Source organism: Macaca thibetana, chromosome 9, assembly GCF_024542745.1.
Source record: "Macaca thibetana thibetana isolate TM-01 chromosome 9, ASM2454274v1, whole genome shotgun sequence".
Taxonomy (NCBI): domain Eukaryota; kingdom Metazoa; phylum Chordata; class Mammalia; order Primates; family Cercopithecidae; genus Macaca; species Macaca thibetana.
Window position 1 is genome coordinate 105,925,684 of NC_065586.1, and position 121,896 is coordinate 106,047,579.

The 121,896-nt window shown below is 43.6% G+C and overlaps 1 protein-coding gene across 4 annotated transcripts; it reads right to left on the reverse strand.

Moving 5' to 3' along the window:
- Positions 1 to 58,432: 58,432 nt before the first annotated feature.
- On the reverse strand, positions 58,433 to 121,476 carry XPNPEP1 (X-prolyl aminopeptidase 1). 4 transcript variants are annotated; one of them, XM_050804277.1, is made up of 21 exons: positions 121,338 to 121,476; positions 111,552 to 111,640; positions 103,315 to 103,439; positions 87,117 to 87,180; positions 85,823 to 85,927; positions 82,585 to 82,677; positions 82,131 to 82,274; positions 80,328 to 80,423; positions 78,144 to 78,225; positions 76,422 to 76,632; positions 74,511 to 74,600; positions 73,813 to 73,863; positions 71,961 to 72,019; positions 71,752 to 71,829; positions 69,118 to 69,189; positions 66,915 to 66,975; positions 65,360 to 65,429; positions 64,299 to 64,472; positions 63,521 to 63,597; positions 62,263 to 62,361; positions 58,433 to 58,975 (listed from the first exon to the last, which is right to left on the reverse strand). In XM_050804277.1, exons 1-21 carry the CDS (start codon positions 121,367 to 121,369, stop codon positions 58,847 to 58,849), a joined length of 2,001 nt encoding a protein of 666 aa, XP_050660234.1. In that variant the 5' UTR covers positions 121,370 to 121,476; the 3' UTR covers positions 58,433 to 58,846. The 4 variants fall into 4 exon arrangements, with proteins under 4 accessions (XP_050660234.1, XP_050660237.1, XP_050660235.1 ...); XM_050804280.1 differs by lacking the exon at positions 121,338 to 121,476 and adding an exon at positions 120,728 to 120,872; XM_050804278.1 differs by lacking the exons at positions 111,552 to 111,640; positions 121,338 to 121,476 and adding an exon at positions 101,249 to 101,411 and having other exon boundaries at positions 103,315 to 103,390.
- Positions 121,477 to 121,896: the final 420 nt, after the last annotated feature.

Here is a 121,896-nt window from a genome sequence, read left to right on the forward strand (position 1 = left end):
AGCCAAATGCCAAAGAGTATACACTATATGCTTCTCTTAATATAAAATACAAAAATAAACTGATGTATGCTGTCAGAAGTCAGGATAGTGGTTTCTCCCTGAGCAGTGATACGCAGAAGGGTGCACAAGAGGATTCCTGGGATGTGACAATGCTCTATTTCAATTTCACATGTAATATTCACAATAGACTAGATACTAAGCCAAAAAACAAGTATCAGTAAATTTTTTAAAATTGAAGTCAAAGTATGTTCTCTGATCATAATAGAATTAAATTAGAAAATAATTTTTAAAATATTTTTAAATCTCCAAATATTTAAAATGTAAATAACACACCTCTAAATTACCTAAGTGTCAAAGAAGAAATCACAAAAGAAATGAAAAAAATGTTGAGTTGTAGTTACATAAAGGTGTCAGTGTATGAAGATTTATTGATCTGACAGTAAGGTGCACCTTTTTGTATATATTTATATATAAAATTTTAATTAAAAGTTTAATTTTTAAAAGTTATATAAGCTACTTATATGGGACACCCACCAGATGCTGACCATAGTCATTCCTTTCTGCTCCCCTTTTGAAAGACTGAATTGTTTTTCATGTTCTCTTACTTCTATTCTTACTTCCTTTTCCTCAGCCACCATTACCACCTTTGTCATTTAATGCAGAATATTTTTTACCTAGTCAATTAACTTTTCACAGATCAAATTTAATTGACGGGTTTCTAAAATATAATATGTTTCAACAATTAATTTTGAGTAAGATTATGGACTACAGATTAAGGTAAGAAACTACCTACCTTGACCATAATTTTCAAATTTATCACATAATAAGTCATTTCTAAATTTTAACCATGGATAAAATTAAATTATCTATCTACAAAGGTAACATTATCTAGCAGTTGTAAGTTTTTCTCTGGTCATTTTTAAACATACAGTTCTACATAATATTAGAGCCAAAGGCAAGTAATTTGGACTTCTTCTTTTACCTGCTTTCAGTGGACAAATAATTAAAAATGAAAAATGCTGATACCAAGAAGCAATTCCTTTTAGCTAAGAACCAGTTGAAAGCACTGGATTTGCAATGATCTCTAAATATGGATTAGTGTTAGGTTAGTTTTTAATGAAAATTAAGATAGCATATCAAAATATGTATGATGCATTTGAAGAAGTGTTTATAGAAAATGTTAGAACCTTAAATGGTTACATTAAAAAAGAATAAAGGTATAAAAATCAATTATCTAAATTTCCATCTTAAAAAAGTAGAAAAAAATAAAGCAAATTAACCCCAAGGTAGAATTAAGAAAAAACTAAGAGGCATATAGATACAATGGACTAGATGTAAAAGAATTTTATATCCAGCCAAATTAAGCTTCATATGCAAAAAAGAAATTAAATAATTTTCAGATAAGCAAATGCTAAAGGAATTTGTTAGCATCAGACCTTCCCTACAAGAGATCCTTAAGAGAGTGCTTAACAAGGAAACAAAAGACTGTTACCTGCCATGAAAACACACACTTAAGTACACAGTTCACTGACACTGTAAGGCAACTATACAATCAAGTCTACATAACATCCAGTTAACAACACAATGACAGAATCAAATCCCCCCATATCAATATTAACCTTGAATGTAAATGGACCAAATGTCTCACTTAAAAGACACAGATTGGCAAGTTAGATAAAGGAGCAAGACCCAGCTATATGCTGTCTTCAAAAGACCTATCTCACATACAATGACACACATAGGCTCAAAGCAAAGGGATAGAGAATGATCAGTCAGGCAAATGGAAAAAAAAAAAAAAAAAAAAAAAAAAACAGGACTTGCTGTTCTTATTTCAGACAAAAAGACTTTAAACCAAAAATAAAAAAAAAAAAAAATTTAAAAAAAGACAAAGAAGGGTATTACATAATGATAAAGGGTTAACTCAACAAGAAGACTTAACTATCCTAAATATACATGCACCTAACACTGGAGCACCCAGATCCATAAAACAAGTTCTTAGAGACCTTAGATAACCACACAATGATAGTGGAAGACTTCAGCACCCCACCTGACAGTGTTAGACAGAGCATCAAGGCAGAAAACTAATGAAGATATTCAGCAACTAAACTTGTCACTTGCCCAAATGGACCTAAAAGACATCTACAGAATACAACACCCCCAAAATTATACATCCTTCTCATCTGCACACAGCGCATACTCTAAAATTGATCACATGCTCAACTATAAAGCAATTCTAAACAAATTCAAAAAAGCTGAAATCATACCAACCACACTCTTGGAGCACAGCACAATAAAAATAGAAATCAATACCAAGAAGATCTCTCAAAATCATACAATTATGTGGAAATTAAACAACCTGCTGCTGAATGACCTTTGGATAAAAAATAAAAAACAAAAAAAAATTCTTTGAAACTAATGAAAATGAAATTAAAACATACCAGAATTTCTGAGATACAGCTAAAGCAGAGTTAAGAGGAAGCTTATAGCACTAAATGTCCACAACAAGAAGTTAGAAAGATCTCAGATTAACAACCTAACATCACACCTAGAGAACTAGAAAAACAAGACCAAAACAACCCCAAAGCTAGCAGAAGAAAAGAAGTAACCAAAATCAGAAGTGAACTGAACAGAATTGAGATGTGAAAATACACTAAAAAGATCAATGCAACCAAAAGTTATTTTTCTTTGAAAGAATAAATAAGGTTGATAGACCACTACCTAGACTAATAAAGAAAAAACAAGAGAAGATGCCAATAAACACAATTAGAATGACAAAGGTGACATTACCACTGACCCCATAGAACACAAAAAAAATCCTCAGAGACTATTATGAACACCTCTATGCAAACAAACTAGAAAGCCTACAAAAAAATTAATACATTCTGGGAAACATACACCCTCCCAAGATTGAACCAGGAAGAAAGTGAAATCCTGAACAGAACAAAAATGAGTTCCAAAATTGAATCGGTAGCAAAAAACATATGAGCTAGAAAAAACCCTGGACCAGATGGATTCACAGCCAAATTCTGTCACGTCTATAAAGAGCTGGCACCAATCCTTCTGAAATTATTTCAAAATATCAAGGAGGAGGGACTCCTCTCTAACTCATTCTATGAGGCCAGTATTATTTTGATACCAGAACCTGGCAGATACACATACAAAAAAAGAAAATTTCAGGCCAATATCCCTGATGAACATAGACACAAAAATTTTCAACAAAATACTAGCAAACCAAATCCAGCAGCACATCAAAAAGCTAACTCACCAATACCAAGTAGGTTTTTTCCTGGGTTGCAAAGTTGGTTCAACATATGCAAATCAATAAATGTGATTCGTCACATAAAGAGAACTAAAAGCAAAAACCACATTATCATGTCTATAGATGAAAAGCCTTTCAATAAAATTCAACATCCCTTCATTTTAACCCTCAACAAACCACGTATTGAAGGAACATACCTCAAAATAATAAGAGCCATATATGACAAACCCACAGCCAACACCCCATGGAATGGGCAAAAGCTGAAAGCATTCCTTTGAGAACCAGAACAAGACAAGGATGCTCACTCTCACCACTCCCTATTCAACACAGTACTGGAAGTCCTAGCTAGAGCAATCAGGCAAGAGAAAAAAATAAAAGGCAACCAAATAGGAAGACAGAAAAGCAAACTATCTCTTTTTATAGAAGATACGAATCCATACCTAGAAAACCCCACAGTCTCTGCCCAAGGGCTCTTAAAACAACTTCAGTAAAGTTTCAGGATACAAAATGAATGTACAAAAATCACTAGCATTTTTCTCTACACCAATAACATCCAAGCTGAGAGCCAAATCAAGAGTGCAATTCTATTCACAATTGCCACAAAAAGAATAAAATACCTAGGAATGCAGCTAACCAGGGAGGTGAAAGATCTCTAGAACAAGAATTACAAAACACTGCTGAAAGAAGCCAAAGACAATACAAACAAATAGAAAAACATTTCATGCTCACGGATAGGAAAAATCAGTATTGCTAAAATGGCCATATTGCCCTAACCAATTTACAGATTCAATGATATTCCTGTCAAACTACCAACACAATTTTTCACAGAATTAGAAAAAGCTGTTTTAAAATTTATATGGAACCAAAAAAGAGCCCAAATAGCCAGTGCAATCCTAAGCAATAAGTACAAAGCTGGATGCATCACACTGCCCAACTTCAAGCTATACTATAAGGCTACAGTAACCAAACCCGCATGGCACTGGTACAAATACAGACACACGGGCCAGTGGAACAGGTTAGAGAACCCAGAAATAAAGCTGCACACCTACAACCATCTGATCTTCAACAAAGTCGACAATAACAAGCAATGCAGAGGATTCAAACTGGACCCCTTCCTTTCACTATATACAAAAATCAACTCAAGATGGATTAAAGACTTAAGTATAAGACCTAAAACCATAAAAACTCTAGAAGAAAACCTAGGAAACACCATTTTGGACATAAGCCTTGGCAAAAATTTCATGACAAAGTTTCCGAAAGCAATTGCTACAAAAACAAAAATAGGTAAGTGAGACCTACTAAAGAGCTTCTGTGCAGAAAACACACACACACACTATCAACAGAATAAAATACAACCTACAGAATGGGAGAAACTATTTGCAAACTATGCATCCTACAAGTCTAACATCCAGAATCTATAAGGAACTTAAATCAACAAGCAAAAACCAGTCAACTTCATTAAAAAGTGGGCAAAAGATATGAACGGACACTTCTGAAAAGAAGACATACATGCAACCAACAAGCATATGAAAAAATGCTCAATATCACTAATCATCAGAGAAATGGAAATCAAAACCACAATGAGATGCCATCTCACACTACTCAGAATGGCTATTAGTAAAATGTTAGAAAATAACAAATGTTTACAAGGTTGCAGAGAAAAGAGAACACTTATACACTGCTGGTGGGAATGTAAATGAGCTCAGCTACTGTACAAAACAGTTGGAGATTTCTCAAAAAAAAAACTTAAAATAGAATATTTAACCAAGCAACCCCATTACTGGGTATGTAACCAAAAGAATATAAATTATTATACCAAAGTAAATATGCACTCATATGTTCATCACAGCATCAGTCACAATAGCAAAGACATGGAATCAACCTAGATGCCCATCAGTGGTTGACTGGATAATGAAAATGTGACACATATACACCATGGAATACTACTTGGCCATAAAAAGCAAAATCATATCTTTTGCAGGAACATGGATGCCGCTGGAAGCCATTATCCTAAGCAAATTAGCACAGGAAGAGAAAATCAAATACCACATGTTCTCACTTATACATGAAAGCTAAACATTGAGTACACATAGACACAAAGAGGGAAACAATATACACCAGGGCCTACTTGAGAGTGGAGAGTGGGAGGAGATTGAGGGTTGAAAAACTACCTATCAGATACTATTCTCAGTACCTGGGTAACTAAATCATTTCTATACCTAGCAACACACAATTTATCCATGTTACATACCTCCACATGTACCTCCAAACCAAAAATAAAAGTGGGAAAAGAAAATTTAAAAAACATTCAAAGATCAATCAATATAATTTATTATTAATAATATATATTTATTTTTACATATTATTGATGTTAACAGAATAAAATAGAAAATGTATATTATCATTTTCTTAAAGGCATAAGAAGTGTTCGACCAAATTCAACACCCATTCATTGTAACAATTCTCAACAAACTAGAAATAGAGGAGAATTTCCTTAACCTGATAACAAGGCATCTATGAAAATCCTACTGCTAACATTATACTAAATGATGACAGATTGAATGCTTCATCTATAAAATTGGGGACAACGAAGATGTCCACCCTCACCGCTGCTATTCAACATTGTAGTAGAGGACCTAGTCTATGAAATAAGCCAAGAAAAACAAAGGGCATATAGATAGAAAAAGAAGTAAAACTGTGTTTATGCACAAATGACATAATTGTGTATGTAGAAAACCCTAAGGAATCTCCCCAAAAAGCTACTAGAACTGAGAAGTGAGTCTAACAAGTTTGTAGAATACAAGGTTGATAGATCTACAATTTTATGTCTATATACAAGTAACAAACAATACTACCTACGATAGCATCAAAAACAATGAAATACTTAGATAAATTTATCAAAATGAGTGCAAGACTTGTAAAATGAAAACCGTGAAACATTGCTGAGAAAAACTGGAGGAGCCCTAAATAAATGGAAGAGACACCTATACTAATCTACAGATTCAGTGTAATCTTAAAATCCATACAGGCTATTTTTGTATTCAGAAAAAAAGCCAATTTCAAAATTTATGTGGAAAGCAAAAGACTGGAAGAGCCTCAACAATTAGGAAAAAGAAATAATAAATACGGACGACCTGTTCTACCCAATTTCAGACTTACTCCAAAGTTACAGTAAGTAAAGTGTGTACTGGCATAAACATAAATATATAAATTAATGGAACAGAACAGAAAGTTCAAAAATAGATCCACACATTTATAGTCAGTTGACTTGGGGTATTTTGCTGATGTAAAATGGGGAAATGATAGTCTTTTCAACATTGTTTGTGGAACAACTAGATATAAATATGAGGGAAAGCATCTTCACTCTTACCTCACACCATATATAAAACATTAACTTGAAATGGGTCATAGGATTCTATGGCAAAGTTAATACTCAAAAACTTCTAGAAAAATAAAACTGAAGAAAAGATCTTTGTGACTTTGGATGGAAAATTATTTTTCAACTAGGATACAAAAAGCATGAATGATTTAAAAAAAGAAAAGAAAAACTGGACCTAATCAAAATTTAAAACTTCTGCTCATTGGAAGGCATTATTAAAAATAGAACTGCAGCCTTTCAGCCAGAACTGCCATCTTCCAGTAATTTACCAAAATGACAAACACAAAGGGAAAGAGGAGAGGCACCCGATAGATGTTCTCTAGGCCTTTTAGAAAACATAGAGTTATTCCTTTAGCCATGTATATGCAAATCTGTAAGAAAAGTAATATTGTAGACATCAAGGGAATGAGCACTGTTCAAAACAAAATGTCCTGTAAGTGTTAACATGGCAAAACTGGAAGAGTCTACAATGTGACCCAGCATGTTGTTGGCATTGTTGTAAACAAACAAGTTAAGGGCAAGATTCTTGTCAAGCGAATTAATGTGCATATTGAGCATATTAAGCACTCTAAGAGCTGAGATAGCCTCCTGAAATATGTGAAGGAAAATGATCAGAAAAAGAAGGAAGCCAAAGAGAAAGGTACCGGGGTTCAGCTGAAGTGCCAGCCTGCTCCACCCAGGGAAGCACACTTTGTGAGAACCAATGAGAAGGAGCCTGGGCTGCAGGAAACTCTTCCTTATGAATTCATGTATAGTAGGTGTTAAAAAATAAAATAAAAGACCTCTGGACTGCAGAAATGTTTCTCTTCATTGAGTAGAAGTGTGGTCCTCTCCCAAAGAAATATTTAAAGCAAATTTTAATTGTGTCCTAATTCATTTGTGTAATGTCTTTACTATTCAAATTTAATGTATTTCTTGCTGAAAGATGTGAGGTAGTTTATTGTGCAACAAATTACTCAATTGGTTGGAAAATGGCCAGATTGTATTTATGAAATACTTGTACTGCTTTAAAGATAGTCCCTCTAAATCATCATGGAAGAAATTATTCTAAAATAATTTACTGCACTCCAGCCTGGGCCACAGAGCGAGACTCCGCCAAAAAAAAAAAAAAAAAAAAAAAATAAATAAAAACCTGCAAGTAACAGACTGGAAGAAAATATGTACACTACATACATTCAACAAAGAACTTGTACTCAAAGATTTTTTGCTTACAAAACAATACTAAGACAAAAAAATTAAAAATGGCCAAATATTTAACAGATACTTCACAAAAGAAAATATGCCAATGGCCAATAAACACATGAAAAGATGCTCAACATTATTAGTTGCTAGGAAAATGCAAATTAAAACTGCAATGAGATACCAGTAAATATACATTACAATGACTAAAATTAAAAAGACTAAAAATACCAAGTGTTGGTGAGGATATGGAGCAACTCTCATGATTGCTAGCAGGAATGTAAAATAGTACCATCATTTTTAAGATCATTTGGCAGTTTGTTGAAAATTTAAATCTATACTTACCATATGATCCAGCAGTTTCACTTTTAGGTATTTGTATTAGTCCATTTTTATGCTGCTGATAAAGACACAATTGAGACCGGGAAGAAAAAGAAGTTTAATAGACTTACAGTTCCACATGGCTGGGGAGGCCTCACAATCATGGAGAAAGGCAAGGAGGAACAAGTTACATCTTACATGGATGGTGGCAGGCAAAAAGAAAGAACTTATGCAGGGGAACTCCTTTTTATAAAACCATCAGATATCGTGAGACTTATTCACTATCACGAGAACAGCACGAGAAAGACCTGCCCCCATGACTGAATTACCTCCCACTGAGTTCCTCCCACAACATGGGAGAACTGTAGGAGTTACAATTCAAGATGAGATTTGGGTGGGAAGACAGCCAAACCCTGGCCCCTCCCAAATCTCATATTCTCACATTTAAAACCAATCATGCCTTCCCAACAGTCTCCCAAAGTCTTAACTCATTTCAGCATGAACTCAACAGTCCACAGTCCAAAGTCTCATCCAAGACAAGGCAAGTCCTTACCACCTATGAGCCTGTAAAATCTAAAGCAAGTTAGTTACTTCCAAAATAAAAGGGGTACAGGTATTAGGTAAACATAGCCATTCCAAATGGAAGAAATTGGCCAAAACAAAGGGGCTAGAGGCCCCAAGCAAGTCCAGAATCCAGTGGGAAAATCAAATTTTAAAGCTCCAAAATGATCTCCTTTGACTCCAGGCCTCACATCCAGGTCATACTGATGCAAGAGGTGGGTTCCCATGGTCTTTGACAGCTCTGTCCCTGCGGCTTTGCAGGGTACAGCCTAGCCTCCTTCCTGGCTGCTTTCATGGGCTAGCATTGAGTGTCTGCCACTTTTCCAGGCACAGTGCAAGCTGTCAGTGGATCTACCATTCTGGGATCTGGAGGACAGTGGACCTCTTCTCACAGCTCCACTAGGCAGCACCCCAGTAGGGACTTTGAGTGAGGGCTCTGACCCCACATTTCCCTTCCGTACTGCCCTAGCAGAAGTTCTCCATGAGAGCCCTGCCCCTGCAGCAAACTTCTGCCTGGACATCCAGGCATTTCCATATATCCTCTGAAATCTAGGTGGAGGTTCCCAAACCTCAATTCTTGACTTTTCTGCACCCTCAGGGCTTGGCGTTTGCCCCCTCTGAAACCATGGCCTGAGCTGTACCTTGGCCCCTTTTAGTCATGGCTGGAACGTCTGGGATGCAGGGCACCACCAAGCCCCTAGACTGTACACAGTACAGGGACCCTGAGCCTGGTTCACAGAACCATTTTTTCCTCCTTGACCTCCAGGTCTGTGATGGGAGAGATTGCCATAAAGACCTCCAACATGCCCTGGAGACATTTTCCCCATTGTCTTGGGGATTAACATTCTGCTCCTCATTACTTATGAAATTTCTGCAGCCAGCTTGAATTTCTCCTCAGAAAAATGGGATTTTCTTGTCTATCACATTGTCAGGCTGCAAATTTTCCACACTTTTATGTTCTGCTTCCCTTATAAGACTGAAGGCCTCGGCCAGGCACAGTGGCTCACACCTATAATCCTAGCACTTTGGGAGGCTGAGGCAGGTGGATCACCTGAAGTCAGGAGATTGAGACCAGCCTGGACCAACATGGAGAAATTCTATCTCTACTAAAAATACAAAATTAGTCAGGCATGGTGGTGCACGCCTGTAATTGCAGCTACTCAGGAGCCTGAGGCAGGAGAATCACTTGAACCCAGGAGGCGGAGGTTGTGGTGAGCTGAGATCATGCCATTGCATTCCAGCCTGAGCAACAAGAATGAAATTCCATCTCAAAAAAAAAAAACTGAATGCCTTTAACAGCACCCAAATTTATAAACTTTGCTGTTTATAAATTTCTTCCACCAGATACCCTAAATGTCTCTCTCAAGTTCAAAGTTCCACAAATCTCTAGGGCAGGGCAAAATGTCACCAGTCTCTTTGCTAAAGCATAACAAGAGTCACCTTTACTCCAGTTCCCAACAAGTCCCTCATCTCCATCTGAGACCACCTCAGCCTAGATTTCATTGTCCATATCATTATCAGCATTTTGGTCAAAGCCATTCAAAAAGTCTCTAGAGAATTCCAAACTTTCCCACATTTTCCTGTCTTCTGAGCCCTCCAAACTGTTCCAACCTCTGCCTGTTACCCGATTCCAAAGTCACTTCCACACTTTCAGGTATCTTTTCAGCAGCACCCCACCCTTCTTGTCTCAGAAATGAAGATGACATTATGATTTAAAAGACTAATTTCCTTGTCAGCAGAACCAGTGTTTTCTGCTAATGGAGGCAACCAAGGAGACTTGCTCTTTGGTCCCTCACAGTGAGGCAGGTCTTCATTGAGTTTGTTAGGACTATACAGGGAAAGCTGGTAAATTCCACACAGCAACACCAGCGATATCATGCATTATTGTTGCCACAGAATCCTATCATTCATCACCACATAGAACTCAGGCATGCTTCTAAAATGGCAAACAGCTTTTACCTGTGCCAACACAGTCTAGCAATTATAACATGAATCACGAAGACCAAAAAGAAAAAAATGAATAAGCATTTTCCCTGCAATTTTTTCACCAACTTGTTATCAAAAAGCAAATAGCTTAGCTGGCATTCACCACAAGGGTTAAAGGATGATTTTAGAGAAGAGATATATCTGGAAATGAGTTTTTCCTGAATGTTTTACACCTAAATTTATGAGGGATATTGACAAGCAGGGCGATCGGTCAGGAATAAGTGAAACAAAGGATACTTTGCTGAATTCAAGGATTTACTAAATAACTTCACTGAGGCTTGCTATGCCCTTTCTCATCAAAGAACACCATTCAGATCCAAATATTGTGGAACAAAGAAAGAGAGTGTGGATTTGTTTGAGGGGAAAGTAAGAGGAGCCATCTGCTTCACCTTTGTTTAAAAATCATGAGGTTTGGGAACTGGAAGGGACCCTGGAGTCATTTAGCTCTGAGCTTCCCAACACTGAAGCAATGAGGTGCTAATGTCAGCGAGGGGTAGAAATCAAAGGCAAACGTGGCTCAGCTTCAAAGAGAATTCTATCCATACATAGCATTACTATATATTAAAGCAAACACAGGTATACAATCAAGTAAAATGAGAAATGTGCCTAAACTTGAAAAATGGCAGTATAAAAGAACTTTATTGATTGAAGTAGTTGCTTTCAGCTGTGCTCCAAACCCACAGGCCATCTCTCTCTGCCACCAAGCATACGTCAGTGGAAATGTCAGAGCACCACAGAGTGAATTGCCTCCCCGCCAGTGCTGTCATGATGAAAGGGGGTCCAGGAAAGAACAAGGTCTTGTCCAGGCCATCCTGCATCTATAGACAGAGCTGGAACTAGGTTCCACTTTCTCCTCCTCCAGGGCCCTTCCTCTGACCCTCAACAGAGCAAGAGGCTGCACCAGGAATTGTTGTATAGAACCTGGAGAGGTGAACCTGCTCAGTCTCCCTTGCTCCAGCCAGGCCCCTTGGGGTAGAAACTGATTGGCTGGCTGCTGTTTCCGGGGAGGAATCATTGGCCCCTGGGCTAATGGTGCTGGGTCCTCATCCAGGAGTCAAACCTGATCTCATCCCATGCTTCTCTCCACCGTCCTGCAGCACTCTCCCACTCAAATAGAGCCAGCTTCCCTTCTCTGTGCATGGATGGTTTTTTAAGAGAGATCATTCATCAGTTCTCTCATTCGTTCATCATTTGTTCACTTTTATTCTGTGCATGTAGATGGAAATACAGAGTTAAGTAAGCTAGCCATCACCTCTTCCCTCAGGAAGCTTACAGTCTATCCTAGCAGGAAGATAGCCTGAATTAATACACATTCGCCTCCCACAGGGCGTACATTCTCCTTCCTCTCTTCACCTTCACCCACCAAGAGGCTTTTGTTTTTTTGTCAAGGTCTCACTATATTGCCAAGACTGGCCTTAAACTCCTTGGCTCTTCCCACCCCAGCCTCCCAAGTAGCTGGGAGTACAGGTGTGTGCCACTGCAGCTAGCTCCCGGCAGGAGTCTTAATGACAAAGAAAGCAGTTTGCTTTCCCACAGTGTGTTACAGAGGGTCTGGCCACTTACAGCCGGGGAGGAGGATGCTCTGGAAACCATCCTTGACCCTCTGCAAACCAGCAGCTGGGGTTGCTCTGCCCTGGTTCCCTGGCCAAAGAAAGTAACCACCCCTTCCTTGTCCTGCCCTACTCCCACAAAATACATCCACAGCAAATAATGGAACTGAAATGATAAAACTGAGTTATTTTGGTAAATACTTACCTGTCGATGGTGAAGCCTCGGGTTAACTTCAGGAGAACAAATCTTGGTGCTAAGACCAAGACTCATGGGCCTTCATGTGTCCTGAGGACGTTTTCCCCTTGTTTCTTGGTAGTGTCTCCTGTCATTTGCCTCCCACCTGTGTCCATGGGTGTGCGGGCAGGATGGAGATTAAGGCCGTCCACGCCTGAGAGAACATCCTGCCCTGCAGTAACAGAGGTGGCTCAGGGGAGGCATAGCCAAGTGCCTTCCCCTTCTGGCTCCCCCAGGAGCCAAACTCCTTTCTCTGGCCTCCCATGCCTCATGTCTCCCTGTACCCTGTGGAAGGGGCAGGCACCACCACCCAGCAACCTTGCTCTTCCCTGGCCCTCCTAAGAAGGGGGATTTCAGAGGCTGACCTGCTATGTGAAGTATGAGACCATGGCAGAATCATTGTGTATAAATACAATTTTTGAGAAGTAGATTTTGTTTCAAAGCATCCCTCTGTCTTGCCATTCATTACGCCTCTCCTTACTCTTTTAAAGCATGGCAGCAGCTTCCCCTTTCTGACTCGCAATAAGATGGGATTTTCTTTTTCAGGTCAGCAGCTGATGTAGGAGCCTTGCATTCTCGGAGACCTGGATCGGCAGACACCTGCTGTGTTTCTAAGCAGCTGTGTGATTTCTCACGCAGATTCTCCTTGTCTGCCTGGGAGATTATGAAAACATGTGGTATGTGTACAGACAGTTCATTACTAGGTACTTTAATACCATTTCACTTGATCCTTTCCACAATTCGGTGAGCATTTTCCATCTTACACTGGGGAAGAAACTTATTCAACCAACGTTGACTGAATGTCTGCCAAGTGCCATCATCCAGCTGTGGACAGAAAGATGAGCCAGCAGACGTCTTATTTTTAAGACACAGTCTGAAAGGGCAGACAGACAATTATAATACCATGTGACAAATGAAGCCCACTACCACCATTCAATCTTATATGCATAGTATTAATAAATGTTAATGCTTGTCCTTATTCTCTTTTTTTTTTTTTTTTTTTTTTTTTTTGAGACGGAGTCTTACTCAGTCACCCAGGCTGGAGTGCAGTGGCGCAATCTCGGCTCACTGCAAGCTCCGCCTCCTGGGTTCACACCATTCTCCTGCCTCAGCCTCCCAAGTAGCTGGGACTACAGGCACCCGCCACCTTGCCCGGCTAATTTTTTGCATTTTTAGTAGAGACGGGGTTTCACTGTGTTAGCCAGGATGGTCTCGATCTCCTGACCTGGTGATCCGCCCGTCTGGGCCTCCCAAAGGGCGCGTGTCCTTATTCTTAATGAGAAAATTTTACTGTCTTCCCCCCATGATGAGACCAGGAAAAGATCAGTGAGGTGATGCTCTAACAGGAACTGAAGAAAGACAATTTACTAAGTGGACCTTGGAAGAACAGGGAAGAGGGCATTCTCGAAAGTGAGAAGAGGTTATGCAAATATCTGGATGATTCGTTTGCAGTATGGTGTGCTTAGGACACTTCATAGTAGGGGGCCTGGATGAAGTACTTGTCCAAGGTCCTGCAGCTGTTTAACCGCAAGTCTTGGGGTCAAGGATGGTTTCCAGAGCATCCTTTTCCCCGGCTGTAAGTGGCCAGACACTCCCTAACACACTGAGCTTCCGAAGTGGAATGCTGCCTGACAATTTGCCCTCCAAATGGGTGCTCACAGCAAATCATCTCTGTGATTCTTGATTTCAAGCTGCATCTCTTTGGACAAGTCATCTATATACACTAGCAAATTGCAGTCGTTGTGATCATAGTCATAACACCACAAGAATAATCAAATGCTATTGAAACAAAATGTACCAATTTAGGCTAGGCTTCAGCTACTGCAATGTGCATTTAAATGTGTGCACAGTTATGATTTATTATAAAGATGATGCCCTTTATGATTCCCCTAGAAGCTGTGATAGACTGCCCTCTACAATCTGGTTTGGTTTGGCAAATGTGTCTCCCCTTCATCCATCCTCAATTTTGAAAGACAGGGAAACCAATCCATCTGCTGTAATCTGAGCCTATGCAAACTAGGCCAAGCTGAAGTCATGATGAACTACTAATTGATAATTCCATTCAGTCTTCTTTTCACCAGCAGGACCAGATTGGGCTTTTGTAAATAAGCTTCCCACAGAAATCAGTTCAGCGGCCTGGCGCGGTGGCTCAAGCCTGTAATCCCAGCACTTTGGGAGGCTGAGACAGGCGGATCACGAGGTCAGGAAATCGAGACCATCCTGGCTAACACGGTGAAACCCCGTCTCTACTAAAAATACAAAAACTAGCTGGGCGAGGTAGCGGGCACCTGTAGTCCCAACTACTGGGGAGGCTGAGGCAGGAGAATGGCGTAAACCCGGGAGGCGGAGCTTGCAATGAGCTGAGATCGTGCCACTGCACTCCAGCCTGGGCGACAGAGCGAGACTCCATCTCAAAAAAAAAAAAAAGAAAAGAAAAGAAATCAGTTCAGCAACTCAGTCCCTGACACTTTCCTGAGGCTGCCCACGTACTACATTCCCCTGCCCTATGTCAGTTGGTCTCATGCAGGCTGCTCTGGTAACTTTCAGAAAACAGTGTCTGCCTCCAATTTTCTCTAAAATAGGAGCAATCTGGTTATAAGTCGGGGCCAGAGACTTCTCTGAAGCTATTATATTTGTAAGGAAAGGACATTGGGCTTATTCAATTATGTGTTTATTTGAGATGGCGTGGAGAGAGCTGATGGCACGGAGTAATGAGAACTCTCCCAGATGACCCCCTCAGTACTACTGTTGACAGCTGTTGTGATACCTCGCTTCTCGTCTTCTTAGTTTAAAAGAATTTAAGCAAGAGACACACAGCAAAGGATATCTATCTAGAATAGAATAGATGTATTCTATTCTAGAATAATATTCTAGAATTTATTCTGTAGAATAATTTATTGCAGAATAAAAAGAATATTTTGAAAGTTAGGTGCAGAATAGACAGTACACCCTGAGAGAGAGAGAATTCAGAGAGGGTGGCTCATAAGGAAGAGACAGCTAAGACTGGTGCTAGAGAGATTCCCTTTATAGGAGTCTTATCCGATTATTCATAAGGGGGTGGGATGAGGTGTTATTAGTATGCATGTCCTGGGTGGTCCTCTGGCACACATGCGCAGTAGCTGTTCATGCTTGTTCATACATCGCCTGTCTCATTAGCATCTTAAATCTCCACCCGGGGTGTGATTTTTACTGTTAAAATGAGCAAGGGGTCAGTTTGAGAACAGGTAAAATCAAAGTATACATGATATCTACAGGGGAATTTCCCTACTGAAGATATCTTTATTTGAATGAGCTCAATTACAATGCGATGCTGGGCTTATTATGTTGATTGTACCATCACCATGGTTGCTGCGTCCTGAAGACATGGTCATTTCCTTGACTACCTATCCTGCCTCACTACTAGTGGGAGACCACTCACTTGGGAAGACTGCTTTGTTGTTCCCTCCCCATTTTAAATCCCACATTCCCAGGTAGAACTCCTCTCTCCATCTCTACAGCTACCTTGCCGCTCTTCACCTATATCTGAGCACGTTTTACAGACAGCCAGGTACTAGGACTGCTTGAGTTTTGTATATTTTCTCCATTACAAGGTGAGCTCTTAGAGGCGAGAGTGCCATAATCCTCTCTGCTTTCCACATATATGTTAGAGGTTCAATAAAACCTATGGGAGCTTGTCAAAGACAAAAATCAGATGAGTAAGGAGATTGATTTTATTCAGGTAATTGCAATAAGATGAAAAGATCTGAAGACCAGAATGTCTCAACAAGGTGGCTTTGCCTTAAACTTTTAGGGAAGGGAGTGGAGGGTAAATAGCTTTGCAAAGGAGGTAATTTACAGTTGGAGTTGTTTTGCAAGCAGGGCAAGTCTATGTCAGTTATCAGGCCAGGAAATATTTTTCTCTATGGTTAACCAATTTCAGGGGTACAAGCCGTTCCAATCCAGTTAATCAATTATGAGAAAAAAAGAACAGGAGTTGGAGGGGCTGTGTCCAGCCTTGTCAGCAGGTTCCGACCAAAGAGGAAAGGTCTGTGTTTGGCCTTGTCACAGGGTAAACAAGGGAGCCACCCACAAGTCTTATGAGAGTCATGGGAAAGAATGGACTCTGAGTTTTATCCAAATCATAGAAGGAAGGGTGTTCTTTACTGGGGAGATTTCTCAACCATCACTCTTGCTCTCCAGGAGCACAGGGCTCAGGTAAATGTCAAGGTCATCACACTGAATGAAAGCAACTGTGCTGTATTCTTCACCCTCTCACACTGACCTTCTTTCTATATATATTAATCTATACTGGCCAATAGTCTGCTCAAAGAAAGATTATTCATGCTCGCTCGCTCTCTCTCTCTCTCTCTCTCTCTCTCTCTCTCTCAGCTCTCTATTTTGACACATTCAGAGAGAGAACTAGAAAGACAAGGCAGAAAGTTCCAAAAGAAAGAATTGCCTTTAAGATTATTGGACTTCAATAACTTTCAGTATAAATATCACACTGGTAACTTTTCCACTAGAATTGAAGATGTGAGAAGCAACAAAAATAAAGTGTTTCTGTGAGTGTATTGGGTGAAGAGACTGATCAAAGGGGCTGTTCTCTGAAGAACTAGAGTCAGAGAAATTAAAAAGATTTGGTTCAATCCTGGTTTACTCTGCAGTGACCCCTTATTCACCACATCTAGAGTTTTGTGGAGCTGAATCCCATATCCAGGTTATTTCAGCAACCACCAACCTATACTGTGGCTCACTGAGTCAGAGATACTTTTGCAAGTCTAGCCTGTTCAAGAGTTGCATTTTCTTTCTCCCTACACATTTCTTTTTCAGAACATAGAGTTTTTGTGTATATTTCTAGCCTGGAGTGAAGAAAGGAGAATTAGGAGATTTGGGCCAGACTTGTAAGCTGAGGAAGCTCTTTGAAAAACAAACTTTGGCTCAAAATCTGGGCAGAAATTCTAGCTGGCTCTCCCCTTTTATTTTTAATCAGTTTGTTTATCCCTAACAAACAGTGGATGAGCAGTTCTGGGAATCATTATTAAAAACATGAAAAAAAAGATAAGCCTGCATGTAAAGAAATTCTTTGCTTATTGTATTTGATGAGGTGACGTTTTATTCAAATATCCCATTACCTAGTAGACTCTTTGGCATATAGTAGGCGCTCAATAAATGGTGATTAACTGACTGACTGAATGTATTAATTGCCTTTTAATGGTATTTATCTTTCTCCTCTCATTGAGGGACACAGCTGTACCTCCCAACATTCTTATGTGGCTTGTCAAAACAAAAACAGGCCAGGCTTGAATTGGCCATCTTGATTAATCTGTTTTGTTATTTTTTTCAGAAGCCATTTTTGTCATCAGTGTAGACAGTGAAAGACTTTATTCGCAGGTACAAAGGATACAGGCCAAACTTGCCCAAAGGTAGCAAGGTGGATGCCCAGCCAGTGCTAATTCTTGGTCAAAAAGAAGCAATGTCACCTTCTGCTTGCCTGATGAAGTTGGACATGTCCTTTATACAGAAGGAAGATTTCACACCATGACTCACTTTGGCCTCTCCAGCCAGGGCCCTCCTCCTCTTTTGTGATCCTAGCCCTTAGTCACAGTTCACTGGAGCTGAATAAAGCAGAGGCATAAGATTCATTTGGAATCAAAGCATGAGAGTGAACCTTGGAAGTAGACATACTATGCCGAGGTCTGTGCCAGGAGCCAGGAGGTATGGGAAGCTACCTCCTGGGAAGACGAAACAGAGTTTCCTACTCTAGGAACAAGTTTACATGTGCAAGCACTGCCGGAGGCAGCAGTTTCATCCTGTGTCACATGAGGAACGTAGATCGATGGTTCTAAGTCCTGTTTACACACCAGAATCACCTGGGAAGATACATTTTTAAATAGGATGTCAAAGCCCCATCCCAACCCAATTAAATCAGAATTTCTAGAGTATGGATCCCAGGTGTATTCGTCTGCTCTCACCCTGCTAACAAAGACATATCCAAGACTGGGTAATTTATAAAGGAAAGGGGTTTAATTGACTCACAGGTCAGCATGACTAGAGAGGCCTCAAGAAACTTACAATCATGTTGAAAGGGGAAGAAAACATGTCCTTCTTCACATGGTGGCAGCAAGGAAAAGAATGAGCAAAAGGGGTAACGCCCCTTATAAAACCATCAGATCTTGTGAGAACTCACTATCATGAGAACAGCATGACAGTAACCGCCCCCATGATTCAACTGCCTCCAACTAGGTCCCTCCCACAACACATGGGGATTATGGGAACTGCAATTCAAGATGGGATTTGAGTGGGGACACAGCCAAACCACATAACCGGCATAGATTTTTTTTAAGTTCCCCCAGCTAATTTTAATGAGCAGCCAAATCTGAAACCCCCCCCATGAACTAGATGATTCTTAAGAGCTCTTCCAGGATTAAGATTAAAAGTACCACATACATGATACAACAAAATCAAGAAAATATAAATACCCTATTGTCTGGGCCAAATAGGGTGTGTGGACGGGGTGTGTTGTAAATTGAAGGTATGGCTGCCTCATGATTTGAAAGGCTGAGCCCAAGGTGGTGGAAAGATGTATGAGTCCGGAGAAATAAGGCAGAATTAGCAATAAACTTAGAGATCACCAATGTGGGAGATTTGTTGAATTTATTTATCATAAATATTTATTGAGCACTGACTGTGGGCCAATCCCTATTAAAATCTGAGGTTGAAACACAGTATATTGGATATGGCCAATTAGATATGAGCATAATAGAAACACCATCAGTATAGGCACTAATCACTTCTCTGTGAGCACCAGGAAATGCTTCACGAAGGAGGGGGTGTTTGAATCGAACCTTGAAGACTGCATGAATGCACCTGTCCAGGTAAAACTCATGTCAGGGCAGAAGGCAAAATCAAGGCAGGAGAAAGTTGGTAAACAAAGCTTTGCACTTCACACTTAACAAAACTGAACTGTGTTGCTCCACACACTCCATGCTCTTCCACATCTCTATACCTTTAATCAAGACATTCTGCCTGCCTGTGATACCTTCCTTCTTTTCACGTGGACAAGTCCTGTCATTTTTTTTTAAGAGTCAGCTGAGATTAGCCTTCTCTAGGAAACCATCCCTAAGGCCCCTGGTCAGTCTCCCAATACTTTCCTGTGCTTGCTTCCATCAACACACTCACACACAATAACCCCAGTTATGCTGTGAGCTCTTCAAGGGCAGGAACATCCTCTATATTCATTCATGCTCTTGTCTCCAGTACCCATCACATGCCCCTTGCTCTAATGGATCTTCAATAATATTTATTTAACTGAACATTTTAAACATTATTTAAAAGAAAATTTAATAATAATTAAATTATTTTACTTAATTTATTATATATAATTATAATTATATATAATTATATTTTAATTTAATTTATTATAATAATTAAAGATAATTTTAAACATTATTTAAAAGAAAATAGTCTTTTTAAAAAGATAAACCAGATAGATTTCATTCTTTAGCTGAAACTCATCTCATGGTTTCTTGACTACTTACAATAAAATCTAAACTCCTCATGGGGGTCTACAACGTTCTAGATGATTTGGCTCCTAAATATTTTTCTAGCCTTGAATCACTTTCCTTTTTCACCATGTACATAAAACTAGTCTTAAAAGAATGAGCCTGATCCACAAGTAAACCCTACCAGAATAAAACTTAACTCTTTTATTAAGAAAGATAATGAAATCCAGATAGTCAACACTACAGCGTCCAACATACAATTAAAGTTTACTAATTATGTTTAAAAACATGAGAATGTGATTCCTAACCAACAGAGAAATTAGCCAATAGAAACAGATACTGAAAAGAAAAGGATGATGGAATTAGCAGAAAGAACTTTAATACAGCCATTAGTGGAGGTAAAATATGATGCAAAAAAAAAAAAAAAAAAAAAAAAACAGTTAATCCTTAAAAATGCAGGAAAGAAGGGGAAAAGGAACGAAGAACGTATGACCCAAGTAGAAAAGAAATAGCAAAATGGTAGACTCAATCCCAGTTAAATGTAAATGGAATAAACATGCCAATTAAAGTGGGGAGGTCATCCGGCTAGAATACAATAAAATTGAAAATAATCACATGGAAAATAGCAAGTGTCCAGTTTGACCAACCACTCAGGTTTGGAAAGTTAAGGGGAGATAGGCTAGAAAGTTTGACTGAAGCCAAGCTATGTTGGGTCATGGATGTCAAGTCCTATACTTACTACAGGCACTTGTGCCTTCTGTGTGCAAATAAGTAGTCAAGCCTATGAAATGGCATGACCTGCTGAAAGAACAGGTATAAAGCTTCCTTTTCAGGATGTTTTACTTCATACGGAAAGCAAACCTTTCTCCCATCTCCTGATGGTTACCTTCTTCATAAACAGAGTGGCCATGGCCATACATTTCAGCTGCCCAGGTCCCTAATGCATAAATAAGCCAGGTGAAAAAACATTAACCTTCAAGCTACATACTACATACTAAGAATCTTTCTTTTAAAAGTGAAAATATACTTGGAAACTGAGGGAAAAATATAATCTTCCCTTGTCATTAAATCATTAAAGAAATTACTCAACATTACTGAAAATCTGCAGTTCTTGGAAGGTACCTCCTTTTTTGTTATTATCAGTATAATTGTTGTTGTTATTTCACTTTTCAATGGCTGCCAAGTCTGAAGGTTCCTGGAGTTAAGGACCTAACAAAACAAAGAAAAGATATTGCTTTTGCCTGAGTTCATGAAGCTGATATCAATCTTTTATTTCATATACTTCAGGCTGGTTATTGCTTTAAATGCAAGCTTTGCTGCATTAAGTATGACGCTAACAGGAATACAAATAAGAGAATTCCCAATGATATTAATGAGTGGGGCTCAGGAAAGGCTGGCTTCCCTCCCACGCCTAGAGAACAAAACACAGGAAAGGTCACAATGCAGCCAGACCTGGAGATAAATCTGAGCTCCACTAACTCGGTGAATGACTCAGAGGTACATTTTTGCTGTTGTTTGTTTCAAACTAGAGGAAGAAAAGACAAAAAATTGGATTGAGCCTCAGGACAAGGGCTGACCAGGGTGAGGTTGAAAGCGCCCAGACTTTAAAGTCAGAAGACTTGGTGTCTACCCCTAATTCAGCCCATAACTAGCCAACCCCTCTGGGCATCCGCCAGTTCTGTGAAATGACAGCATTTTTGCAGCAATTAATCTGTAAAAGTCCTTTCTGGTTTGAAGTTTTAAAGACCAAGTACAAGCCTATTATGAAATAATCAGACAGATTTGGAAAATGCCTTCCAAAAGACCAATTGTCTTGATGCTTATGAGCTTAAGAGGAAAAAAGGGAACAGTTGAGTAAACACGTACGATGAGCTAACCAAACAATAGAGCTAGTCCTATTCTATAGGTCTTCTGGCTTCTAATCATGTGTTTTATCTTATCCCACACTGCCTTTCAACAAAAAGAATATAAGTCCTATTTAAAGAGAATATTGAAGCAAAATGAGGAAATGGTGCTTCGGAGTTCCACAGGGAGGATTTGGATCTGGAACCAAACTGTAAAAGCTTCGTGGGTTTCTTCCATAAAGGGAAGATTTAGAACGACATTTGCCCACTCCGAAGTATATACCCAAGAGAATTGAAAACAGGTACTCAAACAAACCATGGTGCATGAATGTCATCAGTGGCAGGGGATAAGAACAGCCTTTATATTGCTTGACATCTGGATCATTTCTCCATGGACTACAGAATAAAGAGCAAAATCCCTAACTTCACTTCCAAAACCCCCAGGAAAGTGGCCTTCTTCTCCTCGCCTTCGCATGTAATCCTCACCACTCCCCTTCAGTCAGAACAAAGAACAACCCTTTCCTGGGCCTGCCTCACACTTTCCTGCCAACACACTATTTCCCCAGTTCGTGATTGTATTCTCTTGCTTATCTCCACACATCTCCAAAATTCCAAGAAACATTCCAGCTGGAAGTGCTCCTCTGCCTTTCTCTTCTAAACATTTTCTTCTTTCTCCTCTGCGAACTTTACTTCACTGCTATCATCATTGCTGACCTTGCCTTATCTCCCCTCTTAAATGGTACATTCCGTTAGGGCTAAAACATATGGACTTTCACAGGACATGGCTTTAGGGGTTTGAACAAACCTTATCTTGATCTCTGTGGTGCTGGGAGCCAGTAGTTGGCATCTCAAATTGGATATTAAACAGCTCAATATAAGTATATAAGTATGCAATAATATTTGTTAAATGTTATTTGTTTATTGGTTCATTTCATTTCAAGGCCACTTTTATGCTAAAACTCTCATTCTTTATTCACCTTTGGAGTAATATTATCTAATTGCAACACAAATCTGTAAAAAAGCTGAAGACTTCTATGAGCACTTTAAGGGATTTTATTTAAAAAATGGAGCACTAAAGACCAAGACTTGGGATCCCATTGCTCAATTCTGATATCACCAGAAGAGCTTTAGCCTTGGCAATAGAATTTTCTTTGTGATATATTTTTAAACCTCCCACAAGGAAACATGCTGAATTGAAAGGAGATACTTTGATTTCATTGCTTTAAACTCTTATTCGGTTGATTACTAAAGCACATACCTAATCATGGCACATATTTAAAACCATGAAATATTCACAATGCAATGCATAAGAGACATGATGTATCGTATATTTATTCTACAGTTCAGTAAATTCTGGATACAAAGCCTCAAATTGATGCTCTCAAGTTATCATGTTAGTACAAACACAATTTCTTTCAAAAACAGTTCTTCATCTCCAGAATTTGATTTCCATTCTGAAAGATGCTGCCTGTAGATATGCCTTAGATGACATAAATAAATCTAGGCTATAACTCTTTCGTACAGCCATCAAAGTACATTCTGCCTGTGGCTGAATCACTTCTGAACAGGTGAGGCTGTTCCTGCTGCTCCTAACATTTTAGAGCTACCCCATAAAAGGCTACGTCTAAGTACATATTTGCTAAATGAAATAAAAATTCTCAGTTGAATTTCCCAGAGCTCTAAGCAACTCCCCACTGCTGTTTTGATGTCTCATAGGAAGCGCTGGCACATCACGGAGTTTGTAATCCTGGGAAACCACAAGCACTTAGTAGTAGTAGGTACATTAAAGTGGGACATGCCAAGAACCTTTCTTGGTCAGAGACTGGAACTGTTTTACTAACTTCTACATTTTATTCATTTGCCTCTTCAAATTGAGTTACACTGCAACTTCCTTTTCTACAGTGATTCCACCGTTAATCTTTTGTTTTCCTTGCTCACTTTGTGCAATAGTCACTAAAGTCAGTCAGTGAATACTTAACAAATATTGATTGAATACAAAATTATTTATGATACTTGGTTACCACATGCCAAGTATTGTGCTAGGTGCCAGAGATGAAACTGTGGAAAAATAAATATGGCCGCTCACACTGCAAAGTTAAAAGTCTAGTGGGGAAGACAGACCACCGGTCAAATCATCACAAAATAAATGCTGACTTATACATGCATTAAGTGCTAAGACAGAGCAGCATGCCTGGTTCTAAGAAGGGTTAGGATAAGGGGCTCTGACCTGGTCAGCAAGGTAAGGGAGTGCTTCCCTGAGAAACCTAAGCTTTAACTGAGATCTCAATTGTGAGTGAGAGGTAACAAGTGGAGAGAGATGAGATGTCCCAGGCAGAGTGAGTGGCATGTGCAAAGTTCTGTGGAAAGGAATCTGGAAGTTCCCAAGGGCTGAAAGAAGGTTGAAGGACTGAAGCAAAGAGTTAGGGAGTGTGTGGTGAGAGAGAAACCCAGACAGAATGAGAGACATCAGGTCACACAGACTTCTAGGTCCATGTTTCAGGGTCTCTATTTTATTATTATTATACTTTAAGTTCTAGGGTACATGTGCACAACATGCAGGTTTGTTACATATGTATACATGTGCCATGTTGGTGTGCTGCACCCATTAACTCATCATTTCCATTAGGTATTTCTCCTAATGCTATCCCTCCCCACTTCCCCCACCCCATGACACGCCCCAGTGTGCAATGTTCCCCACCCTGTGTCCAAGTGTTCTCATTGTTCAATTCCCACCTATGAGGGAGAACATGCAGTGTTTGGTTTTCTGTCCTTGCGATAGTTTGCTCAGAATGATGGTTTCTAGCTTCATCCATGTCCCTACAAAGGACATGAACTCATCCTTTTTTATGGCTGCATAGTATTCCATGGTGTATATGTGCCACATTTTCTTAATCCAGTCTATCATCGATGGACATTTGCGTTGGTTTCAAGTCTTTGCTATTGTGAATAGTGCCACAGTAAACACACATGTGCATATGTCTTTCTAGTAGCATTATTATCCTTTGGGTATATACCCAATAATGGGATGGCTGGGTCAAATGGTATTTCTAGTTCTAGATCCTTCAGGAATTACCACACTGTCTTCCACATTTACAGTCCCACCAATGGTGTAAAAGTGTTCCTATTTCTCCACATCCTCTCCAGCACCTGTTGTTTCCTAGCTTTTTAATGATTACCATTCTAATTGGTGTGAGATGGTATCTCATTGTGGTTTTGATTTGCATTTCTCTGATGACCAGTCATGATGAGCATTTTTTCATGCATCTGTTGGCTGCATAAATGTCTTCTTTTGAGAAGTGTTTGTTCATATCCTTTGCCCACTTTTTGATGGGGTTGTTTTTTTCTTGTAAATTTGTTTAAGTTCGTCGTAGATTCTGGATGTTAGCCCTTTGTCAGATGGGTAGATTGCAAAAATGTTCTCCCATTCTGTAGGTTGCCTGTTCACTGATAGCTGTTTCTTTTGCTGTGCAGAAGCTCTTTAGTTTAATTAGATCCCATTTGTCTATTTTGGCTTTTGTTGCCATTGCTTTTGGTGTTTTAGTCATGAAGTCCTTGCCCGTGCCTATGTCCTGAATGGTATTACCTAGGTTTTCTTCTAGGGTTTTTACGGTTTTAGGTCTAACAGTTAAGTCTTTAATCCATCTTGAATTAATTTTTGTACAAGGTGTAAGGAAGGGATCCAACCTCAGCTTTCTACATATGGCTAGCCAATTTTCCCAGCACCATTTATTAAATAGGGAATCCTTTCCCCATTTCTTGTTTTTGTCAGGTTTGTCAAAGATCAGATGGTTGTATATATGTGGTATTATTTCTGAGGGCTCTGTTCTGTTCCATTGGTCTATATCTCTGTTTTGGTACCAGTCGAGGGTCTCTATTCTAAGAGCCACAGAAGCGTTGGAGGATTTTAAGCAGAGGGCTGGCAGATCTGCATTTGGGTTTCAAAACCAGAGTGAAATCATTAATACAAAAGGAGAAAGCAGAAGTAGAACTGCTTATGGGAAGATAGAAATATGAACTGCAAGGTTAATAATAACAATATGCTTTCGTTATTGAGTTCTGATTGTTCCTCACTCCTGTTGCTACATCAGCACATCTGTTTCTAGAGGAATCGTCTGTTTGAAATCATCCAAGATGATTGGAGACCAACTCTCCTGTAGTAGTAGCCTTTTGGCCTGCAGAGCTACTATCTTCGCAATGAAAACAGTGAGGGAAAGATCATCAGTCTGTGGCCTGACCTTCGGAAGTACGCTGCACCTCCTGGTGGTCATGAGCTCACTCAGCTTCCACTGGACACGAACTCGCAGGACACCGTGGCCACCAGGAAGCACAGTGTCACTGTGTAGCCCAACTCCAGACTGCAGACTGCTCTCCTGACCCAGGATGACCATTACTGAATAACGGCCCCTGTCACATGCCACCTCACTCCTACAAGACATCCCAGCTATGACTTAGGGCCATAGGCTCATCACATCAATTCTGCATATGAATCAATGTCCTTTTTACTTTTCCTCTATAGTGTGTAAATGACATGTGATTCCTCACTGTAACCTTGAGCTTCTGGTACATGCTACAGGACAGTTCCATAACCGAGGAAGCTTTTTAAGTGGGAATGTTAGCCACTTGGGCACTTAATCATCTTTTATGGATCACAGGACGCAATTTGGGAATATTGTTTATTTATGAGGGAGTCCTCATAAACTCCCTGTGTACAAAGACATTCTAACTAAAAATATGAGACTTTATTCTTAATTCTCTCTTCCTAATTAAAGTGAATAGTCCATCTCTTGGGGAGAGGGCTGATTGTCAAATCTACCACGTTTGCGAATCCAAACACAATTCCATAGGGCCACCTTTTGCTATCCCTCAGTTGAAATTGCACCAATCTGAATGGGCGCAGTGGCTCACGCCTGAAATCTCAGTACTTTGGGAGGCCCAGGCAGGTGGGTCACCTGAGGTCGGGAGTTCAAGACCAGCCTGACCAACATGGAGAAACCCCATCTCTACTAAAAATACAAAATTAGCCGGGCATGGTGGTACATGCCTGTAATCCCAGCTACTCGGGAGGCTGAGGCAGTAGAATTGCTTGAACCTGGGAGGTGGAGGTTGTGGTGAGCCAAGATCGTGCCATTGCACTCCAGCCTGGGCAACAAGAGCAAAACTCCATCTCAAAACCAAAGAAAAAGAAAAAGAAATTACACCAATCTTCATGGTCTATATTATGATAATATCCCTTGTTGAGCTTTTCCTGATTACTTCCCCTTAAGAGGCCATGATATCTTTCTTCTCTAAATCTTCCGAAGCTTTTACGTCACAACTTTTCCTTTTATGCCAATGCCACACACACTCTCCCTAGGCTGTAATTTGCTTGAAGGCAGGGGCTTCACGATGAGTACCTAGTAGTACGTGCCGTAGTCTTCCGGGGATGCTCGACATGTTGATGGTATCCTCCAGAAGGCCCCTGAGAACCCCAACTTAATTATCAGCCCTCCCACGGCTGTCTCAACAATGTAGGAAAATATGTTTCTCGTGTTCAAGCTGCTCTTTCCATCAGCTGGGCTGGGCCTTCTTGCTGCCAAGGTAATAATAAACATGAATCCAAACTTAACAAATGAGAGAAGCTTTGTGGCTGAGAGAATTGCAATCCTAAGTGTATAAATGGGTGAAAATTGTTAAAGAGAGCAATGAATGCCTGTCAGTTACTATGTATATACGGTTTACAAGTGTATTCATAAATTATTTATGTAAGCAGTTGCTTGCTTCCCTTACAGAAACTTACACTGTTAAGGAACTGAGGCTGCTTTTATCTTTATATTCAAAGTAGTCTGGTTGGTAGTAGAACTATCCCTGGTTGGTAGCAGAAGCCCCATAAATATCTGTGGAAACTGATTTCTGGTATGCCTTGCCATCATGATCAGAGTAAACTACGTTACTAGCAATGTGCTACCACTTCCCGGATATCCTTGTTTAAAAGGATAACTGCAGATGATAAAGCCTAAACTAGATCTTTAATAAAGTTGACTGCTTGGACTTCTTCAAACCACAGAAATAAGATGGCCCGTCCCCCTCTCAGAAGGTATTCTGTTCTCCCAGCTCTATTTTGAGTTATCCAAGGGTAGGGGCTGGGTCTTGCCAGCATGCCTCAGCCACCTGGCACAGAAGTGCACACACAGAAAAAATAAAATAAAAGATTTTGTAGGCCAGGCACAGTGGCTCACGCCTGTAATCCCAGCACTTTGGGAGACTGAGGTGGGTGGATCACGAGGTCAGGAGTTCAAGACCACCCTGGCCAACATGGTGAAATCCCGTCTCTACTAAAATTACAAAAATTAGCCTGGTGTGGTGGCGCACTCTTGTAATCCCACCTACTCAGGAGGTTGAAGCAGGCGAATCACTTAAACTCGCAAGGCAGAGGTTGCACTGAGCTGAGATTGTGCCACTGCACTCTAGCCTGGGTGACATAGTGAGATTCAAAAAAAGATTTTGTATATTATTATAGGCACAATCTCAACAGCTGATGGCAGAGACCAGCACTCTGTTGCTACTGCCAAGCCGAGCACCAGACATGGACTCCATCAAATGCCAGGCTACCCTATACCAAAATACTCTCACCCAGGCAGAAAGAAGGTCTGTCCAGGTCTTCCAAAAGAGCCAAAACAGGGCAGAAAAAAAGAGGATGAATTAAAAAACCATTTGGCTCTGTCATTTGTGAATAATCACATCATCACCAAGACTGTCAAACCAGAACACCTGAATGCTCTCTTTATCCCCTCAAGGAATTCAAAGTCCATCTTTGCACAGGTCTGGCTATAGGAAGTTCATCCTGATATTGAGCCTTTCTTCCCTGCAACTTTCTCCTGTTGAGGGGGAAAAAAAGTCAGCACCGTGATGGCAAAGATTTTTGTCCTTTTTAAAATTTGTCCCACTGCTTGTAACCCCAATGTCTAGAATACAACCTGACATAGAGTAGCACTCAATATGTATCAGTCGAATGAATGAATAAATGAGTCTTAGCTCTGCTTCTCAGAGCCACACAGAATAAGTCTGATTTCCTTCCATATACGACCCTTTCAGATTCTGATGCGTAATCATTACAAGATAGATATGTATATGTATATGTTTACCTGACCTTCCCGCTAAAACTTCTCTCCTAGGACAAGTTTCCAAGCTGCTTCTCCATGCTGGTCTTTCTTCTCTGACTACTAAGTCAAGGCTCTCAACAGGTTGGCTTCAGGTGATTTTATCCCCCCAACCAGGTGACAAGCAAGGTTGTAGCCCATGAGACCAGGGGTCCTGGTCATGAACATTTCTATAATCCTCACACTGCCTGGGACTGCACATGGCATCACAGCATGCAGTAAGTGCTTAATAAGTGTAGACGAATAATGCCCTTGGCCCCTGTTTAAGCTCCAGCCTGGCTCAGCTAGATTTCCATAGCAAGCTCTCTTCTCCTTTGTTTCTTTCTGTTTTGTCTCTTTTCTCCAGAGCATTCACTGTCAGGGAACTCCTTCCTCCTCCAACCTAATTAGAGGAGTTATATTTTAATCCAATCTATAATTAATTAGGCAAAGCAACAACAAAACACACTATAACTACAAAATGGAAAGCACATTCCTAAAACCAAGGTTGTTCACATACACTCGCCCCACCTACAAACACATGCACACACGCGTGCACACACACACACATACACACACATGCACACACACACACATTTTTCTACCTGTCCGGTAGGAATTAAGAAACACGGGAAAAAATCAGAATGAGCAATAAGACCAAAGTGGAGACTGTGGGGGCAGGAGCAGCGGCCGCTTCATTCATAATGACTTAAGTGAAATCTTTGACACACACTTATTTTATGTATGTATGAAAGTCATGATTTTAACTTTTAAAAAAATCTTTTAACACTTTTTAGAAGGATGGAAAGACAGTTAATTTTAATACACAGAGTGGTATTGAGTGTTTTTAAATAACCCCAGATACATCTTGCTTTGGGATATAACTTGCGATTTCACTGAGTGCTGTGTGTCCAGCCCTTAGAGAGCCTAGCTTACAACAACCCTCGCAGAAGGTTGTTAGTTGTCTCCATCTTATAGGTGAAGAGCTTGAGACTCCAACTGCATCCTAAACTTGGTGAGCTTAAGCTCTGCCTGGCACTTCAGCTTGCTATGTCACTCTACCTCCTGCAGTCTTGTGAGGATGAGAACACTGAAGCTCAGATGACTTTCCCAAAGTCACTCAGTCAGCAATTAGGAGATCCAGGATTTAAAACCAAGTCACTCTGATACCAAAGCCTGCGATGTGAGTCACTAGACCATACTGAAGGAAGATGAGGAAACAGAGTTAGAGCAGTCCCAAGACTGGGACTGCAAATTGTCCCTCAGGCCAATGACTATGTCAGGAAACAGACATGGCTGCCCCCTCCCAGGATTCCCATCTACTGCCAGCCAATCCTTGCGCCTCCTGCCTTCAGGTCACTGTACAGAACTCCCTGTTCCACTGAGCCATGCCCCGTTATACGCAAGGTTGAGTCCTCCCTGCTCTGTAGCCTCTCAGCACTTGCCAATTCTCTTGGGCCCTGTCTTTAATCTGCACTCATTTATGAGCTGTGCTGCTCTGAGAATCTTCCTAAGTGCACACACACACACACAGACACACATACACACACACACACACTTTCCTCAACTCAGCTTTATGCTCCCTCGTGGCGGAGAAAAACAAGGTTCTCCTATGGCTGTGCGGTTCTTGCATACAGTGGCAAGAAATAGCTCTTGTCATGGAAATGCCGAGAAAGACTGCCATGACTAATGACAGTAGGCAGGAGAAAGGCTAACGTGAGACCAGCGACAGGTGACCTGTTTGTGAATAAATGATCTTCAGATAAAAGGCAGGGTAGAAAGCAGAACAGCCACTGGAAAGGTTCACACAGAGTTCCAGAGCATCTTTCCAATGTGGAGTATATGAAAAATCAGAGCAGGCTCCAAAGAGAAGATGACATTTCCTCTGGGCTCTGAAGGATGGAAGAAGTTGAGTACATGAGAGAGAATGGGTGTTCCAAATAAACAGCAAGGACAAAAGCCCCAAGGCAGGTAATCACAGGAAGAACATGAGGGGCAAAGAACATGTCCATCTAGCTGGATTGCTGGAGGCAAAAGGGTGCAGCGGGGGAATTAAGTTGGTTATGCAGGTGGGGACCAGATGCGGGGAGCTTGAGTGGCAGGACTGAGGATTGGATCTCTAGTCTGTGGACAATAGGGAACCATTCGAGGTTTTAGAATAGGGGAGTAGCATAATCTAAAATGTGCTTCAGAAAAACGTACCTGCTGTTAACACGGAAATTGCATTGGAAAGGGGAGAGGTTTGTAGCAAGGATACTTGTGTAACATTATTTCAGAAGATTACAAAGAAAGAAGACGATCTGAAACAACTAGGGTAGCAGCAGACACAAAGGAGAGAAGAGGGTTCTGAGTGCCACAGAGACAGAGTAGACAAGATTCCACAAAGGGGAAGAGGAAGGGAGAGAATGGACCAGATTCCACCAAGGGGGTGTGGGAGAGGAAGGAGTCAACGCAGGACACGTGGGAAGCTGGGACAGGAAGAGCAGATACTGGATGCTTACTGAGTGCCAGCCATTATGCAGAGGACTTGATACAGGTCCCAGCCCATGGAATCCTCAGAAGCACCTATGAAGTAAGCATAGCCATCTAACAAGTGTGATCACTGAGGCATCAAGAGGTTAAATAACTTGCCCAGGTGCTCTCAACTGGTAAGTGACAGCACTGAGGTTTGAACTAGGGGATCCTGTCTCCGCAACCCACCCTCTTCATCGCAGAGCTAGGCTGAGTTGCAGAAACCAGGAATTCAAGAATTCCAGCAGGTTAGGGTGGACAAAGCCTGAAGAGACAGAAAAGGAGTCTAGAAAGCATCAGAGAGCAAGAAGGAGACTGCGGAAAGTCCAGGGGTCAAGGGAGAATGGAGCTTTCAGAAGGGAGCAAGGGTGGGAGGGTCCTGCTTCCCGGGCATCCCCTCCACCAGAGCCTGCAGGCACTGCACTTGCTTGCCTCCCAGAACCAGCAGCCGCCCTATGAAGCAAGCACTTTCCTTTCATTCCTGTGTTTACAGGTAAAGAAACTGAAGCTCGTAGCTTGTGCATAGATGAGGTGCTGGGATAAAAAGACAAAGGTCTCCGTTCGTCCTCAAAGTCTGAGCTTTTAACCAATACTTTGTCAAAACAGACCCAAGAATCAACACAAATGAGAAAAAGAAAAGGCCACTGTATATGGCTAGTAAGCGGGGGCTGGTGAGGAGGTTACTGTAGAGCTTAAAATTCAAACCGGAGCACTTTAGAGAGTGAAATGGATGCTATCAATAATTATGCTGGGAGAACTGGTGTCAGATGGGACTTTCCCAAGCAACCCAGGACGTGTGTTTATCCTACGAAAAGGGCATTGGTCATTAAAACAAAATAAAATAAAATAAAATAAATACAATGGCAGTGACCATGGAAGCCTGGTAACAGCAAGAGAAGAGAAATAGGACATGAGGAGCTGGAGAAAATGAAGATGAACTCGGCGACCTCAAAAAAGTCTGAAAACATTAAAAAGAACTTGGGGTGGGGGGCAGGTAAGACCTGATCAACCATGAGCAGGAACAGCACCTTGCACAGTGCCAAGCACAAGCACTTCAGAAATGCCTGTTGACTCATTAATCGGGGCCAGGGAAAGAATTCTTTTTTAGGAAAGAAAAGTACTGAATATATTTGTAATCAGAAAGAGATGATCCTTTGGCAGAGGAGGATAAAAAATGCAAATGCAAGATAAATTAATAAAATAAAGACAGCCTCAAGAAAGTAAGTGGGAGAATAGTTTGCCTTAAAAAGGAGCAGAGGATCTTTCTTCTGGAAAATATATAAAAGGCAGGGATCATAAGGAAAGGATGTGCACGGAGGAAGTAGACAGCTACTCAGGAGATGGAATTGAAGAGCCTTGGGGTGAGGGCAGGATATTGGCAGCGCCCACTCCACATTTCACCCAACAAATATGTACTGACTGTCTTCCATGAACGGGTTTCCTGAGGCAGCCAGCACCCTTTTTGTTAGAGTAGCCTGCAGCTGCGTGGTGACCTCAGAACTAGGAAGCTGGAAGCAGAGTCCAGGGGCCAGGGACCAATTTCTAATTTGGCCACTGACTTGCTCTGTGACCTGGAACAAGGCCCTTCCCCTCTCAGGGGCTCAGTTTTCTTCACTATCAAATGCGGAGGCTGAACTTTATCAGTGGGTTCCAGAGAACTAGAGACCCAGGTTAGACATTGATGAACTGTATGTTTTTAACAATTCAAATTTAATAAGGACAGAAAAATGCATGTTTCATATGTTTTCAGTTCTCTGCATTTTCACAAACTGAACATGCTATGAAATCAACACTCAGATGAGAAACAGAACATAACCAGAAGCTTAGAATCCCCATTGTGCTCACTAACCCCTCACTCAGGGTAACTATATCCTGATCACTAACAGCATGGATTAATTTCACCTGTGTTTGCCCCATCTCCAAGTACACTCCTAGAATACGCATTATTTTATATCTAATTTCCTCCACTCAGGATCATCCATGAAGTTTGCTACAATACATTCCTACATATGTGGAAAATAAAGGCAATACTGTAAATTTTGTTATCAAGCTAAATGTGTTTAAGTTAAATGACCGTCCTTTATTCCGAGATAATGTTCTTTCATCTGTTTTGTATAAATAGTCCTTTATAAAAATTTCTCCAAAGTACTGGAACTTTGGTTGGTATTTTGTTTTCTTTTGTTGTTAAGATACGTGTTTTTGTTCCCATTTAGAAAATTCAACCTCTAAATTATATTGTCCAGAAATTTGGCTGGGCTAGGCCATCCCCAGATGTGGACCCTGCTGGTATAACTGAGCTCTAGGGTTCTGGACAGTGTCATTTACCAGTCCAAGCTTTGAGACTCTGAGCTTCCTGGTTTGAGACCCCTCTGATGACAGAATATGAAAGAGACAGCCACAGACTCTCAGCAGTGTCTGCAGAAGCCACAGAATAAGACTCTTGACTTTTCTGAAGAGGAGAGAGAAAAGGAGAGGGGAGGAGAGGCTTGAAACCTCCACACATTGTCCACACAGTGACATAAACAGCAGTTTTATCTCCCCATTGAAACAGACCAGATGAGGTTTTATCAGGCAGCAAAGAAGTCTGGGCTGGGAGTCGGGGGAGGGAGGAGGTGGGCAGAGGGAGACGTGTAACTCCTTTGTGGGACGGGACTAGAGAATGGGGCAGGACAGCACAAACTCAAGTCAGAGTCTCCTCAACTTGGGGTCCCCATGGAATGCTGGGGAGAGGAGGATGGGGTGTGGGCTGTGTCCTCAGGAGGCCTCAGGACCAGAAGCAGGACCTTGAGGAGAATGCAGGACCTCCATTTAAAAAAGAACAAAAGAGGCCGGGCGCGGTGGCTCAAGCCTGTAATCCCAGCACTTTGGGAGGCCGAGACGGGCGGATCACGAGGTCAGGAGATCGAGACCATCCTGGCTAACACAGTGAAACCCGTCTCTACTAAAAAATACAAAAAACTAGCCAGGCGAGGTGGCGGGTGCCTGTAGTCCCAGCTACTCAGGAGGCTGAGGCAGGAGAATGGCACAAACCCGGGAGGCGGAGCTTGCAGTGAGCTGAGATCCGGCCACTGCACTCCAGCCTGGGCAACAGCGTGAGACTCCCTCTCAAAAAAAAAAAAAAGAACAAAAGAAAGAAAAAAGAAAAGAAAAGTTCGCTGCACTGACTTATCTGGCAGAGGGGTAAGAGGTAAAGAAGGTCTCAGAAAGAAGCAAAAATCACCTGTGCTGTTGCAAACAATACCAGTTATGATGAGGTTTCGGTCTATCTGCAACAGCATCCATTTAACATGAGCACCCCACGGGAAACCTTAAAAAAATGACTTGGACTTATTCCCTGTTCTCAAGAAGCCATACAGGAGAGAAAATAAACATGAAATTTTTAAAAAGGGAACCTCACAAGGGCGCGCCCAAGATGGAAGAATAGGAACAGCTCCAGCCTCCAGCTCCCAGCGTGAGCAACACAGAAGACGGGTGATTTCTGCATTTTCAACTGACGTACTGGGTTCATCTCACTGGGGTGTGTCAGACAGTTGGTGCTGGTCCATGGGTGCAGCCCGACCAGCGAGAGCTGAAGCAGGGCGAGGGATCGCCTCACCTGGGAAGTGCAAGGGGGAAGGGAATTCCTTTTCCTAGCCAAAGGAAATTGAGACACACAACACCTGGAAAATCAGGTAACTCCCACCCTAAAACTGCACTTTACCAAGGGCCTTAGCAAACGGCACACCAGAAGATTATATCCCACACCTGGCCCAGAGGGTCCCATGCCCACAGAGCCTCCCTCATTGCTAGCACAGCAGTCTGAGATCTAACTGCAAGGCAGCAGCGAGACTGGGGGAGGGGCGCCTGCCATTGCTGAGGCTTAAGTAGGTAAACAAAGCCACTGGGAAGCTCGAATTGGGTGGAGCCCACTACAGCTCAAGGAGGCCTGCCTGCCTCTGCAGCATCCACCTCTGGGGACAGGGCATAGCTAAACAAAAAGCAGCAGAAACCTCGGTAGAGGTAAATGCCCCTGTCTGACAGCTTTGAAGAGAGCAGTGGATCTCCCAGCACGGAGGCTGAGATCTGAGAATAGACAGACTGCCTGCTCAAGCGGGTCCCTGACCCCTGAATAGCCTAAATGGGAGACATCCCCCACTAGGTGCAGACCGACACCTCACACCTCACACAGCTGGGTACACCCCTGAGGTGAAGCTTCCAGAGCAAGAATCAGACAGCAACACTCGCTGTTCAGCAATATTCTATCTTCTGTAGCCTCCGCTGCTGATACCCAGGCAAACAGGGTCTGGAGTGGACCTCAAGCAAACTCCAACAGACCTACAGGTGAGGGTCCTGACTGTTAGAAGGAAAACTAACAAACAGAAAGGACACCCACACCAAAACCCCATCAGTACATTGCCATCATCAAAGACAAAAGGCAGATAAAACCACAAAGATGGGGAAAAAGCAGTGCAGAAAAGCTGAAAATTCAAAAAATCAGAGCGCATCTCCCCCTCCAAAGAAACACAGCTCATCACCAGCAATGGAACAAAGCTGGACGGAGAATGAGTTTGACAAGTTGAGAGAAGAAGGTTTCAGTCGATCAAATTTCTCAGAGCTAAAGGAGGAACTATATAACCAGCACAAAGAAACTAAAAACCTTGAAAAAAGATTTGATGAATGGCTAACTAGAATAACCAATGTAGAGAAGTACTTAAAAGAACTGATAGAGATGAAAACCATAACACAAGAACTACGTGACAAATGCACAAGCTTCAGTAACTGACTCGATCAACTGGAAGAAAGAGTATCAGCGATTGAAGATCAAATGAATGAAATGAAGCGAGAAGAGAAGTCTAGAGAAAAAAGAGGAAAAAGAAATGAACAAAGCCTCCAAGAAATATGGGATTATGTGAAAAGACCAGATCTACATCTGATTGGTGTACCTGAAAGTGATGGGGAAAATGGAGCCAAGTTGGAAAACACTCTGCAGGATATCATCCAGGAGAACTTCCCCAAACTAGTAAGGCAGGCCAACATTCAAATTCAGGAAATACAGAGAACACCACAAAGATACTCCTCGAGAAGAGCAACTCCAAGACACGTAATTGTCAGATTTACCAAAGTTGAAATGAAGGAAAAAATGTTAAGGGTAGCCAGAGAGAAAGGTCGGGTTACCCACAAAGGGAAGCCCATCAGACTAACAGCAGATCTCTCGGCAGAAACTCTCCAAGCCAGAAGAGAGTGGGGGCCAATATTCAACACTCTTAAAGAAAAGATTTTCAATCCAGAATTTCATATCCAGCCAAACTAAGTTTCATAAGTGAAGGAGAAATAAAATCCTTTACAGACAAGCAAATGCTTAGAGATTTTGTCACCACCAGGCCTGCCCTACAAGAGATCCTGAAGGAAGCACTAAACATGGAAAGGAACAACAGGTACTAGCCATTGCAAAAACATGCCAAAATGTAAAGTCCATCGATGTTAGGAAGAAACTGCATCAACTAACGAGCAAAATAACCAGCTAATATCATAATTACAGGATCAAGTTCACACATAACACTATTTACCTTAAATGTAAATGGACTAAATGGTCCAATTAAAAGACACAGCCTGGCAAATTGGATAAAGAGTCAAGACCCACCAGTTTGCTGTATTCAGGAGACCCATCTCACCTGCAGAGACACACATAAGCTCAAAATAAAGGGATGGAGGAAGATCTACCAAGCAAATGGAAAATAAAAAAAGACAGGGGTTGCAATCCTAGTCTCTGATAAGACAAGACTTTAAACCATCAAAGATCAAAAGAGACAAAGGAGGCCATTACATAATGGTAAAGGGATCAATTCATCAGGAAGAGCTAACTATCCTAAATATATATGCACCCAATACAGGAGCACCCAGATGCATAAAGCATGTCCTTAGAGACTTACAAAGAGACTTAGACTCCCATACAATAATAATGGGAGACTTTAACACCCCACTGTCAACATTAGACAGATCAACGAGACAGAAAGTTAACAAGGATATCCAGGACCTGAACTCAACTCTGCACCAAGCGGACCTAATAGACATCTACAGAACTCTCCACCCCAAATCAACAGAATATACATTCTTCTCAGCACCACATCACACTTATTCCAAAATTGACTACATAGTTGGAAGTAAAGCACTCCTCAGCAAATGTAAAAGAGCAGAAATTATAACAAACTGTCTCTCAGACCACAGTGCAATCAAACTAGAACTCAGGATTAAGAAACTCAATCAAAACCGCTCAACTACATGGAAACTGAACAACCTGCTCCTGAATGACTACTGGGTACATAACGAAATGAAGGCAGAAATAAAGATGTTCTTGGAAACCAATGAGAACAAAGATACAACATACCAGAATCTCTGGGACACATTTAAAGCAGTGTGTAGAGGGAAATTTATAGCACTAAATGCCCACAAGACAAAGCAGGAAAGATCTAAAATTGACATGCTAACATCACAATTAAAAGAACTAGAGAAGCAAGAGCAAACACATTCAAAAGCTAGCAAGAAATAACTAAGATCAGAGCAGAACTGAAGGAGATAGACACACAAAAAAACCTCCAAAAAATCAATGAATCCAGGAGCTGGTTGTTTGAAAAGATCAACAAAATTGATAGACCGCTAGCAAGACTAATAAAGAAGAAAAGAGAGAAGAATCAAATAGACACAATAAAAAATGATAAAGGGGATATCACCACCAACCCCACAGAAATACAAACTACCATCAGAGAATACTATAAACACCTCTACGCAAATAAACTAGAAAACCTAGAAGAAACGGATAATTTCCTGGACACTTACACTCCCCCAAGACTAAACCAGAAAGTAGTTGCATCCCTGAATAGACCAATAGTAGGCTCTGAAATTGAGGCAATAATTAATAGCCTACCAACCAAAAAAAGTCCAGGACCAGACGAATTCACAGCCGAATTCTACCACAGGTACAAGGAAGAGTTGGTACCATTCCTTCTGAAACTATTCCAATCAATAGAAAATGAGGGAATCCTCCCTAACTCATTTTACGAGGCCAACATCATCCTGATACCAAAGCCTGACAGAGATACAACAAAAAAAGAGAATTTTGGACCAATATCCCTGATGAACATCGATGCAAAAATCCTCAATAAAATACTGGCAAACTGAATTCAGCAGCACATCCAAAAGCTTATCCACCATGATCAAGTGGGCTTCATCCCTGGGATGCAAGGCTGGTTCAACACACGCAAATCAATAAATATAATCCAGCATATAAACAGAACCAAAGACAAAAAACACATGATTATCTCAATAGATGCAGAAAAGGCCTTGGACAAAATCCAACAGCCCTTCATGCTAAAAACTCTCAATAAATTCGGTATTGATGGAACGTACCTCAAAATAATAAGAGCTATTTATGACAAACCCACAGCCAATATCATACTGAATGGGCAAAAACTGGAAAAATTCCCTTTAAAAACTGGCACAAGACAGGGATGCCCTCTCTCACCACTCCTATTCAACATAGTGTTAGAAGTTCTGGCTACGGCAATCAGGCAAGAGAAAGAAATAAAGGGCATTCAGTTAGGAAAAGAAGAAGTCAAATTGTCCCTGTTTGCAGATGACATGATTGTATATTTAGAAAACCCCATTGTCTCAGCCCAAAATCTCCTTAAGCTGATAAGCAACTTCAGCAAAGTCTCGGGATACAAAATCAATGTGCAAAAATCACAAGCATTCTTATACACCAATAACAGACAAACAGAGAGCCAAATCATGAATGAACTCTCATTCACAATAGCTTCAAAGAGAATAAAATACCTAGGAATCCAACTTACAAGGGATGTAAAGGACCTCTTCAAGGAGAACTACAAACCACTGCTCAGTGAAATAAAAGAGGACACAAACAAATGGAAGAACATACCATGCTCATGGATAGGAAGAATCAATATTGTGAAAATGGCCATACTGCCCAAGGTAATTTATAGATTCAATGTCATCCCCATTAAGCTACCAATGACTTTCTTCACAGAATTGGAAAAAAACTGCTTTAAAGTTCATATGGAACCAAAAAAGAGCCCGCATTGCCAAGACAATCCTAAGCCAAAAGAACAAAGCTGGGGGCATCATGCTACCTGACTTCAAACTATACTACAAGGCTACAGTAACCAAAACAGCATGGTACTGGTACCAAAACAGAGATATAGAGCAATGGAACAGAACAGAGCCCTCAGAAATAATACCACACATCTACAGCCATCTGATCTTTGACAAACCTGACAAAAACAAGAAATGGGGAAAGGATTCCCTATTTAATAAATGGTGCTGGGAAAATTGGCTAGCCATAAGTAAAAAGCTGAAACTGGATCCTTTCCTTACTCCTTATACGAAAATTAATTCAAGATGGATTAGAGACTTAACTGTTAGACCTAAAACCATAAAAACCCTAGAAGAAAACCTAGGTAATACCATTCAGGACATAGGCATGGGCAAGGACTTCATGTCTAAAACACCAAAAGCAACAGCAGCCGGGCGCGGTGGCTCAAGCCTGTAATCCCAGCACTTTGGGAGGCCGAGACGGGTGGATCACGAGGTCAGGAGTTCGAGACCATCCTGGCTAACATGGTGAAACCCCGTCTCTACTAAAAAAATACAAAAAACTAGCCGGACGAGGTGGCGGGCGCCTGTAGTCCCGGCTACTCGGGAGGCTGAGGCAGGAGAATGGCGTAAAAACCCAGGAGGCAGAGCTTGCAGTGAGCTGAGATCCGGCCATTGCACTCCAGCCTGGGCAACACAGCGAGACTCCGTCTCAAAAAAAAAAAAAACAAAAAACAAAACAAAACAAAAGCAACAGCAACAAAAGCCAAAATTGACAAATGGGATCTAATTAAACTAAAGAGCTTCTGCACTGCAAAAGAAACTACCATCAGAGTGAACAGGCAACCTACAGAATGGGAGAACATTTTTGCAATCTACTTATCTGACAAAGGGCTAATATCCAGAACCTACAAAGAACTCAAACAAATTTACAAGAAAAAAACAAACAACCCCATCAAAAAGTGAGCAAAGGATATAAACAGATACTTCTCAAAAGAAGACATTCATACAGCCAACAGACACATGAAAAAATGATCATCATCACTTGCCATCAGAGAAATGCAAATCAAAACCACAATGAGATGCCATCTCACACCAGTTAGAATGGCAATCATTAAAAAATCAGGAAACAACAGGTGCTGGAGAGGATGTGGAGAAATAGAAACACTTTTACACTGTTGGTGGGACTGTAAACTAGTTCAACCATTGTGGAAAACAGTGTGGCGATTCCTCAAGGATCTAGAACTAGAAATACCATTTGACCCAGCCATCGCATTACTGGATATATACCCAAACGATTATAAGTCATGCTGCTATAAAGACACATGCACATGTATGTTTATTGCAGCACTATTCACAATAGCAAAGACTTGGAATCAAACCAAATGTCCATTAGTGACAGACTGGATTAAGAAAATGTGGCACATATACATCATGGAATACTATGCAGCCATAAAAAGGATGAGCTTGTGTCCTTTGTAGGGACATGGATGCAGCTGGAAACCATCATTCTCAGCAAACTGTCGCAAGAACAGAAAACCAAATACCACATGTTCTCACTCATAGGTGGGAATTGAACAGATAGGAAGGGGAACATCACACACTGGGTCCTATTGTGGGAAGGGGGTAGCAGGGAGGGATAGCATTAGGAGATATACCTAATGTAAATGACAAGTTAATGGGTGCAGCACACCAACACGGCACATGTATACATATGTAACAAACCTGCACGTTGTGCACATGTACCCTAGAACTTAAAGCATAATAAAATTTTTAAAAAAGCGGAACCCCGGCATGCCCAGTTCTTAAGGAATAATCGTCTGCTGTGATTATGCAGAGTCTGTGATGGAATCTTCCATCAAAATCTATTCAAGGAGATGTGCCTTCAAGGAAAAAGATCTCTGTTCCTCAGGAGTGCACAATTATACATGCAGCTGAATCTTCTTTGGCGCAATCCATTACAGGACAATTCCACATAAAACAAAATCAATGTCAGGCTATGTTTGCATAACTAGTTTGCAAAAGGATGTACCAAGAGTTTCTTTTAATAGATGGTGTCCTGCTCCGTTCAACATAGGATTCCTTATAAATACAACTTCTTCGAAGGCTTTTATATTGCATAAAGCAAGATATATACCAGCATCTCTCCATAGGTGGTTGTTTTGCCATTGTTTCCATAGGGGAGAGTTCTGGGTTTTTGTTGTTGTTGTTGTTTGTTTGTTTGTTTGTTTTGGCTGTCCAGCACTCAACAACACCCCATCGCCCATTTCTGTTAGCACCTCCATCTCCTATTGGAGAGAATTCCCCAGTTTTAAGGTCTTGGCAGAAGGTAAGTCCCAGCCCCTGCCACTTTGCACCACCTGCTCTACTATTGTAAGTCAAGAAGGCCACACCATTTCTCCACCACACCATGCCAGGCCTAACCGGTCACATGTTCATTCCTGGGACTTTGAGCTTTGGCCAAGTGATGTCAAGTCAGAGGGAATATTTGAAGGGACAGATTCAGCACAGTGACTGAAACCTTTTGACACCAACTGTTCCTGATATCCCAATACCAATCCCACCAGTAACTTTTCATAAATCCCTCCCCCTTCCACCTTGTCTCCCTAAATATGGGCAGAGATTCTGATTCTTGCAAATGAGAACACAGCTGGGAAACTAAGAAACATTGTTTCTAGCCCAAATATAAAGGTGCCACAGACCTTCCCAACAGACTCTGCACCTAATACATTGCAGGTTCTTCAATAGTAGAGACCACATTTTCTGTTGTCTCTTCCCATTCCACCAGTGAAACAGACCAACAAAAGAGCTGGGGGACACTAACCAGTATGGACTCCGAAGTCAAGATATTGAAACTTAGCATGAAGTTAATGAGAAGAGACCAAATAGAAGCTTCTTAAAGTCTTCTAGAGTAGATTGGGTTGTAAATAATACAACAAGTTCATGTACTAAAGTACAAGAATATAAAGAACTACACTTCATGTCTGCCTCGTGAGCAGACATTATGTCTTAGGTATTTAATTTTAAAGTCACACTGAACATTATGTTTTAATTAATGAACCTTGCTTCACAAGGCAATGAGGAGCATTTCTGCCAATTAGCATCAGATCTATCTTTTATACATATGTCCTCTAATTCCTCACTTGCACACCGGGATGGCCCAGGGGAAATTAATGACCTCTCTTTCACTTCATGTATATGGGTTTTTCCACCCACTGGTGGCTCACTTTTTGTCACCTCCCTGCCAAAGGACATCTGGAATATCTACAGCTGCATCTGTAGATGCCATTCCTTGATGTATAATCACGGCAAATCCAATTTCCCTCATAACGAAACCACCAAGAGTGCCCCCGCAACCCCAGGTCCCCAAGCCTTTCCCCTACAACCAGGTTATGTGAGGATGTGTCCAAGTCTGCAAATGGTAGCTGCCTCCATGAGATCAGCACAGGGCTGGAGGCAACATTGCCTCTCAGACGCCAGTGCAGGCTCCAGCATCAGCCTGCCAGGTGAAATTCCTGGTTTTACTAGCTGTAAATTCCAGCATTTACTAGCTGTACAACCTTAACAGTTCCTTTCACTCCTCTCAGGTTTAGCTTCTTTACATGGGAAATTGGACTATTATTAGTACCCCCCTTACAGAGGTGTTGGGAGGACTAAATGAAATAACACGGGTTGCACTTAGAAAATAACCCAGCACTTAGGAAATGTTTAATAAGCATTTGCTATTGCTCTGCCTTCAACTTTGTGGAGTTCAACTTTGTGCCTTCAACTTCGTACACTTTGTGGAGACCTTTCTGTCCATCTTTACAACAATCCCACCCAAAGGTTCCTAATGTTTGGGGGACTTTTTGGCTTTGCTTTGTTTGGTTTTATTTTTTGCAGGCCACCACTTTCCTTGCCAGATGCTCCATGAAGCAGGTGCCCAGGATGGTAATGGGCTGCTCTAATTCGTTCACATTCTCTCTTACCTGGCTGCCACCAAATCCAGTGCTACAGAGATGTAGGCAACATGTCCTATGACTCCGTGGGGAACAGAAGGGTAGGGGGTAGACAGGCTAGATCAGGGATCTAATCCCTGGGGCAGGCAGCAACACAACACACAGTGACAGGGACGTGGTGTTAGAGAGGGGGTGAGAGACAGTGGGTGGTCTAGGCTAGTGGCACCTCCTCTGAGGAGTCCAGCAAAAAGGGGCCTGTTCCACCAGATATAAAGGAACATGGGGCTCTGTAGTCTGAGGTTGAGTTGAGCATAGACTTTCAAGAAATAATTAGCATCAGTCAAGCTTAAGCTTCTAGGCCCTAGGAATGCAAAGATGGGGGAAATGGGAGAGTTGGAATTAGCATTAACTGATGTCCATTTTGTTCGAATTCAAGTATGAGCCACTCCCATCCCTTTTTTATTGTTGTTGTTTGTTTGTTTGTTTTTGAGACGGAGTTTCGCTCTTGTTGCCCAGGCTGAAGTGCGATCGCACGATCTCGGCTCACCGCAACCTCCGCCTTCTGGGTTCAAGCAATTCTCCTGCCTCAGCCTCCTGAGTGACTGGGATTACAGACATGTACCACCACACCTGGCTAACTTTTTGTATTTTTAAGAAAGGAAAAAAGTGTGTTTCTGAGAAGTCAGGGAACAAAGTCAAGGCACATGGTGGGAAAGTGGTAGGTAAGCACCACCCCACCAAGCTAGTACCTCTGCCCTCTCAAGAGTCCAGAAGCCACCAGAGGGCTGAGCAAGAAACCAAAGCTGAATTTCAGGCAAGGAAGGTAATTCAGAAGCCCAGGCCCTTTCTTAGAAGTGGGCACAAGGGGGCTGGGTGCGGTGGCTCAAGCTTGTAATCCCAGCACTTTGGGAGGCTGAAGCAGGCGGATCACTTGAGGTTAGGCGTTTGAGACCAGCCAGGCCAACGTGGTGAAACCCCGTTTGTCTTTACTAAAATACAAAAATTAGTTGGATGTAATGGCACACGTCTGTAATCCCAGCTACTCAGGAGGGTGAGACAGGAGAATCACTTGAACCTGGGAGGCAGAGGTTGCAGTGAGCCAAGATCACGCCACTGCACTCCAGCACGGGCGACAGAGCAAGACTCCATCTCAAAAAAAAAAAAAAAAAAAAAAAAAAGGTGGGCACAAGGGGGAAACAGGCCTGCAAAAAGAAGACTCTGAATCTGCTCAGCATTCAGTTTCACAGAGGCAGCCCTGGTCCTAGAGTCTGGGCAGGGCTGGTTCTGAAGATGGGGATGAAAGGAGATCATTTTGGATCTGGAGAGATGGGGATGCAGGAAGTAAAGCCAGGACATCATGACAACAGAGCCAAGGTGAAAGGTATTGGCTGTGATCATGGAACAAATGAAACCTACTAGATCACCTGAGTTCTTGACAAAGATTCTTTGATTGGCCAAATTTTAGTCCACTTTTGGAAACTTCTCCTAGGCCCAGCTATGTACTCCCTTGTAAAGTCCACTTTTAGCAAAGAATCCTGCTAAGTCAGTTTAGCAAGAACCCCCACTCCCACCCTTGATATCAGACCACCCTCAAAATCTGATCAGGTTTCTCATCCTCCATTCCCCAACTGATATCTGAACCCTCCACCTTTCTTCAGGAAGAATCCTGTTAGGTCAGTTTAGCCAGAACCTCCTAGCCCCTGATGTTTCTTCTAAGTAATTTTCCATCCACTGACCCCACCCTGCGCCTTGGCTATAAATTGCTGCTCGCCCATGCTATGATGTAGTCAAAGTTGAGCTAAACCTCTCTCCCCAACTGCAAGACCCCATTGCAGGGGTCCCTCTAGCTATCACAATGGTCCTGAATAAACTCTGCCTTACACTGCTTTAACAAGTATCATTGAAAAATTTTTTCTTTAACAGTTTCAGCAAAGGATTTTGATCTTACCGGTGCTGAGCTCCAAACCACTGAACTAACCAGACTACCTGAGGCGACAGACTACAAAGCACAACACACAGAGAGAGAAGAAAGGATTCTGGGGTCAGAGTGAACATAAACGCCTAGTGGTATCACAGCACAAAGCCTTTGTTTAAATAGGAAATGGCAGGATAGAAGGGAGCCCTTAGCCCTCCCCTTCCTATTGCAGAGAATAGAATCCTCATTAGGTTTCCCGTTTGGGACAAAGTCAGAGGAAAGTCACAGAGGGATGCATCAAAAGAGTCCCAGAGGGAAAGGGAAAGGAGGTGAGATTGTTGACACTGAAGATAAAAAGGCTGGGGAGACGTGCTGGCACGGTGAGCCGCCTTAGACAGAGGCCAGAGGCAGGCTGTTCTAATGAAATGGACTCGCACATAGCTGGGGAAGTCTGAGCCAGATACAGGCTGTGCCGATGGGACAAAGCACCGGGACCCAGCCAGGGGACACCCTAGAGAGGTTCTACAGACGCCTTCCACCTTCTCCATTGCATCATAACCATAACCTCCTCTGTACTGTAGTCACATTAGGGCATGTCAAGTCTCCATCAAAGCACAGGCTCTGTGAGGGGCCCGGTAGGATGTATCTTTCTGTTCAAATCACACCCAGCTGAGGGTCCCATCAGAGCTGGCATTCAGCCCATCTTTATTAAATCAACTCTCCCTACATTCCTGCCTACGATCATGGGCTGGGTACAATGGCCTCTGAGAGGACACTGAGTGGCAGCCACCTGAGCGCCTCCAGGTCAGTAGGAGAGCTCAAGAGGGTCCTCCCAGTGTCGTCTTTCTCTAGAATCCACCCGCTTCCTCAGCTGGCTGGCCGGCTCCACTGTCTCCACAGATCCACACTGCCATCTGCTGGCAGAAGGCACAGGAGCGTCTCAGTGCCGAGGTGCCCACCCTGCAGGGCGTGCGGCAGTTCCCAATGCCTGATGCCCAGAGTCATGCCCTCCTAACCCTTGGCATGTGACAGTGTCAGCCGTGGAAGCTTCAGGCTCTGTTCCTTGTCATTTCCCAAGCATCTCCCTGGACTCATCCTCCCTTTCTTTACAGATTTTTCTCTAGTTCAGAAACGTGAACTCCTCCACCATCCCACCTGGGCATACTGCAGACTCCTTTAACCCTGGGGTGGAGAAAAGAGAGCACAGAAGACAGCCAGACACCTTCCACTCCGCAGCTCAGCCCTTCTCTAAGGCACTTCACTACAGATCATGATGGCCCGAGCAGGCTTGGTTAGATTTTCTATAGCGAGATCTGTGAATTGTTCGTTTCACATTTCAACAACTCAGAAATGAGGATGCATCTTAGTGTCACAAGGTCTCTGTGTGAAAACTTTGACACCTTCTGGAGAGATCAAGAAGCACCAGTATTAACGTGACTCACTTTAAACAGTTGAAATGCATGATGTGTGAATTTTATCTCAATAAGGCTACGCTTAGTTTTTGCTTAAAGCTGTCTCGGGTTGGGTTGAGGAGCATGGATGTATACACAAAGCTAACATATTCAAGGATACACTCTACAGGAGCTTTCTCATTCCATCCTCACAGCCAAACAAGGAGACGTCACCACTAACCTCATATTACAGAGCAGGAAATGGGGGCTCAGAGAGGCTGTGCTTGTGCCCAAGGACTCACGGCTGGTACACAGTGCCATCTGCTTTAGAACCCATGTTCCAAACCACTAGATACTCTTCTTTCACGTTACTTCTATAAAGGAAAAATGAAAGAAAAATTTGTTGTAAGAAAAAAACAAACTTTCTTTTTTGATTTAAAAAAAACAGTTATGGTAGGAATTATCCAAGATGTCCTCCAATAGGTGAATGTATAAACAAACTTGTGTATCTATAACAAGAACATTATTCCGTGATAAAAAGAAATAAGCTTTCAAGCCATGAAAGGACATGGATGAATCTGAAATACATTTTGCTAAGTGAGAGAAGCCAGCCTGAAAAAAATCTATGTGTTGTTTGATTCTGATTATACAATATCTGGAAAAAGCAAAACTATAAAGACAGTTAAAAAAAAAAAAAATCACTGGTTGCGAAGACCCTGTGGGTAAATGGGAAGTTGAAATCAGTGAAGCCCAGGGGATTTTTTTTTCAGGTGGTGAAACTATTCTGTATAATTTTGTAATTGTGGATATATGACACTATGCATTTATCAAAACCTACTGAACCTTACAGCACAAAGAGTGAACCATAATGTATGCAAATTGAAAAAAAACCATTTAGGAGGTCAAAGGAATCCCAGGATGAAATGTGGTATGTGACAAAATGATCTAACTATATTAAAATGTATGAAACTATAATACCTCACTGAAAGAAGGGGAGGGGGTGAGAAGGAAGGTGCTGACCTAAGCAACTCTGGAAATAAATGAGTGGAGTCTGTAAAACCGAAGCAAAAATAATTGCATATAAACACTATACTCAAGTTGATAAAGCTGTTCCCCACAGCCCCACAGCAGTACAGGTTAGCAATCTTAACACTGCTATACATGTACACTAGAATTGAACAATTAAGTGAAATGTAAGTGAAATGGATGGTAGATGGTGGGAGCCAGTTTCTCATGGATGAAGTAGGAGGTCACAGAGAAGCAAGGAGAGATGATCACCAATTAGAGTTGGAGACATCAGTATGAACTCATGTTTAGCATTACATAGAAAAAGATGGTTACATATAGAAACACTGAAAGATAGTTGTGTGTGTATATGTATATATACATACACATATGCATACCTCTTTGTTCTTGCTCTCAGCTGAGACGGCCTAGAAGCAAGGACGAGCCAGTAAGAGAACTGATCTAGTGCCCAGATCTTGGTTTTATTTGTTTGTTTGTGAGATGGAGTTTCACTCTTGTCGCCCAGGCTGGATTCACTGCAACCTCCACTTCCTGGGTTCAAGTGATTCTCCAGCCTCAGCCTCTGGAGTAGCTGGGATTACAGGTACCCACCACCACGCCCAGCTAATTTTTGTATTTTTAGTAGAGACAAGGTTTAATTTTTGTATTTTTAGTAGAGATGGGGTTTTACCATGTTAACCAGGCTGGTCTCGAACTCCTGACCCCAGGTGATCTGCCCGCCTCGGCCTCCCAAAGTGCTGGGATTACAGTTGTGAGCCACCGCGCCCAGCCAAGATCTTGGTTTTAAATACCTTTCTCCAGTAAAAGAAACTAGAGCTTCTTGAAGAAGCACGCCACCATACCCAGCTGATTTTTGGATTTTTTTTTTTAGTAGAGCTTGTTGAAGAAATGGTTGATTCTAGAATTGGAGCAGGAAATAAACAAGATGAGCCTGGAGCAACTTGTAGTGCCAGAAAGTAAAGAAGTGCTTACAACAAACACAACACACACACACACACACACACACACACACACACACACACACGATGGGATATATCAAAGCTCCCAGTGGCCAAAGCTGGAACAATTTAAAGTAGTATTGATTATAATCCAAAGTGTAAAATAAATATCTGCAAGCCTATACAAATATGAAAAAATAAATGAATGTGGAAAAAGAGACAAATCGGTGCGGAAGCATTCCAAATAATTTACATATATACTGTACCCTCAAGAAAGTTGAGCATAACTTCTACTCCTTAAGTATGGGCTACACGTAGTGACTTTCCAAGAATACAGAATAACGAGGGGGTTAAAAAAGTCACTTTCCTGTGGAGAAATATGACAAACACTACCTCAGCCAGATGACCAAGGTTAACCTCAGCAGTCAAAAGCCATGTTGATAGTATGTACCCTTGACATGATGTGACAAAAATGGCATTTTACCTCCATCGACTCCGCCTACAAAACTAGAATCACAGTCTAATCGTGAGAAAAACATTTAAAATCCCAATAAAAGGATATTCCACAAAATATTTGACCAGTATTCCTCAAAACTGTTCAGGTCATCAAAGATGAAGAAAATCTAAGAAACTGTCACAGCCTAAGAAGACACAACAACTAAATATAATAATGTAAGACTCTGGATGGGATTCTGGAAGAGAAAAAGGACATTAGGTAAAAACTAGGGAAATCTGAATAAAGTGAGGCTTTCATTACCACTACTGTGATAACATTGGTTTGTTAATTGTGACAGATTTACTATACTAAGATGTGAATAATAGTGAAAACTAGGTGTGGAGCATAAAGAAACTCTCTGTACTTTCTTTGCAGTAAATCTAAAACTGTTCTAAACAATGAAGTTTGTTTTTAAAAATAATGATATAGGAAATTTGGGAGGTATCTGGGAAGGAAGAAATAAGGGACAATAAACAGAGATTCAAAACAGAATTGCACATCTTCTTGTTTAAAAATATAGGTCATGATAAAAAACTAACGTTTACTGAGAGCTGATTACATGTCTGACAGCATGCTAAGTGATGTGTGCACATTATTTCTTTTAATCCTCACAAATATGCGGTCAGAAAATATCATCACCCTCATTTTGTAAAGGATGAAACTGGAGGTCAGAGAAGATACATAATTTACCCAATGAAGATCACCAGCTAAGAAGTAATGGGACTGAATTCAATTCTGCTCCCATCATCCATTCTGTTGTAAACTTGTTCGGAATGTCTTCAATTTTAAAACGTATCAATCAATACATGTTTATTGAGTAACTATTATGTGCCTGGTCCTGAGCAATAGCTGGGGTTGGGCCCCAAGGAACTACAAGTTTGGTTGGAGAGACATGGGAAAGGTTAAATTTCATAAAGAGAATATCAATTACAGTTTGTGAAGAAAATGAATGCCAACAAAACAGAGCAAGGACTTGTAGCTGGAATAATTGGGAAACACTTCATGAAGAAGCTATGTGGGAATTGCACTAGATTCTAAAGATGGGAAGGAATTCAAAATTGAAGGACAGGAGGAAGCCCTCCAGGAAGAGAGGTTGGAGCCAATGACTGTACCTCTCTGCCTGCAGAATCGGTGTTAAGGAAGGAGCACAATCCACCTGGTGCAAACCTGAGAGCCAGAAGACCAGGAATTGATGTGAAGTTGGGTCTTAGCCTTCAATCTGGACCTCATATGGTTCCTTCCAACACTCTTTTTTTTTTTTTTTTTTTTTTTTTTTGAGATGGAGTCTCGCTCTGTCACCCAGGCTGGAGTGCACTGGCGAGATCTGGGCTCACTGCAACCTCCACCTCCAAGGTTCAAGCAATTCTCTTGCTTCAGCCTCCCGAGTAACTGGGATTACAGGCATGTGCCACCATGCCCAGCTGATTTTTATAATTTTATTTTTTAGTAGAGATGGGGTTTCACCATGTTGGCCAGGGTAGTCTCAAATTCCTGACCTCAAGTGATCCGCCCGCCTCAGCCTGCCAAAGTGCTGGGATTACAAACATGAGCCACCGTACCCGGCCCTTCCAACACTCTTTAGAAAAAAAGAAAAAGAAAAAAAAAAAAAAGGTATTTAGAATCCACCCTAACAATTAGGATACAGAGCATTCTGGACTGAGAAAGAGATAAATAAGAACATTAGCTAGATGCACGCCTGTGATCCCAGCTACTTGGGAGGCTGAAGAAGGAAGATTGTGTGAGCCCAGGAGTTTGAGGTTATAGTGAGCTATGATTGTGCCACTGCACTCCAACCTGGGCAACAGAGTGAGATCCTGTCTCTAAATAAGTAAGAAAGAGATCCCCAACCAAATGACCTAGCTTGTCTTTTGCAGCTTCTGCTTTCAGAGTGTGCAACGGGAACACTTAAGACTCAGGTGTCTGTGATGCTGCTCAGCCGCCAACATTTCCCTGGCTTCCAGGCCACCAAGAGGGAGATCCTGGCTGGGTACCTGTCCTTACAGAGCTTTCAGTGCAGTAAGAAGCCACAACTTCTGCCCGAGAACCAATTTTAGATCACACACGTTTTGTTAGATCTACATGAGATTTTGTTTGGGTTTGTAAAACGTTACATTGGTTGTAAATGTTTAAAAACTAGGATATGCCCAAACACACAGTTTCAGCTCCTCTTTAAAATCCCATTTCAGGCCAGATGCGATGGCTCACGCCTACAATGCCAGCACTTAGGGAGACAGAGGCGGTAGGACACTACCTTGAGCCCAGGAGTTAGACGCCTGCCTGGGAAGCATAGCAAGACCCCGTTCTTCACAATAAGTAAAAAAGGCATAAAAATAGTAAAATCACATTTTCACTCTTCCCCTGTGTGCTCTCTTTATCCCAAGGCAGACAGGCTGGAGATGGGACCTCCTGCCGCCTTTACATAGGGTACTGCTCTCCCATCCATCATAGGCTAATCCCACAAGCTCTAATTCATTCCCTTGCCCACCTGTTGGTACTGTTTCTTTTTAAACTTTGGAGGTTTTTTTATTATCGTACTTTAAGTTCTGGTATACATGTGCAGAGCATGCAGGTTTGTTACCTAGGTATACATGTGTCATGGTGGTTTGCTACACCTGTCAACCCATCATCTAGGTCTTCAGCCCCACATGCATTAGGTGTTTGTCCTAATGCTCTCCCTCCCTTTGTCCCCCACCCCCAACAGGCCCCAGGGTGTGATGCCCCCTTCCTGTGTCCATGTGCTCCCACTGTTCAACTCCCACTTATGAGTGAGAACATGAGATGTTTGGTTTTCTGTTCCTGTGTTAGTTTGCTGAGAATGATGGTTTCCAGCTTCATCCATGTCCCTGCAAAGGACATGAACTCATTCTTTTTAATGGCTGCATAGTATTTCATGGTGTATGTGTGCTACATTTTCTTTATCCAGTCTATTATTGATGGGCATTTGGATTGACTCCAAGTCTTTGCTATTGTAAATAGTGCCGCAATAAACATACCTGTACATGTGTCTTTATAGTAGGAAGATTTACAATCCTTTGGGTATATACTTAGTAATGGGATTGCTGGGTTAAACTTTGTTATTAAACTTAACACAGATGCAGAACACCATGTAAAGCAAACATTGGGCTTATTGAATTACATAATGAACACCCTTGTGACTACAACTCATGTCATTTTATTTTCTTCTGACCTAACCTGTTGCTCTGAAAATTTCTGATGGCAATATATTTTTTTCACCATAAGTTACTTGGTCTTTTGTCTGATTAACTAAGGAATTTTTTTAAGTAGAGCAATTCTTTTTTTTTTTTTTTTTTTTTTTTTTTTTTTTTTTTTTTTGAGACGGAGTCTCGCTCTGTCGCCCAGGCTGGAGTGCAGTGGCCGGATCTCAGCTCACTGCAAGCTCCGCCTCCCGGGTCTACGCCATTCTCCTGCCTCAGCCTCCCGAGTAGCTGGGACTACAGGAGCCCGCCACCTCGCCCTGCTAGTTTTTTGTATTTTTTAGTAGAGACGGGGTTTCACTGTCTTAGCCAGGATGGTCTCGATCTCCTGACCTCGTGATCCGCCCGTCTCGGGCTCCCAAAGTGCTGGGATTACAGGCTTGAGCCACCGCGCCCGGCCTAAGTAGAGCAATTCTACCACAAGTATGCCCTGTTGGCCATTCTAGGTTTATTTATTCAGTTATAGGATGTGCCTCTTCAAAGTGTAGTTTCAAACTTTTTTTTAATCTCAGGAGTGTTTTCTTACAGTTTTTTATATTTGTCCTGTTCCCTTTAGCTTTCTTCTTTGTTGAAACTTATTATGTAAATGTTGAATGTTGTTGCCTATCTTCTATATTTCTTTTGCTTAAATAATTTTTATTCATTTTGTTTTCAATTCTCCTTTTAGTCATCTCCTGTTTATCTTAAGACATTATCTGTGGTGTTTGTTCATTCCTGTGTTCCTCCTACTTTAGTCTTCATTATTTAAGTTGATATTTTTCTCATTCTTTCCTGAATTCCCTCGCTTAATTCCTCAGCTTCTCTAATTCTCTGTTGTATATTGTTTTTACATACACTATTTTTAAACCTGTAAATGTGCTTTGAACATTGCAGATTCTCATCTGTTTATGGACATGTCTCTCATTCCGCACCTTATTTTCCTTTCTAAGTTTGCATAGCATTTTACCTCAATCTTTTTTTCCGTTTATTTTTATGTGAAATTTTTCTGAACTTCTGGGAGACGTTAGAATAGTTTTTTCTTATTTAGGGCTCTAGAGCTCCCTTTTCTGTTGATTTTCTGAAGTATTCAAAAACACAGCATTTACTTTTGGAGATCTCCTGGCTCTGTTCCCCTCTAAAAGAACCTTCTTTCTCCTTTGCCTCCATTGTACCTGTCCTACTCCTGTTTAGCTCTATCCCTCAGCGTGCGGCTTTGTCCTGGGAGTTCCCGGGGTGCAGACTGCTCCAGGCCCTGCAGGCCTTACCAAAAACCTCTCATACTCACCCACTGGAAGTGCAAACCGCTGTTACTGGCTGTTCTCAGAATGGCTCACTGAGACTCTGAGCTCCCGATGGCTATTGCGGGGTTCTGTTCTCAGGTCCATCAGACACGCCATCACTTCCTTCGGCTTCCCCCTGCACAGATGCTGATAATACGCTGGTTAGTCTTCACGTGCTCTTATTAAGGGTTTGTGGAGATGCTTGACACCTGTATATTTGGTGCAACGCTCATCCCTGAATTTTAGTTTTTCTACCCCAGTTTCTCCGTGTTTTTATGAAGTTATTTGGAGAGATTCAAACACTATGGCACAACGGCTGCCACCTTGCCAGGATCCGAATCATTGTTCTTAATCCGTGATTCTATAAATTTCTTAATCACTGCACCAACTACTTGCAGGAAGTAGCAAGCACGATATCCCTCCTCCCCTCTCGCAGCCCTCCCAGTCCCCCATCTTGTCTCCTGCTAGAGGCCAACAGTGCTTGAAAGATGCCACAAAGCACTCGACTTTGTCTTCACATCATTACCGGTATTAACCCCCAGCTGTTGGGAAACACCAGGGCAACACCCTCCCTCGTGGCTTGTTAGTTCAACCTTGGTTCCTTTCACAATTGCCCACCCCTAACTGGGAATGAGCCTGATGAGAAACAACTGATGGTTACTGTCAGGCAGCCAGATGTCAGGCACAGCCCTCAAACTAAAGCAGCGCTGAGAGCTGGGGTGGTGGGGGCAGCCCCTCACCGGCAGGAGGCGCAGATGGACTCTTTCCAGAGGGCGAACCAGCTTCCCGCAAGTCAGCCCCTGGAGTGTTCACAGCAGGGGCCCCACACCTGTCCCCTTCCTTGAATCCTCCTACCTTATACATAAAACTTCACCTGGGAATACAGTGAGCAAGACAAAGAAACGAGATCAGCTTCCTTCTTTAAATTCAACACAATGCCCATTTTCCTACCCAACATTTATTTTATCATTTATTTAAAAGTGAGGAAGAGTGATTTTTTTGATCTACATTTTTATCTCCTCATCTTCCCTCTGAGCTCTGGCACATTAGAGTTTTATTCTGGTCCTCAATCCTTATGGGGCCATCTTGCCTAGTTTATGTCTCTTGGACTTAACGCCAAGACAAAGCAGGTCCAGGCAGGAAGCTCCAAGCACCCAGCACCTGTTACCTTTGCTTCTCGGGCTAGAGCCAATTAAATCAAACTTTGCTCTGAGGCTGCCTTGGGAAGTAACATGCTTAACAGCCTGATGAACAAACAGTGGAGCTGCCGTCACACTTGAGTTATGGCTATTTCAACTCCAAATCAACTGTGATTCATGCCTCACATTTCCTTAGCGAGAGAAGCCTTTGGGATATCAGAGAAGACAACAGCCTGAGTCCTAAGGGAAATCTTCCAACTTCCAGAGGAATGACAGATGAGAAACATGCGTATTACTACGTTCTATCATTTGGGGAGAAATTTCTCTTTTAAGTCCAGTGTTACGGTACATATTAGAAATATGACCAAGCATGGACAAAAGGCATTCAAGAATTGATCTTTGATGGATCAAAATATGACCTATTATCAGGAGGCACTGCGTCTATGCTTTCCTGACCTCATTAGAAATATACTCTGAGAGGCAGCAGTGAATCTTGCTTCCTCCCACACAGCACATTGAAATCAATGATCCTTGAGAGAAAAAAAAAAAAAAAGAGAGAGAGAGAGGAGGGTGGGAGACGAAAAGCAAATAAATGCTGGTTCATTCGTTTTTAGGCACTCTATTTAGGACCACTCTGGTTCTGAATGGTAAATATTGTTTCATTTCATTTTCTGCTCCCCCAGGTGGAGAAAGTAATGGGCACTTACAACCATGCTTTGGTAAATGGCCAAAGTATGCTTATATTTATTCATTTGTCAAAGCCATTCAAATTAAAGTTATGGTTTAAGATTTAATGAGAGGATTCTGGGAGGGTGGTGGGACGCACTCGGAAAGTGTCTCTCCACCTAGACAACAACTGCACTGGCAGAATCTGCCTGATGTAACTACTTTAGAACTCTGGAGTCTACTGAAGGCTTGCAACTTCCAGGGGACAACTTGGATGGTGAATTAATGTTAATTTCAATCCAATTCAGCTCTTAGCACAGTAGCAGCTACCAATGTCTACTTCTAACCCCTTGGCAGGCACTTATGCACACGTTCCCAGAGCAACCGGCATACAGCTTGCGGGAGCCAAAATGAACAAAAGGAAACTTGCCCTCCAAATGCTGGAGACCTGTGTTCTGATAAGTGCTTCTGAACACAGGGATGCAGACAAAGAGGTGAGCAGCCGCTGTTGCTGTACATCCCATCCCCCGACTGTTAGAAATCCCTTCTTCCCCTCTGGCTGAAGTGACTTCCAGAGGATTGAAAGGACCAGTGCCCTTTTTCTGCCCTTCATTTTTCTTTTTCCCTCATTGGGAGCCAGACATTAAGTACTACAACATTCAAAAAAACAACTGCACATATAGGGGAAATTAGAAACTGACTGCACATATCCAGGGAAAGGCTCAAGCTCAGAAAAAAACCTGAGAGACCTTAAGTTGATACCTCAGACTAATACTTGGCCCAGAGACTCCCTTATAACAATAAATAATAACAACCACACACATTAACAAAAGAGAGCAAACCCTAGGGAAGGAGGAGAATCTGATTTCGAGTTACATTATTAGATTCAAATATCCAATTTTCAACCAAAACTCACAAGGCATACAAAGAAACAAGAAAGTATGGCCCATTCAGAGGAAAAGATAAATCCACAGGAAAAAAAGGAAGTATCAATAAAGAGATATAAACATAAAAAGAAACCAAAATGAAATTCTGGAGCTGAAAAGTACAGTAAACTGAAATGAAAAATTCACCAGAGGGATTCATAGCAGATATGAGCAGGCAAAAGAGAAAATCAGTGAACTTGAAGGCAGGATAATAGAAATTTTAGAGTCTGAAAAACAGAAAAAAGATTAAAGGGAACAGAGCCTAGGAGACCTGTGGGACACCATCAAAATACACACTAGTGTATTTTGGTCACTAAGAGTCCCAGGAGAAAAGAGAAAGCAGCAAAGAGAATATCTGAAGAAATAATGGCTGTATAATTCCCAAATCTGGTAAAAGACATGAATGTAAACATCCAAGAAACCCAATAAACCCCAAGTAAGATTAACTCCAAGACATACACACCAAAATACATTATAGTTGAGTTTCCAAAAGTCAAAAACAGAGAGAATCTTGAAAGCAGTGAGAGAGAAGCTATTTACACATAAAAGGGATCTTCAATGAGATTACCTGCAGATTTCTCATCAGAAATGCTGGAGGCCAGAAGGCAGTGGGCCAATATACTCAAAATGTTAAAAGAAAAAAATAAAATAAAATAAAAACTGGCAACCAGAGAATCCTATATCCAGCAAAACTGTCCTTCAAAAGTGAAGGAGAAATTAAGAGGTTCCCAGGTAAACATAAGCTGAGGGAATTCATTACCTAACTAGACCCACCCTGCAAGAAACGCTTATAGGAGTTTCGCAAAGTAAAATGAAAGGACATTAGACAGTAACCCAAAGCAATATGAAGAAATAAAGATCTCAAGAAAAATAAATACATTGGGCAATTTAAAAAACCAATATTATTGTACCGATAGCTTGAGATTCCAGTTTTTGTTTTCTATGAGATTTAAGACTAATACAATTTTTTAAAAAATTATGTCTAAATGCTAGTATTATTGTTTTTAAAAAGTCAATGAGACTAGTTTAAAAACAATATAACTATACAATGGAATTCTCATTAAAAAATAATTAGATCTAATGTATTGCCAAGTTAAAAGATAAAATTGTATACATACAGAATGATCCACTGTTTGTAAATGTGGTATGTTATGTTCATATGTGGCATATTCATTTATACATATACAACTAATCATATTTTAGTGAATTCTGAATACAAAAAAAAGGAGTCAGCAAAAATCTAAAGCAGATAATAGTGGTTATACATAAGGAGTATGTCAGCTTGGATTAATAAAAAAGCAGACCCTCAAACAAGGATTCGCACGTAAATGGTTCATTCAGGATGGTACCAGGAAACACTAATGGGACAGGGAGAAAGTAGGACACGGAAGAGAACAAAGAAAACAAAGGGTTGGTTATTGAGCAAGTTACCATGGTGGGCAAGTGGGGCTCAAACCCACTGGAAAACCCTGAGTGACAATGTAAGACACATCTCAGATATCCTAGCCAAGGGATGAGGAAGTCTATTTGCCCATCCCCAAACACGATGGTCTGAGATCTCAGGGACATTAACTCTCCAACCCTTGGAGCTTGCCCCACATATACAAGTCAAAAGAAATCCTACAGAATGGGAGTTGCAGACATTTGTCACAGAATCCTGCCTACAAGTAACAGAACAATGAGAGCTGTGGCCATGTAGGTAAGACACTTGAGGTATCTACTATAGGGTAAGTTCTGGAAAACTGACTTTTGACATAATTTTTATTGTGTTTTGCATAGCAGTGACACATTTTAAAATCAGAAAAAAAAAACTGAGATAAAAATACCATATTAGGTTTTCTAGAGAAAAGAAAAAGCTTACAGATAAGCCCCCAAATGTGCAGCAAAGCCAGGGGTCTCCTCTCAAAGGGGCCCTACCACCTGGGAAATGTCTGCCACAGAACCAGCAGCCCTGGAGATCAGCTCACCTGACATGCTGGGGGACAGCACCATGAAGAAAGAGACAGCTAAGACAAAGCACAGTTTTGACATTTTTATTCACTGATCATAAATATAGTCTCATGAGCATTAAGGTGATCATGAATGATGTACTAGCACCTGGAACATGACCATCATGGAGCACTCATTTTTTCCCCATCACTGGCCAGAGAAGTCAGGGCAACTCCCTTTCATCAAGTGTTCGACTTTGGAGGGGCCCTCCTTCTGGTGCAGCAATTTTATTCTTGGCTCGTTCTCAACAATTAAAAAATCATAAAAGACTCAGTGTTTGCAATAAAATATCAAAGAGGATAAGAAGATTTTCTATTCTTCTTAAAGTCTAAAGTAAAAAGGGGAGGTAGGGAAGAAGGAGAGGAAAGGGGAAAGATGTCAGGGATCTGCCACGTTTCTTCCTTTCCCCAGACCATTTTGTAAAAACAAAACCAGGGAGGTATTAATGCTGTTTGGAGATGGGTTGCGTCTCTCTGATAAGCCACTCGAGAGCTTCCTGGCGGCCCTGTTTCTGCAATTCCTTCCCAATCACGTCCCTGCAGGTCAGGTGGTAATTGTTGAGCCAGTCGCACTGCAGGGGAGAGAAGGACAGACACAGTATTCACCACCCCATCTTTAACAACTGGATAAACAGGTCAACAGCAAGGGCCCCATGTGCTAAGATCACAAGCTGAGAGAAAAGGTGTGCAACACCCTTTCTCCTTACTCACAGATGAGTGTTTTCCTTGTGTTCAGTTTCCCTGGAAATACATAGGACCAGACTTCATGGCTTCTGATGAAAAGGCCCCCAGAACAGTTTACTATTATAGACAGTAGACTCTAAGCTCCTGCTCCCACCTGTGTGGCTTCATTCCCTTACACCTGAGCCATCCTGAGAGGCGGTAAGCTGGGGAAGAGCCCCTGGACTCTCTGAGAGCTCCTACTAAGAGAGACACCCGAAACTGGCCTGCCAACACACTGAGCTACAGATCCTATATCCACTGAAAAAGCTGAATACAAAAAACTAGGGTCAGTCAAGCCCATGAGTGTCTTTTGAGTGTAGCTGCCTAGATGAACCCAAAACCTGCGGTGGTTAAAGACTGTGGTGCAGCAGAGTGGGGCTGGGAGTAAGCTTAGTTTTCAGACTCTCAACTCAACATGCCACAAGAACAGGAGACAAAAAAGAGAGAGAAAGGAAGGACCTGCTGGCAGGACTTGGTGCCTGGGCAGGGGCTGATCCACTAGACATGATGGCAAAATCCCCCTTGGTTGTACAGGGAAAAAGGTGAAGTCTGGAGTGAAGCAGGTTTTACCAAGAGGACAACAAGCCACTCTCACCACTGTCTATGGGGTAGCTGTCTGGAAGCTGAGGAGACCGATAGTGCCACGGGTGTGGTTGTCATAAATGAGTCAAAGGCCATTTTGGAGGGCAGGGATGTTACAAAAGTACTGGCTTCAGGGACTACAATCCAGCCAGGTACCAAAGCCCCGCTGGCTTTAAATAACCCCAGCTGGGGTCAGGATGGGCACACAAGCCCATTAATTACAAAGGACTGACGGCAGACAGATAGGGTGGTGTTACCAACTGGCTGTGACCCAGCCAGGGTTCCAATGCCTACGAGAAGAGCCTACTAGCCTACTAGCCCCTTCTGGGAGTCAGGGAAGTGATGGGGGCAGGGGACGATAAGTAGGCAAACTGCTATGTGTCCACAGCAAGGCCAGCAGGGCTACAAAGCAGCCTACTGGCTAAAGCAGCTCAACAGTAAGGCGAAGGCAGCATCCTGGTGTAATCCTGGGGCCACAGCCAAACTCCCAAAGCCCTTTTGGTTGAGAGCAGGGAGGGAAAAGTGGGAGTGTGGACAGCCTCGGCGGGGCCTGAGGACCATCACGAGGCCCTGACAGTCTGCAGCTGGCCATATTCCCATCCGAACAAGGTCCTTTGCTGCCATCTGGTGATAAGTGATGAGAATGCAGACCCCAACCAAAAAGTCCCTAAAGTGACTCCAAAAGACAGGCTAAATAGTAAAGGGCAAATGACCAGATATTTTAAAAGCCAGGTATTTTAAGAAGACATTATCTGCCCCACAAAGAGTAACTGGCCGAAAGAATAGTTCAATGATGTGGGCATGCAAGGTGCAGGAATGAACCACAGCGTAACACAGATCCCTGGTCTATGTCCAATGTCACGGGAGTAGACTGATTCTTTCTCCTTCAAGGAAAAATGGCCTCGCTTAAACTTCCTCATACACTACTTCCCTGGATAAAGGGGAATGTCATATGGGAGAAATGCCTCCTGATGGGTACACTTTATGTGGACAGGAAAGACAGCATGACCTAGAATTACTTGGCAGGAAGCCACAGCCTTGGACTCCAAGAGTACGAAATGACGTATTACTGGAAAGCCCCTTGCTAAGTCCCTGGAAGCTGTGCCCAAGGGCCATTACAAAAGACACTGGTTCCTATGGGGCAGAGGGATTCTAAGCAGGGTGGCTCCCATGCCCACCTATGTGTTCTCATTTCCTCTCAGCTAAGGCAACACTTACAGGGGCTGGACAAGAGCCCTGGACACTGGAAAGACTCTTCCTGCTGAAGAGACACACTGGACACTGTGCTGACAGGCTGAGTCTCCTTTTCCACATCCATCTGCAAGCTGCATAACCCACCCAGTATCAGCAGGGCCCATGTGGGTCCTGTGAGTGCGAATGTTCAGCTGAACCAAGGGCACGGATGGTTAAGCAGAGGCACTCAAGCACAGAGGAAAGCTAAGCAGGAAGTGGGTGGCCTTTCTCGTCACCCACCTGTGAGCTGGAACAGGCAGGAGGCTTCTAGCTGGGAGAATCCCGTGCCACAGCTCCTGTGGAAGGGAAGGTCCTTGACCCCCAAAGACCCTTTCCTTTATAGTGCCAAGAACAAGGCCCAAGCGGGCACCAGTGAGGAAATTGTCCTGCCTTGAGAGGCACTCAAAGGCCAGCGGCTGCCTCAAATAACAAAATCTTATTCCCAGAGTAAACCACCGTGCTTACCCTGCCTTCGGCTCCCACCAGTCATTTGCTTTTCATTGAAACTTCTGACCCCTGCCTTGCTCTGGAATTTGTGTCCTCCTGGCTTCCAGTTTCCTGGTTTGGGAACTGTTTTGTCTGTCTAGTGCTAACAGTTCCTACCCCATTTCTTACCCTTGTTTCTGCTGTGACCTTGATCATCTGTGTGACTCTTCAGGCCTTACTCATGTCCCCAGGACTGCGATCTCACCTGGCCTTACCAGTCCAGGGTCTGAAGGAGTTAAGACCCATAACCCTCTGAGCTAAGCAAGTAAGCACTGTTGTGCCCCAGGCTTTGTGAAGGGTTTCACTGCCCCAGAGTGACCACAGTAGTAACCGAGAAGGGCTGGTACTATCTTTCCCTTGTCTGTGTGAAAATGGGACACACGATAATAGATTTTGCTTTGCATTTCATTAAAGTTTCATGTAACACAAGAAAACAATCTGGTATGTACAGTGGCCAAGAGGCCCCACCATCCATCTGGCTTCTTGTAGGGAACACACATAGGCTCATATTTGCTAAACACGCCTCAGTGCAGCTACGGAGGAACAGTGCAGCTAAACAGTGGCGTACGAGTTCCACCCACAAAACCCTACAGCCCTAGAATGGCTGTGGGGAACAGGACTATCTCCACCTGGAAGCCCAACAAATACAGGAAAAGCTCAAGAGTCCTCAGAAAACCTAGGGCTTTCAGACTCAACTGGCCTAGACCTCTAAATTTAAAAATTACAAAGTGAAAATGAATTAGAGAATTTAGGATTTAGAGAATGGATTAGAACTATTTAGGGTAGTCTCCATCTCCCCTAGTAACATGCCTGCCCACCAAGACTTCCCCATTACCTCTTTGTCTGTAAGAGAATCCACATCTATCATTTTGGTCTGAATTGGAACCAAAGTTAGAGGTTCAAAGGTCAGGCTTCCCCGGTTATTAAAATTATACTGTGGGAGAAAGAAGAAAATAGACGTTTTTACTCCTCTTTACTGTGCTGAAGCACCATGAGGTCATTCCATCAGCATGCCATCCCTCAGAGCCGGGGTAACTGGGAGCCAAGATGCGGTGAGCTGGTCACCACTTTTCACAGACACACAGGAAACCTGATGCCACTTTCCAAGAGCTCCTCCAGTGCGCAAACAACGGCCTGTGCCATCAGGAAGGGCCAAACAAAGGGTGCTGAGGGGCTCCCAGCAGCAGTTCCACAAGGCTAATGTCTACCGTGACAGGAAACGGGGGCAGGGCAAGGGGGTGTCTGGGCTCAAGGGCATCTCTGGTTTTGATTCTCCAGGATGCAAGGGTGTAAGTCCTCAATATCATTTTTTTAACAGTCAAGTGTGTGGCCTGCCTTGACCCAGCCAGGCCCGTCAGGCGACAACACATCTATCCACTGGAGCACATAAGAATATGTCGGGTTTCTGTTCATGGCAGCTTTTGGGAATAAGACGGGAGGTCACTTCCAAGAATAGTCACTTCCATGCCAAAGCAGAGAGCACATCCCCACGGTCAACCTCCTTGCTGACACAGGAAGCTACTTCCCTCCACCTGTTCAATTCCACCAATGGAGGAGGCACAAACAGGTCTTTTAGGTAAAGCCTAGGGCCTAAAACCCTGCAGCCTTGGTAACACTGATGAGGGAAGAGGGTGAAACACCTGTCTTGTATTGCCTTTGAGGCTGACCCTTGGATAACTCAGGGTTCCTCAACTTGACCTAATAAAAGTCACCTGGGGAGTGTGACAAAATTACAGCTTCCAGGCCCCCCACCGTGGAGATTCTAGGGTCTGGGATGGGCCTGGAAATTAGCACCTTGAACAGGCATCCCCAGCAGAAGAGACAACAGGCCGCCTATAGGAAACTGTGAGCCCCAAATTATGTGAAGCAAGCATCAGCCTGATGGTCTGTGAATCCCAGTTCTGGATCCCAGTTCATTAAGGATTTTCTTTCTGGCTGTGCAGGCAAGGAGTGTGGTTTCCAGGAAAGTCCCTGATATCTGGAGAAGAAGGCTCCATGTTGGCCCCAGAATGGCATACTCTTGGCTCCAAAGACATTAAGTCTTCATCTTCCCACATTAAGGAACAGGAAAAAATTTTTTAATAAATACTCACCTTGGTCTTCACAGGAACCACAAGAACAACATTCTCAATGCGAATTCCAAAAGCCCCATCTTCATAATACCCAGGCTCTAAAACAAACCAAATCCCAAAAATGAGAAGCAGCCCACGATGATGATGTCCACAGACAGAACCTTTCACTCCTGGGATGACTGCCCTACTCCAAAGGAGAAGAAACAGGTGAAGGGCCCACTCTATCCAGTGTAAGAGCCCAGAGATGCCACCTTCTCTCATATGGCCACTTTTTTATAAGCATTTGAGGTACAGAAAGCTAGACTCTGAAGTCCCTGCACACTGGCTACGGGGTAAGGAGTACAATAACAATGGATCCACTAAATAAATCATGGTTCACATCCATAAGACACAATAATGAAAGCATTAAAATATATTTACAAAGACTTGGCAATGACCTGGGGAAAGCAGTATATCAAGTAAGAAAGCAGAACATAGACAAGACACCCAGTATGATCTCAGTGGTTTTTTTAAAAAATGATATCTACATATCTGAAAGACCAAAAGCTAATACAGCAAAACATTAAGTCATGTTTCCCCTGAGTGGTTAGATTGCAAATGATTTTCATTTTCTTTTCACACAGTTCCCATCTCGTTTTTTCTAAAATGAACATGTATCAGTTCTATAATCGGAAAACTTCATTATTGTTAGAAAGGGAAAATTATTGCCAATTTAAACTAATTAAAAAATAAAAAACAACAAATAGCTTTCAAAAAGGCTCAAGGATCCATGCATGCCCCATATGTGATGGATACTTACCATCGGTGACAATCATGCCTGCCTCCAAGGGCTCATCAGAGAATGTTTTGTAACTGATGCCGCAAGGACCCTCATGGACATTCAAAAAAGACCCAACACCATGTCCAGTCCCGTGCAAGTAATCTAGGCCTGAATCCCATAAAGCTGAACGGGCAAAGGAGTCAAGAAGGTGACCTGAAAGATAGAAAGAGCCACTTAATGATATTTGTACAGAGCTTTAAGACATTAGATTTATTACGTTTGGCTCCAGAACGTGAAACAGAAACCAATAGGTAAGTTACTGGAGGGTTCAGATTTCAGCACAGCACAAGGAAGAACTTTCTAACAATCAGATCTCCTGAGGAACAATCAAAGTTCAGTCCGAAGCTAGCAATCATCCATTCAGGATGCTGGTGAGGTGCGACAGACACCTACAGCACACAGAGGCCACAGAAGACACGGACATACCCTTCCCAGCTCTGCGACCCTAAGGTTTCAGAATTACAAAGATGAGACTCTAACCAGACTGCAAGCAGGCAGGCAGGCATGACAGATGAGGCAACTGAGGCCTAGGGAGATGAGTACACGTCTCATCTACCCAGAAGCAAGGCAGCCCAGGTCTTGTCAATGCCCAGTCCAATGCTCCACCTACCAGGCCTCAAGCAAAGTAGTACATAGCTGAAGTCAGGGTCCCAGTAAAATAAATCCTAAGAATCCAGAAAGGAAGCACTAGCTCAGTACTAAAGGCCAGACAGGAGGCTGCACCAACTTCCACTCAGGCCCTGTGACCTTCCCATCTGGTTTGTCCTCTCCTGGGAGCCATCCACATGTGTCGTCCAATACCTAAGTGGTCAGGAGAAAGGTGCACAGTGGGTACTGGGCCCAATCCTAACCCCAGCTCCCTGAGGCCTCTGGGCTCAGTCAGTGGGTTCTGCAGACTCACCCCATGAGCACCTGGCTGGGCCTGAAGTGGGCTGGGGACCTCACAGTGAGGGAAGGACATGTTCTTTCACTCAAACATAGACATATTTGATTCTCGAACAAGAAAAAGAGCCTGCCATGTGACAGAATGCACCACCTACCTTTGGTTCCAGTCGGGAAAACAGCTGCACTCACAGCTATATGGCCCTTGAGGACATATGTGAAGCATTCCTGCAAAGAAAACCCAGGGGCATGTTGCAGAATGGGGACAGATGCCTAATACTGTAGTTTTCTGGTAGTTCACAAAATCCTGCCTGCTAAAGTTTTTAGCAATATCACAGAGACAACGTAAGTAAAAAGAAAAAAATCTGGTGGAAAAAAAGCCTGGCCATGGGGCCAATTTCCCAGAAAATCTTGAAATTCAATTTAGTAGAAGAGCACTGTCAGAGAGATGACCCCACAGGACTTTATAATGAACACTCTGACATACTCCATCATGTGAGCCTTAGAAAGAATGGAAAAGTAATAAAAAGTACTGATGACCCTAGCTAACATTTACTGAGCGAGTCCTCTGTGCCACACACTATTGTAAGCACTGCATGTTTGATCCCACACTTCGCGATAGAGGCACTACTGTTATCCTCGCTTCACAGAGATTCAGTAGCATGCCCAGATCACACAGTGCGGAAGTGGCAGCATCTGGCCTTGGGGCCAAGCAGTCTTGCTTCAGCAGCTGTGCTTCCTACCACCATCCTATCTTCAGGGGTTATCCCCACTGTCCGGACAAGAGAAGTGCTACTCAGAAGTGTAGCGGCTTGCCAGTAAGGTGCAGAGTCAGGACTAAAACTCCTTTCTCCTCAGCCTGATTGAGCTCTTTGAAAAGCACAAAAAGAGTCACACCAAAATAATCCTAGACGCAAGGTCTAAACTCTTCTAAGGCACTGGTGCATACAAAGGGACAAGGCAAGGGACCAAGACAATGAAACCTGCCCCACTACATTGCATAAAACCCTTTTCCTTGGATAATCTTCCTGAAGGAGCTCCTTTGGACAAACGGATTCATTTAGGTGCTCAATCAGCATTTGCTGAGCAGTGACTATGATCCAGGAACTGGCTGGGCTCAAGGGAATTCACAGGCAGCTGGGAAGGTGAGTCCTTTTATTCTTATTTTTATGGATGGTGACGCTAGTAAATGGTAGAGAAGCTCTGAAGCCAGGTCTCCAGACCCCTGGTACACATCTCTCCGCCTCACAGCTCTCTCTCCCCTTTCCATACCAATCATACCAGAAACTTAACAGAGTCTGTCATTTCGGAAAGTTCCCAGAGAGTTAAGCCTGTAAATAAGAATCTCGAAAAAAGAAGGGGGTGGCCTTCAAAATCAAATCTAGACACTGCTTATAAAAGCATATATTTCACTATCTCATCTCCAGCCTCAAAGGCATTTCCTGACTCAAGAGAAGGCCAAAGCTATTATATTTAAACTTGCAACTGAGCTGCCCTAACCGCAGCAGAATGCTTTAAAAATTTCTCCAAATGTCTTACTCCAATAATTAATTACATGAACCTCGTGAAGCAGATAAGCCTGACTCCACAGCAGTGAGTAATTTTACTACCCCACATGTAATTTTTACTTCTTTATACTATCTCTTTTCATAAAAGCAATGCTCTTCTTAAGAAATCAGAGAGGACCTCTTAAGGTTTTGGCCTCCACCTTACCTTCTCGTAGGCTGTAGGGGTCCCAAAATGCATTGTCCGCGTTACATCTGTGGTGCCATCCCTTTCCAAAAAAAAGGACAAATTGGTTTCCCGTCAAAATAAGCTTTAAGTCAAATATGACACAGGCCAAGCATGCAGACAAGTGAGAAGCCCCACACAATACTGGTGGGCATGTACAACAGCACAGCCATCTTTGAAACTAGTTTGCAGTTCTTTAAAAGGCTAAACATAGTCACGATATGACCCAGCAATTCCACTTCTAGTTATATATCCAAGAGAACCAAAAACATACATCCACACAAAAACTTGTATATGAAAGTTCATAGCCACATTATTCATAATAGCCAAAAGGTGGAAACAGTTGAAATGTCCAACAACTGATGAACGGATAAACAAAATGGGAGACTATCCACACAATGCAATACTATTCAGTAATAAAAAAGAATGGAATACTGATACATGCTGCAACATGGATGAACCTGGAAGACATTGTGCTAAATGACAGAAGCCAGACACAGAAAGCCATACATAATACAATTCCACTTCTATGAAGTGTCCAGGATAGGCAAATCCATAGAAACAGAAAGGAGAGTAGTGGTTCTCCAGGCTATTGGAAAAGGGGGGAGTGACTGCTATTGGGTATGAGGTTTCTTTCTGGGGTAATGAAAATGTTCTAAACTTGATTGTGCTGATGGCTGCAAAACTCTGTGAATATACAAAAAAAAAATTAATTGTATATTTTAAGTGGGTGAATTACATGGTACATAAATTTTACCCCAATAAAGTTATTTTTAAAAATGAAACAAAATGTGAATGCAGGGATGGCTAAATAAAGTGGGAGTGACGTCAGCCCCTGACACACACATTCTTGGTCTACAGCGTAAGGGCTGCTTCACGAGAGACACTATCACTGGGGTTATGAACAAGACGCAAGAAGGCAAAGAAAACAGGAGCCCATCTCTAGCAAAAGAGGGCTAAAACCCAACTCCTCCTGTTAGAACAGCAGGGGGATTCCTGGACAGAGACCCTAAAAATATCCAAGTACATATCTTAACATATACTAGACTATATCCCTGACATAGAAAGGATAACTTCTAGAATTCTGCTAAAATTTCAGAAGAGAACAAAAGTTTACACCATTACCAAGCAATCCTTAGCTCTAGGCTGATATTATTAACACCCCTGTGTCCCAAGGCCAGGCATGGCTGCCACATAATTGGCTGAGCTCATTCAATAATTAGGTGCTCCTAGGCCGGGCGCGGTGGCTCAAGCCTGTAATCCCAGCACTTTGGGAGGCCGAGACTGGCGGATCACGAGGTCAGGAGATCGAGACCATCCTGGCTAATACGGTGAAACCCCGTCTCTACTGAAAAAAAATACAAAAAACTAGCCAGGCGAGGTGGCGGGCGCCTGTAGTCCCAGCTACTCGGGAGGCTGAGGCAGGAGAATGGCGTAAACCCGGGAGGCGGAGCTTGCAGTGAGCTGAGATCCGGCCACTGCACTCCAGCCTGGGCGACAGAGCGAGACTCCGTCTCAAAAAAAAAATAAATAAATAAAAATAATAATAATAATAATAATTAGGTCCTCCCTTAGCCACAGTCCCAAATTCAGTGGGGAATGATGGAGCAGCATTAAAAGGCCTTGCTCGTGCTCTCCTAACGCAGACAGGGTCTATTCTTACTCCTTCTCATGGGTTCCGTATCTAGACCCAACCATATCTTGGGTTCTTCTCTGAGGAACTTTTCCAGAGAAGATAGCTGTGAAAGCAGCAAAACATGGAGAAGGGAATTCAGAAATCTGGCGGCAGCCCTCATTTCTCACCCATTCATTCAAAATGAATCCCTGACTTCGTAAGGCCCTGGGGCGGCTGCAAGTACAGGGAACCGGCAGGCGGTTCATGGGCTGGGGTGGAAAACTTTCAACGGTTCCAAAAGCTTGCTTTATTTCACAGTTGTTTAATTATATTTTTAAAACTTCTGGCCAAGGACTGTAACATTTCTATCAGTCTTTTGTGAGAACAGAGTCACAATTGGGCTATTTCAAATAGGGGTGAAAAAAAGGACAAGACACAGGAACGATTCCATTAGTGGCCAGCACAGGGTGTGATGACCAGCTGAGTACTCTCAGCTGGAGCTCAGCTGTCCACCTTCTCAACTGCCTTGAATCACAGAGTCAAGTTCCACAGCAGTCCTGGTTTACTTACTTGTATTGAGCACCCGAGTCAATGAGGTACACCTCATCCAGAGACAAGGTCCTATTCGTCTCAGGGACTGGCCTAACAAAGTTAATTAAAAATTAATTATTCCACAAATGTAAACACTTAGTGAATCTGGGAGGAGGACACACACACAAGAGCTCTTTATACTATTCTTGCAACTTACATAAGCCTGAAATCATATCAAAATAAGTTACCCAATAAATGAATTATTTCAACTAATATTAAACTTCTACTTTTCAAAAATCCAATCAACCTATCTCCCCAACTGAGATAAAGAGCTCAAGAGGGGAAAAATAACACATTTCTTTATGTCTACCTCTGTTTGTGTCTGGAATAAAACAGGTGTTCAAAAGATAATTGTCAAAGCTAAAAAAATGAGAATCCTTAGAAGCAACAGGACCTAGCTAGAGTCCTGGGAACTGGGACAGGAGCAGCCTGGAGTCACTGCAGACTTGCTTGTCTCTGGGAGCCCCAGGCCCCTGCCTCAGCCTCCAGGCCCCTCCTTCAGCCCTGACCCCAGCAGGTACCTCCCCACTCGCTTCCCTGCCCACTGGACAGGCAGGAGTAAATGTCTCAATTTGGGAGAAAAACTAAAGGAATTTTGCTGGGAAAAGGAATGGATCATGATATTCTGCTGCTGGAGCACTTTTTTCAAACAAACATGAGGTATTTTCAAAAAGTGATCGCTTTCCCCATGCCATTTTCGAAACAGCATCACTGCACTGGGAAACGCCCGAAGGGATGAGAGCACTCCATGCCTCTGCCCTGCAGCTGAAGTGAGGTTGTCCTCCATCTCCAGGTACCACCCCCTCTTCAGCAATAAGGGCACCAGTCCACATACAAGCTGAACAACTGAAACAGACAACCGGTGCCCTCCAGAACCCTGCCTCTAAACAGGCTTCCAACCACCCACAATGAAGAAGTGCCAAAGCAGAGGCAAATTTCGTCCCCACTGGCATGGAATTGTTTAACGTTTTAATTATACACAAAATTCTAGGAGAGTATCCAGCCAGGAAATTCATCCTGAGTTAAACAAAAACTGAAGTCCCTCTGATATTTTTAGGCTGGAACAGAAGCATTAAGCGAGGGAACTGTACTGTCACATCTGTGACTGTCTCCCACACACAGCTTCAAAATCTGCCCCAAGACGAAAAACTCTAAAAGCAATTATTCAAAGGGGGAAAAATGTGTGCCCAAGCACAGCACAGAGAGACAGTGTTCCTTCACTGGCTGTGCATGTAACAGATGGGGAAGCACAGAACTCAAAATACCCAATGCAAAGCAAAGCGGTTTGAATCAGGCAGAGCCGAGGCTGAAGCCCAACGGCCACACCTAATGACATTTCCCACCATCCTGTCTTAGGACTGACAGGAAGATCTGTCAGTCCTAAACATATCAGTGCCCCTCTGTCTCACAGGGAAGGGAGGCTCGGCCCTGTGGGTCCATGGGTTCTTGTAGACCATGTGGTAAAAATAGCACATACTGGGATGCCAGGCTTCAGGCTCTGGGAGACAGGAAGAGAGGGTACTCTCCACCTAAAACAGGTTGCCCCACAACCTAGTGCTAAGGTTTTTTGGTATGCAACTGACGGAGCTCACAAGATATACAGACTAGTACAAAACAACTGCTGTTACCAGGAAAGAAAACCACTCAAAAATTCCAGCCATGGGTCAGGCACAGTGGCTCACGCCTGTAATCCCAGCACTTTAGGAGGCTGAGGCAAGAGGACTGCTTGAGTCCAGAAATTCGAGACAAGGCTGGGCAACACATCAAGATCCTCATCTCTACCAAAAAAAATGTAAAAATTAGCCAGGAGTGGTAGCACACGCCTTTAGTCCCAGTGACTCAGGAGGCTGAGGCAGGAGAACTGCTTGAGTCTAGGAATTCAAAGTTGCAGTGAGTCGGACAGCACCACTGCACTCCAGCCTGGGCAGCAGAGCAAGACCTTGTCTCAAAAAAAAAAAAAAAAAACCCCGCCGGGCGCAGTGGCTCACACCTGTAATCCCAGCACTTTGGGAGGCCGAGACGAGTGGATCACGAAGTCAGGAGATCGAGACCATCCTGGCTAACACGGTGAAAAACCCCGTCTCTACTAAAAAAAATACAAAAAATTAGCCGGGCGTGGTGGTGGGCGCCTGTAGTCCCAGCTTCTAGGGAAGCTGAGGCAGGAGAATGGCGTGAACCTGGGAGGCGGTGGAGCTTGCATTGAGCGGAGATCGCGCGACTGCACTCCAGTCTGGGTGACAGAGCGAGACTCCAGTCTGGGTGACAGAGCGAGACTCCGTCTCAAAAAAAAAAAAAAACCCAGTCATCAAGATGCAAGGGCTATACATACAGTTCCTGCAGCTTCAAAAAGGAAAGAGGGACACGGACACCCAGCTGACTACAATGTAGAGAATGCCAGTGCCATACTGAGCCTAAGAGGAGGCTCCCAAAAGGCAGAGGCTTGGGGATTGGGAGAAAATAAAACCTTAGAGGTCTTATTTCTCTTCATTTTACAGTCTCAACAGACAGATGAAGGTGGGCACAGAGGCCTCTGGTAAAATAATGTCTCTCCCCTGCTCAGGCTCCTGTGCAGAAGCAGCAATGCCCGGCAGCATGCTCCTCCGCATGCCTTACGCGTAGTGAATGATGGCGCCGTTGGGTCCCGTACTGGAAATCGTTGGGAAGCTCAGGTCCACAAAGTCTGCCTGTTGTCTGTAACAGAAAGACAGAAGCAGAGTGGCTTAAAGGTTTTCACTGTGCTAAGATTCAGGGCCCTTCCAGCCTCATTCAACTTGCAAGAAAATCAGCACGAGGTTCCTGGGTCCCCCCAAATGGATCCTCACCTGCGAAACTCCTCAGCTTTGTCAGCAGCTGAGATCTCTGTCACACCACCTTTGGGAACCTATGAGAAAACTGCTTATAATTATCTGGTGAGATAAATCCATGTGTGCCTCTTACAAATTAGAGGAGATACTTTAAAAGCTTACTTTTTCCTCAATTTCTTCATCCCAACTGCCCAATCTACAGGATACATCCTCAGCAAGGGAGAACTCCCAAAGGTTCTCACCAAAGCTATCTAAAATATAACAGTTTCTATTCATTTAATTTTTCACTCAACTATTGTGCTTCAGTATTTTATCCTAAAACCTCCCAAAACAATGTATCTAAGTTTAAAAATTCAAAAGCATCCCCTCCTAAGAAATCATCCTAAGAAAATCATTCTAGAGAAATAAAAAAGATAAATGCAGAGATACTATTGCAGGATTACTGATAACAGCAAAAAATTAAAAACAACCCAAACATTTAAAAATAGGAGGACTGGGTTAGTAAATCAGTATAGCCACTAGATGAGTTTTCATTTGGATCCTTTTTTAAGGCCTCAACGTACATGGAAAATGTTCACACTATGAGTCTAAGAGAATAAAATAAACAAAACATAAAATCGTATCTAAACCAGGTGTGATGGCTCACACCTATATTCCTAGCACTTTGGGAGGTCAAGATAGGCAGATCACTTGAGCCCAGGAGTTTGAGCCTGGGCAACATGGCAAAACCCCATCTCTACAAAAAAAAAAAAAAAAAAAAAAAAAACACAGAAAAAATCAGCTGGGCGTGATGATGCACTCCTGAAGTCCCAACTACTTGGGAGGCTGAGGTGGGAGTATCACCTGAGCTTGGGGAGGCTGAGGCTGCAGTGAGCTGTGATCACACCACTACTCTCCAGCCCATGCAACAGATGAGACCCCATCTCAAAAGAAAAAAAAGAAAAAGAAAAAAAAATGTATCTGCATACTAAGAGACATGTAAAAATAATTTATATTTTTAAAAATAATTTAAGGCCGGGGGTGGTGGCTCACGCCTATAATCCCAGCACTTTGGGAGGCCGAGGTGGGTGGATCACGAGGTCAGGAGATCAAGATCACAGTGAAACCCCATCTCTACTAAAAATACAAAAAATTAGCCGGGTGTGGTGGCGGGCACCTGTAGTCCCAGCTACTTGGGAGGCTGAGGCAGGAGAATGGCGTGAACCTAGGAGGCAGAGCTTTCAGTGAGCAGAGATTGCACGACCGCACTCCAGCCTGGGTGACAGAGCAAGACTCCGTCTCAAAAAAAATTAAAAAAATAATAATAATAATAATAATTTACATAGATGAACAATCACCAGAAGGAAACATGAGGAAAAAAGTTACACTGGTGGGAATAAAGACAATATTTTCTTTTTCCAATTAAAGAGTTGTTTATACAGTACTTAAAGGGAACATGATACTGTTTAACAACAGCACAGAGAAACCACCCTCTTGCCAACTACAGCAAGAAATTAACGGCCAAGAGTCAATTTAATATAAAAAGGTTCATGGCTTAAACTGAAGTTCAAAATGTACACAAAGATCTTTTTCTCCTAATATAATCAGCTTGCCTATAATAATAATATAAGAGTCATTTTTCCTTATAATGAAATTCCACTTAGTTATGATTCCCTAACCCAAAAAGCATCCACTCTATTATGGAACTTCTTTCTTCATTCTTGTTACTATTTTCATAATTAAAGAATTTTGAAATCTACACACACCAAATTTCCGGAGAGTATTATTAAAATAGAGCCCAAAAATTTGATGAAGATCTCAGACCTCATGGTCAGCAGAGGTAGGTCTGAGTAATGTATACCCACATATTAAACAAAGACTAAGAACCAACCTCTTTCTCCAGCCAGTTAAAGAGTTCACAGAGAGCAACAGCATCTTTAATCTGTGCAAACAATGGAGACATTTTTTTAAGTTGTTACTGAAAGTCACACGACCAGATTCAGAGCCTAGCCCTAATGCAATACTGAGAAGGCTGTACCTGCAGGGTCACACACCATCAGCAACCAGAGCTTTACATGTGGACATTTCTGGGAAGCCGGTGTGTGCAGCAACTCCCATTACCAGGGAAAGGCTCCTCTGCTATTCGGTAGTTCAGGTACAATCAGGAAAGGCCCCACCTCAGAGCACAGGGAGCTCCTCCAAAAGGTTAACTTAAAGGTTAAGAACCCTACAGGGGCCAGGAAAAAATAGGCCACTATCAAAAGCCACCTCTGAGCCCAAAATCTTTTGAGACCCATCCTTTGTTCTGAAACACAATCTGGCTCTTTTATGAGGCTTCATCAGCATCATGTCATCACCATTATCTACACTATTATCATCAATATCTCCTTTTGTGTTGTGTATTATACTTTGTAAAGATCTAATCCATCAAGTATTTTATTTCATTCCCTCATTAACTCTGGAAGGCCAGGAGGCTGAGGCTCAGGGAGATTCTAACCTTGTGCCAGGCTCAATGCCACAGAGGAGGTGAAGGAGCCAGGCCTTCTGACCACCTCACATCCCATCTTCTGCACCAGCTCCTCTACTCACGTGAGCCCGCCTCATGCCTTCTGACTCGGCTGAATTCTTCACAGCTTTGGCGATGCAGATGGGGGTGTAAGGCATACAGCAGCGGTGGTCCTAGAGGCAAAGGGCAGTAGGGTGGGAAACCAAACCTGCTGCACCCACACAAGACCAAGGCAACAACCTGTTTGCTCAGCAAAACTTACTTTAGACCAATCATTTGAAGAGCTCCCCCTGGGGACCCACACAGCTGTCCCCTGGGGCCCCAACGACCTGTACCTTTTGATTGATGACCCTGAGCTTAAGCTCAACCAAAAAGAGTAGGTACATCAAACAAGGTGTCTCTCTTCCATCCCTCACTCCCTTAGCTCTTTGAGACTGCTGGCTGCCTGCCATCAGCAAGACACTGCTTTCCAAACCACTGTGGCTGTGGTTAGAGTTCACTAACCCTGAGAGCCTGACCGAAATCACCCTTCTCTTGCTGCACAAAGGGGGCTTTTTCTCCCTGTCTGGTGATGCACATGACCTGATGAGTGAGGTCTCCTGCTCCCTCCCTTCCCACCCAGTGGTCCTATCTCAGCTACTGATAATGATCTGATCTTAAAAGGCTAGAGAAGACCCTTTCCAATTTGAGAACAAGTTAAAATCCAGCAGACGGGGCCTCAGCACACCTGACACTTGCACAGAGCTTCTCAAATTGCTTTCGTGATCTTATCTCCTTTTCTCTTTCCAGAGAGAGAGGAGAGAGAGAGAGGAGGAGTCACACTGTGTGTGACGGTGGCAGGGGTACAATGGTAAGCCGGATCTAGACAGCCAGGCCTGGTCTCTTCCCAGGATGGCCCACTGATCAGTGGAGAAGAGAGAACATCACTGGGCTTGCCAAAGGCCACTTGGCAGCCAGAGGCCAAGGGCAGGACAGTAGAAAAGCCTACCTCTAAAGAGGCCTGGATTCCAGTCCTATCCCAGACCCTAATTAAAATGAGGCAACAAGTGTCAGCTGCTTAGCACTGCCCAGCAAGGGCTCAGTAAAGGGCAAGCCTATCACTATCACTTGAATTTGACAAGTTCCCAACTCCCCAGTCCTCTCTAGGCCTCAAGTGTCCTTAGCTATAAAATGTGGTGGGGCAGAAGGAGGGGGTAGAGAAGCATTTCCCAAGCTTCAAGCATTCTCATACCACCTGCACAGTTTTTACCCTAGCTTCTTATCCACTGTACCCTTATTCACTTAGTACTTTTCTTTAAACCATCTTTAAATAAGCTTTATTAAACTCAACTTTATTTTTTTTTTTTTTTTTTTTTTTTTTTTTTTTTTGAGATGGAGTCTGGCTCTGTCGCCCGGGCTGGAGTGCAGTGGCCGGATCTCAGCTCACTGCAAGCTCCGCCCCCTGGGTTTATGCCATTCTCCTGCCTCAGCCTCCCGAGTAGCTGGGACTACAGGCGCCCGCCGCCTCGCCCGGCTAGTTTTTTGTATTTTTTAGTAGAGACGGGGTTTCACCGTGTTCGCCAGGATGGTCTCGATCTCCTGACCTCGTGATCCGCCCGTCTCGGCCTCCCAAAGTGCTGGGATTACAGGCTTGAGCCACCGCGCCCGGCTAAACTCAACTTTATTTTAAATAATTGTAATATCACGAACTCCTGCTAGTTATGGTTTTTCTACTATATGCTAAATGCTGTTAAAACAGATAAATTTAAGTAAACCTAAATAATAATGTGTACCACCTAAAATAATCTCTCATGCCACGCTCTGGAAAACACAAGACTCAACAAGCAATAAGGGCCCTCAGGCTCTTGATATGGCTCCAGCTCTAAGGCCTCATCCAGGGAGACCACAGTTCTGATCCAACAGGCAGCCTCAGAAGTCTGCCTCTGCTCCAAAGACAATACCAGAACTGGGAAGGGGGTGGCAGAGTTTAGATGGACCAAAGTGGGGTCACCAACCTTGGGGATGGCCTCGCTCACAGCATAGCTGGCCTTGTCGCTGACCCACACCTTCTCCCTTGGGGAGAGATCAGCACACAGGGCCTTGAGTTCGCTCAGGATGGACTTGTAGGGATGCACCTGGATCCTGTATTCGGCCTCCAGACCCAAGTCAAGAAGCAGGTGCTCCTTCACACTGGGGGCGTCTATGCGGTCACCATCAATGAAGAGCCTGCAGATGGAGGACAAGTGGGTGGCAGCAAAAGGAGGCAACATGAGTGAGAGGGTGGCAACACAGACACACATACACATCAGGCTCTGTTTCCTGGCAACCAAAACCAAGCCCCTTTTCTCTCCTCCCCACTCCTTTCCCAAATCCTGCCCTCCAAGCTGCATTCCCTGTCCCTGTTTATGTTGTCATCATCCACCCAATTCACCAAGCCAGGAATCTGGGCAGTGTCCTTCATTGATGACCCTCTTCCTGTCCTTCATTAAGACCTTGGGACCCACAGCCTAAATCTCCATCTAATCTGTCCAGCTCAACTACAGCCTCGCCCAGTCACCACTCAGGTTCAGATCCCACCATCTCTCACTTGGGTTAGTGCCACAGCCTCTAAGTCTTTCCCCGTCTGCCGATGTTTCAGTCATAATGTTCTTTACAAGTTGTACGTCTAACACGTGGTTCCCTCTGAAAAATTCTTTCAACAGCTTCCCACTATTCTTGTTCAGAACAAGAACCCAAGCTCCTGAATGCGGCCCACAAGGCCTTTCTTTTCTGCGGCCCCTGCTCACATTCTGTCCTCATTATGTTCTGACCTCACTGAACCACTTCAGGTCCTCCACATGCACTGTGCTCTCTGCTGCCCAGAGTCTCTGAAAATGCTCTTCCCTCTGCTTGGATCACGGTTCCCCGCTCCTCCTCACCCTGCCATTCACCTGACTCACCCACATTTATCCTTACTCTCTGCTTCAATATTACTTTCCCCAAGAATCTCCTCTGATCTCCAAGTCTAGGTCAGGCCCCTCTCATAACACCTGCATCCTTCCCACAAGCAGACTGGTGCCCACTTATGTGCCCAAATACTTTAGAAAGAGGACATGCTCATCTCCCTGACTCCAACCCAGGACCCCGTCCTGTTTCAGTCACCCTAGCACCTAACAGAGACCCTAAGCACATCACTGGCACTTAATAAATGTGCTGTCTTAATACAAAAAGCTATTTAACTAGAACAGTAATGAAAAAAAAGGCTATAAGAAATGCTTTGAAAAAATAAACTGACAATTCAACAAAGCGTAGCTGGAGGGGTTTTCCCATATTATTTTTGACCTTCAAAATGACTGGGTTTATTTGCATTGTGGACCCAGAATTGTACAGTTGAACATATATACCCCTTTACACTGGCTGCTAGAAAACTTGCCAAAGAATGTGTGGCCTGAACAAGACCTTGCAGCAAAAATGTGGTGAACTAACCTCACTCCAGCTTGGTCCTAACGTCCTCACCTAATTGTTTTTCAGTCTCACAGTACTACAGACACTTTCATGCGTTTCAAATCATTTTGGGGGCTCAAAGAGAGGCAGGATATAAATAAACACCTACTGCTAAGGAAGACAAGAAGGGAAAATGTTAAAAGGGCAAGAAAAAAGCAGCACGTCAGTGAACTAGCAGGCAGTGATGGGTGGGCCAGGACCAGAAAGGGCACACCAGGGCTCTGAGGAGTTCCAGATGCGGGGCAAACACTCACATGATCGTCTCTAGTCCTATGATTGCGTAGGAGAAAAATACTGGATTGTGCTCCACATCTGATCCTCGGAGATTAAATAGCCCTAGAAAAGAAATCAAAGTCCCTGTCACCTGTCTGACTTAAGATTTTAAGGGGTCGCTTGTAGGGGGAGGGAAGAGCTTCAGCTTGGAGTCCAGCTGCTGTGGAAGGATTCAGTGGAATCGCACAGAAAGGCTGGGAGCCTGACTCCTGTTTGGTTCCACCTCTGAACTGCAATTGCTCATGTCCACCACGTGAGGGCACCAGAGCTGTTTCTCATGCTTCCACATCACTGCCGGGAGAAGGGAATAAAAGCTATTAGTCAAAATCCTGAGAACTGCCCCCACAAGCAGTTGAAATGCAATCCGCCTAGTGGCGACCTGCCAGGCCTGGCCTTGAAGCCGACAAACCTCTAGCACTCCCAAATAAAAGGGAAGGAGACAAGCCCTCTCTCCCTTCTGAGGCAGATGACCTAGGGTAGAAAAACTGAGGCCCTCACACAAGGGAAGCCAGGCAAGCCTCCTCTGTAAGGGTCAGTGAGCCCCATGGAGACGGAGCTTCCTGTCAGAGGTGGAAAGAAAAGCAGTGAGTCAGCGAGGCTGCAGCTCGCGAATGAAATCAGAGCCTGCAGCCCACCCATGGGTCTGCCCCGGCACCACTACTGGGTGGAGGACCTGCGGACAGCCAGTGGCAGTGATGTTGCTGAACGTCTGAGAACTAGAGAGACCAGGAGAGAGCACAGTTCTGGTCCCACGACTTCCAGCTTCCATCACTTGTTCTCATGAGGATCAGAGCAAAAAAAGGCCTGGGCATTAAACGTACAACCTCTATTTTAAAATAACGGCTTCTCAAAATAAAGTGATGAGGCAACATTTTTTACCTATCATACTAGCACTTCTTAAAAAATGACAGTACCTGGGGTTAGGGTGTGGCAAGATGGACAAATTCAAATACCAAGGTGCAAACTTTCTGGCAGGCAAAGGGCAAAATGGGTCAAAAGCCCTAAAAGCCAACCAGAAATAGGAAGAAAATTATCAAACACTAAGACATAGATTCATGAACCAAGATTTTCATGGTAGCATCGTAATAAATTATGGGATTACTGCAAATAACCCAAAGGTCATCCTTAGGGAAACAGTTAAATAAACTATGGTATAACCACATGATGGAATATTTAATACTCACTTAAAGTTATGCTTATATATGCTTATAGTACACTGATACAGTGAAAAAAATCAGGCCATAAAATGATATATGCATAGAATATTGACACTGATTATCTCTAAGTAGCAGAATTTATAGGTGATTTTTTTCTTCTTCTTTTTACTTCCTCTGCACTTTCCAAGTCTTCTATCATGGGATTGTGTTTTTGTTACAATCGGGGAGAGAAAAAAGTTTTCCATGTGTTTTTCTCTGACGCTGAGGTCATTAAGTTAATTAAGGATGTAAGTCACTGATACACTTGACAATGTTTTGGGGATGGAAGACGCAGGGATTGAAGAGAGAGGACACTGCGGCAGGGTCTCATTCTCTAGCGAGAAGGCAAAAAGAGAAAGCAGTGCCTCTCCTCAGTTGCCCTGGGTCAAATCGACTCAGAAACCAGAAGACAGGACAGGAAAGTTCAACCAGATTCCATCAGGTTTTAGATGAAAGAAGGTGCTGAACAATTGCATGAAGGTGGGTTAAGGTCTAAAGATTGAGAAACTTGCTATTAAAGGGCTTGGGGAAGAACTTTCGGTTCCTAGTTTTCTGAGGTAGAAACGTTCCCAGAACATTCTCACTATAAAGACCTTAGGAACTACAGGACGAGTGTAAAGAAAGAAGGCTTCTGCTATGATCCCACTTCTACACCTACAGAGAGGCTGACAGACATAAAATATTGGTAGGAAATGCCCTTCCTTAGAGGTGCCATGGTCCTGAGGGACTGGCCAGAGGTGAGCATCACCCAGCTGTAATACTGCTCTGGGCAAGCCTCACTCCCCTCCCCAATTCCCTGTAATTCTTTCTCCTTCATCCTAATTGGCATCTCCTATACCCATTTGGAACATAGTCTTCTGCTTATTCCCTGGCCACTCAGAAAAGTTGAATGGCATGAACACACAGATTCCCAGAGACCCAAAGGAGAGATCGGGTAACATGCCCAAACAGCGAAACCAGAGCACTCACACGCAATCTCATCCAAGGCAGTGACCACAAACCACATGACGTTCCTCTCAGCCATTTTCAACCGAAGGTCTGCAACCTTGTCCTTCCAGGAGATGCCTGCAAGAAACAAATGTGCTTTAACTCCAGCCCTGGTCCCAGAAAGCAGTAGGAACCCAGTGAAAGAACCTACCCCAAACATCAGCACCACTTCTTACAGGGAGCACGCTATATTTACACAGACAGGAGGCCTGGATTCAAGCCCTATATAAGAGGTGTCCAAGCCACTTAACTGTCGTGAGCCTTGATTGCCTCACCAGTAAAATTCATTCATTTACGCATCCCACAAATGCCTGTGTAGCATCTAGATCTGCCAGGCATAGATACATGCCAGGCACTCTGCTGGTCACTGTGGTTACAGCTCTGAGCCAGACCCGGTCCCTGTCTTCATGGGGCTTATAATATAGAAGGGAAGACAGACAATGAAACCAGCAATTAACACACTACTGTAAATACTGATGCAATAGGGGACACACAGGGAGCTACATCAACACACCACCCAGCAGAGGGAACTCACCCAGTGTCAGAGGTCAGGGGAACGGCACCCACCATTTCATGCTCCTGGGGCTGCAAGACTTGCCTTTCGGTGCTAAGACCTAGGAATTCCCTGCAGTCTGACTCACTGGGATTACCACTTCCAAATCACATTTGCCCTTTTAGACACTGCCAAGGCCTCCCTGCTGCTCTGCAAGATGAAATTGTGGTGCTAGAGGAGCTCACTCCATTGCCACCACAACCACCCTACCAGGGCAATTCATAACTCAGGGAACAGCCAATTGGGTGGGCATCTGTCTTATTCACTCAGCACCTTGCACGGCGTCCTGCAGATAGTAGGCACCCAAATGTGTACTGAACAAAAGCTTTATCAGCAACATTTGCTCTCCCCTCTCCTACAAGCAACAAGTCAGAGCTTCTGCTCTAGTGAAAAAAATTTCAAACCACGCTGATAGAAAATATTTAGCTGACCCTGGGCCACTCACTGGAGCCATCCTCCCCGTTCCGCAATACCCCTCTGGTGAGGATGTCACACAAGAAAGCAGGCTGGGGGCTGCCCCCACACCCAGGTCTGCTTTGAAGATCAGTTCGGGAATGCTGTTTAAAACTTGGCCCAGGATCTAGGCTGTCATGCTTTCTTCCCAGGACCCCTCTGGGCAACCTGCCTACATTCCACAGCCATCCCCCATCTACCTCTGTTTCTACAGCAAGACGCCCTCCCCTGCAGCCCCACCTCCAGGCCTCTCCCTCTGCCCCTTCACTGCTTCCTAAATCCACACAATGGTTCAGAGAACACGCTGCTTACCCAGCACTATCACGCAGGCCGGGGAAACACACCCACACCCCAAAGCCTCTAAAGCAGAAGGTAAAAGACAGAGGCCAGAGGCCTAGGAAGGTACATCTACAAATGCTGACATAAGAAGGGAAATGGAACCTAGAAACCTCTATGCTCTATTTCCAATACCAAATATGTTCGAGTGGCAGTTAGCAGCTGAGTGGTAAAAAAAAAAACTCAGTCCTTTCAGCAGCACCCAAAAAGTCACCCAAACGAGCTTTGCAAAAATAACCAAAGCCAAACTAAGTGGCAAGTAGGTGGCAACAGTGGAAACAAATAAAGCTCCTGCTTCTTCAAATATCCCATTGGGGCAGAGGAGGGCAAAATCCTCCCGTCAGCTCAAACTCAACTTGGATTCGGAGGAAGAGGTTGGAGACAATAGCAAGAGGTAAGGGGACAATGATGGGGGCCCTGCTGGGTGGAACCGTGATTCTGACCTGTGTAATCCAGGCCCAGTGTGAGGAGAGGCTTGCAAGGGCGCTCAGGACGGTCTGTCCAGATTTTGTCAACGAGGTTCTCCTTGACAGGAATGAGGTGGTGGCCGGCACTTCTCAGAACTTTGGCCATTTTCTTCCAATAATCTGAGGAGACACATTGTGGCCCAGCCATGAGCCGAACGCCCATTGCAGCGGGGCAGGCAGCAGGGCCTTGAAAATCCGGAACCTTCGGAAAGGTGGTCCTGCCGTGGCCCAGAGCTGGGTGTGCAGGATGAAGAACTGTAAAAGCACATCTTCACCAACAGTGGAACTCTTCTCCTCACCTTGACCTCTACTATAAAATCAGTCATGCTGAGCTCCCCAATGCTCCACACCCCACAAGCAAACCAAGAGGATGGAGGAGAGTCTAAAAGCCACTTCCTTACCCAAGCAGAAAAGAACCAAGCTCACTTACCTGTAGGAATGATTAAGGGGTCCACACCAACCCTGGATCCTTCAGGAAGCACACTCACCAGCCAGTCTTCCTGAGTTGGTGTGTCCTTCAGACCTACGCGGGGAAGAACTGATAAGAAACAATTCCCAGTGGGTCCACGCTTATTATCCCACCAGAAGGATACAATTCTCTAACATCATGATAGCAGGGTCTTTATTAAGCAGCTTCTTTAAAGTGGATTGATAGGACTTAGAAAATCTTTGAACCTCCCTTAATCCTGGAAGGCAACAGAAAGAGGGAGAAGTGTAAGTTTGTGTGTATGAAAAGCATAAGACAAGGGTGAGACAGAAGGGAAAAAAGTACGATTTTTCACTTGACTCCTTATAAAAATATCCTGGGGATCACTGCCACGTAGGCACATGGTGTCACCACAAAGATAATCTCCTCAGTTCAGTCACTTCCCCACTACCGGTCACTTGATGAGAATGTGGGCAATGATTTGGTGAAGTCTGGGAACTGGGAGCCTCCCACATATCACACACCAGGTAAGGTGATAACACGCTCCCAGTGCCCGCCACTCATCTGCAAGGGCAGGGTGGCCAAGAGAAGGCCCCTGCCCCATAACCAGCCCCTGCATAGAGGGCTAAGCACAAGTCTCGGCAGCAAAGAGATCTTTCCAAAGTTTATAGGAGAGGCACACGGGCACCCATCCTGCTGTCTTTATTTATTCATTTATTTACTTTTGAAGACACAGTCTCACTCTGTTACGCAGGCTGGAGTGCAGTGGCACCATCTCGGCTCACTGCAACCTCCCCCTCCTGGGTTCAAGCGATTCTCCTGCCTCAGCCTCCCAAGTAGCTGGGATTACAGGCTCATGCTACCACATCCAAGTAATTTTGTATTTTTAGTAAAGATGGGGTTTCACCACGTTAGCCAGGCTGGTCTCGAACTCCTGGCCTCAAGTGATCCTCCCGCCTCAGCGTCCCAAAGTGCTGGCCGTCCTGTTGTCTTTAACATGGGCCTCTGGGTTCCCCAACTTCCAGGATGAGACAGCCCTTTCTGTTTCTAAGACGTTAGTCATAGGACACTATATCAGCCTCCAGAATGGAACTAAAATTACTTCTATAGTCCAGTTTTCCTTTAATCTAAGCCAACATCTTCCATATCTAGCCAGTTATCTTTGAGATGTATACTTTTTTTAACCAATCAGATTTTGGCCAAATAATTAACATCTTGATAAAATAAACATATATTTAGAGTAAAAGTTCACATATTCTAAAACAGTAGAAACTTATCTTTACTATTTTTCTCTACTGACTACTGATATAACCACATAACCACACAAGGGAAGTGCAAAGGTTTATAAAGAAAGAAGCTCATGAATTCCAACTCCAAAAAAATGCCTAGAAGCTGACATTGAGTTTCATTCTGCTATTTGATTCTTTCCTATTTTTTTTCAAACCACTAAACAAGCCACTTATTAACACAGTTTCTGTGAATGCCCTAGTACACTATATAGTATAGCTTTCACAGGATGAAGCCATGTCATTTCCTAGCAGACAGATCTTCGGCAAAACCCCAGGGATGAATCACTCACCGGCCAACCAAACCCACCAGAATCTCCCTACACACTTGACTGAGGAAACCAGGGAGGAGCCTGGAAGAGAGGAGGATTCACTCCCTCTGCCACCTCCGTGCTGCCACATACCTACATTAAGGAACAGGTAGGCAGTGTTCACACCTCTAACATGCTGACCCCCAAAATACTAACAGACCTAACAGACGGAATCTGTGGGCCCCAAAGAGAGATGCCTGCTCCCCGGGGGGACACAATGTTCTACTGGGTGCAAGAAGAAAGTATCAGAGCTTCTATTTGTATTTATTTTTTATAAAGAAATTACAAAGTTAGTTTTTGATATTTGGAATATAGAGGAACACTAGCACATATAAATAACATATAAACATACGTACATGTTGTGGGTACTTGACTCCCATTAACAGAAGCATGCAAACAAAAAAATTTAAAGACCACTAGCCTGTCCATTTATAACAGCCAGTCTCAAATGCCTGCCTGCGTGTGTGTGTGTGTGTGTGCGCGTGTGTGTGTGTGTGTGTGTGAGAGAGAGAGAGAGAGAGAGAGACAGACAGAGAGAAGGGGAAGGAGAAATCAAATGCAGCACAGGCAACAATCTGTAGCTTTGGTGTTTTTACATTTATGAAATGATTTTTGAAAATAGAAACTTAATCCAATGCCAGGACAAAAATGTTCCTTGTTCTTCCCAAAGACAAAGAACACGTGTGTGTGTGTGTGTGTGTGTGTGGAGGGTGTGTGGCGTACACCTGAGTGCACACACCCCTCGGTCAGCTGGCTGCCTGGATCTCAGGGTCATGGTCTAATCCTCTGTTCCCTGCTGTGAGTCTGGGGACTATTTCCTTTCCTCATTATTTCCTACAACAAACAAGAAGCATCAGGTATTTTGTTTCATCTTCTCTTTCTCACTTGGCCCTTCCTTCTCTTCTGTTCCCCAAGTTCAAAATTCAGGAAGCAAAGACTTTGTACAGTCCCTAAAACCGTGTTTCTAAAGACTATTTTAATGACAGGAATATACACACAGCAGTAAATTAAATGAAAACAGAGTACATACACACATTATTCAATAAATATTGATCTATACACTTTCCACATAGTATTGCTTTAATTCTCACCACTTTATATGTTATTTACTTACTGTGATTAATCCATTTTACAGATGAGGAAACTAAAGCACTGCAAGTGAAGCGACTAGCCCAAGAAAGTTCCAGACCCATTCGCTTGTCCTGCATGCTGCTCTTCTCCAGAGCTAAGCTGCCAGAAGCAAATCCAAGATCCTCAGAGAGAGCCTCGGGGGAAAACTTTCTGGCTCCTGTTGCCAATGACTCCTTGCCTTTATCTCACTCTGAATCATGAGGCAGCAAATAGTAGAAGGCCCCCAGTACCGAAGTGAAATGCACAGCAATGTGATCTGCAGCAAATCAACTGTCCTCTCTAGCCCTCAGTTTCCCCTCAATAAAATAAGTATCCTGAACCAGCGTCCTCCAAAATTGAATGTACATTGTTATGTATGTATAAGCATGCCATTTTTTTCCCCTCAGTTTCCCCTGGATTCTCAAAAAGGTCCATGACTGCATAAAAGGAGTACGATCCAGGAGTCCTGAGGACCTCTAGGATCCCTGCCGAGACCAGGCCAATTAAGTTTAGGCTAGCCATGCCTGTACCCACCCATCTTCATGAGTGTCCAGTTGCTGTCCATTTGCTTGGCAGCCTGGAGAAAGTAGCGCCCGTCAGTCCACATGGCTGCATGCTCTTCTGTGATGATGGCTGTGCCTGAAGCAGGGGAGAAAAAAAAAAAAGAAGAAAGGTTTCTAACAACTGCCCAGAAGCTGCACAAAATGACAGCAGGCAGGTGAGAGCAGTAAGAGGCACCAGCTCCTCCTAGTGGGGCAGATGGGTCCTTAACTCCAAAGAAACCTCTGGGCAAGAGAAGACCACACCACTGAGAACAAGCTGTGTGTCAAGCTCTGAAAGAACAGTCCTGAGACCCAAGCTGCCTGGCACTGGTCCCTGCACAAAAAAGACTGCACTTGCGCAGTACGAGTCAAAAACAGAGAATGGAGAACTGTAGACGTATGGCCAAGCGGTCTCGTATAATCAAGACACAGGGAGAGATGGTTCCTGCTCAGCAATCATAGCCACTCCTCTGCTCCACCAGACACCCCAGAAGAGCTGTTTCACCTTTCCTGGAGAAAGACCAAGTGGGCCCTATGAGTGTTCCTGCTGTGGTCACTAGCAGGAAGCTTACGCCTCCTACCTCTATCCGCCCTCCGTTCCCACAGACCTGGCAGAACTTGGGGCTTTTGGCAGAGGTGTCAGCCAAAGTCAATCCTAATGTGCCAACCAACACAAGCACTTACGCCAAAGGAAGCAGCGTGCTAATAACCGTGAGGGGAGGGGAGCTCCCACCTTGTCCAGCTTGCTTTACAGACAAATCTGAAGTGGGGAGTCCACCCTAAAACTCAAAGGCATAATGGTTTTGAGGAACACCAATGCAGCTTAACATTAACCTGTGTTATGTAAGCCAAGAGTGAAAACAGAGAAACCAAAAGCCAAGCACTTGGGAGAATTACTTGGGACCAATAAGCTAAGAGAGGAGGGTCTGAAACGATATTACAGTCTCATTTCTTATTTGGGACGCTAGTAACATAGGTATAGTCAGTTTAATTGATAGAACTTTCATATGTATGTTATATTCAATAAAAAGTTCAAAAACTTTTTAAAAATAAGAATTGTTAAAACTTTGAAAGCAAAGGTACAGAGAGGAATAAAAAGGGTTACTGCAAGGTGACCTTGGGGAGCCGGGAAAGGCTGGGAACCCACACCTTTCTGCAGAGAGTCAATGTGGAGCATCTGGTTTGCATTTTCTTTTTGCTTCTATATCACAGGCTGAAACTCGGTTCAGTTATTTTTAGGAGGCGAACAAAGGTGCAGCAAGAACAGAGAAAATGCAGTGACTCACCCGCAGAGCCATCGAATCCAGAGACAAAAGCCCGCCGACAGTCACACGGAGCAATATACTCACTCTGGAAAACAAAGATGACAACAAAGTGGGCCTCGATTACTCATGAGCAGACTGTTCTGCTTGCTTAGCCTTGTGCTAGGCACAGCGGGGACTATGAAGACTGGGGAATCCTTGGCACCCACCCTCAAGGAGCCAATAGTCTAGCTGAAAACAACAGATGAGCACACACTGCAGAAGACTCTAATTAATTAAGGGCAGAGAGAGCTGTTCCCTTTAGCCTCTATTTCCTCACTAGGAGAACAAAAGCACATCAGGAGAAACAGATAAAAACTGCTCTTTCTTCACTGAGATCTTACTCAAAAATCAAACCAATAGCCTTCTCCCCTCCTTGCCACTGACATTTAGGCATCTGTTATTTTTCTGAAGAGTAAGGCTGAATTTCTGTGTTAAGCACCAATAATTCCCTAACTTAAGTTTCTGTAGATACTGACTTGTTTCCAAACTTCCTGTCTGGGTCCTCCTCTGAGGGAGCATCACCAATCTCTCCCATGCAGGCCCCATCCCTTCCTGTTAGGGAGTGAGCGGAAATGCTTCATCCAATCCAGGAGGCTTCCGCAAAATAAAATATCATGTCCAAAACCAAGGTCTTCTCGGCTGATAATCCCCTTGCCTCTGTATGTAAGGGGGTTAGGGAGTGAAGAAAGTAAGAAATTCTTATGCCTAGGCAAAGGGTACAAGTCAAAGTGTGCAACTTCTGGTAATAGCCAGTGAGGCACAGAGAGTTTAAGTAACTTGCCCGAAATCACACAGCTAATTAAGTAGCAGAGGCAGGATTTGAACCTAGGCAGTCAACTCCAGAGTCTGGACTCTGAAGCCCTATGCCAGGCTGCCAATGCATGACATTTTATCTCTCACCCTCATCACTCTCTAGGATAAGACCAATAGCAAATGAGAAAACTGAGGTTCAAAGAGAGAATCTTTAAGTAACCTGCCCACTGACAAGTTAATGGTAGGCCAGGATCCAAAGCCACGCCTGCCTGAGTACAGAGCTGCTGCTCCTTCTGCAGTTATCAGGATTCTCCCAAGCCAAAGGACCTGGCAAGGTTAAGAAAGTTCAGTGTGGGGAATGGGGCTGCTGGCCAGACCCAAGGCATTTTTTAGGACAGTCAACGTGATGTAGGGGGAAAAGGCCCTCATGTTCCTTTCCTGCAGTATGGTTAAGAATTACCCCTTTCAGCCGGGCACAGTGGCTCATGCCTGTAATCCTGGTACTTTGGGTGGCTGAGGTGGGAGGATTGCTTGAGCTCAGGAACTCGAGACCAGCCTGAGAGCATGGTGAAACCTCATCTCTACAAAAAATACAAAAATTAGCCAGGCCCGGCGGCACGTGCCTGTAGTGCCAGCTATTCAGGAGGCTGAGGTGGGAGGATAATCTGAGCCCAGGAGGTTGAGGCTGCACAGTGAGGCGTGATTGCGCCACTGTATTCCAGCCTAGGCAACAGAGTGAGACATTGTCTCAAAAAATAAAAAAAATAAAAAGAACTGCCTTTTTCACCAAGGCACCAGCAATCACAGTCTCAAACCAGCCTCCAGGGAGATACCAGAAGGGCCAGCATAGAGAACCACAGTGGCAGGATAAAGCAGCTCTGGGCCACCTGCCCTCTAGCCCAGGCCCAGCTGCATAGTCTGCAACAAGTCCTGGCAGCTCTCTCAGCCTCATTTCCTCATCCCTAAGACAGGTCATTTCAGATTGCTAAATGCAACAGCAAGCACGTTTTATTCCTACAGCATAAAGGAACATTCAGTCAACAGCACTAAGGAAATAGAAAGAAATGGCCACCAGCATCGTTTAGAACTGCGGAATCCTCGTGTGTTTATTAACCCAGTAATCACCGTGTGCAACACTTTTTATTAAAAAGTAACAATGGAGGGGAAGGGTGGCCCACACATCTTCTGGGACTCTTGTGAGAAACAGTAAGTTAATGTCTTTGAAAACTCACTAGAAACCGGAAAGTGCTGCACATATGCAATGGAAGAGATGTTATTCATCTCTTCTTCCTAAACAGTGAGAAGGCATCTAAGGGGCTGGGAAAACTAAGTTAAAAATAACTCTTGTGCTAAAAATCACTGCGCACAATGGGGAATACACAGTGAGGGCACTCTCCACCAACAACATGACTCCACGGGCTTGGGGCTCTTCAACCCGTGACACAGGGTGAAGATACTGGCAAAGGCTGGTAGAGAACGCAGTGCAGGTCTGAGCCCAGGTGAACTCTTCCACTCAGGGACACAGTACTCTACGGATGCCCCATCCCTTTCTGGGTAAGCTTGGGAGAGATGGAAGATCCGCAGGGTTTAGCTAGACTTCTCCATCAGCAAAGGCAAGGAAAGAGTTCCTCCAAAGGGAGGTGGAATTAACAGCAAATGGACATGTTTAGTTTGGGATGGAGACAAGGTCTGGGGTAAGAATGTCCAGACATGACCTAAGTGGTCAACATTCCAGAAAGACATCGCTGAGCAAGGCTGGCCACAGCGTCACCTCCACACTGACAGGCTATGCAGAAGCCAGACAAGCACTGTGCCCAGGACTGTCACTCTCCTCCTCCCAGGCATGAAGCTGGCAACGCCCAGGGGCGGTCTCCTCAGAGCACAGCATAGGGCCTAAAATAAACCAAAGCTGTAGCATGCTAGGAAAAAGGAACAAAGAAGCACAGCTGCTGGCTTTTCTCAAAACCACCCATTTCTCTCCATTTCTAATAGCAGCACTCAGTCCAAGCCTCCATCATCTCTACCTGGACTACCGCCCCTACAATCCACTCTGCACATACACTCAGAGTGAGCTTTTCCAAATATCTAAGATCATGTTAGCAACCTCCTTAAAACCCTCCAATGGCTTCCTATAATATTTAAGATAAAATCCAAACTCTGGCCCACTCAAGGTACTCTGACTTTGCCAGTCCTCTTGCAGCTCTGCTCCCATTCACCATGCTCCAGCCACACCCACCTCCTTTCTGCTCTTTGCATATCCTGAGCTCATTCCTGCCTCAGGGCCTTGGCACATGCGCTTCCTTGTGCCTATAAAAGTTTTTCTGATCACGGCATGGCTAGGTCCTTCTCATCATTATACTTGAGATCACATGTCACCTCTACAGACCTACCTGTACTACCCAGCTATAATAGCCACCCAGCCACTTTTAAGTCTCTGTATAGCTCACACATACTCTAGATATTTGCCTTTTTTTTTTGGTGGTGGGGGGGGGAGACAGGATCTCCTTCTGTTATCCTAGCTGGAGTGTGGTGACACAATTATGGTTCATTATATCCTTGACCTGTCAGGTTCAAGCAACCCTCCCACCTCAATCTTCTGACTAGCCAGGACTACAGCAGGCACACACCCTTTTTTTTTTTTTTTTTTTTGTAGAAACGGGGTTTTACCACATTGCCAGGCTGGTCTCGAACTTCTGGGCTCAAGTGATCAGCCTGCCTCAGTCTCCCAAAGTGCTAGGATTATAGGCATAAGCCACCATGCTAGGCAATGTTTCTCTTCTTAATGAACTTTTTACATTTTTATTGTCTTGTTCCTCAACCTCTATCTTACCCCCAAGCATGTAAGTTCCATGAGATCAGGGTATCTGTCTTGTCACTGTTCCTGCACTCAGCACAGGTGACACACAGTAGATCCTCAATCCACATTTGTATTACAAATGAACAAGCAGAAGGAGACATGAAGCTTTTCCCTACATCCAGTTAAAACCTCAACCATCTCTATGAAGATGGAGGAAGGGACCATTAGCCAAGGAATGCAGGTGGCCTCTAGAAACTGGAAGAGCCAAGGAAATGGACTCTCCCTGGAGCCTGCAGAAGTAACACAGCCCTGCTCACCCATTTTAGACTTCAGACCTCCAGAACCATAAGAGAATAAATTCGTTTTAAGTCACTGTGGTAATTTGTTATAGCAGTGATAGGAAACTAACACATTATCTAACGGAGAAAAGATCGTAAGGGATTATAAATGGGGTTTCAAACTCAAATACCTCAGGGTACAGGACAAAGGATGTCTTTTCTAAAGACAGCAGCTCCTACTCAGCTCTGATTTCTGAAATGCAGGCCATGTGTTGCCAGTCTTCAATATTTCAGAAGAAGCTAGAAATACGGGTTCATGAGAAATTACCCAATTTTTAAATGTTGGCATCTAATTCCAACAATATAAACAATACATAGCCAAATAAAGCATCTGTAAACTACAAAAAAAAAAAAAGCTAGTCATCTCTCAAAAATCTGGTTCGGCTGGGCGCGGTGGCTCACGCCTGTAATCCCAGCACTTTGGGAGGCCGAGACGGGCAGATCACAAGGTCAGGAGATCGAGACCATCCTGGCTAACACGGTGAAACCCCGTCTCTACTAAAAGTACAAAAAACTAGCCAGGCGAGGTGGCGGGCGCCTGTAGTCCCAGCTACTCGGGAGGCTGAGGCAGGAGAATGGCGTAAACCCAGGAGGCGGAGCTTGTAGTGAGCCGAGTTCGCGCCACTGCATTCCAGCCTGGGTGACAGAGCAAAGACTCCTTCTCAAAAAAAAAAAAAAAAAAAAAAAAATCTGGTTCATGTGCCCCCTCTTCCATGAAGCTGACTGACCCACTTCAGCTTTCAGAGGCTCCCACATCTCTGAATTTTATAGGACCATCCACGTTGGCACTTATCCATACCCTACCTTGGGTAATGTTAACAAACAATGTTAGCTAAGATTATTTAGTCTGTATTGTTTATCATTGTCTCAACACCTACTAGTCAATAACTGTATTCATTTCCTCTCATTCTAATCCTCATAGCAGTTCTGGAAGGTATCCTCCCTCACCAATCTACAGATGAAAAAAATGAAGCTTAGAGAAATAACTAACTTCCCCAAGGTAACATCACAGTAACATCTGAACTCAGGTCTGACTTTTTTTTTTTTTTAAAAGATGGACGGCCGGGCGCGGTGGCTCAAGCCTGTAATCCCAGCACTTTGGGAGGCCAAGACGGGCGGATCACAAGGTCAGGAGATCGAGACCATCCTGGCTAACACAGTGAAACCCCATCTCTACTAAAAAATACAAAAAACTAGCCGGGCGAGGTGGTGGGCACCTGTAGTCCCAGCTACTCGGGAGGCTGAGGCAGGAGAATGGCGTAAACCCGGGAGGCAGCGCTTGCAGTGAGCCGAGATCCGGCTACTGCACTCCAGCCTGGGAGACAGAGTGAGACTCCGTCTCAAAAAAAAAAAAAAAAAAAAAAAAAGATGGAGTCTTGCTTTGTCGCCCGGGCTGAAGTGCAGTGGCACAATCTGGGCTCACTACAACCTCCACCTCCTAGGTTCACGCGATTCTCATGCCTCAGCCTCCCAAGTAGCTGGGATTACGGGCGCCCGCCACTACATCCAGCTAATTTTGGTATTTTTAGTAGAGACAGGGTGTTGCCATGTTGGTCAGGCTGGTCTCGAACTCCTGACTTCAAGTGATCCACCCACCTCGACTTCCCAAAGTGCTGGGATTACGGGCATGAGCCACTGTACCCAGCCTCAGGTCTGACTTTCGAAAGCCCATACCCTTGCAAGCTGCCAAGCAACCTCTTCTAATTTTGTAGAGAAGTTGTACACATCAAGTCCCACAACTGGATTATAAATTCTGAGGGAACAAGGAATACAAGGTATATGCTGCACTTACCTCTACCTTCATCAGCCACATAATAGACATCTCCTACAACCAGAAGTTAGAATTCTGTTCAAGCCTGGTTCCCCACTTACTAGCTGGGTGAACCTGGGGCTCAACTTCCTCATCTGTAAAATGGGGATGAAAATAATGCCCACCTTGAAGGGTTGAGGTATGACATAAAGCTATTAGTGCATGCCGAACATCTGATGAACTGCAGCACTTATTGCTATGTACTGCACCAAGCTTGCCTCTACAGCAAACGTAAGAAACTATCTTCTCGAAGTAGACAATCAGCAATTTTAGACAGATACTCCATGAAACATTAACACTAATAAACAGCCATATAGACTATGCTGAATATGCAGTGTGGTATTTGCTACAGTTTAAAGGATGCTCAGATGTGCCTTAGATCCATCAGGCCAAGCTCAGAGGTTTGACTGGGCCACCAAGGACAGATGAAGACAGCAGGAAAACAGTCCAGAGAGAGGGAAAGGTGTGACAAGGCTGAGAAGCAAGAGGCAAGAGGCGAGAGGCCTGTCATGAGGCAGATAGCCAATTAGCCTAATGGCAGGGGCAAGAAGTTCAAGGGAGCAGCTGCAGAGATTTCTGTAAAGGCCGTCTGAAGACAAATAGTCAAAGACCTCAAACATCACACTAAGAGGCTTGAACTTTATCCTGCAAGTTCTAGAGAGACACTAAAAGTTGAAGAGTGGGTGGTGACATGACCAGAGCTGGTTTTTAAGGAGAGAGATCAACATGGCTGGTCACATGCAGATGGAACTTGCCAAGTAAAGCTGACAGCTGACTGCCAAGATAAGCACGACTAAAGTTACTAGAGTCCACATTAGGGTGACATCTTTCCCCCTCCCTGACCCTATTCTCCCATCAGCCATGAGCCTGGCACTGTGCCTCAAACATACAAGGTTCTCAAGAAAAATGAAACTGAATGAATAAAGGGCCATCGGTCCACAGGAAGTACCAAAGGTTAGACTGTGAATGGTGATATAGACTCCTTGTTTCCAAATATAAGTTTTTGGCATTTTTTTTTCTCTCCTAAATGAAACCAAGTCAGGGTATGTGGGAAAAACTGATAGCTGTCCAAAGATTCGTGCTCCTTCCTTAGTGTAGAAGAGTCACTGTGAAGTAGCTGCCCAGCCAGGCCTTCATTCCCACGCCTCCTTACATTGAGGTGAGGTCACATGACTGACTCTTACCAATGAAATATGGGTAAGAGGTGACACCTGGGTCAGGGCTCTTACAAATGAGTGTGCCCTGTCCATACTCTTTCTCTTTCCCCTTCCACCAGCTAAAATGATGGCACTATGGGATGGAAAGAGCCTGGATCCCTGAATCACTTTCCCTCAAGGTAGAGGGAAGTCCCCCATCAACCAGGAACACCCACTCTATACTGCTACATGAAATAAGAAATAAGCCTTTACAATACTAGGCCACTGAAACGTCGAGATGTGTTACCACAGCTAGCATTATTCTAACACAACCGATAAAATCACTGTGGGATAAAAATCAGTAACCCCACCCCAAGAGAAAGCCTGTTTATGAAATACAAAACAAAACAGGAAGCTGACTCCAGGAGAATGGAGTAGGGTCCAAAGAGTTTAGGAAAATCTGATTCACGTCTTCCAGGAGGAGGAACCATAAACAAAAATTCACATTGGCAGAGTCAGTCCCTGACAAAACATCACCCTTTGACTAAGCCAAGCCCAACAACATAATATGGGGTCTTACAGATGAGGAAAACGGGGAATCAGGATTTCTAAAAGGCAGTGCTGGCACAGCTATGACTCCAACCAAGGATTCTCCTGGTTTGAGGCAAGTGGTGACCACAAATCCCAATGTATGACTAGGATGGTACATGAAAGCATCCATGTCTGTACCAGAGAGAACAGACAATCCCTTGCTAAAAAAGTCCCCCAGGGCCCAAGCTCATTAATCCACAACCCTAATACCACAACCCTTGTTCTGAGTTTAAAAATAAGAAACTCTTAAGAGTTACAGAGGACAGAGAGAAGCAGACCACTGGAGTGCCAAGTCCTTGCGTAATTACGCGTTTGAGGTACGTTTTCTCTCTAGCAGGGAACAGTGTGTGGGTGTGTATATTTGTGTTTTGGAAAGTACACAAAGGACAGAATTCAAGATTCCCCTTCACTTCTCCAACACCCTCCCCTCCCCAGTCGTAGGAGAAACTCCATCAACCCAGAATCTACCCTGAAACAATTAGGAACAAGAGCCGCAGGGAATAGCAGCGTCTCTATTACTGAGGAGACGACTATGGCAGGTCACACAGGAAGCCAGCCCTTCCTTCTTGTTCTCACAATCACAGCAAGGATCCAGAGCCCCACTTAACAGAGTCACCCCAACTATGTCTCTCTTCTCCACAGGAACTAAAACAAGGAACCCATTTCTTTCTGTTGATGGTACCATAAACACTCTCAGGCTTCAAACCTTCCCAATCCCCTCTGCCATGTGCCTGCAAGGTCCACATTTAATCCAGGGTCTACTACTTCTCCAAATCCTACCCCTCCTCTCTGCTCCTAACCCCAGTAACCCAAGTCCAGCTCCTCTTTACCCCAACTATGAGATCCTGCAAGGCCTAACAGGTTTCCCAATTCGCAGAGTCTCCTTTCTCCAATCCATACTAAACACTGCTCCTTCTGATCATGTCACTCTAAAATCCTGATTCTCGTGGTCAAGGACAACCATGACCAGTCGGGGATAACTCATGGATGGTCTTAATCAGGCCCCTGTTTTCCTTTCTTCTTCAAGCTTATTGTCATGCATGTTCTCCTAATTCTATAGATATCCATGGTATTTCTTACCATTTGACCCAGCCATCCTATTACTGGGTATATACCCAAGGGATTATAAATCATGCTGCTCTAAGGACACATGCACACATATATTTGTTGTGGCACTATTCACAATAGCAAAGACTTGGAACCAACCCAAATGTCCATCAATGATAGACTGGATTAAGAAAATGTGGCACATATACACCATGGAATACTATGCAGCCATAAAAAAGGATGAGTTCATGTCCCTTGTAGGGACATGGATGAAGCTGGAAACCATTATTCTCAGCAAACTATCGCAAGGACAGAAAATCAAACACAGCATGTTCTCACTCATAGGTGGGAACTGAACAATGAGATAACTTGGAGACAGAGTGAGGAACATCACACACTGGGGTCTGTCACAAGGTGGGGGATGGGGGAGGGATAGCATTAGGGGATATACCTAAGGTAAACGACAAGTTAATGGGCGCAGCACACCAACATGGCACATGTATACATGTGTAACAAACCTGCATGTTGTGCTCATGTACCCTAGAACTTAAAGTATAAAAAATAAAATAAAAAGATATCCATGGTATTTCTTGTGCTTCTCTCCCTCTTTCCATGCATCCAAATTCTACCCGTTCACGTTCTGATTTAAATCCTACTTCCCCCATGAAGACTTCCTTGATCCTGCCAGCTTAAAATACTGTCACCTTTGAATTCAGTTCACACTTTAAGTAAACTTACATTACAGTTGCCACCAGCCACATGTGTCTAAGCACTTGAAATGTGGCTGTTGTGACTGAGAAACAGAATACTTAATTTTATTTCACTTTAATAAACTGAAATACAAATTTTAAAACTGATATTCAAGATTCAGTTACTGGAAAACTTTTAGGTAGGTTTAGAAAAACTTGGGTATGTTTTTGAGTCTTGAGTCCACCTTTTCAACTGTTAGTTTTATGAAATCTAAACACAGATCAAATATTTCCAATGAAAATTTCACATTCAAAGTGCAAAGTTTTGGAAATGTAAAATACTTCCCATATTTGAAATTTCAGCATAAAAAGGAATGTAAAGTATCTTCTTAATAATTTTTATAATGATGATGTGCTAAAATAATATTTTGGATATGTTGGATTAATATGCTGTTAAAATTAATTTCACTGCTCTTTTACTTTAATGTGTCTATGAGAACATTTAATATTACATATGTATTTTTACCAGATTTCTACCAGACAGTGCTAATGAGGTCCTTTCACATGACAGGCACCAATTTCTTTTTGTGTTCGCATTTATGACTGTGGCTTACCTATTCTTTAATCTCTTCAAAGGGAATTTCATTCGTCTCTACAACAGTAATAACAACAACAATAGCTGCAGCTAATATGATGAGACTTTTCAGGTGACATCAAGCATTGAAGCTGCAAGCATTCAAGTGCTTCAAGCATTCACATCTACAGTATGAACTCATTTCATCTTAACAATAGCCCATGCGGTACATACTGTCACAATCTCTTTTGAGAATACAAAAACTGAGACCCAGAAAGTTTAACTGACGCTTCAGAATTTCATGTAACTTGCCTGATGTCAAGCAACTAGTAAGTGGCAAATCTGGCATCTGAACCCAGAGAGGCTCTAGAGCTCATACACTTATCTGTATGCTAACTACCTGCCCTCTGCATTTGCCCCAGGACCGAGCCCCGAGCAGCAGTCAGAAAACATGCAAACAAACAAAACACAACTTCCCCACATACGTAAGACAGACAGCTAAGCTACAGCAGTAGAAATGGCAGTGAAGATTATAAAAGAAAAAGTGGAGAGGGGTGATGAAGATGGAAGGACAGCAAGAGTGCAAAAAATGTAAGAGTGTGAAGTCTAAACAGCGACTTCTGCAATAAGAGCAACAGCTAACACCGAGCAAGCTTGACACATTATGTATTTTCAGGATGTTGCTAGAAAACACATCTGTCTAGGATTAAAGCCTCAGTTTCCTCATGGAGGGAAAAGCCATCCAATTCTGATATTGCAGGATCATTAGCAGGAGATAAAGAGCTGAGGGAAAGCCTGGAACACACCCTGTGGCTTGGATGGCCTCACTGCCACTCCCAGAAGAAATTGCTTTGGGTGTATTAGGCCACACCTACTGTCAAAGGTAGAACCTTTTTAAGTATCAGTCAGGGTATCCAAAAATCAGCTTTATGATGACCAAACAAACAAACAAAAAAAGCTGGAAAAGGAACAGCACCCAGAACCAAGAACATCAAGATGAACTTGACTTAGCTACAAGATGTCGGTGTCTCCTACCAGTAAACACACAGATAATATCCTAACTCCAGGCAAAAGAAAACTGAAACTGAAATACAAAGACTACAAAGCTTCCAACACACCCTTAACCAGAAACCTTCAACTTTTAATTCAAGTAACATACGCTGGTCGAATCTTTCTGTATACTGAGGCCTCCCCTGGAGGTGAAGATTCACAAATAGTAGAGCTATTAAGGAGTCTTCAGCTGGGGTTCCATGACGGCCTGTGAGAACCCTTTCGGAGGAGGGCCCCAATTTCAGACAACTGTGCCAGGGGACTTACAGAACTGCCCAAACCAACTGCTACATAATCATAATGTGCTCCAGTTGCAGGAACCACCATCTGCTCAACACTAATAGGGTGACTGCAATCAAATTGGCCTAGGGCAACTGTCCAATGCTTGAAGGGCAGCAAATTAAAAATGCCACTGGTGAGTCCAGCAGAGAATCCATGTGACATGAAGCCCACATCCAAAGGCTGAGGCCTGGGACTGACAGGAAACAAGGAAGAGCTAGCTCATCAGAGGGGCCCAAAGAAAAAACAAAATTCCTTGAAGACAAGGCAATGGTCTGCCCTTCTTAAACAGGGGAGTGCCCAGCTCCTCTGCTACCTACGACTCCTACCATAACTCAGGCCCAAATCACAGTGGCCAGCCTACTTCCTCATCCAGTCCTTGGTCAAGATGATACTTTGCTTCATATGAAGTTGGTCAAATTTTTTTTGTTGTTTTTTTGTTTTTTTGTTTTTTGAGACAGGATCTTGCGCTGTCACCTAGGCTGGAGCGCAGTGGCATGATCTCAGCTCACTGCAACCTCCACTCCCAGGTTCAAGTGATTCTCCCACCACAGCCTCCCAAGAAGTCAGGACTACAGGCATGAGCCACCACACCCAGCTAATTTTTGTATTTTTTGGCAGAGACGGGCTGGTTTTGAACTCCTGACCTCAGGTAATCGGCCCGCCTCAGCCTTCCAAAATGCTTGGATTACAGGCATGAGCCACCACACCCAGCCTGAAGTTGATCAATCTTATTTGTCTATTCTAAAGAACACAGATGAACCTCACCAAATCTATCCTCACCATCCCACTGCCTACTAAATTTAACAGTTATGTACCCAGCCTCATGGCCTCCTCACATGCCACCACCCCGCTTCCAGCTTGATATTCTACTTTTCCTATATTCTGCCAGGCTGAACAGCCAGTGAGCTGGTGCCTGAATATACCTCTCACTTTGACCTCTCCCTTCATCCACCTCCATGCAAGACCCATCATCGGATGAAAAGTGCTATCACAGAACAACACATAAAGGTATTCCATGGAACACTAGATTCTCCCACCCCATCCCTGAAATAACTAGGAAAATTCCATGGACATTTAAGTCCGAAAAAAGTTGAATACTTTATCCCCTCCTTAGAGGTACAGAGTGCACGTCAGCATATTAAAGGCCCTGAGAAGTCCTGCAGCTATGAAACTCACAGGGGCAAAGGACTTGAATAAACATTTTCTCCAAACAAAATATACAAATGGGACCAAAAAGCATATGAAAAGATACTCAACAACACTAATCATCAGGTAATACAAATCAAATCTACAATGAGCCATCACCTCACAACAAAACAAAAAATAACGAGTGTTGGTGAGGAAGTGGAAGAACTGGAACCCTGTGCACCATCGGTGGGAATGTAAAATAGTACAGGTGCTGTGGAAAACAGTATGGAAGCTCCCCCAGAAATTACAAATAGAAGGATCATATGATCTGGCAATCTCACTTGTGGGCATATATCCAAAAGAATGGAAAACAGGATCTTAAAAAGATATTTGCAAACCCATGTTCATTGCAACATTGCTCACAATAGCCAAGAGGTGGAAAAAACTGAAATGACCATCCACAGAACAGGTTAAAAAAAAAAAAAAAAGTCTCTAAATAAAATGGAATATTATTCAGCCTTATAAAAGAAAGAAATCCTGTTATACGTTACAACATGGATGAACCTTGGGCACTATGCTAAGTGAAATAAGCCAGTCACAAAAAGACAAATACTGCATGATTCCAACTACATGCGTTATCTAAAGTAGGCAAACTTTTTTTGAGACGGAATCTCGCTCTGTCACCCAGACTGGAGTACAGTGGCTCAATCTCAGCTGGCTCACTGCAATCTCCGCCTCTCAGGATCAAGCAAATTCTCCTGCCTCAGCCTCCTGAGCGGAGGGATTACAAGCGCGTGCCAGCACACCTGGCTAATTTTTGTATTTTTAGTAGAGACAGGGTTTCACCATGTTGATCAGGCTGGTCTCCAACTCCTGACCTCATGATCCGCCTGCCTCGGCCTCCCAAAGTGCTGGGATTACAGGCGTGAGCCACCATGACTGGCCCGGCAAAATCTTAGAAAGAGAAAGTAGAGGCCGGGCGCGGTGGCTCAAGCCTGTAACCCCAGCACTTTGGGAGGCCGAGACGGGCGGATCACGAGGTCAGAGATCGAGAATCCTGGTAGTCTCTACTAAAAAATACAAAAAACTGGTGGCGGGTGCCTGTAGTCCCAGCTACTTGGGAGGCTGAGGCCACCCGGGAGGCGGAGCTTGCAGTGAGCTGAGATCCGGCCACTGCACTCCAGCCTGGGCGACAGAGCGAGACTCCGTCTCAAAAAAAAAAAAAAAAAAAAAGAAAGAGAAAGTAGAATGGTGGTTGCCAGGGATAGGAGGGGAGAAGAGAGACTGAGAGGAACTGTTTAATCGATATACAGTTTCAGTTTTGCAAGATGAAAAAGTTCTAGAGATCTGTTGCACAACAATATGTGCATGCAGGCCGGGCGCGGTGGCTCAAGCCTGTAATCCCAGCACTTTGGGAGGCCGAGGCGGGTGGATCACGAGGTCAGGAGATGGAGACCATCCTGGCTAACACAGTGAAACCTCGTCTCTACTAAAAAATACAAAAAACTAGCCGGACGAGGTGGCGGGCGCCTGTAGTCCCAGCTACTCGGGAGGCTGAGGCAGGAGAATGGCGCAAACCCGGGAGGCAGAGCTTGCAGTGAGCTGAGATCCAGCCACTGCACTCCAGCCTGGGCAACAGAGCGAGACTCCGTCTCAAAAAAAAAAAAAAAAAAAAAAAAAAATGTGCATGTAGTTAACACTACAGTATTGTACATTTTTAAATGATTAAAATAAATGTCATATTACACATTTTTTACCACAATAAAAAAACGCTGTTCAGCTCATTTCATTTTCTCAACTAACAAATATATTTTTTGTAGAGCATCTTACAAGACACAACAGGAATACTGAAGAACACTGTTTGGGGAACACTGTTCTAAACATCAAAGTATCCTAAAAAAGTATCCTAAACTTCATACCGTTGTCTCAGACATCCGATCCCCTTGGTTATTCATTTGAAGCCCTTCATTTGCCCCTAAGGCTAGGAAATCCATGTCTCCAGGCAGAGATCCAATCTTGTGGTTGAGTGGTCCCCAGGTTAACACAGGCCTGACATTGTCACAACCATGTAGACTAGGAACTCTGGGGAGAGGCAAGAAGTCAGCCAGCCAGAATGGATATGTTTTGGGATCTTGCTCAACTTACAGAAATACCCTTATCTACCACCCCCTCCATTATGGTGGACTGGTAGACCCCCATTACTCATGTCTGACATCACACAGACACACACACAGACACAGACACACAGACACGCGCACGTGCACACACACAGAGTAACCAGGACCATACAGAACCAAGTTGCTACATATACCAATCAAGTTCTCACCCTGGACTTTGAATTTGAGGGATTAAAGTTCTAGCTCAATCTGGTATTTTGAAACTAAGAGAGGAAAAGATATAAATGTAGGTGTTGTCAGGTTTATACGACCCACCCAGTTGGCTGAAGAAAAGAAACTGATATGCAGCAAGACCTGAAAACCCTCCCGTCCCAGTTCCTCTTGAGGGCCTGCTGCATTCTTGCCCTCAGCTTCCACAAGACACCCTATCTGAGGCCCTGACATGCATAACTCTGAGAGCACCATTCACAATCTGGCGTTGTGCCAATATGGTGGCTCTGCCCTTGAATCCTTATAAAGCATTTTTACTGATCAAGGTATCTCAAGGCAGTTTCTATAACCTGCAACTGAAGAATCCTATAACAACAGTTTTATTTCCCACTACTGCTTTTTACTTCCCTGGTCTCTTGCCAGGGAAACCTGTCCCATTGTTTCTGAAAAGCACTCGAAGCTTCCCTGTTTCTTTTTTTTTTTTTTTTTTTTTTTTTTTTTTTACTTCTCCCTGTCGTCTCTTGCCAGTGGGGAAACCGCCATTCTCCTGTCCCAGTTGTTTCTAATTTTTTTGTATTTTTAGTAGAGACGGGGTTTCACTGTGTTAGCCAGGATGGTCTCGATCTCCTGACCTCGTGATCCGCCCGTCTCGGCCTCCCAAAGTGCTGGGATTACAGGCTTGAGCCACCGCGCCCGGCCTCCCTGTTTCTTACCTTCGCTGCCACTAATACTTTTACCTAGAACCTCTTTCCTCCTCCTCCACCCCATCCCTCTATTTACCCAAACTCCACCCATCCTTCAAGGTCCAATTCAAATGCCTCCCCTGCGCCATGAAGCTCTTCATTATCTTCCCCTCTCACCCTCAAACTTCCACAGCCTTCTGTCTGGATTTTCTTGATCACACTTACCACATTTTACAATACAAGTATGTGCATGTACATCTAAATTCCATTATTAAGCTGTATGCTTCTTAAAACCAGGAACAATTCTCATCTCTGTATCATGTCTAATACCTGAGATGGATAGGGCCTTATACATAAGCAAAGGCTGGGAAAACTATACTTACAGATGATTCTGTGGAAGAATAGCACTCTTATATTATTTCATCTCTCACTAAACCATAACCCCAGTGAGAGCAGACATTCAACCTTAAGTTCATCTTTGAACCCTACAGCACCATAACCACAGTGTAAGCACTCAAACACTTGCTGACTCAATGACCTCACACTGGATCCAGAATCCTTTTACCCTACTGCCCGTCAACCCTATCACATGAGGTCTCTGCCTCTCCAACTCTCCTGGATTGGGCAAAAGAAAGACAGGGCAAACAATTCTGCTAGGAACAGAGTGTGGCAGACGAGATGTGGAGTATGCCAGCAACAGAAAGTTCCAGAACTTCTGTCCCTTAATTTGCCCACTAATTCTTCATTGAAAGATGGCTAAGTCACTGGAATCAAGGAACCCAGGGCCAATCCACAAGCATTCAGTGAGACCTACTGGACACAGATCCCCATAGCAAGCCCTGGAAGGGCCTGGTTGTGGCCCTGGTTGTGGGTTGACAATTAGAATCCTACAAACGCATTAGGGCTGGGCAAAAAAAAGACTGAAAAGAAAGGAGAGGCTGAGGAGTTCCATCACAGCCCATTTCCACGCAGTACCTGATGAGCATCTCCCGATGGGATGATGTAGGCCTGGATCGGTTCAGTCACATACTCAGAGTTCCTCATGGCTTGTCTCAGCTGCCGAAGCAGCTCTGAAGTCACCTTTGGAGGCATTCTGCTGTCTGCAACAACAGGAGAGTTTATTTCAAAACCAGCCTGCCCCCTGCAATTCAATGTCCAGTTCGAAGTGGGCCCCAGAGAGGAGTGCCTTCCACGTTCTGACCCACTCCCAGTTAGGTCTTCAAACTGACCACCCCACCACCAGACCGAGACCAAAGCTGCCAGAAACACTAATGTTCACAGTTCTTAAATACTACCTCCAAGTAGCCATTTGTGGCCAGCAAAGTTTAGCTACTAACCATTTTCAAATTGACTGGTTACCTCTGTCACTCCTAGGATTTCACTCATGAATAGGAGATAAACAAGTATACAGAAATTTAGGTGTTTATCTTTGTTTATAGTAGAAAAAAACAGGAGAAGTGTATGATTTTATAGTTAATAGTTAAACTATAATACATACAACAGTATACTGTGTACTCATTACAAATTACACAGACCTAGAAAAGAATTACATAGACTTACATATTTGATTACATATTTGATACCTAGAGAACACTTGTGGGTGATTAAAAACAGATGACAGGCCAGGTAAGGTGGCTCACGCCTGTAATCCCAGCACTTTAGGAGAGGCCAAAGCAGGCAGATCACAAGGTCAGGAGATCGAGACCATCCTGGCCAATACGGTGAAACCCCATCTCTACAAAAATATTAAAAATTAGCCAGGTGTGGTGGCACATGCCTGTAGTGCCAGCTACTCCAGAGGCTGAAGCAGGATTGCTTGCACTCGGGAGGCAGAGGTTACAGTGACCTGAGACCACACCACTGCACTCCAGCCTGACAAAAGACTAAGACTCCATCTCAAAAAAAACAAACAACAAAAAAAAAAAAAAAAGATAACCAAAAAAAAAAAAACCACATATAGATTGTTCTTATTTAAAATTGTGTATGTATATATGCAGAGAGAAGTTTCTACAAGGACAGTCACCCAAGTGTTAAGAGTGGTTACCTTTGAGTAAGTAAATTTGGAGTGATTATTGTCTTCTTGTATTTTTCTGCTTTTTAAATTTGACTGCTTTAAAAGAAGTATGTTTTATAAACTTTTTGTTAAATACCCAGCTAGATTTAGAGAAGAAAGTTCCGTCCACTAGGAGTCAGAAGTCTTATCTTCTAGTGAATACCTGCTACCAACCAGCTGTGCAAGGGAGAAGGGGGCCAGGGCCTCAATGCTCTGTTCTCCTCTTTTAAAGTATGGCAGGAGTGGCCAGGCACGGTGGCTCATGCCTGTAATCCCAGCACTTCGGGAGGCCGAGGCGGGTGGATCACGAGGTCAGGAGATCAAGACCATCCTGGTTAACACAGTGAAACCCCATCTCTACCAAAAATACAAAAAAAATTAGCCGGACGTGGTGGCAGGCACCTGTAGTCCCAGCTACTTGGGAAGCTGAGGCAGGAGAATGGCGTGAACCCGGGAGGCAGAGCTTGCAGTGAGCCAGGATCACGCCACTGTACTGCAGCTCTAGGCAACAGAGCTTGCAGTGATACCTAAAGGAGGAATGGATCACCCACTGTACTGCAGCTCTAGGCAACAGAGCGCGACTCTGCTCTCAATACTTTATCTAAAGTTTTTTGTATAGGCACGGGGTTTGGATGAGACCCAAGGTTTTCTGAAACGAAGTCCCAAAGTGCTGGGATTACAGGCTTGAGCCACCGCGCCGGCCAAGGTTTTCAAACGAGGTCCCAAGGCTCCAGGGGAGTCTACCATTCAAATAAAACCAGAGCTGGAATCACCAGCTTTAGAAAATACAAATAGGAATAGAAATATAAAACTAATTAAACTGAAATGTAAAAGATGTTAACTGTGGTCCTACTAGAAACTCGTAAACTTGTTTCACCTATATCTATAGTCAGGGATAGTCTCTTGTACTCACTAAGTGGAAGCACAGATGATGCACGCTGACTTAACCACTTTAGTTGGTTCTTCAAAAAGACCTTTTCTCAACAATCACTGATATTAGTTAATGTTCTGATAAACATCATAGCTGTAGTCCTATGTCTACATAAAAAAAAACAACTTCAGAAGGAGCCAATTATAGAATAGTGATCATGCATATTTCACTATATCCTATACACTGGCACAAAACTATACTATTAGAATTCAAAGTAGAATGAGTTTTTCCAACCATTTTTAATAGACTTCATTTTTTACAGCAGTTACAGGTTCACAGCAAAACTGAGCAGAAAATACAGAGTTCCCATGTAGCTTCAGTTCCAACACACACATAGCCCCCTGCCACTATCTGCATGCCCCACCAGAGTAGTACATTTGTTAAAATGGATAAACTTATATTAACACATCATCATCACCCTAGGTCCACAGCTTACTCCTGCATTCATTCGTGGTGTTGTACATTCTATGGGTTTTGAACAATGTGTAATGGCATGTATCCACCATTAGAGCATCACACAGAGTACTTTCACTGCCCTGAAAATTCTCTGTGCACATGCAGCCTATTCATTCCTTCCTCCGCCTCTCCTCTAACTCCTGACAATAACTGAGCTTTTCTACTGTCTCCATAGTTTTGCCTTTTCTAAAATGTCATATAGTCAGAAACATACAATATGTAGCCTTTCCAGACTGACTTCTTTCACTTAAGAATATGCATTTAAGCCAGGCACGGTGGCTCATACCTGTAATCCCAGCACTTTGGGAGGCCAAGGCGGGCGGATCACCTGAGGTCGGGAGTTCAAGACCTCCCTGACCAACATAGAGAAACCCCATCTCTACTAAAAATACAAAATTAGCTGGGCACGGGGGCACATGCGTGTAATCCTAGCTACTCGGGAGGCTGAGGCAGGAGAATTGCTTGAACCCAGGAAGCAGAGGTTGTGGTGAGCCAAGATTGCACTATTGCACTCCAGCCTGGGCAACAAGAGCGAAACTCTGTCTCAAAAAATAAAAAAAAAAAAAAAAATGCATTTAAGGTTCCTCTAATATGCTCATTTCTTTTTTTTTTTTTTTTTTTTTTTTTTTGAGCTAAGGTTCCTCTATGTCAGGCTGGAGTGCAGTGGCGCGATTTCACTAGCTTGCTTGATAGCTCATGTCTTTAGCCCTGAATAATACTCCATTTTTTTTTTGTATTTTTGTCTGGATGTACCATCTCCATTTATCCATTCACAGGCTGAGCCACCGCGCCCGGCGATGAAGGACTCCATATTGGATGTACCACCATTTTCCATTTTCCAGGTTCTGGTAACCATGAATAAAGCTGCATCTGTGTGCAGGTTTTAGGTGGACATAAGATTTCAACTCATTTGGTGTTTTTGGTGTTTTGGAGTTTGCCAACTCATTTTTTAACAAATAAAAATATTTGGACAGGTGCAGCGGCTCACACCTGTAATCCCAGCACTTTGGGAGGCCGAGGCGGGTGGATCACAAGGTCAGGAGTTCAAGACCATCCTGCCTAATGTGGTGAAATCCCGTCTCTACTAAAAATACAAAAAAATTAGCCGGGCGTGGTGGTGGTCGCCTATAGTCCCAGCTATTCAGGAGGCTGAGGCAGGAGAATGGCGTGAACCTGGGAGGCACAGCTTGCAGTGAGCCAAGTTCACGCCACTGCACTCCAGCCTGGGCGACAGAGCAAGACTCCATCTCAAAAAAAAAAAAAAAATTTTACTTAATCAAAAACATTGTAACATACAACTCTGTAAGTAATGGAGAGTTAAATCAAGGCAATTACATGAGGTGATCTTCAAGGACTGACATCCTGACTTACTATAGCTTAAACCCTGCTGGGCATAGGTCCTTTTTGGATCTTTTTCTTTAGCATACTCATTTGCTTCTTCCTTTTCATCATCACCAGCACCTTAGGCTTCTATGCCTCAGTTGTTATGGTTATCTCCAACAGAATCCCCTATAGGGTACCATACTGATCTTAAGCTAGAAAAAGTGCCTCACTTACCATCTGCAGCAAGGGCAACTTCAACAAGCAGGCCCTAGGACTCAACCCCGAAGTCTCAGAAGACAGAAGTACTCAAAGGAAGAGTAAATGGAAACTGTCCTACTCATAATTCAAGCACATCCATGTTCCTTGCATTACAGCTGCTTCTGAATATTGTTCAGAGGGGCATTCTTTTTTTTTTCTGAGGGGAGACAGGGTCTTACTACATTGTCCAGGCTGGACTCCTGGGCTCAAGTGATCCTCCCACCTCAGCCTCCCAAGTAAGTGGGACTACAGGTACACACCACTGCATCCAGCTATCCTTTTCTTTTGTCTAATCTACTGAGCCTATAATTTCTCACCTATCAGAGAAAAAGGGATCAGAAGTACCTGGTCTGATCCAAGTTTATATGTCAACACCTCCACTGGGGGTTGAAAATAAAGCCCACCGTGATCTCACAAGCTTGCCAGCATCTAAAAATTTTACTCTGATATCTTTCAGGAGCTTCAGAATAGATTTATTGTGTTTTCAAATCACATTTCTGAGCAAGTAATCATTCTTAAAAACAGTCAAGCAAAAACGAAGCTTTCTTTAGAGCAGGACTTCAACACTGGCTGCGCATTAGGACTATCTGGGGAACATCTGACTTAACTGGTCTGGAGTACAGCCTTGGCTTCAGGAGTTTTAAAATGCAAAAATGTAAGAGTCCAAAATACTTTCTTTCAAGATCATTTATTTCTTTATAGAATGTGCCTTCCATTTAGGTACATTCGGACTTAAGGATTTTGGTGGCACTACTGGATGTTTAGTACTGATTATAGTATCAATATTATCAGTCACTAACTTCATCAATAAAGTTAACACAACCAATGATGAGCACAAAATCTTCAACTGCAAACTAAAAACCAACAAAAACAAACTGGAACTCTTCAAAAACATCCTCTGCTTCCCAGTCATCACAACCTGCCTCCTCATTTCCACATTCTGACCTTCATCACCACCACCATCACATCATCACATTTCCCCTGGTGACTGGTGGATCAGACCCCCACAGAATCATGAGCCTCATCAGTCTCACTGCCACTCCTCTCCACAATGCTACCTGCCCCCATCGACACTCAACACTTTCCCTCTTCCTACTTCCTCATCCTTCAGGCCCATCACATTCATGTTCTAGGTGAAATGCAACTACTTCTTTATCATCAATATCAGACATGATGAAAGAAGTCTCAACGCCATAACCAACAGTTAAGATGTGGTAAGGGGCAGGGGCAGCAACAGTGAAGGTGAAGAAGACAGTAACAGGCAATGGCTGAGGCAGTGAGGCAGCCACCACTGAAGTGAATACAGTGGGCCCTGGTGGCTGAGGCAGCTGTAGCCACAAGGAAAACAGGTGATGAAAGTGACTGAATGGGTGAGCAGCTGGAGCTAAGGAGAGAACAAAATTGGTGCAATTATATAAGTCCTAGCCACTGAGGTGGCACTGGTTGAAAAGGCAGCCAAGATGGAGGAAGTGAAAGTTGTAGCTGATGACCCTCGTAATTTGTAATAAGGAGTAAATGAGTTACTACACGTATGGCACTTAGAAACAGTTCCTGGCAAATAACAAACGTCATGTAAATGTTTAATGTTATTAGAGTAAGACGTACAACTAACCATAAATGCAATGTGATAAATCATGTAATAGGTGTACATACCACTTCTCCTGAAGGCAGGGATGATGTCATCTCTGTATCCATGTTTCTATAACTAACATACACATATGCTCACTCGAAGATGGCTAAATCAAATTCACAACATCGTGTCTATGATTTTTTCTGACTCAATGAACAGTAATGAATCTTCAGTGACAGATAGGCTCTTGCAAGGTGCTGTATCATGACATCTGCTCATTCCATATCCTATGACTTTTCAGAAATGTTAGAAACAGTCAAGAGCTAAGCAAAGTGTGCAGGAAAGTAGGAAGGCAAGAGCAACAGGCCTAGTCCATGATGAAACATTAGCCTATACACTGCCAGATATTTTCAAACTATGCCTTACAGACAATGACTCACTTAAAAGTCTTGCATATACAGGTCTGCTTTTAGAAATAAGTTCCCACAACTTCAGCCTTTATCACAAACAAGATTTTTCACTGATTGTACATGAAAAGCACACCATACTTATCTCACTGGTGGCCAGGCAAATTAAACATAACATGTGTGAAAGCACCATGCACAGCACCTAATACACTGCAGGAGCTCAAGAAATATTTGAATCTGGATCTGAAGCACCAACTGGAATTCCCACGTCTCGTCACAAGAATGGAAGGGGCCCGTTTACTCCAATTTCAGCACCTTAACACAGGCATAGATGCTCTTCCAGCATCCACAGCTTTAGAGGTAGTGCTTTGTTTCTCTGTTGCACAGCTGAAGGAAGGCTAAGGGACTTACATACATTAGTGGCTAATTCTCACAACAATTCTCCAAGGCAGGTTTCACTATTCTCATTTTACACATAAAGGAACAGGAGTTAAAAGGAGTTAAGTACTTGCCCAAGTCAGCTGGATCATCAGGAACCAAAGACTCAAGGTCTACGCAATTCTCAGGTCCATGCTCTATTACACCATATTATCTGGGGGACATAACAGAGGCTTAAAGTGTTCTAAGACAGAAGCAAAACAAGTGAGCTCCAGTTTCCAACTGGGATCTACAACCTCAGGCAATTGAAGCTTCCTAACCTCTATTTCCTCATACATTACAAAAAGAAAAAGAAGTTATCTTCCAATTCCAAGTTTGATGATTCCATCACTTTTTTCCTTTCTTTACTTTCTGTTTCCTCCTTCCTCTGCTACCTCCTAATATGGTCCAAACTGTGTGGGATACATCTATATTTTTTAAAGAAAAAGGATCTAAAATTGCATGCAATTATAGCATTGCTCTTCCAAACAGAGATTAGATAGGCATGGTTTCTTATGTACTTTAAGAGATCAATTTTTCAGGCCAGGCGCGGTGGCTCACGCCTGTAATTCCAGCACTTTGGGAGGCCGAGGCAGGCGGATCACGAGGTCAGGAGATCGAGACCATCCCGGCTAACATGGTGAAACCCCGTCTCTACTAAAAATACAAAAAATTAGCCGGGCGAGGTGGCGGGCGCCTGTAGTCCCAGCTACTCGGGAGGCTGAGGCAGGAGAATAGCATGAACCCAGGAGGCAGAGCTTGCAGTGAGCCGAGATTGTGCCACTGCACTCCAGCCTGGGCGACAGAGCAAGACTCCGTCTCAAAAAAAAAAAAAAAAAAGAGATTAATTTTTCAGTCAGCTAAAAAAAAAAAAAAAAAAAAAAAAAAAAAGGGGTTCTCCTGAGTAGTCGGTACAACCGTACTGGCTTACATGGGATAGAAATACAGTAATACACAACTTTTCAGAATTCAGGTTTCTGGTAACCCATCAGACAATTAACCAGTTCTGGGGAGAAGGGACAGCCAAGAAATATTTCCCAAAAAGACTGTCCTAAATGCACACTCAATTTATAAAGCACAATAATATAAGCTTTTCTCATTTTGCAATCTTATGACCAAAATTGAAAGCGAATTTCTAAGATAATCACAAAGGACTATACTAGAGAAATACAGAACATTTTCAATAATAACCTATCTCCTCCTCCACCACCACCCCCCTGACAAAAATGGAAAACGCAAAAAAAAATAATAATAATAAAAGTTGGAATTCTCTAAAAAATGGTAAATATATAGAAACAGTAACCAACCACTTAGGAAGCCAAAAAACAAAATGGTGGTTTTTTTTTTTTTTTTTTTTTTTTTTTTTTTGAGACGGAGTCTCGCTTTGTCGCCCAGGCTGGAGTGCAGTGGCCGGATCTCAGCTCACTGCAAGCTCTGCCTCCCGGGTTTACGCCATTCTCCTGCCTCAGCCTCCCGAGTAGCTGGGACTACAGGCGCCCACCACCTCGCCCGGCTAGTTTTTTGTATTTTTAGTAGAGACGGGGTTTCACCATATTAGCCAGGATGGTCTCGATCTCCTGACCTCGTGATCCGCCCGTCTCGGCCTCCCAAAGTGCTGGGATTACAGGCTTGAGCCACCGTGCCCGGCCACAAAATGGTTTTTAAATTCCAGGTACTCACGCCCAGTCATGATCTATTACTAATTCCTTACCCTCTTTTCTCACCCAACCTGGGGTTGGGGTGAAGATCTAAAATCCTTTACAGATGTTCCATCTAATTTCCAGACAAAATTATTACCTGTTTCCACACCTGTGTCTCCTGAGTGTGTCACCTCGTGAGGTTCAATTATTCTTAAATTTCTCAGCTGAAAATCCTGGTGATTCGCCCTTAAGGAGAGAAAGAACAGGAATTTGCAGACTTTGACCACAATAAAAGTGGCAAGGCTCAATCAGAAGAGGCATTGCTTAACAGTTCTCTAAGGCCGGGCGCGGTGGCTCAAGCCTGTAATCCCAGCACTTTGGGAGGCCGAGGCGGGTGGATCACGAGGTCAGGAGATCAAGACCATCCTGGCTAACATGGTGAAACCCCGTCTCTACTAAAAATACAAAAAACTAGCCGAGCGTGGTGGCGGGCGCCTGTAGTCCCAGCTACTTGGGAGGCTGAGGCGGGAGAATGGCGTGAACCCGGGAAGCGGAGCTTGCAGTGAGCCGAGATCACGCCACTGCACTCCAGCCTGGGAGACACAGCGAGACTCCGTCTCAAAAAAAAAAAGAAAAAAAAAAAAAACAGTTCTCTAACATGAATCAGAAGAACTCTCACCCCCATTATCAGTGGCAGAATAAATAAAAGTTTGATGTAAAACTTGCAGGCGTAAAACATCGCCATTGCAGGTTAACCTTCTCAGTTCTAGCTTTCAGTTCATAAATTCTCTTCAGCTATGTCTAACTTCCTGTTTAACTAGACTAAGAAGACTTACTTTCAATGACTATGTTTTTTCCTTACACAAGTTCTATTTGATTCTTTTTCACATCGGCCTGTTCTTTCTTTATGGTGTCCTATTCTTTCACTCTGGTTTCTATGCCTTCTCTTTGTGCCTTCATTATTTTAGGCCCTTATTTTATAATTTCTCCCATACTTTCAAACAGATCTTGGGAGACTAACCCTCATGTCTGCTGGGTCTGCTGCCTCTCCCTCTTGGTGGTTCATTCCTTCTGTGCTTTGTGATCGATCTTTTATTAAGAGCTTATCTTCAATAGAGGCTATTTATCTATAAGAATGTGATGGGTCCTGGTTTGTACAAGCAGTTCTGTGATTGCTTGCTTCTAAGACTTTCACATTAATTTCATAGCTAGAAGATTTGCACACAAACTTCTTGTTCCCATATGGGGATAGTCTAATGCCCTGGACACCAGGCATGAAGGTCTATATCTGCATCTGATCATTTTCCCAGGCTCAGGTTACTAGTATACCATTCAGGTGTTAGGTTCCCTCTACATTTTTGGCACTTGAGGATTTCTCTTTCTTTCAAGTTCATTCAGTCAACAAATATTTATTGAAAAATCTTCCATAATCCGGGCCCTGTTCTGGACACAACAGTGAACAAAATAGACAAGATCTCTGACTTTAACAAATGTACATGGGGCAAGGCAGGGAGATTGGGGAGAGGATAGGGAAGAGAAGGCAACAGACACAAAACAAGTACACAGTATGTCAGGTAATAAGAACTTGTTTTGTGAAAAAAAGTAAAGCAGGGCAAGGGGAAGAAAGCATCAAGGAGGTAAGGGGAAGGATTATTTCATATGGGGTAGCCAGGGACAGCCTCTCTGGTAACAGACAACATTTTAACACAGACCTAAAAAGAGTGAGGAAGCAAGCCATGTGAACGGCTAGGGGAACAATGTTCCAGGAGAACAGCAAGTGCAAAGACCATGAGGCAGGAGTATGTCTAGTGTACCTGAGGAAAAGCAAGAAGGCCAGCACAGTGTGATTGTATCAGGGGATGGGGAGGTAAGTGGTTCAGAGACAACGTCATAGAGGCACCAGGGGGCCTACTGTGGGCCATAGAAAAGGTTTTGAATTTTACTCAGCTATGAACTCAAAGTTGATTAAGTTATAATTTAACCACATGTTTACATGTTGTAAAGATAGAGAGGGACACATTAGCTCAGTCTACCACACAGCCAGAACCAGATAACCAGGCAGCTTTACCAATGACTCTAGGCCTACTTTCATATGGCTGTGACTTTAGTTTTACTGGACAGAATGGGATGTTCTTTTTTTTTTTTTTTTTTTTTTTGAGACGGAGTCTCGCTCTGCTGCCCAGGCTGGAGTGCAATGGCCGGATCTCAGCTCACTGCAAGCTCCACCTCCCGGGTCCACGCCATTCTCCTGCCTCAGCCTCCCTAGTAGTTGGGACTACAGGCGCCCGCCACCTCGCCCGGCTAATTTTTTGTATTTTTAGTAGAGACGGGGTTTCACCGTGTTAGCCAGGATGGTCTCGATCTCCTGACCTCGTGATCCGCCCGTCTCGGCCTCCCAAAGTGCTGGGATTACAGGCTTGAGCCACCGCGCCCGGCCGGGATGTTCTTAACTAGGGTAAACATATTATTCTTTCATAAAAAAGTAAGACACCCCAATATGTCTTGTAAAATATAAACACAAATATTCTCAACAAAATACCAGCAAACTGAATCTAGAACAACATAAAAAGGATCATCATCGCCAAGTGGGACTTATCCCAGGAATACAAGGTTGGCTCAATATATGAAAAATCAATTACTATAATAGGCCATATCAACAGAATAAAGAACAAAATCTACCTGGTCTTCTTAACAAATGCAGAAAAAGCATGACAAAATCCAATGTCCCTTCAAGATAAAAGTACTCAGCAAACTAGAAGAAAAAGTCCTCAACCTGACAAAGGGTATTACAAAACCTACAGCTAACATCATTCTTAATGTTGAAAGACTAAATGCTTTCCCCTATGATCAGGAACATGACAGGGATGTCTACTCTTGGCACTTCTATTCAACATCATGCCAGAAGTTCTATCTAGGGTAAGGAGGCAAGAAAATGAAACAAAAGGCATCCAGTTTAGAAAAGAAGAAGTAAAACTATCTCTATTTGCAAATGACATAATCTTGAATACAGAAAATCCTAAACAATCCACAAACAAAATTAGAACCAATAACTGAGTTCATCAAGAACACAGGATACAAAAATCAATATTTAAAAAATCAATTTGACTTCTATATCCTTGCAATGAACAATCCAAAAATAAAATTAAGAAAAGTCCATTTACAATAACATCAAAAACAAAAAAAAGTTAAAAATAAATTTAAGAAAAGAAGTGCAAAATGTACACCATAAAAACTAAAAAAGACTGCTGAAAGTAACTGAAGAAGACCTAAATAAACAAAAGCTATTCCATGGTCATGGATTAGAAGGTTTACTATTGGTAAGATGACAGTACTTCCCAAATTGATCTATGGACTCAATGCATTCCCTGCCAAAATTCTAGCTAGCTTGTAGGCTGAAATTGACAAGCAGATTCTAAAATTCATATGGAAATGCAAGGGACCCAGAATAGCCAAAACAATCTTGAAAAAGAACAGAATCTTGAAAAGAACTCTTCCATCCCAATTTCAAACTTAAATACCAGACAGTGTGGTACTAGCATAAGAATGGACTTACAAATGAGTAAAACAGAATTAAGAGTCCAGAAATAAACCCTCACAACTGTCAACTGATTTTTGAGGATGCCAAGACCATTCAATGGGGGAAGGAATAGTCTCTTCAACAAATGGTGCTGGGACAAGTGAATATCCACATGCAAAAGAATAAAGTTTCCAACGTGGCAAAACTCCATTTCTACAAAAAACACAAAAATTAGTCGGGCATGGTGGCATGCACCTGTAGTCCCAGCTACTCTGGAGGCTAAGGTGGGGTGGATCACTTGAACCCTGGAGGTCGAGGCTGCAGTGAGCCATTATAGCACCACTGCACTCCAGCTTGGGTTACAAAGTAAGACCCTGTCTCAAAAAAAAAAAAAAGCCAGGCACAATTACTCACATCTGTAATCCCAGTACTTTGGGAGGCTGAGGCAGGCAGATTGCCTGAGTCCAAGGGTTCAAGACCAGCTTGGGCAACATGGCAAAACACATCTCTACAAAATTTACAAAAATGAGCCAGGTTTGGTGGTGCACACCGATGGTCCCAACTACTTAGAAGGCTGAGGTGGGAGGATCGCTTAAGCCAGACAGGTTGAGGCAGCAGTGAGCTATGATCGCCCCACTGCAGTCTAGCCTTGATCACACAGAGAGACCCTGTCTCAAAAAAAGAAAAATGAAGTTTAATCCACCTCATACCATAAACAAAAATTAACACAAATGGATCACAGGCATAAACATAGGAGCTAAACTGTAAAACTCTTAAAGCACAAACATAACTCTGCCTGACCTTGGATTAGGCAATGACTTCTTGAGACACAAATCAAAATGCACAGCAACAAAAGAAAAAAGAGATACACTGGACTTCATCAGAATTTAAAATGTTTGTGTTTCAAAGGATACCATCAAGAAAATGGATGACGGCCGGGCGCGGTGGCTCAAGCCTGTAATCCCAGCACTTTGGGAGGCCGAGACGGGCGGATCACGAGGTCAGGAGATCGAGACCATCCTGGCTAACACAATGAAACCCCGTCTCTACTAAAAATACAAAAAAATTAGCCGGGCGTGGTGGCAGCGCCTGTAGTCCCAGCTACTCGGGAGGCTGAGGCAGGAGAATGGCGGGAACCCGGGAGGCGGAGCTTGCAGTGAGCCGAGATCGCGCCACTGCACTCCAGCCTGGGCGACAGAGCGAGACTCCGCCTCAAAAAAAAAAAAAAAAAAAAAAAAAGAAAATGGATGACAACCCACAGAACAGGAGAAAATATCTGCAGATCTGTTGAGTCTAGTATTCAGAATACATAAAGAACTATTACAACTCGCTGGGTGCGGTGGCTCACGCCTGTAATCCTAGCACTTTGGGAGGCCGAGATGGGCAAATCACGAGGTCAGGAGATCGAGACCATCTTGGCTAACACGGTGAAACCCTGTCTCTACTAAAAACACAAAAAAATTAGCTGGCTGTGCTGGCGGGCGCCTGTATACAGTCCCAGCTACTCGGGAGGCTGAGGCAGGAGAATAGCATGAACCCAGGAGGTGGAGGCTGCAGTAAGCTGAGATGGCGCCACCACACTCCAGCCTGGGCGAGAGGGAGACTCTGTCTCAAAAAAAAAAAACTATGCCGGGCGCGGTGGCTCACGCCTGTAATCCCAGCACTTTGGGAGGCCGAGGCGGGCGGATCACAAGGTCAGGAGATCGAGACCACGGTGAAACCCCGTCTCTACTAAAAATACAAAAAATTAGCCGGGCGCCGTTGTGGGCGCCTGTAGTCCCAGCTACTCGGGAGGCTGAGGCAGGAGAATGGCGTGAACCCGGGAGGCGGAGCTTGCAGTGAGCCGAGATCGCGCCACTGCACTCCAGCCTGGGCGACAGAGCGAGACTCCGTCTCAAAAAAAAAAAAAAAAAAAAAAAAAAAAAAAAACTATTACAACTCAACAATAAAAAGACATATAACCAATTTTAAAATGGGCTAAGGATCTCAATAGACATTTCTCCAGCAAAAGTACACAAATGACCAAGAAGTACATGAAAAGATGTTCAATATCATTAGTCATTAGGGAAACACAAATCGAAACCACAATGTGACACCACTTCACATGCACTAGGAAGGTTATAATAAAAAAGACTGACAATAACAAGGGCAAGTGAGGGTATGGAAAAAATTAGAACCCTCAAACATTCCTGATGAGAATGTAAAATGGTGTAATGGCTTTGGAAAACCATTCCTAGGTACATAATCAAGAAAACTGAAAATATATATCCTTATAAAAAGTTGTGGCCGGGCGCGGTGGCTCAAGCCTGTAATCCCAGCACTTTGGGAGGCCGAGACGGGTGGATCACGAGGTCAGGAGATCGAGACCATCCTGGTGAACATGGTGAAACCCCGTCTCTACTAAAAAATACAAAAAACTAGCCGGGCGAGGTGGCGGCGCCTGTAGTCCCAGCTACTCGGGAGGCTGAGGCAGGAGAATGGCGTGAACCCGGGAGGCGGAGCTTGCAGTGAGCTGAGATCCGGCCACTGCAACTCCAGCCCGGGAGACAGAGCGAGACTCCGTCTCAAAAAAAAAAAAAAAAAAAAAAAAAAAAAAAAAAAAAAAAAAAGTTGTACACAAATATTCATAGCTGCATTATTTGTAACAGCCAAATTGCAGGCACAACTCAAATGCTCAACTGATAAATGGATAAATAAAAGCATCTATCCGTACAATGGAATGTTATTTGGCAATAAAAAGAAATAATGCCAGGCGCAGTGGCTCACACCTGTAATCCCAGCACTTTGGGAGGCCGAGACGGGCAGATCATGAGGTCAAGAGATAGAGACCATCCTGGCCAACATGGTGAAACCCCGCCTCTACTAAAAATACAAAAATTAGCTGGGTGTGGTGGTGCACTCCTGTAGTCCCAGCTACTCAGGAGGCTGAGGCAGGAGAATCGCTTGAACCCAGAAGGGGGAGGCTGCAGTGAGCCGAGATCATGCCACTGCACTCTAGCCTGGCAACAGAGCAAGGATCCGTCTCAAAAAAAAAAAAAAAGAAAAGAAAAGAAAAAAGAAATCACACCTCGACATACATGAACCTTGAAAACATGCTAAGGGAAAAAGTCTAATACGAAAGACCACGTAGTATATGATTCTATTCACATAAAATGTCCAGAATAGACAAATCTATAAAGACAGGAAGTAGACATGCAGTGTTAGTGGTTGCCAAGGGCTGAGGTGAGGTCGGGAAAAATGAGGAGTGACTGATTGTGGGTAACAGGATTTCTTCTGGGGATGAAGAAAATGACCTAAAATAATTGTGATGATAGTTGTACAACTCTGTGACTATACTAATAACTTGAATTGTACATTTTAACAGATGAATTGCATGTAAGTGAGTTGTATCTCAATAAAGCCATTATAAATTTTATAACGTCTCTTTCTTGTGGACAGAGATACAAGTCAGATTCTCACCCAATTTCCCATTACTTCATACATAAGTTTCTAAGCTGATAAGTAAGTGATCCCAACGACTGGTTCAGACACATGACTACAGAGTTGGAAGGTTATCTTTTTTTTAGAGACAGGGTCTTGCTGTGTCACTCAGGCTAGAGTGCAGTTGCACAACCTTAGGTTACCACAGCCTCAAACTCCTGAGCTCAAGCAATTCTCCTGCCTCAATCTCCCAAGGACCTAGGACTACAAGCATGTGCCATCACACCCACCTGATTTTTTTTTTTTTTAATAATTTTCTGAAGAGACAGGATCTCACTACATTGCCCAGTCTGGTCTCAAACTCCTGGCCTCAAGTGATCCTCCCACCTCAGCCTCCCAAAGTGCTGGGACTATAGATGTGAGCCACCATGCCTAGCCAAGGTTATCTTGAGGTAATCCTATTCATTCATTTTACAGAAGAAAAAAGCAAAGATAACTTACCATAGGCCATATAACTCAGTAGCTGCAAAGCCAAGACCAGAAACCAGGTCTGACAGGTGAGCTCAAACTCTCTGTGAGCATCAACACCTCCACCTTTCTGTCAGGATCACGGGAGCTACAAAGCAGCTCAATACTACAGCTGCTCTGCTCTTGTCATATCCTGGTCTCTGTAGAGTCCAAGATCTATCCACCCTTCGCTTATTTGGACAAATAAAATTCTTAAGTTCTCTTTTAAAGCACAAGTATCGTTAAATGTTAAGAGCTAGAAGAATATACCTCAGGGACTATCCAACTCAATTCCTTCCTCTAGACCAGCAAACCAAGAAACAGAGATCAAATGACGAGCTCAAGGCCTTACAGGTAAGTGCTGACACAGCCAGAACCAGCGTTCAGGCCTCCCAACTTCCAGCTCAGTGCCCCTACCCTTCCCAGAACTTCTTCGACCTTCACCTTCTCAACTTCATGATGAGCCACAAAGTGGGTAAGGGGCAAGAAGCATGCAGTGCACTTTCAATCTTTGTGTAAGATGGTTATGGCAGCACTGGAAAAGGCCTTCTCCCTATTTTTCAAAGAAATTCTGGCAGGGTTCCAAATACCTCACCCCCCTGCAATCCCCAGTTCATGGGAATCACACATGTGTAGTGTTCAGCATGGGGCAAAACAAGGAACAAGATGCTCAATCACACCTAGTGGGATGAGACAAGGGTAAACTGGAACAAGTTCCAAAGTTGGGAAGTAAGCAATGTTGTCTTTGCCTACCCAGAATCAATCCCTCCTTTCGATGGGAACCTTGGTTTTCCTTTTGAGAAGGTACCCTCTCCATTTCAGCCCAAGGGATTCAAAGGAGTCTTATCGACACACCCATCAGGTTCTGGGACCCAGAGCTGGTCAATCCCTCCCTCTGGCCATAATGATTGCTTCACAGATGAACATGAGAATTAAGTCAGCCCAGTGAGAATCAGATCGGGGACTTCTGCTCCATTAGGAAGGAGGGTTCAACTTCTCTGCTGGGGCTGTCAGCCTAGAGCTGTCATAACCTGCCATAAGGAGAAAGTCTGCCTGAGAATGAAGCCGATACTGAATAAATCAGAGCCAAGAGATGCAAAAGAGAAGCCAAGTCTGAAGCCAATGTTGGTGGTGCTCCTGGAGTCAGCCACACTAGAAGCCAGCTCAACCCCATTTTACCTAAATCAATTGGAGTTCAGTTTGCACTACTTAAACTGAAAGAAGTGCTCACTTTTACACTGGATGGCACTCAAATTCTACCAGTAGGGGAGGCGCCTACGGAAAATGGCCTCCCCTCTCTCAGCCTGTCACTGGACTTTCCTTTGAGGTAAAAGACTCTACCAGCTGGTGTAGAAAAGACTCTTCTGCTCCTAAAAGGCTGTGCGTCCATAAATCTAGCACAGATCACTGTGGCCTTCGAAGGCCACCTGAGGCCCACAGCCTAACTCATCATTATCCACTTGCCTGACTCCATTTCCAGCACTTCACTTACAGGAAGCTCCTTCCAGATGGAAGTTCTCCACCCCTCCCCACATACTTCCACACGGTGGGTCTGGCTTTCTGTTCACCGCTAACAAGCTGTGGCAAGGGCAAATCCAGGTCAAGGTAGGTTTGGGACCCCCCCTACTTACAAACACAAGCCAAGAGCCATACTCTGTGTTGGGCAAGAAAGGCTGGCCACGCTGCAAAGTGACTGCTTTCATGTCTCAAGCGATTAGCAGGTGGGTGACCCCTTGGGGATGGGCAGGGAGTGGCCTGTGGCCTCCATGAACTCTGAACACCTCTCTTCGTCTCCCACTTTATCAGAGCTCTGGTAAGTATACCCTGGTTATGGGAGGGGAATAAACTAAAACATGTTTAACTTGAGGCCGGGAAATTATCCTTCTCACCTTCCTGTGCCCAAGGAGAGACGAGGGCAGGCTACTGGGGGGATTTTCCTGGAGGTTATACTAAAATAGCCCCTTACACAGCCTCTGAAACCATTTGGGTGGGGAGGAGCCCGCGACCGTCTATCCTTGTGGCGGTGACAGATCAGTAGAGCGAATTGCAGGAGTCAGTATTGTCGAGATTGTAACTTGAGGTTTAGATTCCTGGGTAACAGGAGCGAGGGCAGAGGCTCGCCCACCTCGCCGGGCACGAGGAGGAGCCAGGAGGGGCCAACTTCCACCATGAGCGGGGCCTTCCCGCGGGCCGGGATCTGTGACGGCCGCCGCCCCCTCGAGCCGAGTGCTGCAGTTCCGCGGGCACACGCGTCCAGGAACTGGGCTCGGGCCGCCCCCGTGCCCACCGACCCGCCGGAAACGAACAGGATCTCGCCCGGCTTCATGGACCCCCTCCCCCTTCTCCCGTTCCGGGGCTCCGGAGAGCGCGGCCCTAGCCAGACTGCGGCGGGCCGGGCTCCTCACCCGCGCGTCCCTGCCTGCCGAGGGGCAACACACGCGGCCGCGCAGTGAGGGCTGCACGCTGCCCGGACGGCGGCTCCCGGTGGAGTGCCCTCACCTTACTCGCGGTGGCTTTCTGGAGGCTGCCATTCGGCGGTGACGTGCCCCAGCCCACGTCAGGGGAGCGCAGACCAGCTGATCACCCGCTGAAGGGCCGGCGCGAGGGAAGCGCGAGACCAGGCGGGCGGGCGAGCGCCGGGTCGGCCACGCCCTCGCCTGTGGCGTGCCCTGGCGCCGCGGCCCCGCCTACACGCAGGCCCCGCCCACGCGCCTGGAGCTGGGGTTCGTGGCAGCAGCGCCTGCGGCCCAGAGCGGAGCCTGTTCTTGCACACCAGGCCGCGTTGCCTCTCCCTGCAGCGAGCGGGGAAAGGACGCGGTGCTGCTGCGCGTCTTCATTTTTACTCGTTTTTCTCGTCGCTCCTCAAAGAGGAAAAAGGACCTTGCCGAATGAAGGGGCTACTGTCCCAGGGATTTTCCGGCTTAATTTAGGAGGGCTGAGAAAGAGAGGGACGTGGCCGGCTCTGGAAGAACCTCGACCGGGTCTTCGAGGCTTTGGAGCAGGGTCTCAAGCTTTAGAAATGTCCCCAAAAGTATGTCCCCAGAGAGCTTCAAAATCC

Coding starts and splice junctions, on each gene's coding strand:
- XPNPEP1 (XM_050804277.1), bottom strand. CDS start 121,369: ATGGCAGCCTCCAGAAAGCCACCGCGAGTAAG. Junction 111,641..121,337: donor AGAAAGCCACCGCGAGTAAG/GTGAGGGCACTC, acceptor TCTCTCCTTAAG/GGCGAATCACCAGGATTTTC. Junction 58,976..62,262: donor ATTCTCTTACAGACAAAGAG/GTAATGGGGAAG, acceptor TCTCCCCTGCAG/TGCGACTGGCTCAACAATTA.